Source organism: Eptesicus fuscus, chromosome 9, assembly GCF_027574615.1.
Source record: "Eptesicus fuscus isolate TK198812 chromosome 9, DD_ASM_mEF_20220401, whole genome shotgun sequence".
NCBI classification, from domain to species: Eukaryota; Metazoa; Chordata; class Mammalia; order Chiroptera; family Vespertilionidae; genus Eptesicus; species Eptesicus fuscus.
Window position 1 is genome coordinate 66,369,609 of NC_072481.1, and position 144,179 is coordinate 66,513,787.

Below are 144,179 nucleotides of genomic sequence, written 5' to 3' on the forward strand. Positions count from 1 at the left end.
TAGTAGGGGGTAAGCCAAACTTCCTGGTTCAAATCACAGTTCTGCATTTTTCTAGCTGTGTGACTTTGTACAAGTTACTTCATTTATCTGTGCTTCAATTTCCTCATCTGTAAAATGTGGATATTAGAACCTTACTTATGCACTATTAGATGATTTCATAGACCTGGAAAAACTGAGAGCTGTGCTTGGTTCTTAGTAAATACTATAAAATTGTCTTAAGAATTAAGGGAAAGAGAATCTGTGGGAGGGGACTGCTAGTTATTCCCCAATATTTAGTATTCTCTTGTTTTATAATAGCAGAATTTCCAAATTTCAGCTGAGCACATGGGTGCTTGGTAGAAAAACTACATTTCTGGCCTCTGTTGTAATTGCATTGGCCATAAGATGAAATTCTAGCCAATGGGACATCAGTGGACACTGGATATGCAGCTTCCAGGAAATGTCTTAAAGGGGTAGAGTGTGCCTTGATCATTCCCTTGGTTTTTTATTTCCCTGATAGTCTGAGTGCAGACATGATGGCTACAGCTCCCTTGGACCACCAGGTAGAATCCTGCAGGTTGAAGATGGAAGAGCAGTAGGATGGGGGAGAAGGAGCCTGAGCCCTAACATCAGGGAACCACCACTCCAGTCCTGGACTATACTAGTATTAAATGAGAGAGAAAATCAACTTTGTTTAATTTATTTATGTGGGTTCTCTGATGTGCAGTCATGGTATGGTTTGGATGGTTTAGTCTTCTAGTTTGCTTATCAAAGGCATCCCACTTTACTTTTAAATGGGCCTTCCAGGTAACAATAGTGACAGTAGGACAGAGGGTAGAAGATATTGGCAATGCCTCATTATCTGGAAACTAGAGGCCCGGTGCATGAAATTCATGCATGGGAGGGGGGGTTCCTCTCAACGCGGCCTGCACCCTCTCCAATCCAGGACCCCTCAGGGGATGTCTGACTGCTTCTCATAATCCGGGACTGCTGGCTCCTCACTGCTTGCCTGCCTGACTGCCTGATCGCCCCTAACCGCCTCTGCCTTGCCCAGCACCCTGGACCCAGGATTCCCTCCCTCTGGCCGGCTGCAGGCACCCAGGGCCTGGGCCGGCTGCAGCTGCACGGGGCTGTGGGCAAGCGGCTTTGCCTGGGGCCACAACTGCAGGTGCCTGGGACCGCGGGGTGGGTGGCTTGTCCCTCTCCTGGGCTGCAGGCGCAGGCGCTGACACCCGGGACCATGGGGCAGGCAGCTTGTCCCTCTCCGGGGCTGCAGGTGCAGGTGTAGCTGCTGGCTTCTGGGACCGCGGGGTGGGCGGCTTGTCCCTCTCCCGGGTTGCAGGCACAGCTGTTGGTGCCCGGGACCACGGGGACCGTGGGATGTGTGGATTGTCCCTCTCCTGGGCCGCAGCCTGGCTGGTCCCCATTTCTCTCTCCCCAGTGTTGAGTGTCTGAGCCATTATAGCATGATGGCGTGAGGGTGTGACAGCCATTTGCATATTAGCTCTTTATTATATAGGATGCTTCTCAAGAGGTACCTGTCACTTCTGGGTACTAAGAATTTTTTCCTTTATCTTATAACCCTAGAGCTGTACTAAGAAGTACTAGGAAAAAAAGACAAGTCCAAGTTGGAAGTTCCTAAAGAATTTTCCACCTTACATTCTTGCTATAAAGAGTTTGTTCTTGGAAGTTGCTGGGAGTAGATCTTAAGCATTCTCACCACACACATACACACACACACACACACACACACACACACACACACTCACAATACTGTTGTAATTAACCTAATTATTAATAACAGGAAAGGAGCAAAGGGAAGACTAAATATTATAGGCATGTCACTTGGGCAGCTTTGCCAGGAAGCTGCAGCTTTACATATACCAGGGAGCCACTGGTCCATTCCCCTGCAGATTGCTGGGGGAAGGGCCTAGATGGGGGGAGATAGACGCATGCCCTGTAAAGTTGGGAGGCCTAGTAAAGGTGCTTACTGTCAGTTACACTTGGGAACAGGTCATTGGCCAGAGTAGGCATGGTCACTGCAAGCACAGGAAGATTTGAAATATTTAATGCCCTTGAACAAAGGAGTTTGCTGTCTTGTGCACTTACACTTTTGGCTCTTTGGGGACTCTTGCTAAAGGGGGTGCACTCTTTTGGCTCCCCTACATTCACCTGGGCCCTGGGCCATGTGGACCCACACACAATGGACTAATGCCCTACTCGGCAAACTGCAGCTCGTGAGCCATATGCGGCTCTTTGGCCCCTTGAGTTTTTAGCAAAGGCCAGCTTAGGAGTACCCTAATTAAGTTATTAACAATGTACCTACCTATATAGTTTAAGTTTAAAAAATTTGTCTCTCAAAAGAAATTTCAATCGTACTGTTGATATTTGGCTCTGTTGACTAATGAGTTTGCCGACCACTGGACTAATGGACTGCAACTAGCCTTATGCTGAACTGGACCTGGCTGCAGTATGAAATGGAAACTCTGGACACTGGCTTTGCTTCTAGCTCTACTGAAGCCCCAGCTGCACTTCTTGCCAGCCTGGACTAAGGGAAATGGGACTTTGGAAACCCAGGGATGTAATTCCCAACATATAAAAATTATCCTTTGGTACGAGTCCCAGAAAATTCTTTTTCTCAAGATATCATAAGAACTGCACCCCCAGCACTCAGTGGGGAAAGGGATAACCCATTTCCACTGGTAACACACACACACACACACACACACACACACACACACACACACACACACATCGTTAACTGTGAAATATGTGAGGCAATGGATGTGGTAATTATATTGTCTTGGTAATTGTTCCACAATGTACCCTATATAATAAAAGCCTAAAATGCTGTGTCCGACCATTCATTTGACCAGTCACTATGATGCGCACTGATCACCAGGGGGCAGACTCTCCAACCGGTAGATTAGCTTGCTGCTGGGATCAGGCTGATCAGGACTGGGCGAGACAGGCCAAACACGCCCTGGAGCCCTCCCACGGTCTTTCCCTTGCCCCGATCGATCGTGCACTGATGGGGTCCTTCTGCCTGGCCTACAGGGATTGGGATGAAACCAGCTCTCTAACATTCCCCAACGGGTCCTGGATTACGAGAGGGCACAGGCCAAGCTGATGGAACCCAACAGTGCACCAATCCATGCACTGGACCAATGTATATAAAATCATTGCATTTGCCAGTGTGGCTCAGTGTTTGAGCAATGACCTATGAACCAGGAGATCATCATATCGATTCCAGATGATGGCTCATGTCTGGGTTGTGGGCTCGATTATGTAGCTGATTTTGTTTCTCTGTCATTGATGATTCTATCTCTCCCTTTATTCTCTCTCTAAAAATAAATAAAAAAACATTTTTAAAATAATAAAGAGATAAAATCACATTTTACATATTAAATATATACAATTATATTTATCAAGAAAGAGTTATGTCCATTTTTCAAGGTCATATAGTTATTTTAAATGCAAGATTTTTGTGTGTGTTATGTACTATGAAAATAAATTGATGCTTTCCAACCAGGTAATAATAGCTGTACAAACATTAGGTATTTCAAATATCGTAATAGACATTGTACATTTACCCACAGAAAGGCTACCCAAGGTAACTATGTATCTATGTATCTATCTGCCTGAGTTCCTGTCTGTCTATCCACATGCGTATTTGGTTGGATTTACAGCAATTTAGTATTAGCAGTGGTTACTTGAGTCAGTGAGAAATTTTTCACAGTCTCTGAACAATTTTTATTTTAAAAAAATCTATTTTATTGATTTTTTACAGAGAGGAAGGGAGAGGGATAGGGAGTTAGAAATATTGATGAGAGAGAAACATCAATCAACTGCCTCCTGCACACTCTCTACTGGGTATGTCCCGCAACCATGGTACATGCCCTTGACTAGAATTGAACATGGGACCCTTGAGTCCATAGGCCGATGCTCTATCCCCTGAGCCAAGCCGGGTAGGTCTCTGAATAATTTTTAAAAAGGCGTGGACTCGGTGTGTGGCTTCCGGCTAATAGTGTTTGAATACGTCTCTGCACAAGTGAGAATCCCTGTTAGCACCTGGTAGGAATTGCCCTTCTCAGGAAGGGTATGTTTCCTCTCTCTGTGTGGCTTTGCCTCCGGAATTCCTGGTTCACATGCAGGACGGAGCTCTAACGCTTTTAGAGGCCTCTCTCTCACAGGCTCTGTGCAGGCTCTCAGCTCCTGGAGGGTTTCAGTGGGGACTGCCCTTTGCTCCTTTAATTTGTCCTCTTGGCACTGCTGCTGGTCAGCACTAGGTGCTTTCTGTCAGCTAGATCCCCAGAGCAATGGCAGGAACGTAAATCAACACTAGGTTCTCTAGGTCTATGAAGGAGGAATAAGGAAGAAATCCTTTATGGAGACAGAGAGGGAGAGGGAGAAGACTGTACTCTAAATATTACAAGAATTTAGATAACTATCAAATTCCTGTAATATTCAATATGATATTAAACAATCAAATGTTAACTTACAGGGAAAAGCGTGAGGAATGGTGCTGGGATGATAAACTATTCATTACGTTGTTCACTCGTGTGTTTAAAAATTTTTATTGTAGGTACCAAGAGCCCTGCTAGATGTCTGAGTCCATGATAAACAAAATAGGTAATGTTCCTGCCCACTTGTATTCTAGTGAGGGAGACAAACTAAACATGAACAAGCTCTGGTGATAAAATACTGTGAAGAGTAATAATAATGTTGGCCACTAGATAGAACCCATTACTTTCTTCATTTCTTTACCAATCAACTCCATGAGAGACACTGTGAGCATGGCACACTGTTAATTAAATAGGTTTTTTGGGGGCCAGGTGATAGGCAGTGTCTCTTTGTCTAGCTCTCCCTCACAAATTGGATTTCTTTTTTCCACTAAGTGACTGATAAGGGAAATATAGTTAAGACAAACTAAGGAGCCATCTGAGATATGTTGGGGTAGAGGGATTAGATCAACTCCTTCTTAAATCAGAAATCCTCTCCCCTCAATTTCTTGGGTATTTAGTTTTCTGTATTATTTAATCTCTGTCTTTACCACTAGACTATGAGCTCCTTTAGAGTGGGACTACAACTATATTCCCACTTCTTGGCAGAATATGTGATAGATACTCAACCAATGTTTTTTGAATGAATGATCCCTGTAGCCTAAGCAATGTCTGCTTTTCATGAAATCTCATCTAACTCCCTAGGGACTCTGTTTGAACATAGTTTTTTGGGAAAAGAACTCTGAGTAAGTTTTCCTGTCTTGTGTTCTATGAAATCCTGTCTGTCAAAGAACTCACAGTGAGTGGGAAGGGTAGGATGTGTGTGTGTGTGTGTGTGTGTGTGTGTGTGTGTGTGTGTGTAGTAGGCATATTATGTGGCACTGAGTTCTGTGCCATATTTTTTCCTCTTTCTGTTTGGATAAAAGCCTAATACACAATATATATATATATATATATATATATATATATATATATATATTATCTTTACTGTTGAAAGTATTACAGATATTCCCCCCTTTTTCCCCATTGACCCCCCCCATAGTCCCCTGCCCCCAACAGTTGACATATTTTTAGTGCTCAGCAAAACTTAACAAATACTAGGCACATGCTTTTTCAAGGATAACTCTAAAAATAAGGGTCTTGAACCTTCTCCTCTACAATGAGTAAAAGGAGTGTCATAAAAACTACAAGGGAGTTGGAATATAAGGAAATTCATACATCATGATTGATGCCACAATCTCTTGGTCTTAGAATAAATATAGAAGCATAGATCTTGTGTGTGTTTAGTTATATTTCTACCTAAGTATTCCACTTTTAAAAAACAGCTATTGTAAGTGGTATTGCTTTGTAATTTTTGGTTTCCAATAGTCCATTGCTATTATATAAAAATACAGTTTAAAGTGGATTTTTGTGTGTTAACCTTGAATCTTACAACCTTGTTAAACTCACGTATTTGTGCCAAGAGTTTTTGCTGATTTTTGCTATTTTGTTGTAGATTCCCAGGGATTTTTCTGTGTGGATAACCAAAGTGTATGAGAATAAAGGCAGGTTTATTTTATCCTTTCTGATCCTTCTTTCCTCCCCTCCCCTCCCCTCCCCTCCCCTTCCCTTCCCTTCCCTTCCTCTCTCTCTCTCTTTCTCTCTCTCTCTCTCTCTCTCTCTCTCTCTCTCTCTCTCTCTCTCTCTCTCTCTCCCATATTGTAGGAAGCCTTTCATTATACTGTTTAACAGGGGTGGAGAGACTGCACATCCTTCCTTTATTCCTGAGTTAAGGGCAAAGCATTCCAGTTTTTTATCGTTAGGTGAAGGGTTTTTTGTAGATTTCTTTTATCAACTTTTTCTCAAGTTGTGACACTTTTTCCAAATTATAAAACTGCTTGAGTTATGCCTTGGGTAGAGTGACCAGGGAATCTCTTTTCCTTAGGTCATAAGCTTATGATACATTTCTTCTTTTTTTCTTGCCATGTTATTCTTGAGATTCTTTATTTCTCTCTGAAGTTGTCTGCTCTCATCTTTGAATCCTTCCTTTAGTAACAAGGCCTGTTCCTAAAAAGGAACAAATAAAGAGTAAAGTACAGCAGTAAGCAAATCTCAACTTATAGTTTCCACATTTATAGTTTGGGTTTTTTTGAGTATTTAATTTCTTCTTGAAATTTTCTGTACCATAAATATTCATTACTAGAGGCCTGGTGCATGAAGTCCAAGCACAGGTGTGGTCCCTAGGCCTGGCTGGCGATCGAAGCACGAGCATCTGGTGTGGAAGGGCAGGTTCCAGCTAACCTCTGGGACCTGGGCCCCCGGGCCCCCATATTCTCCCTCCTCTTGAGTCATGGGGCCCCTCTGGGCTTCCTCAGTGCCTGGGAGCCAGGTTTCAGCCCCGCCCCTCCGCCACTGCCACTGGTCGCCATCTGCAGGGTGATTGGCAGGGCAATCGATCCCCCCTCACATTTGCCCTGCCCTGGCACTGCCCATTTACCTGGTCCACCATCCTGCCGTCGTCCTGCTCTCATCAGGGCCCATTGGGGCCAGCAGTGCCTCCACTGCCGCCCGCTGCCAGTGCTGGGTCACTGACACCCACCATGTTCCACGCTGCCCCCTGGTGCTCAGCACACATCATAGCGAGCAAACTCCCGGTTGTACTCACAGTCGAGGGGACAATTTGCATATTAGGCTTTTGTTATATAGGATACTTTTACTTGGACATCTTGATTGCTTATCTTGAGCCTCCTTTAGCTAATTCTGGCTTATACCTTCTAATATATTGATAAACTTAAATTATAAGTCCCATTAATTCTATACAGCCTATGTGGGCAATCTTGATCTTGTTTCTTTTCAAGTCTTATAGACTATTACACACACACACACACACACACACACACACACACAAACACAGACTTTTATATACATGCACATGACAGAAATAAAAATTTCTCAAAATCAAAAGAAGTGCCTGAATCTTAGATCAGGGAATTTGATTTAAGCCTCCATAGCTTGGTGGCAAGAGTAGCAGGATATAAGTCAGGCCATCAAGGCCCCTAACTATCCACATTGGATGTCTGCAAAAAACTCACTACACAAACTAGGAGTAGGGCATAGCAAACGCCAGGAGTGGCAGACACAGGTGTGAGAGGCAAGGAGTCTTTCTGCTCATAAAGGTTCTCTTACCAGGTGTGACAGGAAAACAGTGATTGTAGATTCCTCAAGTTTGAAGGTGGTTCAGATATCTTACTGATCTGTGTGACTCTATAAAAGCTCATCTTTTCTGAACTTCTGTGTTTTCTCCTAAGATATAGGTACACAGCAATTCTTGCTTCATATAATATTAAGCAAGAGATACAGATAAGACATACTATTTACAATGCCTTGAAGATAATAGATATTGATTGCAGAATCCTATATAATAAAAGGCTAATATGCCAATTGTCCCCTCAGGAGTTCGACTGCTTGCTATGATGTGTGTTGACCACCAGGGGGGGGCACGGAACAAAGGAAGGGCCCAGCTGGCAGCTGGCAGCCAGGGAAAGGAAGGCCCTGGTCAGCAGCTGGCAACCAGGGGAAGTTCCCCGCCATCAGCCAGAAGGAAGGCCCTGATTGACCCTGATTTCCAGCCAGGCCTAGGGACCCTACCCATGCACAAAATTTTGTGCACTGGTCCTCTAGTCTATATATATAAAAGCCTAAGGGACTGTTTGACTGTATGACTGGTAGCTATGATGCACGCTGACCACCAGTGGGCAGACACTCGATGCCAGGCATGGAAACATGGAACAGACTGATGAATCTCTGAGGGAAGGGGGGAGGGCAGAAGATGGGAAGAGATTAACCAAAGATCTTATTTTCATACTAGAGGCCCAGTGCATGGATTTGTGCACTGGTGTGGTGCCTTGGCCTGGTCTGTTGGGATCAGGCCAAAATCTGCGCTCTGACATTCCCCAAGGGGTCGCAAATTGCGAGATGGCACAGGTCAGGCCGAGGGACCAAACCATTGCATGAATCCGTGCACTGGACCTGTAGTGTACTGATAAAGGACTGGATGTGAGATAAAGGATAATAAAAAAAATTTAATAACCAGACATAGGCAGGCTCAAAATCAGGCAGACAGATAGAGACTGAAAGGTATAAGTGGGCAAGCAAGCTCTTTCCGGGTTTCATGTTCTAACAGACCCACAAACAAGTCAGGGAGAATGGAAAGAAAACAGAAAAAGAGAAACCTCAAGGTGATGCCATTATATACCTCAAGTTTAAGAGCCAGAGCCCTCTCTTGTTCCACCATTAATTGGGCCTTCTCCTGCTCCACCTTCTTAGTCAATTGCTTGACATATTCCTGATGACTCTTTTCTTCCTCCTCCAACATCTGCTGATTCTTCTTTTGCATTTCTTCCAGCATTTTTCTTGCAGCCTCTGCAGATTCAGCTTTGACACATTGCACTGCCAGGAGGAAAGGAAGAAGACGAATTCATGTGGGTGACCACCCTGCTTTTTCTTCTTTGTGAACTCACCTGTCATTGTTGCTGCTGACTACATTTGCCCCATTGAGACTGACTTTGGCTAGTAATAGGCATCTTTGCTCATCTGGCTCTTGTTTAAGGACCCAAGTTTCTCCAAGCCAAATTATTTAAACTTTTAAAAGCTGTTGAGGCTATCTAGTCTCTTGACTTGCTCCTCACCTTCGTTCAGCTTTTCCCTTTTGGTGAGAGTCTGGTCTGTCTGTAAAACTGCATCAATCACAGACTCCTTGGACCTCAGGTATGTCTGAAGGACTTCTTCACTCTAGGACCCAGTGAAAACGGCATTAGTGATAGGAAATCACTGGAAGCGCTTATTCCTATTTGCCCACCATCTTTTCCTGTAGGAATCACTTCTCTTGGCCCTGGTCTGTGTGCTGGTCACGGTGCCCCTGTCACAGGGTGGGCACATGCTCCAGGTTTGCCAAGCCTCCCACCCGATGAAGCAGAATCCTTTGTAAGAGATTTATATAAATATAGACTGAGAGTCCCTGTTCTCTGAGTGAGGGCTCTCCTTTCGGAGCTGTTGGTGCTGTGGTCCCTTGTGGGGTGAGGAACAAAGCCATCATGGAGAGAGCAGATCCCAGGAAAGGAGGTGGAGGGAGACTGGGAGGAAGGGAAGTGTGGGGTTGAGAGGAGAAACAGCAAGACAGATAAATGCTTGTTACCTGTATTCCCTTCCTGGGTTCCTGAAGATACCTTTTCTTCAGCTTATGCATAGTCTTCATTAAGAGACTATATCCTCCTGGTTTAGAATAAACCCCCTGTTTTATATCTTCTTCTAAAGAATGGAAGATATCTTTAAGTAAAGCTGAGCAGCGATCCGATGATGCTTCCATATTCTCTTTATAAAAGTCATTTCGCCTTTTTACTAGCTGGGCCTTTAATGTGAAAATAGGAAGTAGAAAGAGTTCTAAGAAAAGGTTAGCTTGACCTCAGGTTTTTTGGAAAGGCTTCTCAAAAACCAGTCTGTGATCCCTGTACAACTTACAGGCACCTCAGCAGGACCACATCCTCCCTCCTGAACCTGTCTTTCTACTGAAGTCCCTTTCTCCTTGGAGGTGAAGTTCATGGCAGAGATTGCTAGCTTTATGTTAGCATTCATGCTACCCATCTGCCGGTCATAGTGGGCCACGGCCTTTTGCACTGCAGCCGAGTTCTCTATCTGGGCCGAGGCCAGGACTGCATTCTCCATGCAGGGTGGGTCCCCACTGCTGATGGCATTAACATAAGTCAGGACTAGGTTCTCTGGTCCTACCAATACACCTTTAGAAAGAAACTTCTTCTTTTCAAATTCGACCCTTGATTACATGTGGAAGAAATGTAAGCCTAGATAACTAAGACTACATCTTACTTTGCTTTTGGCTATAATATTAAATCTGTCTGGTTCCAACAAGCATGTAACTTGATGAGAAGCTCTGAATGTTACCTGCATTCATTTAACTAAATTATGAGAAAGACTGTTAGTTTCTGCATGAAAAGAAAAAAATGTTCAAAACTTTGTGTCAATCATAATAAAATTGGTTCTTCTTATTATAATAACAAATAGTGTTTTTTTTGTCATTTTGAAGTCTAGTAAGAATTCCTTCTCTCCTGATAAATACCCATTTTATTTTCTAGTAGTACTTTGCTTTCTGAGACCCTAATCCAGCTAAACATAAGAAAAAAATTACCGCTAATTCCTTTTGAAATAAATGGTCTACATCCTTGAAGGAATTCTTCATGAAGACTTCAAAGGCCTCTTTCTCACTGGCCATGTGCAGGTCCAGGAGCTCTTGGAGGGTTTCTGTGGGCAGCTGCACCTTCTGGGCCATCTGCTGGTCATAGTGGGCAATGGCCTTTTGCACTGCATCCGAGTTCTCTATCTGGGCCAAGGCCAGGATTGCGTTCTCCATGCAGGGCAGGTCCCCACTGTTGATGGCATTGACATAGGTCAGCACCAGAGTCTCCAGCCCTACAAATAGACAACAAAAGATAACATTTGTTGTAGGTGGGGTGAGGAAAAGTCCATCCTCTATAAATCTGATGATATCTCTCAACACTCATTGGGTCACAGCATCTAGGTCCTCAGCATCACCTAGAAGTTTGATAGAAATGCAGACTCTCAGCCTCTGCTCCAGATCAACTGAATTAAATCCTCCTCTGGCGAGATTTTGGGTGATATGGATACATTTCAAAGGGTGAGAACCTCTGTTCTAGGCACCATACACCTGTGTTTATTGATTGCATGTGCTTTACCCTAAGCACCATTAGGATAGGAAATGTACCTCTCATTTATGTCTCTATCATCAGTTCTGGTCCGTGGTAAACATTTATAAAGTCAATATTTGTGAAACAATTAAAAAGAAGTCCTCTGCCCTGGCCAGGTGGCTCAGTTGGTTGAGCATCGTCCCATGCACCAAAAAGTTGTGGGTTTTGTTCCTGGTCAGGGCACACACCTAGGTTGTGAGTTTGATCCCTAGTTGGGGTGCATGCGGGAGGCAACTGATTAATGTTTCTCACATTGATGTTTCTCTCTCTAAAATTAATGGAAAAATATATTATTGGGTGAGGATTAAAAAACTCAAAATAAATTTAAAAAGGAGTCTTTAATTTTATTTATTCTAGCAGAACACTGTCCAAAAGAACTTTCTGTGATGATAGTCTTCTGCTATATGTGCTATCCAATATTCCAGCCACTATACATGTAATGAGAATTTTTAAATTTATTTAATTTTAATTAATCTACCTTTGATTTTAGATAAATATAGCTCTTATACTTTTCTAGTAACTATTATGTGGGATAGTACAGGTCCAGTTTATTAGGTCAATTTGAAGCAACAGAGCTCTTTTATTTGTCCTTTCCTATCTTTTCTCACCAACGAAATCTGACTTATAAAATCTATTAGAAATGTGTCATCTAGAATGTACCACAGTAATGCTATATAATAAAAGGGTAATATGTATATCGAACCAACAGGGGAATGACCTGTTGCTATGACACGCACTGACCACCAGGGAGCAGATACTCAATGTAGGAGCTGCCCTCTGGTGTTCAGTGCACTACCACAGGGGTAGGGCTGCTCAGTCAGAAGCCAGGCTCATGGCTGGCAAGCACAGCGGAGGTGGTGCAGTGGCGGGAGCCTTTCCCTCTTCCATGGCAGTGCTAAGGATGTCCGGACAACCCTTGAGGGCTCCTGGACTGTGAGAGGGCACAGGCCGGCCTGGGAGAACTCCCTGAGTGCACAAATTTCATGCACTGGGCTTCTAGTAGTAGTAGATTTGCATTTTTCAAAGCTGAAACTAGGTGGATGCTATTCTACCTCTCTTCCTTCCTTCCTTCCTTCCTTCCTTCCTTCTTCCTTCTTCTTCCTTCTTTCTTCTTTCTTTCTTTCTTTCTTTCTTTCTTTCTTTCTTTCTTTCTTTTTAAAATTTCTTTATTGATTTCAGAGAGTAATGGAGAGGGAGAGAGAGACAGAGAAACATCAATGATGAGATTCATTGATGGGCTGCCTCCAGCACGTCCCCTACTGGGGACCGAGCCCACAACCCAGGCATGTGCCCTTGGCCAGAACTGAACCCTGGACCCTTCAGTCTGCAGGCCAATGCTCTGTCCATTGAGCCAAACCAGCTAGTGCTATTCCAACTTTCTTTCATCTTAACAGTGAGAGTAATGACCAGGAAGTGGACTCACAGGGTCCATTGACTTGGATCCCTCCTGAAAGAGATTTGACTTTGGAATTGGTAAAGATGTAGGAACAGAAGTCAGCAGCTTGTTGCACAAATTCGGGGTCCAGCTCATCATCATGCATTGTCTCAAGTTGGCCTAGCTTCTTCCGATGAGTGGGCCGATCAAAGATAAAGCATTTCTTGTTTGGGAAGAACTTTCGGATACAAAGTCGGGGTAGGTTAACTTTTTCATTTTTAAGACTGGCACCTGGAGAAAGATAAAAAAGGGCTTTGCTAAATATAGGGGATTGGAAACTTTTTCTGTAAATGTCCAAATCATAAATATATTAGGCTTTGCAGGTCAGGTGGTTTTTTTTCCAAGTATTCAATTCTGCTATTATAGCATGAAAGCAGCCATGGACCATCTACATAGTATTCATCCAGTAAAACTGATTTGTACAATAGCTGGCAGGCTGCATTGGCCATCATTTGCCTGTGGGCTATAGTTTGCCAACCCCTGGCCTAGCGCATTGTTATGCTTTAATCTATTTTCTTTAAATAAATGCCCATTCCACTCCATATTCTTTGGCTAATTACAGCATCACAACCCCTAAGCAGGGAGATAAAAATCAATCTGATCATAGTACAGGGAAAGGTGAAAGAAAAAGAAACTTGTTCTTAGAACAGGGGAGAAGATGACTCAAAATCAAATCTATGAATTTAGATATTAAACAAGCATTAATTCTTAGAACTAGATAGTTGAGAAGTAGTAGAAAACTATACATGTAAAAACACAAAGTAGAAACATAAAAGATGATGGTTTCTAATGGCCTGTGGTTCCCAATAATCAGTTCTAAGTCCCCTTTACCTTGCTTGAGTTTGAGTGAATTCTGCAGGTACTCGTCTGCTGAGATGGGTTGCCCACCTAGTACTTCGAATTCTAGGGAAAAATCCCTCAGTGTCCACACAAAATCTGGAAAGAAGCTCACAAAGTCAGCTGAATCCTCAACCTCATTTGCATCAGGTGAAGATTTTGCCCTTATTTTATCTGTCAGCTCTGTCACATAGCTGAGTAGCAAACTAAGGAAAAATGCTGTAAAAGAACAGTGCCCCTCATGCCATATTAGTCCCACATATTCCAAACCTTTGTTTTGACTTTGTTTCTAACCCAAGTGTTAATTCTTCCTGACCTTGAATTATTTTTTATACTTTCTCTTTTTGTGTTGATTCTCCAGGATTCACATTCATGGAGCTGGTTTTTAGGTACTAGTCTCCTGTCTGACTTTGATGCTGTTCTGGACCACAAAAAGGATACTGCAGTTGGTCCATGGCCTGCTGGTTTATGGTCCCCATGCTGTTGTACACAAAGGTGCTGCTCAGCAGTATTGCCAGGGCAAAGATCCAGGAGTCATTTTGGTTGTCACCCTGGAAATCAGAACACATTTGGGCCAGGATTATGATTTGTTCTCATGGCACTTTCCAGATCAGCAGTAGTAAATGGATGCTCATTTAGTCCAGTGGCTTTCTTTAGATTAATGACTTATAAGAGGAAAACAAATCCAAATGAAAATGGTTGTTAGTAGGCCTTGGACTTTGAAAAATCTTCTAATTAGTATTTTTGGTGACAGGTATTCTCACTAAGTCCTCTTACAACCATTGGCAGATAATTGCAAAACAATAGTCCAGATTGGTGGGCACTCTAAAGCCATAAATGTAATTTGATTTTCTCTATGTTTTTGCAGCAAAATTGACTTATGTAAGAGTAATGATACTTATAGCTATTTTATCTAGTAATTATTATTCACCTAACACTTTCCATTCTTATTTAATAGTCAAAACAATACTATGAGGCAAATATAGACCGTTTGCATTGGTTTTACAGGTCAGAAAGCTGAGGTTGAAAGAAGTGAAATAATTTGCTAAAGCCAATGTGTTAATGACAAAGTTTAAATTTAAACAACAGTTTAGGACTTCTGAACATTAATTCTTAACTAAAGTTCTCTGCAGGATAGGACTCATGGCTGATTTTGTTTGTAGTACCTTTAAGCATCTGTGTTAACTGGCTTAGTTTATAGCCTCCTGTTAATAATCAGAATACTATCTAATGACCACTACGCTCTTCTAGGATTCTGCCTTATATTTTCATGATCCCTGATTGCAAAACTTGGTCTCCTAGCATGTAAACAGAAATGAAAAAAACACATATGGTTTAGTGCCAGCTCTTATTTGAATAAAAATTAAAATAATAATAATAAAATTCTTAAAAAAAGAAAAATATTAAATAGTGTAGACTATACCCAGAAATGAGAGGATTGTCTCCAAATTGAATCTTTGATACTTACTTTCTCTTCATCTCCCAGCCCCTTAGTGTCAAGCAGAACTAGGGTGTAGTTTGGTTTCTTAGGGTGACGCACACACCACATCCAGATGCCTTTGGTGTGAGACTGAACCGTGGAGTCCAGAGAGAAGCCTTCAGGGAGAGAGGGAAGGGAGGGAGTTGGATTATCATAGCAAATGTGTCTTAAAGTGGAGATAAATGTGAACATAATCAAGGTAAGGAGAGACTACAACCAGTAGCCTGGGCGGCGTGGCTCAGAAGTTGATGGTCGACCTAAGAAATAGGAGGTCAGGGCCCATGCCCTGGTTATGGGCTCCATCCCCAGTTGGGGTGTGCAGAAAGCAGCTGATCAATGATTCTCTCTCATCACTGATGTTTCTAACTCTCTCTCCCTCTCCCTTACTCTCTGAAATCAATAAAAATACATTAAAAAAACACAACTACAATCAGTATTGATTTTACAGATAAACAGGGAAATTCTATTATCCAATACATGAAAACATTCAACACCTTTTAATTATAAAAACATTAACAAATTAGGACTAGAAGAAAACTAACTCAACATAATAAAAGCCATATATGAATATCCTCCAGCCAGCATCACACTCAATGGTGCAAGATAGAAAGCTTTCCTTCTGCAAAATTAACCTCAATAGTTCAAAGACCTACATGTAATAAAACTATAAACTTTATAGAAGAAAACATAGCAGGAAAACATCATAATATTGAATTTAGAATGATTTCTTGGATATGACACCAAAAGCATAAACAATGAAAGAAAAATAGATAAGTTGGATTCAAAATTAAAACTTTTTTGGGTCAAAGGATACTATCAACAGAGTTTCATAGCTATCCTATGGAATGGGAGAAAGTATTTCTTAGTTAAGGGATTGATATCCAGAATATATAAAGAAGTCCTGCAATGCAACCCCAGAAAACAAACAAGCCAATTAAAAAAGTGAGTCAAGGACTTGAATAAATATTTCCTTAAAGAAAATATACAAACAACAGATAAACACATAATAAGATAATTAACAGCACTAGCTAGCAGGGAATACAAATCAAAACCACAATGAGATACTATTTCACACCCATTAGGATGATCACTATAAAAAAACCAAAATAGCAGCCTGGCCAGCATGGCTCGTGGTTGAGTGTGGATGTATGAACCAGGAAGTCATGGTTGGATTCCCAGCCTGGGTTGCAAGCTTGATCCCCAGTGTGGGGTGTGCAGGAGGCAGACAGTCAATAATTCTCTGTCATTATGGTTTCTATCTTTCTCCCTGTCTGAAGTCCAGAAAAACAAACAAACAACAACAAAATCACCACACACACAGCAAAAACAGAGGTATTGGCAAGGATGGGGAGAAATTAGAATCCTGTGCATTTCTGGGAGAAATGTAAAATGGTAGATTTGCTGTGGGAAATGGTACGGTGATTCTTTAAAAAATTAAACATAGAATTCTAGGAAAATAATACAAATTATGCTTTTAAAAGGGAAATTAAGGAAAGTGGGAAGAGACAGTGAGTTGACTCTTTCAGTACGATAAGAATGTAACAGCAGATTAAAAGCTTTCTTTCAATATTCCTCCCCATCTCTACCTTGCTCTTCTAGTAACACCATACTCAAAGCTGGGAATGAGGGTAGATAGAAGGGATCTGGCAGAGCTTAGCTGGTGCCCCTCACCATTTTTCTGCCCAGCCAGCTTGTTCATCAGGTAGGATTTGCCTGTGCGGTAGAGACCCACAATGGCCACCACCACAACAGGCTGTGTGATGGCAGACAGGATCTTCAAAGCTTCTGGGTTAACCACTAGTTGTGTGCTAGTGTTCTCAATGAGGCACACCGGGCCTGGCATCTGGATGTCTGAGTCCATGTTCAGGGTGTCACCTTATCTGCAAATGAGGAGATGGGATGGATTAGTACTTCCATTCTTAATAGATCAAGAACTTTCACCAGAAAGTTACAGAAGTGCAATTGAAGTAGTCCATTAAAATAATATTGGTATGACAAGGACATCAAAATTTAACCACTTAATCTTTAATTTACCATAGAAAACTTTCTTTATATATTCTCATTAAAATTTTCATAGTAGAGACCAGCTGGTGTGGCTTAGTGGTTGAGTGTGGGCCCATGAACGAGGAGGTGTGGGTTCAATTCCTGGTCAGGGTACGTGCCTGGGTTGCAGGCTTGATCCCCAGTAGGGGATGGATGCATAGGAGGCAGCCAATCAAAGTTTCTCTCTCATAATTGATGTTTCCATCTCTCCTTCTTACTTCTTCTCTCTAAAATCAATAAAAATTTACTAAAAAATTTATTTGCTTGACATTAAATATAAAATAGAATAGGGTTTAGAGAGTATTTTACATCCTGGCCATATGTAAGAAATTTAATACCATATTTTCCGGTGTATAAGATGACCTTTAACCCAGGAAAATCTTCCCAAAAGTCGGGGGTCTTATATGCCGGAAAATACGGTAACCCACCCATCACCTATATATATAAAAGCCAAGCAACCAGAATGACCAGTTGCTATGACAGGCACTGCTTCAGCCAACCGGCCTGATTGGGGCCCCAACCGGCCCCACTGAACCTCCCTCGGCCCCTCCTCCCAGCCAGCCCAGTCCCCGATCACCCCCTTCCCTCACCCTGATCGGTAGTGGGGACGGCTGGTCAACCTCCCCCCTCCCCTCTCCCCATTCCCCCTGCCAGCCTGGCACCCATAGCCCCCATCGGGGTGGGCTGGCCTGACCCCACCCGTGCACAAATTTGTGCACCAGGTCTCTAGTTTGGCAATAACTCACTCACTTTAATTCTAAATTGTAAATACCGTATTTTCTGGCGTATAAGATCCCTGACTTTTGAGAAGATTTTCCTGGGTTAAAAGGTCGTCTTCTATGCCGGAAAATACGGTATTTATTTGTTAATTAATTCTGCTACGAATAAAGACTTTTGGGAATAAATGTGTCATCATTTGATGTATTAATAGCTTTGGACAATTTTCACAGAATTTTCTTGTTGGTAATCCTCACTGGAGGATATTTTTCCATTGATTTTTAGGGAGGGTGGAAGGGAGGGGGGAGAGACAGAGAGAGAGAAACATCGATGTGAAACAGACACTTGGATTGGTTGCTTCCTGCACATGCCCCCAGCACAAACATTCAATCCGCCTTTCATCCAAGGGTTGACACTCTTAACTACTGTTCAAAAACAGGCCGGGCATTTTTCACAGGTTTGAAATATGCGTTTTTTCTACTAGTTGTGCTTATTTTTGCAGAAGTGAGGGTTCACAGAACTGGTTATACTGCTATTCTGGAAGTGGAACCAATATAACTTACATTTACAAATTTTATAAAAATGTATGACTATATGAAAAACATGACTAGGACCTGCCCAAAGCCTTGATATGGCTTGTGCAAGCAAGGGTCCCTATACATTAACTTCATTAGATTCACAAAAAAAATTAGCCTCAACTAAATGGGTGTAACACTGCATAACTGCACATACTGAATGTTGCCAAAAACCATGTTTGTGTATTCATGGATGTGGTGTAAGGGAACAAAAGACTATAAAATATGGATTAAAAGGTCAGGAGGCAGATCAGGAGAGCCTAAACTGTTTAATGAAAATATATTTCCAGTCATACGCTTGTAGGTTTTCTGTTTTGTTCTGTTTTTCCATTTGGTAGAGGAGAAGGAGAAGCAGGAAGAAGACAGGAGGGGAGAAAACTGGAGAGGAAGAGCTGAAAGGAGAGGGAGAGAGGATTGTCAGAGAAGAAGATGATGAGTAAAGTTCATTCCAAGCCAAGGAATTCGGAGGCAGTTTCCAGAAAGCAAGAACAAACCTGCTCGAGAGCACAGAGTGGTCAGGTAAACAAAATGTTGGCCTTAGCAATGCAGGTTCTTTTAGGAGAAAACTTTTTAGTAAAGTAGTCGGGCCAAATTCTACTTGCAAGGGATAAGAAAGAAGTTGGTTCTAAGAAATTGGATCTAGTGAACCGGGGCTATTGTTTATTTTATTTTATTAAAAAATTGTTATTTTTCAATTACAGTTGACAATCAATATTATATGAGTTTCTGTGTACTACATAGTGGTTAGACATTTGTATACATTAAAAGGATCCCTTCTATGGGTCTAGTACCTACATGTCAGCATACATAATTATCCCTTCTATGGGTCTAGTACCTACATGTCAGCATACATAATTATCCCTTCTATGGGTCTAGTACCTACATGTCAGCATACATAATTATCCCTTCTATGGGTCTAGTACCTACATGTCAGCATACATAATTATTACTACAGGCCCAGTGCATGAATTTGTGCACAGGTGGGGTCCCTTTGCCTGGCCGGGGATCAGGGCTCATCGGGGGTCTTGCTATGTCCTGATCGCCGCTGATCATGGCTGGCAGGCCAGGGGAAGGGGCCGTGGGAGATTGGCTGGCTAGGGGGAGGAGCTCGGGAGGTTGGCTTGGTGAGGGGGATGGGCTGCAGAGGTTGGCCAGCTGGCTGGGGGAGGGGCCGCAGGAGATTGTTCAGCTGGGCGAGGTTGGCTGTGGGAGCACACTGACCACCAGGGGCAGCTCCTGTGTTGAGCCTCTGCCTCCTGGTGGGCAGTGTGCAGCATAGTGACCAGTCTTTCTGGTCATTCTGCCGTAATGGTTGCTTAGCTTTTGTTACGTAGATTATTGACTGTATTCCCTAGGCTCTGCTTTACATCCCTGTGACTGTTTTGTAACTGCCAATTTGTATTTCTTAATCCCTTCCCCATTTTCACCCAGCCCCCATCCTCCCTCACATCTGGCATCCAGAACCTGAGTTACTTTTCAATGAGTAATCCACTTTGAAAAAAAGCTCATCTATATGACTAAAATTTATGGTGTTTTTGTGAATCTTCATCTTTCAATCTGAGTTTCAGGTTTTTCTTTCTTCTTTTTTAACAGTGTCAGGTGGCTGTTTATGCTGCATCTCATTTTCTATGCTTCTTTCTCATGAAAATAACACATATGTAGCCCTTTCAGTGTATCAGCTGCAGTCAGAGCAGATTGAGCAAATTCCAACAAAGACAATGGTAATTTAACTGTGTCTGCAGCCAACACAATGTTGGCCAAAAGAAAGACAAGCCTAATGCATTTCAAACTCTGAGCTTAGCCCCATGTCTGCTGCTGCCTAATTCCTCCAGGCACAGTAGTGACACTTAGGGATTGCTGCCACCTGATATCCCGGGGATTGCACCTCACCGCCTGTCCCACATGGGCTCTGCTGCAACCTATCTTCATGCTCATCGTTCTCTGCAAAATGAACTGACCCTTATAAATCCCTTCCCACCCTGCCCCAACCTTATCCTGGACTCCATTTCTCAGAGTACAGGTCCTTTAGAGGTGGAGAGAAAGCGGCTTTGATGAGAAAATAAAATTCTTACCTGTTTTTTCTCCTCAGTGTAGGTTGGAGTGGTTTGTTACTTCTCTGCCTTTCACTGGAGGGTTGGGCTTTTATTTAAATTCTGATGTGACGTGGATATGCTGACTTTCTAAAGTACTTAATTAGAAATGAAAGCTTTAGAATAATGTGAAACTGAAAGCACTGAGTAAAAAGCAGTGACTCAAGAAGCATAAAAGAAATTTCTGAAAGCTATGCAATCCCAGTTCATGATAGATCCTCCCTTCCCCGAACTGGTGGACGGAGTATGACATAACCTGCAGCCCGGAAATACCTGAGTGCCTAACCGTGAACCTTATATGGACCATACATTAAGCCACCAATCAGCACCTGCCTAAGTACCTGAGTGCCTAACTACCATATGTACCTTATAGGGACCATACATTAAGCCACCAATCAGCATGCCCGAGTACCCTAAGCCCCTATCCTTCCCATTCCTCCCCTCAAAAGGAGTGCTCACCTCTGTATGGGTTGCTATTCTCCCCTTGCGAGACGTCCCGGCAGTTTTTTCTCCAAATAAAGCCTGTAATACCTGATTTAGCCTGTAATACCTGATTTCCGGCTCCCGACTGATCTTTCATTCTGGTTCCGAAACCCGGGAGGGGCAAATGGGAACGCAGACGATTCCCGGACCATATCCCGAGCATTTTAGGGAAGCAGTCGGCAGTGGAAGCTTGACCCGGGTTAGCTCCCTGGCTTTGCTCAGTGGTGCGGTTCTGGGTTGATTGGCCTGTTCTGGTCCCCTCTCAAACCCTGCCGAACTAGGACCCCGGGGATCACTTCACCTCCCACCCTGCAGTAGGCCTTCGGACCCAACACCCCCCCCCCCCCCCACCTTTCTCCTTGCTCCCTGAAACCTAGAGGGCCAGTAGGGTCTCAGAGTTTCCTGTCTACTCATACTATGAAAGCCCAGGTGCCTTGCCAGGAATACTCTTCTACTCCACGGGAAAAGTGTCTCGGGGTGACGATCTCAGAACCTTTTCTTGGCTCTCTCTTTCTCTAGAGGTTGGGTGAGGGAACAGGAGGATGCTCCTTGTTCCTTCCCCAACTTCCGATAGCCCTTCCATCCAGTCATGGGGACCTCTCAATCCAAACTCCCTTGGAACACACCCTTAGGGTGTCTCCTCGCCAATCTCTCGACCCTTGGTCTTTCTGGCTACATCAAACCAAAAGAAGCTCATTTTTTCTGTAACACTACCTGGCCACAATATAAACTCGATAATGGCTCTCAGTGGCCTGAGAACGGCACTTTTGATTTCAACATTCTCAGGGACCTAGATAATTTCTGCCACGCACAGGAAAGGCCTCAGAGATCCCTTATGTACAAGCTTTTTCCTCCACTCTCGCCCCTTGCTTTACTCCTCATGTTCCACTCATCAGATCCTCTTCTCCAAGTCCTCTCTGCCCTCTCAAACTGGTCCTCAGCCCCTTTCTCTGTCTTCTGACAGCTCTTTTGCTCCAGATGATCATTCATCTCCACTTCTCCCACTCCCCCAGCCCCCTTACAACCCTGCCTGATCATTCATCTCCACCTCTCCCACTCCCGCCACCCCCTTACAACCCTGCCTCAGAATCCGCTCCCTCTGGGAATTCTAACCACCCGCCTTCCCCTGTGTGCTCTCTGCTGATTCTCGCCCCCGTGACCGCCAGCAACCAAATCCACAGGTGGCTGGCCAGTTCCCTTTGTGCGAAGTTGCAGGGGCAGAGGGTATCATCTGGGTAGCCATTCCCTTCTCACTCTCTGACCTTTCTCAAATTGAAAAATGCCTCGGCTCTTTCTCCTCAGACCCTCTTAACCAACAACCTCCTTCTCCCCAGTCCCTGAGAGCCCAAATCCTGAGAACATGAGCTCCAAAACCGCCTTTCCCATCTAACACTCATTCTCAGGCCACCCAAAGACCACCTTCCTCAACAGCCTCTTCTATTCCCATGTCCATTCTACCCCTGAGGGAGGCAGCAGGAACTGAGGGCATAGTCTGAGTCCATGTCCCATTCTCTATGTCCAGTCTCACACAGACTGAGAGGCATCTCAGGTCTTTTTCCACTGACCCAACCACCTTTACTAAGGAGCCTGACCCAGCCCTATGTCCTGACTTGGCATGACATCTATGTCCCCCTGTCCTCCTCTGTAGAAATTCACCACCTTAGACCCCACCTCCCCAGAGGGAGCCCTTATTCTAAACACCATTTTATATCCCCAATCAGCCCCTGACACACACCATAAGCTTCAAAAAATAGACACAGCTCCACAAAACCCTCAAAAAGACCTCGTTAACCTGAACCTGAAGGTTCTTAATAATAGAGATGAGGAGACCCAAATCCAAAATCAAAAGTGAGATCAGGCCAAGGCTGGGGCCCAGAAGGAGGCCTTCCAGCTCCTAACCACCACTCTCATGAACCCCAAACGAAGTGCCAGTCCTCCAACAAAAGGTAAGTCAGGGGCTAAGCCTCCTCCAGGCCAATGGTTCAAATGCAGCCAAGTCCTGCTCAAACCTGAGACCCCCGCCTGGGCCCTGCCCAAGGTGTGGAAGGGAAGGCCACTGGAAATCAGACTGTAGTCTGGCCCCTCCAGTTCAGGCCTCAGCCAGTCCAGCATGGCCACCCTCTGGATCCGGTTTGGAGCTCCCAGACCTCCTGGGACTGGCCACCGAAGAAGCAGCCCAGACCCTTGACAGGGCCCCACAGACTTACATCACAGGACAGAGCCTCAGATAATGGGGCTCCTTTTTAATTGAACACAAGGGCCACTTATTCTGCCCTCTCCGAATTCGCTGGGACCCTTGTCCACTTCTCAGTCTCTATTATGGGGGTTGGTGGATTAGTCACACAGCCATTAGCCACCTCACCTCTATACTGCACCTTACTAAATTCCCCCATTCACTCTTTACTCATTCTACCTCGGTGCCCAGCCAGGGCTATCATGTATCCCCTCATAAAGCCTAGTTGTCCCAAACCACAGTCACCTTCCTCATTTTCACTCTCTCACCCCACAAGGCCGAGCCACTCCTTGGACTGTAAACGCCTTATCTCCTTATCTCCTCTATGACTGTTCCCCGCCTCTGAACAAGAAATTTTCTACTTTCTCAGGCTCACTGGGTACTCTTGCCTCCGGGTTCACAACTTCAGTCTTCTTGAAAAGCTCCTCTATGACATGACACTCATGGCGAAGGGACCCCCTCACTGTGCCTTTAGATTCCAAGGCCAACATTCTCGCCCTTTTAATGTTCTGACCTCAGTGTCTTCTCACCATGCCCTCCTCCCCCGACTCCACCCTTCCCAAAGAACAACTTTCTTGACTGCACAGGCTTACTTAACAGTCCGGCTATTATCAGAAACTGAGCTCATTATCTCCCAAACCTTAGCATGTTATCTCTAGGGGAAAATGCGGCAGTTTTGAATCCACGTGGCTACAGGCCTGGGAACAGGCTGCGGGCCGGCTCCCCCTCTCCAGCCTCATATACCTAAACATAACTTTCCAAAGTCTTTATTAACTTGAAGACTTTGGAGCATTGCTGGCTTAAATGATAAACATCTAAATATTTAAAAATAGCATACAACACTGAAACATTGATTGCTAGACATGTTTTAACTCGCCTGCTCTTAGATTTTATTACAGAAGGTCTCTTGTACTTTGTTGAATGTATATTTTCTGAGTGCAGTGTCTGACTTCTTATCCAACCATCCAAGTCCCTGGCTTCCACTGCTCCTTTCCTTCCACTGCTCTTTTCCCTTGGATAACAGCCCATTCTAACATTCCCTCCCACTTTCACTGCAATACAATCTCAACCACTCATCTGTCACCCCTTATTGGTAGCGCCATGGTGACCTCCCTCTCAGCTTGGAGCGTGGACCTGGGAAAGGGAATCTCATACCTTTTAGTCTACCTCTTCTCCTTACACCGTTCAGCTTGTCTCCATGATCAGGGATTTTTCTTCCTCTGTGGGGAAAACACATACATCTGTCGCCCCATCAGCTGGACAGGAACCTGTACTCTCGTCTTTCTCTCACCCATGACATCATCCCCCACTTTGGCTTTCCGATGTCTCCTCAATCTGATAATGGCCCCGCTTTCGTCTCTCAGATAATGCAGCTGGTCTCTCAAACATTAAACATCAAATGGGGCCTCCACATCCCCTACCACCCTCAGTCTTCGGGTAAAGTAGAAAAGGCCAATCATCTCTTAAAAACACATCTAACCAAGCTATCCTTAGAGCTCCTTATGCCTTGGACCGAACTTCTCCCCCTGGCACTGAGACTGAGGGCCATGCCACAACAACCACTACTTCGAAGCCCCTTCGAGATCCTGTATGAGCGGCCTTTTTTTCCCTTCCCTGAGAGACTACTTCCCTGCTTTTGCCCATATGAGGGCACTCTTACAACAACACGCTGATAATCTTCTCCCCCGTCCCTTCCCTACAACTTCTACTCATCTCTCAGTCCTCCTTGGGGACTTGGTCCATGTCAAGAAAAAAGGAAAGGCATCCTTAACACCCACATGGGAGGGGCCTTTCCCAGTCATACTATCTACCCCTATGGCAGTAAAGGTACGAGGAATGCACCACTGGTATCACCTCTCACACATTAAGCCATACAAACCTCTACACAAAAAACTACCTTCCTACACTTCTACCCCCACAGGATCTACCTCTCTCAGGCTCACCAGATGCCTTCCAACCATCCCCGAAGAAGACTCAGCGGCACCATCCAGGACCTGATGACCCATCATTCCTCACAGGCTAAATTCTACTATTTCCTGCAGTGCATCCTGGAGGACTGGTCCTGGTGGCCACCGCGATCTGCTTCCCCAGATTTACACTCATGCATAGTAGATCTTACCTGGCAAGGGACCCTCCAATATTTTACTCTGGAAGATGCTCAGGTTTTTCTAATTCCTTTTTATATGTCTTGTCTCCTCACCATAACCCTACTACAGGCAGCTAACAATGAATGCACCAATGAAGGCTTTTGGTCTTTTTAGGTGAAACAGACTTGGGATGATGAGGGAGTCATCAATTCTACTGTCTGGGATGGGAAATCCTCTAGTGTCACTCTCTATTTCAATGCCTGTGCAGCCATGGCCCCTGGGTGGTCTAGCTGCAGTGGGTGGTATCGGGCCTATGCAACCGACCACAAATATCTATGTATGAAATACCGCCAGAAGGAGGACTGTGATGATGTAGGGGAATTCTACTGTCCATATTGGCAGGTGCATTACGTAGTCTGCTAGTAAACCTCAGACCCCCCCCCCCCCCCCCGGAATGTGGCCCCCTTACGTGTAATCCTGTTAGCTTTACCATATCAAACCCAGAAGACTCACTCTGGAACCAGGCTCAGCCAGCAGGAATTAGAATAGACGGAGGAGGCAAGGATCCTAGGAGTATAATTGTCCTCATCAAAACCTATATTAATCCTTGACCTATCCCTCCCCCACTAAAGGACATTCTCTCTCGCCTCACGAACTCTGGGCCTACTCCTTTACCCACCCTCAGCAACACAACCTTCCTTCTACTCTCTAACACCAATCCCTCCTTCTCTACACCCTGCTGGATCTGTCTGTCACTGGCTCGAACTCTCATCATAGCTACTACAATCCCAACGTATTGGATTACTAACTTAACTCTTACATATACCAAACCTCAACGCACCCTATACAACATCTCTCTCTTTAATATGGAAAACACTACCTGTTTAACAAATACCTCTCAAACCACTACCTCAACTACCCCTACACCTTACTACTGTGCACAATCTATAAATTTATCCCCTCTCTTAGCCTGCCCTCCACCTGGTATTTTTCTCCTCTGTGGGACTATGGCCTACACCTGTGTCCCTCAGGACCTGTCACACTCGCTCTGTCTTGATGTCTTCCTAACCCCCAATCTTTCTATCAGAACAGAGGGAGAACTCGAATCCTCTCTTGGTCTTCTCAGGCCTCTCCACAAAAGGACGTCCTTTGTTCCCCTTTTAGTGGGTATGGGAGTCCTCACTGCAGTAGGGATAGGAATAGGAGGCATTTCCTCCTCTGTTCATTTCTACCACAAATTGTCTGGAGATTCAGAAGATATCTCCATCATTAGCAATTCCCTTGGATCCCTTCAAAGGCAGGTAGACTCCTTAGCAGCTGTAGCTCTACAGAACAGCTGCACTTTAGATCTCTTGACAGGAGAAAAAGGGGGTACCTGTGTCTTTCTTGGGGAAGAATGCTGCTACTTTGTAAATGAATCAGGAATTGTCAAAGATCACATTAAATCCTTCCAGGACAGGATTGACCAAAGACAACGTAACCAGCTAGAAGAGGGGTATGCCATTTTTGGCTTACTTACCCATGGCTCCTCCCATTATAAGGCCAACTGGTATTTATTCTTTTAATTTTGCTCTTTGGCCCCGGTCTCATGCGCTGTTTCACTAGTTTTTTTGCAGTACAGAATGCAGACGTTCACCAACCAGAAGGTGGGAAAGATCTATCTGGCCTTGACTTCAGAACCTAGAGACACCTATGTCACCAGAATCTTTCAGACCCCAGGTAGATTCCCCTGATGATGCTCCCTCTCAGCAAGAAGCAGCTACAGAAGATGGACCTTCACCCCCTGACCTTGCCAGGACTCTTAATTTTTTTTTTTTTTTTTTACTATTACCAAAAGCCTGGAATGATAGATCATCCCTTCTCCCAACTGGTGGGCGGAGTATGACGTAACTTGCAGCCCGGAAATACCTGAGTGCCTAACCATGAACCTTACATGGGCTATACATTAAGCCACCAATCAGCACCTGCCAAATACCCTAAGCCAGTGGTTGGCAAACTCATTAGTCAACAGAGCGACAAACTGCAGCTCATGAGCTGCATATGGCTTGCAAGCTGCAGTTTGCTGACCACTGCCCTAAGCCCTTGTTCCTAAGTACCTGAGTGCCTAACGATGTACCTTATATGGACCATACATTAAGCCACCAAACAGCGCGCACCAAGTACCATAAGCCCCCATTCCTTCCCATTCCTCCCCTCAAAAGGTGTGCTCACCTCTGTACGGGTTGCTGCTCTCCCCTTGTGAGACAGCCCAGCAGGTTTTTCTCCTAATAAAGCCTGTTATACCTGGTTTTTGGCTCCCGACTGATCTTTTAGTTCAGGACAGGCCAGCAGAGGACATTTGGCTCAGGTGGACTAGAAAGTCCCGAAAGAGAAAGTGGCCCCAGCCTCATTTCATAGAACAACATGCGGTCATCCTATGTGGCTCAACAGGCGGCAGTAGCACCGAGGGTGAGACAGCAGGCCAAGGATAACAACGGCAGTTACAGCCCTCAGCCTCAAGGGCCTGCACTAATCATGTTGAAGGACAACAGACTCCATCTAATCAAATTAGAACTCATACCCACCAGTCTCCGCCCCTTGTGGTTTTGCACATAAAATTCAACTCCATGGACAGTGGAGACTGAGTGCTAACCTTCCCCAGCTGTGGCTCCATTCCCCATTCCCTAGAATAAACTTCCTTCCTGCTTGCTTGTGTAAGTCTAATTCATTGAGTGACTCTAATCTTACAGTTCAGTTTGACAAAAGCTCTATTGCTGGTTCCTGGTGGGTGTGGTCCACAAGATGTGGCTCCCTGGTCCCTCTTTTTTAAAAAAAAATATATTTTATTGATTTTTCACAGAGAGGAAGGGAGAGGGATAGAGAGTTAGAAACATCGATCAGCTGCCTCCTGCACACCCCCCACTGGGGATGTGCCCACAACCAAGGTACATGCCCTTGACTGGAATCGAACCTGGGACCCTTGAGTCCGCAGGCCGATGCTCTATCCACTGAGCCAAACCGGTTAGGGCCCTGGTCCCTCTTTGAAGCAGGGTAAGATATGTCACTGGGAGAGGCAGGCCACCAGTATTTCTCATCCCCTCTAGCTCTGAGTTGCAGAGACTAAATTCCTGGAGGCTGGGGTTCCCAGCCTGCACCCAGGGAGGATCTCAATAGAATATTCACCAGTTTCATGCTGATGTACCAACATAAGGTTTATTCTCTTACCTTCATCTGTCCTTGGGTATGGTTGGCAAATGCCACTACTGGATCTGCTGTCTGCCTTCCTGAATAGGATGATTTAAGCTATTTACCATCTGGTTAGGGAGAAGAATTGCAAACCATTTACTCTTAAGTGTCCCGGATTTAGGGAAGGTGGGATTTACTAAATGGCTGCCCACTGCTTGGCATCTAGATTTTCTAGATGGCTGCCATTGCTGTTTAAATAGCTTTCTGTTTCTCTATTCCATTCATCCTGGCTACTGGCCTCTCTCAACATGCTTCCCCATGGGAGGGTCTGGGAATGAGAATTGTTTATCTCCTACTTTTAGAAATAAAGATGAAACAGGAGTTTTGGGGGTGAAATAGCAGAAGGGATATTTCCATAGAATAGGGGAGCTGAAAAGCTGCAATAGGTACATTTCCATAGAATGAGGGATCTGGGAACAGCAAAAGGTCTATATTTACAAAATAAAGGGAAGGAAGCCCCTCATCCAGAAGGAGAAAAAGAAAGCCCAAAGGGGCCCTAACTGGTTCGTCCTGCGAACTCAAGGGTCTCAGGTTCGATTCTGGTCAAGGGCATGTACCTTGGTTGTGGGCACATACCCAGTGGGGAGTGTGCAGGAGGCAGCTGATCAATGTTTCTCTCTAATCGATGTTTCTAACCCTCTATCCCTCTTCCTTCCTCTCTGTAAAAAATCAATATAATATATATATTTTTAAAAAGCCCAAATGGAATAGGAAAACAATAAAGAAGGAAGGGAGGAAAACCTCACAGGTCCCATGTGAGGTTTGGCCTTTGAGCTCAGAAGTTACTATAATAACCAGTCCAAGGGAAGAGTGACCAATCAGAGGGGGTATCAAGGCACAAGGATCTGCAGCCTTCATAAGCCACAGGGAAAAGGAACTCAGTGGGATACTTTCCCCCTCCCCATGTGGGAGTCTGTACTTGTTCTTCAATAAATTTCCACCTTAGCTATACCATCTTCCATCCCTGGATTCATTTTTCAACTCCTATGGACAAGAAGCCTGGGAACCATCCTGCCCAGGGGAACACCGTGTGTTCTAGTCCAAAAATTCTGTTTCAAATATTGATAATGGAGGAAATTTCCATGCACACTGAGATCATTTAATACAGCCAGATAAAGCATCCTATCTAATAAAAGAGTAACATGCAAATTAACCATCACTCTGCTACACCACAAGCCACACCCACAAGCCACGCCCACCAGCCAATCAGGAGCAAATATGCAAATAAACCCAACCAAGATGGCTATGACCACAGAGAGCAGAAGGGAGGCTTGGGTTTCCCCAGCAATTGGGGCAGCCAAGCTTTCTGCCTGCTTTTGCCAGCCTAGGCCTCCACTCAAGGGTACAAAGTTTCAATGATAGAAGATACATAAATGCAAACAGAAATGGCAGCAGCCATGGAGCTGGAAAGAGCAGGAGGCTAAGGTTGCCCCCGGCAATGGAGGAAGCCAAGCTTTCTGCACACCCTGGCCAGCCCAGGCCTCCACTCTAGGCTACAAAGTTTCAATTATAGAAGATACATAAATCCCAACAGAAATGGCTGCCACCACTGAGTGAGCAGAAGGTTTGGTTCCGCTCCAAGCTACAAAGTTTCAATTGTAGAAGATAAATAAATCCCAGATACCAGGGCCTCTGCTTGGGTCGCCAGGCATTGTGGCTGGCCTGCAAACCACCACAGGCCACTCTCCCAGGCTGCCCCATGTTCCAAGGTAACCCCCACCCTGATCCGGGATATCCTTCAGGGCAAACCAACTGGCCTCCACCCGTGCACCAGGCCTCTATCCTATCTAATAAAAGAGTAATATGCAGATTGACCATCACTCCAACACACAAGATGGCTGCTCCTATGTGGTCAAAGATCCTGCCCCCATGTGGACACAAGATGGCTGCCACAAGATGGCCAGCAGGGGAGGGCAGTTGGGAGGGACCAGGCCTGCAGGGGAGGGCAGTTAGGGGCAAACAGGCTGGCAGGGGAGCAGTTAGGCATTAATCAGGCTGGCAGGGGAGTGGTTAGGGGGTGGTCAGGCTGGCAGGCAGAAGCGGTTAGGGGCAATCAGGAAGGCAGGCAGGCGAGCAGTTGCAAGCCAGCAGTCTTGGATTGTGAGAAGGATGTCTGACTGCGTGTCAGTGGGATCGGGCGTAAACAGGTAGTCAGACATCCTTCGAGGGGCCCCAGATTGGAGAGGGTGCAGGCTAGGCTGAGGGACACCTTCCCCGTGTGCATGAATTTTGTGCACTGGACCTCTAGTCCTATATAATAAAGAGCTAATATGCAAAGAGAATCTCACTGCGTTATGCCATCACAAGATGACTGCGCCCACAGCTGAGGCAGGGTTCCCCTAACACAAGATGGCTGCGCCCACAGTGGAGGTGGAGTTCCCGTAACGAGCAGTAATGAGCAATCAGCAGGGACTTGAAGCTGCGTGGTGCCGGACTGGAGCCAGGGACCTGAGGCTGCACCCCCGCCTGGTGGGACTATATGGGGGACTGGAGACCACAACCCCTGCCCAGTGGGGTTGACAGGGGACCTGAGGATGCACCCCATACCTGGAAAGGCTTGACAAGGGACCTGCAGCTGCGACCCCCGCCCAGCGGGGCTTGATGGAGGTGGTGCTGGCCGGGTCTGGGTCTCGAGTAATTTCAAGGTGCACATGGGTAGGTGGTGACTTGACTCTGGGTCCTGTGGTATGCCCCAGACTTACAGGAGGAAGATTTTCATATACATTTTACTAATTTTTTTTTCATCTCTGACACTTCTATTATAGAGAAAGTGCAAATAGCAATATTTCTTCTAATTAATTCCCTTTTAATGTGCATGAATTTCGTGTACCGGGCCACTAGTTGGTATTATAAGGCTCTTGTTAGTATTTTCATGCATATCACATACAGCACTCTTTTTCACCTTTTCCCTTTGCACTGGCATCTCAATATTTTAATTTGTTCCTTTACTTGTTTGTAAGTTCCACACATTATTAACATTCTTTAGTTTTTTTCAACTTTTAACTTTCATACATATATACTCTCATCCCTGTCTAAGATATTATTTGCTCTGCATTTAACATTCATTTTGGTTTTATTCAAATTTGCCTTTTTCTTAATTTTTAATGCAGTAAATATTTTGTGTCTGTCTAAGCAGAAAGCAACAGTATTCATTCTTTCACTCATATTATGGGATTATTCTCTCATGCCACTAGTTTATTAGTCACTCAAGGAAAATGAATAGTGTCTTTTTTATTTTTTATTGTCTAAAGTTTTACATATGTCTCCTTTTTCCCTAATTGACCACCCTAGCCATTCCCACCCTGGGCAAACCCCCATCACCCCAGTGTCTGTGTCCATTGGTTATGCTAATGTGCATGCATACAAGTCCTTTGGTTGCTCTTTAATCCCCCCCTTCCTTTACCATTTGTGTCTGGATATGTTCTTGTTCATCAAATTATGTTGATCATTATATCCCACATATGAGTGAGATCATGTGATATTTATCTTTCTCTGACTGACTTATTTTGCTTAGCATAATGCTCTCCAGTTTCATCCATGCTGTTGCAAATGATAAAAGTTCCTTCTTTTATATAGTGGTGTAGTACTCCATTGTGTACTATGCCTCTATATATGTACAACTATTCTCTAATTCACTCATCTTCTGATGAGTACTTAGGTTGTTTCCAAATCTTAGCTATTGTAAATTGTGCTGCTATGAACATAGGGGTGCAAATATACTTTCTGATTCATGTTTCTGGTTTCTTGGGATATATTCCTATAAGTGAGATTACTGGATCAAATTGGAGTTCCATTTTTAATATTCAGGAAACTCCATATTGTTGTCCACAGTGGCTGCACCAGTATACATTCCCATCAGCAGTGCACGAGGGTTCCTTTTTCTTCACATCATCACCAGCACTTGTCCTTTGTTGCTTTGTTGATGATAGCCATTCTGTCAGGTGTGAGATGGCACCACATTGTTATTTTGATTTGCATCTCTTGGATGATTAGTGACTTTGAACATGTTTTTATATGTTGGCCTTCCTTATGTCCTCTTTTGAAAAGTATCTATTTAGGTCCATTGCCCATTTTTTGATTGGCTTGCTTATCTTCCCTTTTATAAGTTGTATGAGTTCCCTGTAAATGTTGAAGATTAAACCCTTATCAGTGATAACATTGGCAAATATGTTCTCCCATGCAGTGGGCTTTCTTGTCATTTTGTTGATAGTTTCTCTTGCTGTGCAGAAGCTTTTTATTTTGATGTAGTCTCATTTGTTTATTTTCTTTTTATTTTCCATTTCCCTAGGAACTGTATCGGTGAAGAAATTGCTTCGGCATATGTCTGAGATTTTGCTATCTGTGGATTTCTCTAGTATTTTTATTGTTTCCCTTCTTATGTTTAAGTCCTTGATTCATTATGAGCTTATTTTTGTGTATGGTGTAAGTTGGTGATCTAGTTTTATTTTTTTTGCATGTATTTGTCCAATTTTCCCAACCCTATTTATTGAAGAGACTGTCTTGATTCCAATGCATGTTCTTGCCTCCTTTGTCAACTATTAATTGAGCATAGTCATTTGGGTCAATTTCTGAGTTCTCTGTTCTCTTCCATTTATCTATATGTCTGTTCTTGTGCCAGTACCAGGCAGTTTTGAGAACAGTGGCTTTGTAATACAGCTTGATATCTGGTATTGAGATCCCACCTACTTTGTTCTTCTTTCTCAGGATTGCTGCAGCTATTTGGGGTCTTCTTTTATTCCAGATGAATGTTTGGAGATTTTGTTCTAGGTCTGTAAAATATGCCATTGGTATTTTAATGGGAAGTGCATTGAATCTGCTGAGGTCTTATTCACATCTGGAAGGGTTCAGGAATCTGGAGAAGGGACTGTGATGTTAATTAAATAAACTAGATATGAAATATAAATTGGGGAGACATTTTGGGGGAGCCAGGAGAGGCTTAGTTTTAGTTACTAAGCTCCGTGAACCTCTGTACCCAGGGCTTTTTATTCCCACATTTTGCCCTATAGCAAAACAGTAATACACTGAGTGGCCAGATTATTAGGATCTCTGAATGCATAATAATCTGGCCACTCAGTATATATATATATATTAGAGGCCTGGTGCATGAATTCGTGCATGGGTGGGGTCCAGCCAGACTGGCCAGGGGGAGGGGACATGGGCAGTGGCCGGCCTGCCTGCCATTCAAACTCCTGGTCAAGGGGACAATTTGCATATTAGCCTTTTATTATATAGGATATACACTGAGTGGCCAGATTATTATGCGTTCAGAGATCATAATAATCTGGCCACTCAGTGTATATATCAAAGGTAAGGTTTGGTAAACATTAAAGTATTATCAGGTTGGGGGAACTGCACTCAGCTGTCTGGCAGCAGGCAATAACATACAGATCTTCAGTCCTGCTGAAGCCCCAAGGTTCATTAACCTTTTGATGAACTTCTTGCATTTTGACCTACTGGAATTAGCCTCCAAAAGAATCTTTAGATTGCTTTGGGTAGTATGGACATTTTAATTATGTTGATTCTACCAATCCACAAACAAGTTATGTTCTTCCATCTGTTTATTTCTTGTTATTTTCTGAGTACAAGTCTTTCACCTCATTAGTTAAGTTTATTGCTAGGTATCTTAATTTTTTTGGTGTGATGATAAGTGGGATTGTTTTTTTATTCTCTCTTTCTGTAAGTTCAGTATTGGTATTTAGAAATGCCATAGATTTCTTGGTGTTAATTTTGTATCATGATACATTGCTGGATTCATTTATTAAGTCTAATAATTTTTTTATGGAGTCTTTAGGATTTTCTATGTACAGTATCATGTCTTTTGCGAATAATGACAGCTTTACATCTTCTTTTCCAATTTGGACACCTTTTATTTATACTTATTGTCTAATTGCTATGGCTAGCACTTCCAGAACTATGTCAAACAGGAGTGGTGAAAGTGGGCATCCCTATCTTGTTCCTGTTCTTAGGTGAAATGGTCTTAATTTTTGCTCATTGGTTATGATGTTGGCTGTAGGTTTGTGCTAGAAGGCTTTTATTATGTTGAGGTATGATCCCTCTATTCCCATTTTGCTGAGGGTTTTTATCAAGAAAGGGTGTTAGATTTTGTCAAATGCTTTTTCTATATCAATTGATATGATTATGTGATTTTTATCTTTCAATTTGTTTATGTGATATATCATGTTTATTGATTTGCTGATATTATACCATCCTTGCATCCACGGGATAAATCCTACTTGATTATGGTGTATGACCTTTCTGATGTAATGCTGGATTCTATTTGCTAGAATTTTGTTGAGGATTTTGGCATCTTTGTTCATGAGGGATATTGCCCTGTGATTGTCTTTCATTGTGTTGTCTTTATCTGGTTTTGGTATTCGGGTGATGCTGGCTTTATAAAATGAGCATTAAAGTGCTCCTTCCTCTTGAATTTTTTGGTATAGTCTGAGGAGGATAGGTTTTAGTTCTTCCTTGAATGTTTAGTAAAACTCCCCTGTGGAGCTGTCTGAACCTGGGCTTTTGTTTGCCGGAAGCTTTTTTTTTTTTTTTTTTTTTTTTTTTTTTTTTTTTTTTTAATGAATCTTTATTGTTCAGATTACAATTGTTTCTCCTTTTTCCCCACATATCTCCCCACCACCCACTTCCTACCCCCCCTCTTCCCTTACCTCCCCCCCCAACCGCTGTCCTTATCCATAGGTGTATGATTTTTGTCCAGTCTCTTCCCATACTCCCCACACAGACACCCCTTTCCCCCTGAGAATTATCAATCCACTCCCATTCTATGCCTGATTCTATTAAGTTCACCAGTTTATTCTGTTCCTCAGATTTTTAATTCACTTGACTTTTAGATTCACTTGTTGATAGATATGTATTTGTTGTTCATAATTTTTATCTTTCTTCTTCTTTTTCCTCTTTTTAAAGAATACCTTTCAGCATTTCATATAATGCTGGTTTGGTGGTGATGAACTCCTTAAGCTTTTTCTTATCTGTGAAGCTCTTTATCTGCCCTTCAATTCTGAATGATAACTTTGCTGGGTAGAGTAGTCTTGGTTGTAGGTTCCTGCTATTCATCACTTTGAATATTTCTTGCCACTCCCGTCTGGCCTGCATGGTTTCTGTTGAGAAATTAGCTGATAATCGTATGGGAGCTCCCTTGTAGGTAACTAACTGTTTTTCTCTTGCTGCTTGTAAGATTCTCTCTTTGTCTTTTGCTCTTGGCATTTTAATTATGATGTGTCTTGGTGTGGTCCTCTTTGGATTCCTTTTGTTTGGGGTTCTGTGCGCTTCCTGGACTTGTAAGTCCATTTCTTTCATCAGGTGGGGGAAGTTTTCGTTCATTATTTCTTCAAATAGGTTTTCAGCATCTTGCTCTCTCTCTTCTTCTGGTACCCCCATAATTCTGATGTTGGTACGCTTGAAGTTGTCCCAGAGGCTTCTTACACTATCTTCAACTTTCTGAATTCTCTTCTCTTCATGCTTCTCTGGAGGAGTGTCCTTGGCCTCTTTGTATTCCAAATCTTTGAGTTGATTCTTGCAATCCTCTAGTCTGCTTTTGGGTCTCTGTATAATATTTTTTATCTCAGTCAGTGTATGTTTAATTTCTAGTTGGTCCTCATGGAATTTATCGGCCTTTTCCATGAAATTCTTGAAAAACCTTATAACCGTGGTTTTGAACTCTATGTCCAGTCGCTTGTTCTCCTCCATTTCTTTGGTTTGTGATCTGTTTCCTTGCCTTCTCATATTTTCTGCTTCCCTAAGTTGGTAGGGTAGTTTTGTGTACTAGGTGTCCTATTGGTTCAACAGGTCAGCCTCCCAGTTACTTGAGGTGGACACTCTTGGTGTACCCTTGTGTACTGTGTGTCCCCCAGCAGGAGCTACAGCAAGGGCTAGTTTTCTCCTCCTTTGCTTGGGCGGTTTTGGAGCAGTCTGACTGGAGCTGCAGTTGGTTAAGCTGCTCCAGAACAGGCCATTTATATGCAAAAGCCGCTGTGTGGAGCCGGGGCGGGTTTGTAGAATGTGCGGGGCGGGGCCTCAGGGCGGGGCCTCAGGGCGGGGCGGGGTCTCAGGGCGTCACTAGGCTGGGGCGTGGCCAACGGCGATGGCTGCCGTCAGCCGTCTCTGCCTTTCCACGTTTCCAAGTCCCTGCGCCCCGCGCTCCAGCACAGTAAACAATGATTGCTGGGCGCACCTCTGCAAAAAAGTCACTCTCACTCTCCGACCCGATGGCCGAGAGTCCAGCTTCTCCCCGTAGGTGCCTGGGTCCCCCGAGTGTCCCCAGAAACTGGCTTTCAGAGTGATCGGGAGCTTGTCTCCCTGCGGGTTGAAGAAAAGCCGCGCACCCAGCCGCCCGCCACCGGCCCGATTCGTGTGCCTCCGTACCTCAGCTTTTCAGCGATTGTGCTTCTTTCTCTTCTTAGTTGTAAATCTTCCACTCAGCCAGCTTTCCCGTGGTTCTGGGTGGTAGACGTTATTGTCTTTTAGTTGTATTTTTGAAATTGTTGTGTGAGGCAGCAGATTAGTTGTTTAACTATGCCGCCATCTTGGTTCCTCCCATTGCCGGAAGCTTTTTGATGACTGCTTCAATTTCTTCCATAGTTATCTGCCTATTGAGATTTTTAGATTCTTACTAAATGAGCTTTGGAAGGTTGTATTTTTCTAGGAATATGTCCATTTCCTCCAGGTTGTCTATTTTGTTGGAATAGTTGTTCATTGTATTTAAAAAAAATTATTTGTATTTGTGGGGTCTGTTGCTACTTTGCATCTTTCATTTCTGACTTTGTTTATTTGGGTCCTCTCTCTGTGCTTCTTGTTGAGGCTGGCTAGAGGTTCATCAATCTTGTTTATCCTTTCAAAGAACCTGCTCTTGGTTTCATTGATCTTTTGTATTTTTTTTTGTTCTCTATTTATTTCTGCACTGATCTTTATTATCTCTTTCCTTCTGCTCACTCTGGGCTTTTCTTGTTGTTCTCTTTCTAATTATTTAAGTTGTAGAGTTAGAGGATTTATTACCATTTTTTCTTGTTTTTTGTTTTTTGTTTGGTAGGCCTGTAGAGCTATAAACTTCCCTCTCAGTTCTCCTTTCACTGTGTCCCATAGATTTTGGATTGTTGTGTTTTCATTGTCATTCATTTACAGGATATTTTTGTTGTTGTTTTGTTTTTAAATATATTTTATTGATTTTTTACGGAGAGGAAGGGAAAAGGATAGAGAGCCAGAAACATCGATGAGAGAGAAACATTGATCAGCTGTCTCCTGCACAACCCCCACTGGGGACATGCTTGCAACCAAGGCACATTCCCCAACAGGAATCGAACCTGGGACCCCTCAGTCCGCAGGCCGATGCTCTATCCACTGAGCCAAACTGGCCAGGGCTGCAGGATATTTTAAATTTCTTCTTTGATCTCTTTGGTAATTCAGTCATTGTTTAATAGCATGCTCTTCATCTTCCAAGTGTTTGAATTTTTAAATTGTTTTTATTGTAGTTTACTTCTAATATTATGCCATTATAGTCTGAGAAGATGCTTGTTATGCTTTCAATCTTCTTGAGTGTGGAGCGGCTTTGCCTGTGTCCCAATATGTGGTCTATCTTTGAAAATATCCCATGTGCACTTGAGAAGAATGTATTTTCCGTGGCTTTGGGGTGAAATGTTCTGAAGATGTCAATTAATGTTATCTGATCTAGTGAGTCATTTAGGATTGCTGAGTGTGTGTGTGTGTGTGTGTGTGTGTGTGTGTGTGTGTGTTTGCTGATTTTTTGTCTAGAGGATTTATCCAGTGATGTCAGTGGGGTATTAAAGTCCCCTACTATGATTATATTGTTGTTGATCTCTCCCTTGATATCTTCCAGGAATTTTTTCTATGTATTTGGATGCTCCTGCATTGAGTGCATATATGTTTACCAGGGTTATATCCTCTTATTGTATCGATCCCTTTAATATTATGAAGTGGCCTTCCTTATCTCTTGTTATGGCCTTCACTTTGAGGTCTATTTTGTCAGGTATAAGTATTGCTACCCCAGCTTTTTTTTTTTTTTCATTTCCTTTTGCCTGGAAGATATTTTTCCATCTCTTCACTTTTAGTCTGTGTGAGTCCCTTGTTCTGAGGAGGGTCTCTTGTAGACAGCATATATATGGGTCATGTTTTTTTATCCATTCAGCCATTTGATGTCTTTTGATTGGAGCATTTAATCCATTTACCTTTAAAGTTGTGAATGATAGGTACTTGTTTGTAGCCATTTTTTTTTTTTTGTGACTGTGTTTCTTCCTCCCTTTTTATTTCTTCTTTTTACACCAGTCCCTTTAGCATTTCTTGCATTGCTGGCTTCGTAGTGATAAACTCTCTTAGGCTTTTTTTTGGTCTGTGAAGCTCCTTATTTCCCATTAAATATTTAGTGAAAGCCTTGCTGAATAGCATATTCTTAGATTCAGTCCCTTGCTTTGCATCACTTTGTAAATTTCCTTCCATTCTTTTCTGGCCTGATGTGTTTCTGTTGAGAAATCATTTGATAGTCTAATGGGAGGTCTTTTGTATGTAACTTTCTGTCTCTCTCTTGCAGCCTTTAAGATACTTTTTTATAAGAAAGATATTTTTTAATTTCTTTATTGACTAAGGTGTTACATATGTGTTCTTATTCTCCTATTACCCCCCATCCCTCCCCACTCATGCCCTTAGCCCCCTGTTGTCTGTGTCCATTGACTAGGCTAATATGCATGCATACAAGTCCTTTGGTTGATCTCTCCCCCTTACACCACCCTTCCCTACCTTCCCTCTGAGGTTTGATGGTCTGATCGATGTATCTCTGTCTCTGGATCTGTTTATGTTCACCACTTTATGTTGTTCATTATATTCCATAAGGGAGTGAGATCATGTGATATTTATCTTTCTCTGACTGGCTTATTTCACTTAGAATAATGCTCTCCAGTTCCATCCATGCTGTTGCAAATGGTAAGAACTCATTTTTTTAACTGCAGCATAATATTCTATTGTGTAGATGTACCACAGTTTTTTAATTCACTCATTTGCTGATGGGCACTTAGGTTGAGCTTTTAAGATTCTTTGTCCTAAACATTTGCCATCATAATTATGACAGGTCTTGGTGTGGGTCTTATCAGGTTCATTTTGTTTGGGACTATTTGTGCTTGTGTGACTTTTTTCTTCTCCACATCAGGGAAGATTTCTGACATTCTTTCTTTCTTTCTTTTTTTTTTAAAAAATATTTTATTGATTTTTTTACAGAGAGGAAGGGAGAGAGATAGAGAGTTAGAAACATTGATGAGAGAGATACATCGATCAGCTGCCTCCTGCACACCCCCCACTGGGGATGTGCCCGCAACCAAGGTACATGCCCTTGACCGGAATCGATCCTGGGACCCTTGAGTCTGCAGGCCGATGCTCTATTCACTGAGCCAAACCGGTTTCGGCTCTGACATTATTTCTTTAAATAGGTTTTCTAACCCTTGTTTCTCTTCCTGTCGTTCTGGTGCCCCTATTATTCACATGTTGCTTCATTTCATGTTGTCCCAAAGCTACCTTATGCTCTCCTCCTGTCTTTTAATTTTTTTTATCCAATTTTAGTTCAGTTTGGGTGTGTTTTGCTTCCCTGTCTTCTAATTCGTGAATTCGGTCCTCTGCTTCTCCTAGTCTACTATTGAAACTTTCCATGGTGTTTTTTATTGCAGCTATTTCACTCTTTATTTTCTCTTGATTCTTACATAAGTTGTTGATTTTTTCATCCATCTGGTTTATGAACTGTATGACTCTTCTTCTGAATTATTTTTTCTCACATATTGCATGCCTCCATTTCACTTAGCTGCTTTTCTGGTGCTTCCTCTTTTTCTTTCCTTTGGGGGTTTCTTTGTCTATGCAATTTTGCTCTCACTGAAGGATCTAGGTGTCAAGTCGTGCAGGGGCTGCTCCTTGGGTGGCAGTGGCTCCTTGCGTGGCAGGTGATCCTTGGGTGGTCTAGGCAGTGGATGCTCCTCATTTGGCAGTGGCTCCTCTGGTGGGTGCTGTTTGCAGCAGTGATGGCTCCTCTGGCTGGTGGCGGCAGGCTGCTCGTGTAGCTGATGCTCCTCAGATGGGGATTGGCTGCTCATGGGGCTGCTGCTCCTGGACATGGGCAGGCTGCATGCAGATTCTGCTCCTCTGATGGGAGTGGACTGCTCATGTGGCTGCTGCTCCACAGATAGGGGCGGCTGCTCACAGGGCTGCTGCTCCTTGGATGGCGGGGGCGAGTACTGCTCGTGAGGCTGCTGCTCCTCGGATAGGGGCAGGTTGCTCGCAGGGCTGCTGCTTCTTGAATGGGCATGGGCTGCTCATGTGGCTGCCACTCGCATGGTAACAGTGCTCTGGGCTAAAGCTTTGGCCTGGTCAGAGTGGAGCGTGCTTCCGAATTCACAGGAGCCTGTGCCCAGGGTGATTGGACTCTCGGTTACCATGTGACTGCAGGCAAGTCAGTAGGTCCCTGGCAGAGGTGGCTATAGTGTCCCGGATATTATCTGATGGCACCCTGGGAGGAGGTGAGGTTGGGCTTCCAGTCACCACAGCTTCACCTTCAAAAAGGCAAGGCCTCTGAGGAAGAGCTGGCTGCTCTGGGACTGTTTGCAGTGGTAGCAGAGGCTGCCTAGTTATGTGAGCCAAGTTAGCCTACCCCCGAAGGTCCTGCAGTAACTAACTGTGCCTCAGTCACACACACACACACACACACACACACACACACACACACACACACACCATACAACCACACACTCCTCTTTTGTTCCTTTAGTTACTCACACTCTCTCCCTCACTACTGCCTTCTTACTGCCTCTATAGTTTGTTCTGGAGTGTTATTGACCCCTTTGTGGATGGAGTCTCCTCTCTGGGTGTCTGGTTATGTGGCTCGCTCTTTAGTACATTACCAGACAGGACAAAATTCACCTCAACAAGGAAAAATTCACCTGATACAAAGGAAAAAAACACATGCATGTACTCATGACACCAATAACCATAATAGAAGTGAACACCAGAGAAAAAGAATTAGAGGAGAGAAAAGAGAGCACAAATGATATTGAAGAGAGAAACAATGGTACAGAGAGAATAAAAAGAAGAAAAAGAAAGAAAAAGGAAAAAATATATATATTGAAAGAAAATACCAGACAACAAACAGGTAAACTGAAACAGGTAAATCAAAGCAAACACCAAATACCCAGTAAAGAGGGCGAGGGCAGAATCTTATATACAGAAAGTAAGGTTAACAATTGGATGAATATGGGGGGACCTCAGGTCAGTATAGAGGAAGTAGAAAGGGGATGAGTGGTTAAGAAGAAAATAATAATAATAATAATAATAATAATAATAATAATAAATATACAAAAATTGATTTAAAATGGGATAAAATACAAATATAAAATAAAAATAAATGAGAATGATAAAAAATAATGATAAATAAATATAAAATAAAGAAACAAATGAAAAACAGAAAATAAAAAAATAAGAAAAAAGCAATAACAAAATAATAATAAAATTTTTAAAAAAAGGAAAAAGTGAAGTGTAGTTCCTTTGGCTGGTTTAAGATCCCACTCTTCCACACTATCTGCAATTTCTCAGTTTCCTGTTGCTGGGACTGAAGGCCTGTCTTTAGGCCAGTTCTATGGACTTTCAGGGATTATTCAGATTTTTTTAAATCCTTTTTACTATTCAGGGTGTATTCAGGGTGTGGCTGTCTTGGTTGCTTGGAGACTGCAAGGATGGGCTATCTCTTCAGGAGAATATGGCTGCCCAGGTCCCACGTGCCAGGTATGACTCAGTGCCAGACTCATAGCCACCTCTCTCTCGGACCCTCTCCTCTCCACGGACTCCACAAGTCTGCACCTCCTCCTGCACCTCAGCCACGGGTAAGTGTCCATTTCCGAAAGGTCCTATGAACTAGGTTCAGGGAAGAAAAGCAAAGACCACAGAGAGGGAAAGAACTGTGCCTCTGCGAGTCCCTCTCCTCTAGGCACAGCACGGTCTGGGCAGCCGTCCAGAATGCCCCGTCTGGGCTCAGTCTTTTGTGCCAGTGAACTCTGATCTAGAATCCCCTGTCACCAGCAGACCTGCGGACCTCCTTTCCACAGTCATTGCTGTGCTTGTCCCAAGGGACGCGGCCTCAATACCACACGGTTTCCCTCTGACACTCTGGGCTCCAAGGTCTCACAGTTCTCTCAAGCCCAGGTTCCTGGTTTTACCGTTCTCCAGGCATCCTCGCCCTTCCCAGCTTCGGATTGTCTCACCAGCTGTGTCCACTTCGCCAATTCAGGGTGGATATTGTTTGATGTAGCTGTTTGTTCTATCTGCTCCAGGACAAGGCTTGGGACATGTCTGTCTATTTTGCCGCCATTTTACCTCCTTCAACACATACTTTGTTTACTTAGGTGGGTACTTGACAGTTAATGGTCAACAATTAACATGATAACTATAACAATGAAGGTTACTGTTGTCTTGTAAAGGTCAATTATATTATCCATTCAAGAAAAACCTTTTTTGCTTAAAAAGTTTTTATTTTCAAAATCTGCTTTATAGTATTTTATGACATCTTGTCTCTTGAAATATTCTTTCTTATCTTATTAAACAGTGTAACCATTTTATTTTATAGCCTGAGCTCAAAATTACAGTGTCTGGAATCCTAGTGGGTGTTTCTGCCATTTGTTTGTTACTTTGTATCTCTTGCTTGTGTGGGATTGCACCCTGTTTGAGTTTGCTTTTGGCCCCATGTTTCTCTGGACTGTTGTGTGGGAATCCTCTGAGTCCAAGTTGAACACAGCCTTACAAAAAGGACTTGCTGCTGCCAGGTGCCCTGGGGCCCCGTCAATGCCAGCCCATTTTAAGTAGTTTCTGAAACCACACCTGTAATGTAGGTAAGTTCAATCCAACGCTCAGATAAGGGAAAGTTTTTATTTTTAAATTCTAATGCAGGTCCATCAGGTAATTTTTCCTCTGCTGTAAACAGATGCTTGTTAGCCCATCCTTTCCTGGGAGGATTTCCAGTTCATTCTAAGTTTCCCATTAGGAAAACCTACCACTCTCAGCACCAAGACTTCCTCCTCTGCTCTTCTTATGGTCATTAAGAGTCCAAGATGGGCACATGCTTCAGAATGGTCACAGCTTCAGCTTCCAGGTACTACCATGATTTTCTTCTCATTTTCTATATTTGATTCCTTCAACTTTATGTTCTTGCAAATGCACTGATATATTTCAAAATGTTAGTAATATTTCTTTTGGCATTTATAGGTGTGTTGTAGGAAGAAGGATTCCCCCATATCTAGCCTGCCATAATTTAAAGTATTATTATCAAATGCATGTTGACAGAATAATTTGAAAGAAAATAAAAGGAATGAAGGTAAGAAAGATAATTTATTATAGTAAATAAGTCATCTCTTAATCCCTTGGCTTTGGAGGAAAAGTAATGTACCTGATTAACTAGGTACACTGTTTCTATTAGAACAGACACAGTACTATAAGGGGTTTTCACAGGTGAATAAAATTTACATACAGAACCAATCCCATTCCTTTTGCTCAGTTCACCATAGATTCTGATAGAATCCACCACGGATTTAATGGATGAGACTTACACTGTGCATGCAGGGGTATGCTAATTTGGGAAAGTTTTCTATAGTGATGATACCTAGAAGATGACCTTTGCTCAGCAGAATATATTAAAGGGTTGTTGAGTATACAATGGTAGGACAGAAACCTGGTTTGGAATAATGGACTAGTCACCTGGTCACCTATACTGCTGTACATAGTAATGAATAGTAGTTAGGAACTGGAGATAGATTAAAAAGAAAAAGTCTTAGACAGAAAAAAGGAGGCATCAGAAGATGACAAGATTGACTAAATCACACACCACCATATGAGTGCAGGCTATATATCCTTCTTAAAAAAACTCAACCAGACAGGTTTATAGGGATATAGATCATATGCCATACAATTCACAAATTCAAAGGTACAATTTAATGGTTTATATATATTTGTGTAACAATCGCTATAATCAACAAGAAATTTTCATCACTCCACCAACTCCCTCCAGAAAACAATCCATGATCCAAGAGGTCATCAGATTGATCCTGGTGAAGCCACATGTCTGGGTTGCGGGCTTGATCCCCAGTAGACAGCGGATCTATGTATCTCTATCATTAATGTTGCTATCCCTTTCTCTTCTCTCTCTAAAAATCAATAAGAACATTTGAAAATAATAAAGAAATAAAATCATATTTCACATATTAAATATATACAATTATATTTATCAAAAAAGAGTTATGTCCATTTTTCAACCTCATATCATTATTTTAAATGCAAGATTTTTTTTAGCATGTATTATGAAAATAAATTGACACTTTCCAGCCAGGAAATAATAGCTGTACAAACATTAAATATTTCAAATTTCATAATAGACATTGTACATTACCCACAGAAAGGCTGGCCAGGGAAACTATGTATCTATGTATCTATCTGCCTGCCTTCCTGTCTGTCTATCCACATACACATTTGGCTGGATTTATAGCAATTTAATATTAGCAGTGGTTACTTGAGTCAGGGAGAAATTTTTCACAGTCTCTGAACAATTTTTAAACAGGCGTGGACTCGGTGTGTGGCTTCTGACTAATAGTGTTTGAATACGTCTCTGCACAAGTGAGAATCCCTGTTAGCACCTGGTAGGAATTGCCCTTCTCAGGAAGGTATGTTTCCTCTCTGTGTGGCTTTGCCTCCAGAATTCCTGGTTCACATGCAGGATGGAGCTCTAATGCTTTTAGAGGCCTCTCTCTTACAGGCTCTCAGCTCCTGGAGGGTTTCAATGGGGACTGCCCTTTGCTCCTTCAAATTGTCCTCTTGGCACTGCTGCTGGTCAGCACAATGGGCTTTCTGTCAGCTAGATCCCCAGAGCAATGGCAGGAACGTAAATCAACACTAGGTTCTCTAGGTCTATGAAGAAGGAATAATGAAGAAATCCTTTATGGAGATGGAGAGAGGGAGAAGGAGAAGGAGATGGAGAAGAATGTACTCTAAATAGTACAAGAATTTAGATAACTATCAAATTCCTGTAATATTCGATATGATATGAAAAAATCAAATGTTAAACTTTCAGGGAGAAGCATCAGGAATGGTGCTGGGATGATAAACTATTCATTACGTTGTTCATGTGTGTGTTTAAAAATTTTTATTGTGTGATTTACTATATGCCAGGAGCCCTTCCAAATGGCTGAGTTCGTGATAAACAAAATAGGTAATGTTCCTGCCCACTTGTATTCTAGTGGGAGAGACAAACTATAAACTCTGGTGATAAAAGGTAGTGATAAAATACTATGAAGAGTAATAATAACACAAAGGGGGGTATCAAGAGCAACCACCTAGGGAGATTGGGGAAGCTGAGCTATAGGGAGGCAGCCAAAAGGTGAAGACACCGAAGCAGGTCACGAATAGAAGGGATGATGGAAAGTAAACTAATGGACGACACAGTGTTCAGAACCACATTTATAAGGTTACTTAAGAATCTTCTGGAGGACCAAGATGGCGGCATAGGGCAGACGCCTGATTGTTGCCTACCACGACAATTTTGAAACTACAACTGGAAAACAGAGCAGACACCATCCAGAACAACGGCCGGAGGAATGGCTGAAAAGTAATTGACCGATGGGAGTTGGGATCAACTGGAAAACAGAGCAGACACCATCCAGAACAACGGCCGGAGGAATGGCTGAAAAGTAATTGACCGATGGGAGTTGGGATCGGGAAGACAAGGCCCCACTGGGTCCCGGATCCAGGTGCGTTTTCCCGGCGACTGGTCGCCGCCGCAGACCCGAGTGCTGCCGCAGCGACCTCAGACCAGCCCACCGCCGTGCACCGGACGCACTGGAGCTTCGCCGAGCCCGCCGCCGAGCGAGTTCTGCAGCAGCCACCCCGGAGCTTTGAGAAAATGGCCGAAGGAATTGCCAAGAGGAAATTGACCGACAGGAATTGGGATCAAGAAGACGAAACCCCGCTGGGTCCCGTGTCTGGGTGAGGCCGCGCTCCTGGGTCCGGGCGAGGCCACGCACCCCTGGATCTGGGTGAGGCCACACGCCCCTGGGTCCAGGTGTAGCTGGATCCTGGGTCCGGGTGAGGCTGTGCGCCTCTGGATTCGGGTGAGGCTGGGTCCTGGGTTCGGGTGAGGCCGTGCACCCCCAGGTCCGGGCGAGGCCGTACGCCCCCGGGTCTGGGTAAAGCTGGATCCCGGGTCCGGGTGAGGCCATGTGCCCCTGGATCTGGGTGAGGCTGGGTCTCGGGTCCGGGTGAAACCGTGTGCCCCTGGATCGAGGTGAGACTGGGTCCCAGGTCTGGGTGAGGCCGCGCCCCTGGGTCCAGGAGAGGCCTCGTGCCCCTGAGTCCGGGTGAGGCCACGCACCCCTGGGTCCCGGTGTAGCTGAATCCCGGGTCCAAGTGAGGCCACACGCCCCTGGATCCGGGTGAGTCTGGGTTCTGGGTCTGGTTGAGGCTGCACGCCCCTGGGTCCAGGCGAGGCCGTGCACCCTGGGTCCGGGTAAAGCTGGATCCTGGGTCAGGGTGAAGCCATGTGCCCCTGGATCCGGGTGAGGCTGGTTCCTGGGTCCGGGTAAAGCTGGATTCCGGGTCCGCGTGAGGCCGTGCGCCCTTGGGTCCGGGTGAAGCTGGATTCTGGGTCCGTGTGAGGCCGTGCGCCCCTGGATCCGGGTGAGGCTGGGTCCTGAGTCCGGGTGAGGCTGTGCCCCTGGGTCTGGGTGAGGCCATGCACCCCTTGGTCCAGGTGAGGCGGGATCCCAGGACCGGGTGAGGCCGCGTACACCTTGGTCCGGGTGAGGCCGTGCGCCCCTGGATCCGGGTGAGGCTGGGTCCCGGGTCTGGGTGAAGCCACATGCCCCTGGATCCGGGTGAGGCCACGTGCCCCTGGGTCCGGGTGAAGCCGTGCCACTGGGTCCGGGTGAGACCAAACCAGAAGGAGTAGGACCTGTATTACCACCATTTGTCCACCATCCAGGCTGAAAAGTCAGTGCTGACATGTGCACATAAGGAACTGGTGGACATTGAAATTGGGTCTCAAAAGAACTGTTGGTCCAGAAAGAAACTTACTACAGACTGATTCATTTGCTTGTCAGTGTAACTATTATTGCTCGTCTCACATTCGGTTCTTATAAGTATATTTCTAGTAACACATGATCTCACTCATCTAGGGGAAATGATGAACAACATAGAATGATGAACAAGAACGGACCCAGAAACAAGGAGGCATCGATCGGACTGTCGGGCCTCAGAGGGAGGGTAGGGGAGGGTGGGGGTAGTGGGGAGAGATCAACCATAGGACTTGTGTGCATGCATACAAGCCTAACCAATGGTTAAGGACAACAGGGGGGTGGGGGCATCCGTGGGGAGGGGTGGGGGATGGGAATGGGGGGATGAGGACAAATATGTGACACCTTAATCAATAAAGAAATTTAAAAAAAAGAGTAATAATAAGATTGGCCACTAGATGGAACCCATTGCTTTCTTCATTTCTTTACCAATCAACTCCATGAGAGACACTGTGAGCATGGCACACTGTTAATTAAATAGGTTTTTTTGGGGGGGCCAGGTGATAGGTGCTGTCTCTCCTTCTATCTCTCCCTCCCAAATTGGATTTCTTTTTCCCTCTAAATGACTGATAATGGAATTATGGTTAAGACATACTAAGGAGCCATCTGAGATATCTTGGGGTAGAGGGATTAGATCAACTCTTTCCTAAATCAGAAATCCTCTCCCCTCAAATTTCTTGGGTATTTAGTTTTCTGTATTATTTAATCTCTGTCTTTACCACTAGACTATGAGCTGTTTAAGAGAGGGAATACAACTATATTTCCACTCCTTGACAGAATGTGATAGTCAACCAATGTTTTTTGAATGAATGATCCCTGTAGCCTAAGCAATGTCTGTTTTTCATGAAGCCTCATCTAACTCCCTAGGGACTCTGTTTTGAACATAGTTTTTGGGGAAAAAACTCTGAGTAAGTTTTCCTGTCTTGTGTTCTATGAAATCCTGTCTGTCAAAGAACTCACAGTGAGTGAGAAGAGTAGGATGTGTGCATGCGCGCGTGTGTGTGTGTGTGTGTGTGTGTGTGTGTGTGTGTGTGTAGTAGGCATATTATGTGGCAATGAGTTCTGAGCCATATTTTTTCCTCTTTCTGTTTGAATAAAAGCCTAATACACAATATATATTTAATTTATCTTTACTGTTGAAAGTATTACAGCTATCCCCCTTTTTTCCCATTGACCCCCCCCAGAGTCCCCTGCCCCCACAGTTGACATATTTTTAGTGCTCAGCAAAACTTAACAAATACTAGGCACATGCTTTTTCAAGGATAACTCTAAAAATAAGGGTCTTGAACCTTCTTCTCTACAATGAATAAAAGGAACATCATAAAAACTACAAGGGAGTTGGAATCTAAGGAAATTCATACATCATGATCAATCCCATAATCTCTTGGTCTTAGAATAAATATTCAAGCATAGATGATCGTGTGCATGTTTAGTTATATTTCAACCTAAATATTCCATTTAAAAAACAGCTATTGTAAGTGGTATTGTTTTTTTAATTTTTGGTTTCCAATAGTCCATTGCTTTAATATAAAAATACAGTTGAAAATGGATTTTTGTGTATTGACTTTGAATCTTACAACCTTGTGAAACTCAAGTATTTGTGCCAAGAGTTTTTGCTGTTGCTGTTTTTTGCTATTTTGTTGTAGATTCCCGGGGATTTTTCTGTGTGGATAATCAGTGGGTGAGAATAAAGGCAGGTTTATTTTATCCTTTCTGATCTTCCCTTCCCTTCCCTTCCTTTCCCTTCCCTTCCCTTCCCTTCCTTTCCCTTCCCTTCCCTTCCCTTCCCTTCCCTTCCCTTCCCTTCCTTTCCCTTCCCTTCCCTTCCCTTCCCTTCCCTTCCCTTCCCTTCCCTTCCCTTCCCTTCCCTTCCCTTCCTCCCTCCCTCCCCCCCTCTCTCTCTTTCTTCTTTCTTTCTTTCTTTCTTTCTTTCTTTCTTTCTTTCTTTCTTTCTTTCTTTCTTTCTTCTTTCTTTTTTTCTTGCTTTCTTTCTTCTTTCTTTTTTTCTTTCTTTCTTTCTTTCTTTCTCTCTCTCTCTTCTTTCTTTCTTTCTTTCTTTCTTTCTTTCTTTCTTTCTTTCTTCCTTTCTTTTTCTTCTTTTTTTTTTTGCCATATTGTAGGAAGCCTTTCATTATACTCTTTAGCAGGAGTGGAGAGACTGCACATCCTTGCTTTATTCCTGAGTTAAGGGCAAAGCATTCCGGTTTTTTATCATTAGATATGTATGTTAGGTGAAAGGTTTTTTGTAGATTTATTTTATCAGCTTAAAGAAGGTCACTTTTTTTCAAGTTGTGACACTTTTTCCAAATTATAAAACTGCTTGAGTTATGCCTTGGGTAGAGTGACCAGGGAATCTCTTTCCTTTATGTCTTTAGATTAAGATACATTTCTTTCTGCTTCCTGCCATGTTCTTCTTGAGATTCTCTATTTCTCTCTGAAGTTGTCTGCTCTCATCTTTGAATCCTTCCTTTAGTAACAAGGCCTGTTCCTAAAAAGAGACAAATAAAGAGTAAATAAAGTACAGCAGTAAGCAAATCTCAACTTATAGTTTCCACATTTATAGTTTATTTTTTTGAGTATTTAATTTCTTCTTGAAATTTTCTGTACCATAAATATTCATTACTAGAGGCCTGGTGCATGAAATCCAAGCACAGGTGTGTTCCCTAGGCCTGGCTGGCGATCGAAGCATGAGCATCTGGTGTAGAAGGGAAGGTTCCAGCTAACCTCTGGGACCTGGGCCCCTGGGCTCCTGTATACCCGCCTCCTCCTAAGTCATGGGGCCCTGCCTGGCTTCCTCAGTGCATGGGAGCCAGGCGTCAGCCCCGTTCCCCCCACCCCACTGCCACTACCACTGGTCGTCATCTGCAGGGTGATTGGCCGGGCAATCGAGCCCTCTTCTTCTCACACTTCCCTTGCCCTGGTGCCACCCACTTACCTGGTCCACCATCCTGCCGTGGTCCTGCTCTCATCAGGGCACATTGGTGCCAGCAGTGCCTCCACTGCCGCCCGCTGCCAGTGCTGGGTCACTGACACCCGCCATGTTCCATGCCGCCCCCTGGTGCTCAGCACACATTATAGTGAGCAGTCACACTACTGGTGAAACTCGCAGTCGAGGGGACAATTTGCATATTAGGCTTTTGTTATATAGGATACTTTTACTTGGACATCTTAGCTCCGTGATTGCTTATCTTGAGCCTCCTTTAGCTAAGAGAGATTCTGGCTTATACCATCTAATTATTGATAAACTTAAATTATAAGTCCCATTAATTTTACAGCCTATGTGGGCAATCTTAATTATGTTTCTTTTCAAATCTTTTAGACTCTTGCACACACACACACAGACTTTCATATACATACACATGACAGAAATAAAAATTTCTCAAAATCAAAGGAAGTGTCTGAATCTTAGACCAGGGAATTTGATTTAAGCCTCCATAGCTTGGTGGCAAGAGTAGCAGGATATAAGTAAGGACATCAAGGCCCCTAACTGTCCATACTGGATTTCTGCAGAAAACTCACTGCACAAACTAGGAGTAGGGCATAGCAAACAGGCCTGAGTGGCAGACACAGGTGTGAGAGGCAAGGAGTCTTTCTGCTCATAAAGGTTTTCTTCGAACCAAAGTCACACCAGGTGTGACAGAAAAACAGTGATTGTAGATTCCTCAAGTCTGAAGGTGGTTCAGATATCTTACCTATCTGTGTGACCCTATAAAAGCTCATCTTTTCTGAACCTCTGTGTTTTCTCCTAAGATATAGGTACACAGCAATTCTTGCTTCATATAATATTAAGCAAGCGATACAGATAAGTCATAGTATTTACAATGCCTTGAAGATAATAGATATTGATTGAAGAATCCTATATAATAAAAGGCTAATATGCCAATTGTCCCCTCAGGAGTTTGACTGCTTGCTATGATGTGCGTTGACCACCAGGGGTTGGCGCGGAACAAAGGAAGGGCCAAGGCAGCAGCTGGCAACCAGGGGAAGTTCCCCGCTGTCAGCCTGAAGGAAGGCCCAAATTGGCCCTGATTGCCAGCCAGGCCTAGGGACCCTACCCATTCACAAAATTTTATGCACCAGGCCTCTAGTCCTATCTAATAAAAGAATGATATGCAAATTAACCACCACTCCGATACACCCACCAGCCACGCCCATCAGCCATGCCCACCAGCCAATCAGAATGAGTTTGCAAATTAACCCCAAAATATATTTTATTGATTTTTTACAGAGAGGAAAGGAGAGGGACAGAGAGCTAGAAACATCGATGAGAGAGAAACATCGACCAGCTGCCTCTTGCACACCCCCTAGCGGAGATGTGCCTGCAACCAATGTACATGCCCTTGACCGGAATCGATCCTGGGACCTTTCAGTCCGCAGACCGATGCTCTATCCTCTGAGCCAAACCGGTTTCGGCAAACCAACGATCTTATATGCATACTATAGGCCCAGTGCATGGATTCGTGCACTGGTGAGGTGCCTCGGACTGGCCTGCAGGGATCAGGTTGAAACCAGCCTGGTGCACGAATTTGTGCACTGGTAGGGTCCCTCAGCCTATCCTGTGGGGATTGGGCCAAAACTGGCAGTCTGACATCCCTTGAGGGGTCCTGAATTTTGAGACAGCAGAGGTCAGGCTGAGGGACCCTACCAGTGCACAAATCCATGCACTGGGCCCCTTGTGTAGGGATGGATGTGAGATAAAGGATAATAAAAGAACATTTGATAACCAGATATAGGCAAGCTCCAAGCCAGGCAGCAGACAGGGAATGAAAAGTATAAGTGGGCAAGCAATCTCTTTCCGGGTTTCGTGCTTTAACAAACAGGTCAGGGAAAGTGGACAGCAAACAGAAAAGGTGAAATCTCAAAGTGATGCCATTATATACCTCAAGTTTAAGAGCCAGAGCCCTCTCTTGTTCCGCCATTAATTGGGCCCTCTCCTGCTCCATCTTCTCAGTCAATTGATTGACATGTTCCTGATAACTCTGTTCTTCCTCCTCCATCATCTGCTCATTCTTCTTTTGCATTTCCTCTAGCATTTTTGCTGCAGCCTCTGCAGATTCAGCTTTCAGACGTTGCACTGCCAGGAGGAAAGGAAGAAGACAAATTCATGTGGGTGACCACCCTGCTTTTTCTTCTTTGTGAACTCACCTGTCATTGTTGCTGCTGACGCATTTGCCCCAGAGACTGACTTTGGCTAGTAGTAGGCATCTTTGCTTATCTGGCTCTTGTTTAAGGACCGAAGTTTCTCCAAGCCAAATTATTTAAACTTTTAAAAGCTGTTGAGGCTATCTAGTCTCTTGAACTTGCTCCTCACCTTCAATCAGCTTTTCCCTTTTTGTGAGAGTCTGGTCTGTCTGTAAAACTGCATCAACCACAGACTCCTTGGACCTCAGGTATGTCTGAAGAACTTCTTCACTCTAGGACCCAGAGAAAACGGCATTAGTGATAGGAAATTGCTGGAAGCGCTTATTCCTATTTGCCCACCATCTTTTCCTGTTGGAATTGCTTCACTGAGCCCTGGTCGTTGTGCTGGTCAAGGTGCCCCTGTCATAGGCTGGGCACATGCTCCAGGTTGGCCAAGCCTGGCACCCGATGGAGCAGAATCTTTTGTAAGAGATTGACATAAATATAGATTGAGAGTTCCTGTTCTCTGAGTGAGGGCTCTCCTTTTGGATCTGTTGGTGCTGTGGTCCCATGTGGGGTGAGGAATCAAGCCATCATGGAGAGAGCAGATCCCAGGAAAGGAGGTGGAGGGAGACTGGGAAGAAGGGAAGTGTGGGGTTGAGGGGAGCAACAGCAAGACAGATAAATTCTTGTTACCTGTATTCCCTTCCTGGGTTCCTGAAGATACCTTTTCTTCAGCTCATGCATAGTCTTCATTAAGAGACTATATCCTCCTGGTTTAAAAAAAACCCTCTGTTTTATATCTTCTTCTAAAGAATGGAAGATATCTTGAAGTAAAGCTGAGCAGCGATCCGATGATGCTTCCATATTCACTTTATAAAAGTCATTTCGCCTTTTTGCTAGCTGGGCCTTTAATGGGAAAATAGGAAGTAGAAAGAGTTCTAAGAAAAGGTTAGCTTGACTTCAGGATTTTTGGAAAGGCTTCTCAAAAACCAGTCTGTGATCCCTGTACAACGTACAGGCACCTCAGCAGGACCACATCCTTCCTCCTGATCCTGTCTTTCTACTGAAGTCCCTTTCTCCTTGGAGGTGAAGTTCATGGCAGAGATTGCTAGCTTTATGTTAGCACTTATGCTACCCATCTGCCGGTCATAGTGGGCCAAGGCCTTTTGCACTGCAGCCGAGTTCTCTCTCTGGGCCGAAGCCAGGACTGCGTTCTCCATGCAGGGCAGGTCCCCACTGCAGATGGCATTGACATAGGTCAGAACTACGTTCTCTAGTCCTACAAATACATCTTTAGAAAGAAACTTCTGCTTTTCAAATTGGACCAGAGATTGCATATGGAAGAAAGACTACATCTTTCTTTGCTTTTGGCTATAATATTAAATCTGTCTGGTACCAACAAGCAAGTAACTTGGTTTATGAGGATTAATTTATGAGGGTTAATAATGGGATGATGCTCATAATTAGTAATGAGAAACTCTAACTATTACTAGCATGCATTTAACTAAATTATGAGAAAGAGTATTAGTATCTGCATGAAAAGAAAAAATGTTCAAAACTTTGTGTCAATCATAATAAAATGGTTCTTCTTATTATAATAATAACAAATAGTGGTTTTTATCATTTTAAAGTCTAGTAAGAATTCCTTCTGTTGTGATACATACCCATTTTATTTTCTAGTAGTACTTGGCTTTCTGAGATCCTAATGCATATAAACATAAGGAAAAAATTACCACTAATTCCTTTTGAAATATATGGTCTATATCCTTGAAGGAATTCTTCATGAAGACTTCAAAGGCCTCTTTCTCACTGGCCATGTGCAGGTCCAGGAACTCTTGGAGGGTTTCTGTGGGCAGCTGCACCTTCTGGCCCATCTGCTGGTCATAGTGGGCAAAGGCCTTTTGCACTGCAGCTGAGTTCTCTATCTGGGCCAAGGCCAGGATTGCGTTCTCCATGCAGGGCAGGTCTCCACTGCTGATGGCATTGACATAGGTCAGCACCAGAGTCTCCAGCCCTACAAATAGACAACAAAAGATAACATTTGTTGTAGGTGGGGTGAGGAAACAGTTCATCCTCTATAAATCTGGTGATATCTCTCAATCATTTGGTCACAGCATCGATGTCCTTAGCAGCAACTAGAAGTTTGCTAGAAATGCAGACTCTCAGCCTCTGCTCCAGATCAACTGAAATAAATCCTTCTCTGGCGAGATCTTGGGTGATATGGATACATATCAAAGGGTGAGAACCTCTGTTCTAGGCACCATACACCTGTGTTTATTGATTGCATGTGCTTTACCCTTAAGCACCATTAGGATAGGAAATGTACCTCTCATTTATGTCTCTATCATCAGTTCTGGTCCGTGGTAAACATTTATAAAGTCAATATTTGTGAAACAATTAAAAAGAAGTCCTCTGCCCTGGTCAGTTGGCTCAGTTGGTTGAGCATCGTCCCAGGCACCAAAAAGTTGTGGGTTTTGTTCCTGGGCAGGGCACACACCTAGGTTGTGGCTTTGATCCCTAGTTGGGGTGCATGCGGGAGGCAACTGATTAATGTTTGTCTCTCACATTGATGCTTCTCTCTTTCTCTAAAATTAATGGAAAAATATATTATTGGGTGAGGATTAAAAAACCAAAGTAAATTTAAAAAGGAGTCTCCATTTTATTTATTCTAGCGGAACACTGTCCAAGAGAACTTTCTGTGATGATAGTCATCTGCTATATGTGCTATCCAATATTATAGCCACTATACATGTAATGAGAATTTTTAAATTTATTTCATTTTAATTAATCTACTTTTAATTTTATATAAATGTAGCTACTACACTTTTCTAGTAGCTATTATATGGGATAGTACAGGTCCAGTTTATTAGGTCAATTTGAAGCAACAGAGCTTTTTTATTTGTCCTTTTCTATCTTTTCTCACCAAGGAAATATGAATAATAAAATCTACTAGAAATGTTGTGTCATCTAGGATATGCCACAGTAATCATGCATACATATAAAAGCTTAATGGCTGGCCTACTGGTAGCTATCATGTGCACTGACCACCAGTGTGCAAACAGTCAATGAAACAGAAACCACAGGCATGACAACATGGAACAAACTGATGAATCTCAGAGGGAAAGGGGTGTCCCTTGGCCTGGCCTGCAGGGATCAGGCTGAAACAGGCTCTCCAACATCCCCTTAGGGGTTCTAGATTGCAAGAGGGCGCAGGCTGGACCTCCTGAGTGCATGAATTTTTTGCACCAGGCATCTAGTATATAATAAAAGGGTAATGTGTATATCGACCGAACAGGGGAATGACCTATTGCTATGACATGCACTGACCACCAGGGAGCAGACACTCAATGTAGGAGCTGCCCTCTGGTGGTAAGTGCACTACCACAGGGGGAGTGCTGCTCAGTCAGAAGCCAGGCTCACGGCTGGCAAGCACAGCGGCGCTGGGGCCATGGCGGAAGCCTCTCCCTCCTCCATTGCAGTGCTAAGGATGTCTAGACATCCCCCAAGGGCTCCTGGACTGTGAGAGGGCCCAGGCTGGCCTGAGGGAACTCCCCGAGTGCACAAATTTCATGCACCGGGCCTCTAGTAGTAGTAGATTTGCATTTTTCAAAGTTCAAACTTGGTGGATGCTATTCCACAGTTCTTTATTCTTAACAGTGAGAGTAATGACCAGGAAGTGGACTCACGGGGTCCATTGACCTGGATGCCTCCTGAAAGGGTTTTGACTTTGGAATTGGTAAAGATGTAGGAACAGAAGTCAGCAGCTTGTTGCATGAATTCAGGGTCCAGCTCATCATCATGCATTGTCTCAAGTTGGCCTAGCTTCTTCCGATGAGTGGGCCGATGAAAGATAAAGCATTTCTTGTTTGGGAAGAACTTTCGGATACAAAGTCGGGGTAGGTTAACTTTTTCATTTTTAAGACTGGCACCTGGAGAAAGATAAAAAAGGGCTTTGCTAAATATAGGGGATTGGAAACTTTTTCTGTAAATGTCCAAATCATAAATATATTAGGCTTTGCAGGTCAGGTGGTTTCTTTTCCAAGTATTCAATTCTGCTTTTATAGCATGAAAGCAACCATGGAACCTCTACATGGTTTTCACCCAGTAAAACCTATTTGTATGATAGCTGGCAGGCTGCATTGCCCATCATTTGCCTGTGAGCCATAGTTTGCCAACCCCTGGCCTAGCGCATTGTTATGCTTTAATCTATTTTCTTTAAATAAATGCCCATTCTACTCCATATTCTTTGGCTAATTACAGCATCACAAGCCCTAAGCAGGGAGATAAAAATCAATCTGATCACAGTGCAGGGAAAGGTGAAAGAAAAAGAAACGTGGTCATAGAACAGGGGAGAAGATAATTCAAAATAAAATCTATGAATTTAGATATTAAACAAGCATTAATTCTTAGAACTCGGCAGCTGAGAAGAAGTAGAAAAATATACATGTAAAAACACTAAGCAGAAAAATAAAAGATGATGGTTTCTAATGGCTTGTGGTTCCCAATAATCAGTTCTCTGTCCCCTTTACCTTGCTTGAGTTTGAGTGAATTCTGTAGGTACTCGTCTGCTGAGATGGGTTGCCCATTTACTTCCAATTCTAGGGAAAAATCCCTCAGCGTCCACACAAAATCTGGAAAGAAGCTCACAAAGTCAGCTGAGTCCTCAACCTCATTTGCATCAAGTGAAGATTTTGCCCTTATTTTATCTGTCAGCTCTGTCACATAGCTGAGTTGCAAACTAAGGAAAAATGGTCTAAAAGAACGGCGCCCCTCATGCCATATTAGTCCCACATATTCCAAACCTTTGTTTTGGCTTTGTTTCTAACCCAAGTGTTAATTCTTCCTGACCTTGAATTACTTTTTATACTTTCTCCTTTGTGCTTGATTCGCCAGGATTCACATTCATGGAGCTGGTTTTTAAGTACTAGTCTCCCTTCTGATGTTGATGCTGTTCTGGACCACAAAAAGGATACTGCAGTTCGTCCATGGCCTGCTGGTTTATGGTCCCCATGCTGTTGTACACAAAGGTGCTGCTCAGCAGTATTGCCAGGGCAAAGATCCAGGAGTCATTTTGGTTGTCACCCTGGAAATCAGAACACATTTGGGCCAGGATTATGATATGTTCTCATGGCACTTTCCAGGTCAGCAGTAGTAAATGGATGCTCATTTAGTCCAGTGGCTTTTTTTAGATTAATGACTTATAATAGGAAAACAAATCCAAATGAAAATGGATGTTAGTAGGAGTTGGACTTTGAAAAGTCTTCTGATTAGTATTTTTGGTGACAGGTATTCTCACTAAGTCCTCTTATGACCACTCACAGATAATCACAAAACAAATAGTCTAGATTGGTGGGCACTCTAAAGCCATAAATGTAATTTAATTTTCTCTATGTTTTTACAGCAAAATTGACTTATGCCATAGTAATACTTATAGCTATCTTATCTAGTAATTATTATTCACCTAACACTTTCCATTCTTATTAAATAGTCAAAACAATATTATGAGGCAAATATAGACAGTTTGCATTGGTTTTACAGATCAGAAAGCTGAGGTTAAAAGAAGTGAAATAATTTGCTAAGGCCACTGTGTTAATGACAGAGTTTAAATTTAAATAACAGTTTAGGACTTCTGAACATTAATCCTTAACTAAAGTTCTCTACAGGATAGCACTCATGGCTGATTTTGTTTGTAGTACCTTTATGCATCTGTGTTAACTGTCTTAGCTTATAGCCTCTTGTTAATAATTAGAATACTATCTAATGACCACTATAGTCTTCTAGGATTCTGCCTTTTATTTTCATGATCCCTGATTGCAAAACTTGGTCTCTTAGCACGTAAACAGAAATGAAGAAAACATGTATGGTTTAGTGCCAGCTCTTATTAGCCTAAAAATTAAATAATAATAAAATTTTAAAAAGAAAAATATTAAATAGTGTAGACTATACCCAGAAATGAGGGGATTGTCTCCAAATTGAATCTTTAATACTTACCTTCTCTACATCTCCCAGCCCCTTAGTGTCAAGCAGAACTAGGGTGTAGTTTGGTTTCTTAGGGTGACGCACACACCACATCCAGATGCCTTTGGTGTGAGACTGAACCTTGGAGCCCAGAGAGAAGCCTTCAGGGGGAGAGGGAGGAGAGAGAGTGGAGTTTTCATAGGAGATATGTCTTAAAATGGAGGTAAATGTGAACGTAATCAAGGTAAGGAGAGACTACAACCAGTAGCCTGCCTCGCGTGGCTCAGAGGTTGACGGTTGACCTAAGAACCAGGAGGTCATGGTTCGATTACGGGGCAAGGCACATGCCCTGGTTATGGGCTCCATCCCCAGTGTGGGGTGTGCAGGAGGCAGCCAAGCAATGATTCTCTCTCATCACTGATGTTTCTAACTCTCTCTCCCTCTCCCTTACTCTCTGAAATCAATAAAAATACATTTAAAAAATCCCTACAATCAGTATTGATTTTACAGAGAAACAGGGAAGTTCAAATATCCAATACGTAAAAACATTCAACCTGTTTTTATTATAAAAACATTAACAAATTAGCACTAGAAGAAAACTAACTCAACATAATAAAATCCTTATATGAAAATCCTTCAGCCAGTATCACACTCAATGGTGCAAGATAGAAATCTTTCCTTCTGCAATATTAACCAAAATCTTTCAAAGACCTACATGTAAGAGCTTAAACTATAAACTTCATAGAAGAATATGTAGGGGGAAAGCTTCATGATATTGAATTTGGGATTACTTCTTGGATATGACACCAAAAGCATAAACAACAAAAGAAAAATAGATAAGTTGGATTCAAAATTAAAACTTTTGTGGGTCAAAGGATACGAACAACAGAGTTTCATAGGTATCCTATGGAATGGGGGGAAATATTTCTTAATTAAGGGATTGATATCCAGAATATATAAACAAGTCCTGCAACACAACCCCATAAAACAAACAACCCAATTAAAAAGTGAGCCAAGGATTTGAAAGACATTTCCTTAAAGAAAATATACACGGGAAGGAAGATGGCTGCCAACAGGTCTGCAGGCTGTTAGATAGTGCGAGAGTGAGAGAAGGAAAGGCGAGTGTGTGGACGTGAAGGGAGTGTCAGTATTTGTGAGTGAGGGACAGCTATAGCCATGGGACTGTTGGGGACTGGCGGACCGTCCCCGCCCCCCCTCCCCCCCTATGACCAGGCAGCCTCTACTGCAGCTTAAATCTCTCCTGAAGAGGCGGATTCTGCCACAGAGGCTTCACTATCTTGAAGGGGAGAAGGCTGTAATCTGAGACTGACTGTGATCGGAACCCCAGCCTTACCTTCAACTGGGGAGATCTCAGATGCCTCCCAGGACCTTATAACCACAAAATCCCTGGGACCAGTTACCTCAGTTGCGAATCCACAAACCCGGAACTCCAACCTCCCCAACTACAGAAGCCTGGGAGGTCTGCACAGGAGGAGACAAACAGGCGAATTTGCGGACAGGACCTTCGCTTTCTCACAGAGCAGAAGGAACAGCTGAAGCAAAGAGCACCCACCAGAACTGGCGAATTAAACACAGCTGGTGAGATTTGGGATCCAGGCTAGAGGGAGAAATGTATGCAGTGGGAACTAGAGCCTCAGAGAAAGACTGCTCCGCCACAAAATTCTCTGCTGGTGGGGTCAGTGTAGACCTCGAATGTGGAAGGGGGTCCCACAGGCCTGCTTGGCAGAAGGGGATTCTAGATATTAACCCACAGAGTCCTGCACAGAATTCCACACAGAGCCAGAGTAGAGAGGCCTTTTAGCCCAAGACATTAAGGCAGAAACACTGACACCCAGGGGCTGTAGCAGAAATTGACTCGTGTGTAAATACAACTAAAAACAAACTGAGAACCAAGGAGAGCAGAGAGATCCCGCCTGCTTGAAAATAGGGTTGTGGCTTCGGACACAAAGGAGCTGTGAATCGCAGGGAACTTCAATATTGTGCTGACTACCTGCAAGGAAAAAGATGTGCCAAGCAGAACAGTGGAGGAAGTGAATGACCTTCCTACTTCACATTTTTATTTTTTATCTTCTACTTAAGAAACTAATTTTTTTCTCTCACTCGATTTTACCTTGTTTTTTTAATTATATTTTTAACCATTAGTATTAATACTATTATTTACCTTTTGAAATAGTTTTATTTTATGTTATTTTTATTTTATTTTGGGATTAGTTTTATATATTCTATTTTGATTTTCCCTTTAGCATTATTTTACTCTATCTCAATTTTTCCTTTATGCCAACACTCTCTTCATCACTTTTCCCTTTATTTGTCCTGTTACTCTTATCCTGTTCCTGCTTTAGTTTCTCTCTACTCTTTCTTTTTACTCCCTGTTGAAAATTGATCTATTTTTCATATTTTTATTGTTCAGATTATTACAATTGTTCCTCTTATTTCCCCCAAAGCTCCCCTCCACCCGGTTCCCACCCAACCCTCTGCCCTTACCCCCTGCCCCCCACTGTCCTCATCCATAGGTGTACGATTTTTGTCCAGTCTCTTCCTGCACTCCCCACACCTCTTTCCCCCCCGACAATTGTCAATCCACTCCCTTTCTATGGCCCTGATTCTATTATATTTACCAGTTTATTCTGTTCAGATTTTTTATTCACTTGATTTTTAGATTCACTTGTTGATAGATATGTATTTGTTGTTCATCATTTTTATCTTTACCTTTTTCTTCTTCCTCTTCTTAAAGAATACCTTTCAGCATTTCATAATACTGGTTTGGTGGTGATGAACTCCTTGAGCTTTTTCTTATCTGTGAAGCTCTTTATCTGACCTTCAATTCTGAATGATAGCTTTGCTGGGTAGAGTAATCTGGGTTGTAGGTTCTTGCTATTCATCACTTTGAATATTTCCTGCCACTCCCGTCTGGCCTGCATAGTTTCTGTTGAGAAGTCAGCTGACAATCGTATGGGTGCTCCCTTGTAGGTAACTAACTGTTTTTCTCTTGCTGCTTTTAATATTCTCTCTTTGTCTTTTGCTCTTGGCATTTTAATTATGATGTGTCCTGGTGTGGTCCTCTTTGGATTCCTTTTGTTTGGGGTTCTGTGCATTTCCTGGACTTGTAAGTCTATTTCTTTCACCAGGTGGGGGACATTTTCAGTCATTATTTCTTCAAATAGGTTTTCAATATCTTGCTCTCTTCTTCTGGCACCCCCATAATTCGGATGTTGGTACGCTTGAAGTTGTCTCAGAGGATCCTTATACTATCTTCATATTTTTGGATTCTTTTTTCTTTTCCGGTTGGGTGTTTTTTGCTTCTTCGTATTTCAAATCTTTCACTTGATTCTTGGGATTCTCTAGTCTACTGTTGGATCTCTGTATATTATTCTTTATTTCAGTCAGTGTATGCTTAATTTCTAGTTGGTCCTTTTTATATCCTCAAGGGTCTCAATAAATTTATCAGCGGTTTCTAGAAGATTCTTGAAAAACCTTATAACTGTGGTTTTGAACTCTATATCCAGTAGTTTGCTTTCCTCCACTTCTGTCATTTGTGATCTGTTTCTTTGTCTCCACATTTTGGCTCCGTCCCTGTGTTGATAAAGTGGCTTTGTGTGCTAGGTGTCCTATAGGGCCCAGTGGCTCAGCCTCCCCAGTCACCTGAGGTGGACACTATTGGTGCACCCCTTTGTGGGCTGTGTGCACAGTCTTGTAGTTAAGCCTTGATTGTTGTTGGTATCACTGTGAGGTATTGACCTCCATGCCAGTTGGCTATGAGAATTAGCTGTGTCTACACTGGGAGAACTTCTGTGCTGGAGACACCCTTATGGGGCAAGACTTGCTTCAGTGGGGGTTTGGTGCTCACTGAGTCTGCCCCTTGAGTGTGTCCCTTATGTATCTGAGGAGCTGTAGTCTGGATGGTCCCATTCTGACCACTGGGAGATCCAAGGAAGTGCAAATTTAGCCTCTGCCTGAGGCTACCCAGCAGGAGTTATGGAGAGATCTGCAGATTCCTCTTCTTTGTTTGGAGGTGCCCAGATGAGGCCCAGCTGTGAAGTAATGCAAGCTGCTGTGGGGCCTTGGGCCTTCTTTTGGTAGCTCTGGGGCTCTCTGACTCAGTTGCAGTTTGTTAGGTAATTTTAGGTTGCAAAGGGCCAGTCCATTCATATGCAAAAGCCTCTGCACACCGCTTAGGTGGGGTGGGGTCTTGGGGCAGAGCAAACAGCTATGGCTGATCCTCAGCCCTGCCCTAAGAGGCCCCCAGTTCTCAGTGTCCCTTGGTAATCACTGAAAGCACCTCTGAGAGAAAGCCGCCCTCGAGTTCTGCCTGAAGCCAGACAGTCCAATTTCTCCCCAAATGAGTCTGGGTCCCCAGAGTCTTGACTGGAACTGGAGTTCAGAGCAGTTGGGAGCTTGTGTCTCCCTCCTTATTGAAAAAGACAGCCATGTACTCAGCTGCCAGCATTTTCGCGCGTGCGCCTTCGTACCTCTGCACTTTATTTCCGCAGCTTCTCTGAGTCTCAGTGTGCTTTTCTCTTTCCTTCTAGTTGTAGAATTTCCACTCATCCAGCCTTCCTGTGGTTCTGGATTATGTCCATTTTGTATTTTAGTTGTAGTTTTGAAGTGGTTGTGTGAGGCAGCAATTTCAGGTGTTTACCTATGCCACCATCTTGGTTTCTCTCAAAAATTGATCTTACTCACACATCTAATTTCCTCTCCCCTGCTCCAAACCCATACACACTTCTCTTTTTGCTTTCTTCACTATCCAAATTACTTTTTTCTTTTTTGCCCTTTTCTTTCTTTCTGTCTTGTTTTTTGTTTGATTATTGGTTAGTTTTTTTGTTTGGGCTTTTTTTGCATCTCTTTTTTCTCTCCTCACTTGTTCTCTTCTTCTACTAATAGCTTAACTAATTCCAATCACCAACTCAGGCCCATTTACTCTCTATCCTCCTATTCCAATAGTAAACAAATATGTAGATAGATAGAGTAAAGAATGAGGAAAATTTTATATATATATTTATAAATTTTCTTTATATATATATTTCTTTTTTTGTATTTAGTTTTCTACTTTTCTTCTTATACATCCATTTTCTTTCTGCCTCCTCTATACTGAATTGTGGCTATTTCCCCATTCATTCAATTCCTTGCCCTTACCTCCTGGAAATAAGCTCTGCCTCCTTAGATTCATCTGAATGTTTCTTGTTTGGAAGTGTGTTGTTTGCATTTTTTTGATTAGTTGTTCTTTGTAGTTTGCATTCATCTCTAGGTGTTTGTTGTTTGCATTTTTTGGTTTAGTTTTTGTTTTATTGGAGTTTTCTTCCCATATATGTATTTTTCCCCTCCTTTTTTTTCTATTCTCTCTTAATTTTTTTTTCTTTTCTCAATATCATTTTTGCACTCTTCTCTATTCCCCAAATTCTCTTTCCTCTGGTGGTCACCTTTATTTGGGGTTATTAGTATCATGAATACATTTGTTTTTGGTGCCTTGTGCATTGTGTTTTGGTATGTTGTATTTTGTGCCTTTAAGTCAATGCAGGAGAGAGAGAGAGCTACATAACCAGAAACCCTGTGAGAAGTGATCATGGGGAGACAAAAAAAACAGCCTGCATACAAAAGAAAAGGAGGAATCACCAGAAAAGGAAGTAAAAGACATGGAGGCAAGCAATATCAAAGAGAAGGAATTCAGAGCAATGGTCATAAGGTTGCTGAAAAGGATGGAAGACAAGTTCAACAATATGTGTAAGAACCAAGAGGAAATGAAGAAGAAATGAAAAATGATATCACTGCAATAAAGAACTCAATAGAAAGAATCAACAGTAGACTAGAAGAAGCGGAGGACTGCATCAGTGAGCGAGAAGACAGGGTAGGAAGAAATACACAAGCAGAGCAGCATCTAGGAAAAAAACTTAAAAAACAGGAGGAGAGCCTAAGGGAACTTTGGGACAACACGAAATGAAACAACATCTGCATAACAGGGGTGGCAGAAGGAGAAAAAAACTGAGCAAGGAATAGAAAACCTGTCTGAAGAAATAATGACAGAAAACTTCCATGATATTGGGAAAAAATACTCACAAAGTACAAGAAGCTCACAGAGTCCCAAACAAGATGAATCCCAAAGGACCGACACCAATACACATTATAATTAAACTAGAAGCCCGTTGCACGAAGTTTCGTGCAATAGACTTTTCCTTCACCTGGCTGCCAGCACCAGTTTTCTGCCAGCAGCAGTTTTCCTCTGGCCACTCGCCGATCGGAGCGCCTCCAGCCAGCACGATCGGCCACCCCGAGAGGAACTCTGATCAGGAGGCGCTCCGATCAGCGGGTGGCCAGAGGAAAACTGCTGCCGGCTGGAGGCGCTCCGATCAGCGGGTAGCCAGAGGAAAACTGCTGCTGGTGGAAAACTGGTGCTGGCAGCCACGCAATTGGCCACCCCGAGTTCCGCCACCAGCGTCTTCCGCCGGCCCCATGGGTCTTTCCGCAGCACCTGCCGTTTAGGCCAGCGGGAGGAGTGGGGGTCGAGCCAATCGGCCACCCTGAGTCCTGCCCCCTGTGCCTCCAGCCGGCCCAATCGTGGGCGTAGCGGAGTGATGCAATTTGCATATTACCTTTTTATTATGTAGGATTGGCAAATCCAACGACAAAGTAAGAATCTTAAAGGCTGCCAGAGAGAGACAGTTACCTACAAAGGATCTCCCATCAGACTATCAACTGATTTCTCAACAGAAACACATCAGGCCAGAAGGGAATGGAATGAAATATACAAAGTGATGCAAGCAAGGGTCTGAATCCAAGAATACTGTACCCAGAAAGGCTATCAATAAAAATTGAAGATGAAATCAGGAACTTCACAGACAAAAAAGGACTAAGGGAGTTTATTACCACCAAACCAGCAATGCAAGAAATGCTAAAGGGTTTGCTATAAAAAGAAGAAATAGGAAGGGAAGAAGGCTCACAGGCATAAAGAATAACAATGTTGACAAACAAGTACCTATCAATAATAACTTTAAATGTAAATAGATTAAATGCCCCATTAAAAGACATAGGTTAGCTGAGTGGATAAGAAAACATGACCCATATATCTACTGTCTACAGGAAACCCACATTGGAACAAAGGACTTACACAGACTGATGGTGAAGGGATGGAAATAGGTTTTTCAGGCAAATGGAAATGAAAAAATAGCTGAGTTAGCAATACTTGTATCAGACAAATTAGACCTCAAAGGGAAGGCCACAACAAGACATAAGAAAGGCCACTTCATAATACTAAAGGGAGCAATTCAACAAGAAGATATAACTTTTGTAAACATATATGCACCCAATACAGGAGCACCCAAATATATAAAAAAACTTCTAGAGGATATCAAGGAAGAGACTGACAGCAATACAGGTATAGTAGGGGACTTTAATACCCCACTAACACCATTGGACAAATCCTCTAAACAAAAAATCAGCAAATATCAATTCTAAATGATTCACTATGTCAGATGGAATTAATTGACATCTTCAGAACAGTCTACCACAAAGCCACAGAATATACATTCTTCTCAAGTGCACACGGGCCATTTTCAAAGATAGACCACATATTGGGGCACAGGCAAAGTCTCTTCAAATTCAAGAAGATAGAAATTATATCAAGCATGTTGTCAGATCACAATGGAATAAATCTAGAAATCAAGTACCATAAAAACAATAAAAATAAACACTTGGAGTCTAAATAGCATGCTTTTAAACAATGATTGGGTTACAAAAGAGAACAAAGAAGAAATAAAAAACTTCATGGCACAAATGACAATGAAAACACAACAATCCAAAATCTATGGGACACAGTGAAAGCAGTCTTGAGAGGGAAGTTTATAGCTCTCCAGGCCTATCTAAAAAAACAATAAAAGATGGTAATAAATTATCTAATCCTACAATTCAAAGAGTTAGAAAGAGAGCAGCAAGAAAAGCCCAGCATAAATAGAAGGAAGGAAATAATAAAAATTAGAGCAAAGATAAATGACATAGGGACAAAAAAATCAGCAAAATACAAAAGATCAGCAAAACCAAGAGCTGATTCTTTGAAAGGATAAACAAGATTGATGAACCTCTAGCCAGGCTCACCAAGAAGCAAAGAGAGAGGACCCAAATAAACAAAATCAGAAGTGAAAGAGGCGAAGTAACAACTGATCCCACAGAAATACAAACGATTATGAAAAAATACTATGAACAACTCTATTCCAACAAAATGGACAACCAAGATGAAATGGACATATTCTTAGAAAAATACAATCTCCCAAAACTCAATCAAGCTGAATCAAAAAACCTGAATACGCTGATAACTACCAAAGAAACTGAAGCAGCAATCAAAAATCTTGCAGCAAACAAAAGCCCTGGTCTGGCCAGCTGTATAGGGGAGTTCTATCAAGCATTCAAAGAAGAACTAAAACTGATCCTCCACACAGACTATTTCAAAAATTCCAGAAGAAGGCACACTTCCAAGCTCTTTCTATGAAGCCAGTATTACCCTAATTCCAAAATCAAATAAAGACACCACAAATAGAGAACTACTGGCCAATATCCTTGATGAACATAGATGCTAAAATCCTCAACAAAATTCTAGCAAATCTAGTTCATCATTACATTAGAAAGATCATACACCACGACCAAGTGGGATTTATTCCAGGAATGCAAGGATGGTACAATATCCACAAAACAATAAATGTGATACATCACATAAACAAACTGAGAGACAAATATCACATAATCATATCAATTGGTGCAGAAAAAGCATTTACAAAATCCAACACCCTTTCTTGATGAAAACTCTCAAAGTGGGAATAGAGGGACCATACCTCAACAAAATAAAAGCCTTATATGATAAACCTACAGCCAACATCATACTCAATAGGAAAAAACTAATCTAATTTCCCCTAAGAATAGAAACAAGATAGGGATGCCTACTTTCACCACTCCTGTTCCATATATGGTGTAGTACTGGAAGTACTAGCCATAGAAATCAGACAAGAAGAAATAAAAGGCATCCAAATTGGAAAAGAAGAATTAAAACTGTCCTTATTTGCAGATGACATGATACTATACACAGAAAACCCCAAAGACTTCATCAAAAAACTACTGGACCTAATAAGTCAATTTGGCAAAGTAGCAGGATATAAAATTAACACCCAGAAATCTATGGCCTTTTTATACACCAATAATGAATTCACAGAAAGAGAAGCGAAAAAAACAATCCCATTTACCATTGCAGGAAAAGAAATTAAGATACCTAGGAATAAACAAATTGAGGACATAAAAGACCTGTACTCAGAAAACTACAGGACATTGAAAAAAGAGATTGAGGAAGACATGAACAAATGGATGAATAGACCATGTTCATGGATTGGTAGAATCAACATCATTAAAATGTCCATACTATCCAAAGCAATCTATAAATTCAATGCAATCCCCGTTAAAAATGCCAATGGCATACTTCAAAGACCTAGAACAAACTCTCCAAAAATTCATCTGGAATAAAAAAAGACACCGAATAGCTGCAGCAATATTTAGAAAGAAGAACAATGTAGATCACAATACCAGATATCAAACTATATTACAAAGCCACTGTTCTCAAAACTGCCTGGTACTGGCACCAGAACAGACATATAGACCAATGGAACAGAACAGAGAACCCAGAAATCGACACAAGCTTGCATGCTCAATTAATATTTGACAAAGGAGGGAAGAGCATACAATGGAGACAAGATAGTCTCTTCAATAAATGGTGTTGGGAAAACTGGACAGATACTTGCAAAAAAATGAAACTAGACCACCAACTTACATCATACACAAAAAATACACCCAAAATGGATAAAGGACTTAAATATAAGATGGGAAACCATAAAAATCTTAAAAGAAGCCATAGGCAGCAAAATAGCAGACATTTGTTGTAGCAATATCTTTACCAATACAGCTCCTAGGGCAATGGAAACTAAAGAGAAAATAAACAAATGGATAAAGGACTTAAATATAAGATGGGAAACCATAAAAGATTCAATCAAAATAAAAGATTCTGCACAGCAAAAAAACAAAACAAAAAACATCAACAAAAGAACAAGAAAGCCCACTGCATGGGAGAACATATTTACAAATGTTATCTCTGATATGGGTTTAATCTCCAACTTCTACAGGGAACTCATACAACTTAAGAAAAGGAAGATAAACAATCCAATAAAAAAATGGGCAAAGGACCTAAATAGACACTTTTGGAAAGAGGACATTCAGAAAGCCAAGAGACATATGAAAACATGCTCAAAGTCATTAATCATCCAAGATATGAAAATCAAAACAAGGAGGTACCACCTCACACCTGTCAGATAAACAAACAACAAGTGCTGGCAATGATGCGGAGAAAAAGGAACCCTCGTGCACTTCTGGTGGGAATGCAGACTGGTGCAGCCACTGTGGAATAGAGTATTGAGTTTCCTCAAAAAGTTAAAAATGAAACTCCCATTTGACCCAGTAATCCCACTAATAGGACTATATCCCAAGAAACCAGAAACACCAGTCAGAAAGGATATATGTGCCCCTATGTTCATAGAAGCACAATTTAGTATAGCTAAGATTTGGAAACAGCCTAAATGCCCATCAGCAGATGAATGAATGAATTAGAAAACTGTAGTACATCTACACAATGGAATACTATACTGTTGTAAAAAAGAAGGAATTCCTACCATTTGCAACTGCACGGATGGAACTGGAGAGCATTATGCTAAGTGAAATAAGCCAGGCAATGAAAAAAAAAAATACCACATGATCTAACTCATATTGTATAATAAAGAACTTTATAAACTGATGAACAAAAATAGATACAGAGGCAGAGCAGCATTGAACAGACTGTCAAACTACAGTGGGAAGACTGGGGAGTGTTGGGATGGGGGGAGGTAAGAGATTAATTGAAGGACTTGTATGCATGCATATAAGCATAACCAATGAACGCAAAATACCGGGTGGTAGGGGAGGCCAGGGGAAGGTCAATGGGGAAAAAAAGGAGACATATATACTACTCTTTGTAATACTTTAAGCAATAAAATTAAATTTAAAAAAAGAAAATATACAAATAACTAATAAACATATAACAATATAATTAACAGCACTAGCTATCAGGGAAATACAAATCAAAACCACAATGAGATACTATTTCACACCCATTAGGATGATGACTACCAAAAAAAAATATAGCAGCCTGGCTGGTGTGGCTCATGGTTGAGTGTGGACCTATGAACCAGGAGGTCATGGTTCTATTCTCAGCCTGGGTTGTGAGCTTGATCCCCAGTGTGGGGCATGCAGGAGGCAGACAATCAATGATTCTCTCTCATTATTAATGTTTCTATCTCTCTCTCTTTCTGTCTGAAGTTAATAAAAACAAACAACAAAATCACCACACACACAGCCAAATAACAGGTATTGGAAAGAATGTGGAGAAATTAGAATCCCGTGCATTTCTGGGAGAAATGTAAAATGGTAGAGTTGCTGTGAGAAATGACATGGTGATTCTTTAAAAAATTAAACATTGAATTCTAGGAAAATAATACAAATTATGCTTTTAAAAGGGAAATTAAGGAAAGTGGGAAGAGACAGTGCGTTGACGTTTTCAGACCACAGTAAGGTAAGAAGGTAACAGTAGATAGATTAAAAGCTTTCTTTCAATATTCCTCCCAATCTCTACCTTGCTCTTCCTTTAACACCGTACTCAAAGCTGGGAGTGTGGGTGGAGAGAAGGGATCTGGCAGAGCTTAACTGGTGCCCCTCACCGTTTTTCTGCCCAGCCAGCTTGTTCATCAGGTAGGATTTGCCTGTGCGGTAGAGACCCACAATGGCCACCACCACAACAGGTTGCATAATGGCAGACAGAATCTTCAAAGCTTGTGGATTAACCACTAGTTGTGTGCTAGTGTTCTCAATGAGGCACACCGGGCCTGGCATCTTGATGTATGAGGCCATGTCCAGGGTGTCACCTTCTCTGCAAGCAAGGAGATGGGATGGATTAGAACTTCCATTCTAAGTAAATCAAGAACTTTCACCAGGTTATTTTGATCCAAAAGGTAGAGTCATAAAATTCCCCAACATGGCCAGTAGTTCTGTGTCTACACTGAGATGGATAAGGGGAAGATTTGTATTATTTTAGAAAGTTACAGAAGTGCAATTGAAGGAGTACATTAAAAAATATTGTTATCAACATTTAACCGCTTTTATGAACAAAATCTTTAATTTACCATAGAAAATTTTCTTTTTAGATTCTCATTAAAATTTTCAGACTAAAACCTGCCTAGTGGCTCAATGGTTGAACATGGGACAATGAACTAGGAGGTCAGGGCTCAATTCCTGGTCAGGGTACATGCCTGGGCTGCTGGCTTGATCCCCAGTAGGGGCTGCATAAGAGGCAGCCTATCAATGTTTCTCTCTCATTATTGATGTTTCCATCTCTCCGTCTCCTTTCCTCTCTCTAAAATAAATAAAAATATATTTAAAAATTTATTTGCTAGACATGAAATATAAAATAGAATAGGGTTTAGAGAGTAGTTTACATCCTGGCCATATGTAAGAAATTTAATATTTATTTGTTAATTAATTCTGCTATGAATAAAGACTTTTGGGAATAAATGTTTTGTCATTTGATGTATGCTCTTTGGACAGTTTTCACAGATTTTGTTGTTGTTAGTAATCCTCATTGGAGGATATTTTTCCATTGATTTTTAGGGAGAGTGGAAGGGAGGGGGAGAGACAGAGAGCGATAAACATCGATGTGAAACAGACACTTGGATTGGTTGCCTCCTGCACATGCCCCCACCGCAATCATTCAATCCACTCTTCATCTGAGGGTCAACACTCTTAACTACTGTTCTAAAACAGGCAGGACATTTTTCACAGGTTTGAAATGTGTGTGTTTTGTTCTAGTTGTGCTTATTTTGCAGAAGTGAGGGTTCACAGAACTGTTTATACTGCTATTCTGGAAGTGGAACCAATATAACTTACATTTGCTAATTTTATAAAAATGTATGACTGTATGAAAAACATGACTAGGGACCTGCCCAAAGCCTTACTATGGGCTTGTGCAAGCAAGGGTCCCTATACATTAATTTCATTAGCTTCACAAAAAATTAGCCTCCAAGCAAGAGGGGGTAAGACTGCAAGGCTGCAAATACTGAATGTTGCCAAAAACCATGTTTGTGTATATATGTGTGTGGTGTAAGGGAACAAAAGACTATGAAATATGGGATAAAAGATCAGGAGAGCCTAGGTTGTTCGATGAAAATATATTTCCAGTCATACACTTGTAGGTTTTCTGTTTTTCCATTTGGTAGAGGAGAAGGAAAAGCAGGAAGAATACAGGAGGGAAATAAACTGGGGAGGAGAGGGAAAGGAAGAGCTGAAAGGAGAGAGAGAGAGAGGGTTGTCGGACAAGTAGGTGATGAGTAAAGTTCATGCCAAGCCAAGGAATTCAGAGGCAGTTTCCAGAAAGCAAGAACAAAACTGCTTGAGAGCACAGAGAGGTCAGGTAAACAAAATGTTATCTTCAGCAATGCAGGTTCTTTTCAGAGCAAACTTTTTAGTAAAGTAGTGGGGCCAAATTCTACCTGTAGGCGGTAAGAAAGAAGTTGGTCCTAAGAAATTGGATCAAGTGAACCGGGGCTATTGTTTGTTTTATTTTATTAAAAAACTAGAAGCCCAATGCACGAAGATTCGTGCTAGAATGGGCTTTCCTTTCCCTGGCTGCTGGCACCGCCTTTCCACTCTGGCCCAGCCCCTTTCTGCTGAGGCCCGGGAGCTGCCTCTTTTCATTTCGGGAGCCACCTCTTTCTGCTCTGTGAGTCGCCTCTTTCCACTCCAGCCCCGCCTTCCCAGGCTGCCCAGAGGCCCTGAGAGACTGGGGATGGGGCAGTCTTTTTGGGTTAATTTGCATATCCTGATTGGCATAGTGGAGGTATGGTCAATTTACATGTTTGTCTATTATTAGGTATGATTGTTATTTTTCAATTACAGTTGACAATATTATATGAGTTTCAGTGTTCTACATAGTGGTTAGACATTTGTATACCTTAAAAGGATCCCTTCAAGGTAGGGGAGGATGGGAGTAAGAGGGAGAGGTCAACCAAAGGACTTGTATGCATGCATATAAGCCTAGCCAATGAACACAGACAACAGGGGGGTGAGGGCGTGATTGGGGGGTAATGAAGGGATAAGGACACATATGTAATACCTTAATCAATAAATAATTTAAAAGTAAAACAAAGATCCCTTCTATGGGCTTCTGTGGGTCTAGCTAGTACCTACATGTCAGCATCCATAATTATTAGAGTACTAGAGGCCTGGTACTCCAATTTGTGCACGGGTGGGGTCCCTGGGTCTGGCCGGCAATTGGGGATCCTTGGGGCATCTCACCGAGTCCTGATCAGGGATGATCAGGGCCGGCCAGATGGGGGAAGGGGCTGAGGGAGATTGGCTGGCCGGGGGGGGGGTAGCCCAGGAGGTTGGCCAGATGAGGGGGATGAGCTGCAGAGGTTGGCCAGCTGGCCGGGGGAGGGGTTGCAGGAGGTTGGTCAGCTGTGTGAGGTTAGCTGTGGGAGCACACTAATGACCAGTGGGCAGCTCCTGGGTTGAGCCTCTGCCCCCTGGTGGTCAGTGCACATCATAGCGACCAGTCTTTCTGGTCATTCCGCCATAATGGTTGCTTAGGCTTTTATTATATAGACTAGAGGCCCTGTGCATGAAATTAGTGCATGGGTGTGTGTGTGTGGGGAGCGTGTCCCTCAGCCCTGTCTTGGCCTGCAAAGACGCCAGCATCCCTCACCCCGGCCTCTAGCCAGAGGTTCCTCCCCTCCTGCACAGCCTCTGGGAAGATGCTTGTCCTGGGGCCTCCTCAGGGCCCTGGCCCACAACGCCCTGCAGTTGGGGTATTCGGGGGCTTGGGCTTTCAGGTCTGGCTTCCTCACCTGGCATGGTGAGCATCAGCTGCCATGGGAGCCTTGCCTTAGGAGTCACCCCCTTGGACCATACTACTTACGAGTGTGTAGGGGGGAGGGTGGCCTCGGTGGCAGTAATTTGATGTCTGTAGCATGCCCACTGACACCCACCACCGCGGTGCCACACTGGTCCCGTCTGGACTGCTGGCAGGGGGCTTCCAGTCTGCAACTGGGGCTGATGGGCTGTGACTGGGGGCTGCAGGTGGAGGACCCCGGCACCCATAGGGCTGTCAGCATCAGGAAGTGGAAAGATCCAATTTTCTGGTTCCTCCCCTGCCGTGTGGATGCTGAGCTTCGGGCCCCACAGGTCCGTTCACTCCCGTAGCATGGCCGGCCGGGGCGGGGACGTGGGCGCGCGGCGCCAGAGGCCAGATCACTCCCGCTGCACGGCCGGCTGGGGCGGGGATGTGGGCTTGCTGCCCCAGAGGCCCCTTCTGTGCTGCAGCACAGCCATGGCTCAGCGTCCCACTGGCCCCATTCTGTCCCTGCTCAGCGGCGCGCGGTGGCCGATCATGTTGGCGGGAGGCGCAAGTCCCCGCCGGCCCAATCGGAATCCCTGCCCCCTGCTCCTCCCACCGGCCCAATCGGCCACCCCGGCAACCCCGAGTCCCACCTCCCGCACCTCCCGCCGGCCCAATTGTGGGCATAGCGAAGGTATGATCAATTTGCATATTACCCTTTTATTAGGTAGGATTATTGACTATATACCCTAGGCCAGTGATGGGCAACCTTTTGAGCTTGGTGTGTCAAACTTCGCCAAAAAACTGAGCATAACTCAGGTAGTGTGTCACTTTGAGGAAAAAACGAACTCCAAGACTCTAGTTGCAAATGTTTCATCCTCAGGAGCAGCAAATGTTTCATCCTTGGCATGCGGCTGCGTGTCATCAGAAATGGCTACGTGTGTCAGTGCTGACAAGCGTGTCATAGGTTCGCCATCACTGCCCTAGGCTTTACTTTACATCTCTGTGACTGCTTGGTAACTGCCAATTTGTATTTCTTAATCTCTTCCCCATTTTCACCCAGCCTCCATCCTCCCTCACAGATGGCAACCAGAACCTGAGTTACTTTTCAATGAGTAATCCACTTTGAAACAAAGCTCATCGGTATGACTGAAATGCATGGTGTTTTTGTGAATCTTCATCTTTCACTCTGACTTTCAGGTTTTTCTTTCTTCTTTTTTAACAGTGTCAGGTGGCTGTTTATGCTGCATCTCATTTTCTATGCCTCTTTCTCATCAAAATAACACATCTGTAGCCCTTTTAGTGTGTCAGCTGCAGTCAGATTAGAATTGAGCAAATTCCATGAAAGACAAGCTTAGGGGAGACCTGCATGGCAGTCTTGCAAACTCAGAGACCTAAAGTAACCACAAAGGATGGTCTGAAATTAACTGTGTCTGCAGCCAACACAACGTTGGCAAGAAGAAAGACAATTGTAATGCATTTCAAACTCTGAACTTAGTCCCATGTCTGCTGCTTCCTAATTCCTCCAGGCACAGTTTTGACACTTAGGGACACGCTGGGATTGCACCTCACCATCTGTCACACACGGGCTCCACTGCAACCTATCTTTATGCTCATCGTTCTTTGGAAAATGAACTGACCCTTGTAAATCCCTCCCACCCTGCCCCAACCTTGTTCTGGACTCCATTTCTCAGAGTACAAGTCCTTTAGAGGTGAAGAGAAAGGCGCTTTAATGAGAAATAGTTCTTACCTGTTTTTCCCCCTCAGTGTAGGTTGGAGTGGTTTGTTACTTCTCTGCCTCTCACTGGAGAGTTGGGCTTTTACTTAAATTCTGATGTGATGTGGCTGTCCTGATGTCCTAAAGTACTTAATTAGAAATGAAAGCTTTAGAATAATGTGAAATTGAAAGCACTGAGTAAAAAGCAGTGACTCAACAACCATAAAAGGAATTCTGAAAGCTATGCAAATGAGAGAGTACATGGACTTTACAGGATTTCCTAACTAGTTCATGACAGGCCAGCAGAGGACATTTGGCTAGTGGACTAGAAAGTCCCGAAAGAGAAAGTGGCCCCAGCCTCATTTGATGGAACAACATGCGGTCACCCTATGTGGCTCAGCAGGAGGCAGTCACACCGAGGGAGAGACAGCAGGCCAAAGATAACAACAGCAGCTTACTGCCCACAGTCTTGTGGCCTGTCTTTCGCAGCACAGCTACTACTGCCTTTGCCATTCTCTTGTCCTGCTTCTCCTCCGGGTGTCTCTATTGTTAAAGACCTTCTGGGCTACTTCTACTAACTGTGACTGATTCATTCCTTCAAATCCTTCCAATTTTTGGAGTTTATTTCTGATATCTGGGGCTGACTGTGTTGCAAAGGCCACATTGATCGCCCTCAGGTTCTCCAGAGCATCTGGGTCTATGGGAGTACAGACTCAGTAAGCTTCGCATAAAAGCTCCAGAAAAGCCGCAGGTGACTCCTGTGGTCCCTGGACAACTTCAGTGACTTTAGATAGATTCATGGGTTTTCTGGCTGCTGCTTTTAAGCCCCCTTGGAGAATGTGGTGAAAATTGTCCAAAGAAGCCCTTGCCCCTATTGGTATTGGGGTCCCATTGGGGGCAAAGGGAGGGGAATGCTTCCTCAATCCGGTCCAGGTTTTCCTCAATCGACCCCCACCTGGCCCGAGAACAGCCTTCCAGGCTTCTAAATGCACCTGGTCTCGTTCCTCTGAGGTAAAGAGGGTAGCCAGGAGTTGCTGGCAATCATCCCAGGTCGGCTGGTGGGTATGGAAAACAGTTTCAAGCAGACCAATGAAAGCCTGAGGCTTCTCAGAGAACTGGAGGTTTTGTGCCTTCCAATTATAGAGGTGCTCGAAGAGAATGGGACATAACCATAAAGGGGTGCCCTCCCATTTCCCCATCCTACCCCCTCCCCCTCCCCTGCATGGCACTTCTCTTAAGGGCAAGATGGTAGAGGAGACTGTTCCCTCTTGTGGGAGTCCTTCAGAGTTTCCATACTCTGAGCTGCTCTGGGTGTGGGATGGTGAAAGGGAAGTGTCCTCTTGTGGCCCTCCGGCAGGGCACTTGGTGGAGGAAGGACTGGAGGCTCTGGAGTGGGAGGCTGAGCAGGGGGTTCAGGTTTCTGGATTTTCTTAGAAACGGCCTTAGGTCCTACTACTAAGACTCGGGCACCTACTTGCAAGGCACAATTCTTAAACCAGGATGGGGGATTCTGGAATAGGGCCAGCCACTGATCTATGTATGGGAACTGGTCAGGGTGCCCTTCATCCCCAGTAACGACATTCCAGATTACCCTAGAATCAACTGGGGATCAAAAGAGCCTGTTCCTGGCCAGCACACACCAAAATCGGGCCATTCTGACTCACACAATGTTCTGAGTCTTCCCACTGAATAAAGCTTAACACCATAGTCAGCCCCTTCCACAAACTCCTCCTTAAAATTCTTCAGCATGCAACCCAAGGGGCTCTTCTGAGAGCTGAGTCCGCCTCCCATAATGACTGGTTCGGGTGGGAGAGGTGGCGCTGGGAGATGTTACAGCCAGAAGGAGGGGAGGGGTTTTCGGTATGCTGGTGTGTGGTGAGTGCTCTGCGAGGAGAGTAGAAAAAAGCTAAGAGTAGAAAAAAGTTAAAACCACGGCCTCGCCTGCCTGGGGCTGTGAGGAGACGTCCACATTAACCTGCAAAATGGAATCTTTAGTCAGGGAGAGACAATATACAGATTAGGAGGAAGAATATAGAGTCACCTCATCTGAGGTGAAGTCCCTTAAAGATCCTTGATAAGCTAGGTCAGTAATCCATTCATCTAATCCTCCAATAGTTAAAGAGGCTGGATAGAACCATGAAATGTCTTACAAGAGAATTTGAGCGAAATATTGAAAATGACACACAAGACACTTAGGGCCCACAGACAAAAAAACAAAAACAAAAAACAAAAGCCAAAATTGACCTCTGACATCTCAGGGCACTTCAAGGATGGGGAAGTTTCGGCTGCGCCCAGCCCTTCTCCTAATCCCAAAATGACCGATCCCAAGAACCAAAACTCACCTTCTGGAGAGTTTCCAGATGACTCCAAGAAAATTTTTTCCCTGTCCACTTGCTGGATCTGAATGGAAGTTTTCCGGGGCCCTGGAACATCTCAGGTTGTGCACCCCCTGGAGACCCCCAGATCTCCACAACCTGCCCAGGGGAGATAGGCCTCCCTTGGTGTCTGAACCAGCGCCCCCTAGTGGCTGGATCTCACTGGGGCCTCCAAATGTTGTAATGTACCCCATGAGTAAATACTCAGTATGCAAGACCAAATTAATGAGTCATTTAATCAATAAGCTGGCGACTGAGAGGGAGTTATGGCTCCAAATCTCACAGTCCCGAAATAGTGGAAACATCAGGCTTATATAGGCAAATATCACAAAAGTATCGATTACATCTTTAGGTTTGGAATGAGGAACCTGGTTTGCAAAAAGCAGTTACAGAAGCTAAATTGAGCAAGGTAGATATCTACAAAGATTAATTATAGTTTTGGGTCTTGGGACCACTGAGTCAATGGAAACACATTATCTGGAGCCACTGAGGCAATTCAGAGTAATTGTGCTGTCCTGGTCTCCAGGTGCAGAGGAATGTGTTTCGAAAGACCAGTAAGGTCACAATCAATGGGATATTCAAACCACAATCAATGGAGTATTCAATCGAATGGGATAACTAATATAAGTTCAGAAAATCAAAATAATTTTTCTATTATTTTAGCAAGCAAATAAGTACAGTAGCCAAAACAACAGGGTTAAAGTTAAACAGCAGTTTTTACCCAAGATGATTGCTTCCATGCTTCACAAAATGTCTCAATAATCCACTGTATATTTCTTTAAAAAATTACCTGGAAGAGTAATTTTTTAAAGGAAATACATCTTCTGCTTCCAATCACAAAGTCCATTTCCTTCTATATTAGCCGTCTGCTGATGTCCTTGTAGACGCTTGTCTTTTTGATTGTGTGAAGCACGTGTTTGTGATGGAAAAACTGGTTGGTCTCACAGAACTTCATGAGCTATTTTCCTATTTTGTTTCTGACCCCCAGTCCAAATTTATCAATGACGTTTGATTCTGACATTTGATTTCCTACTTGTGCATTCTAGTCACCGATGGTTATCAGCATGTCTTGTTTTGATGTGTGGTCAGTTTCTTCTTGAATACTTGCATAAAAGCATTCAATTTCATTTTATTCAGCTCAGTAAAATGAAAAAGGAAGGGAGGGGAAAAAAGAATAGAAAAACACAGCAATGGTTTGCCACTTCCTTCTGCTGTGCAGTGTGTGGGTCCAAACCCCACGCGTGCTGGGTTCCTGTTGTCACAATCACTAAACACTTCTGTGGTTCTAAACACTTTACAGGTGTTATTAACTAAATTCAATTTATTCTTTAGCACCTGCATATAATGTAGATATTATTTGATTTTACACACCAGTAAATACAGTTTAAATATATTTAATGTTTTTGTTTGTTTTTTTTGATTTTTAGAAAGAAAGGAAGGGAGAGGGAGAGAGAAAGAAACATTGACGTAAAGCAAAACAACCTTTCACATGCCCCAGACCAGGGATCAAGTGCACATCCTGGGCAAGTGTACTGACCTGGAATTGAACCTGCAACCTTTTGCTGCACAGGACAACACCTGACCAACTGAGCCTCAGTGGTCAGGGCTAGTGGTTTGTTTATAGTGTTAGGGTCGCTGAAGGAGGAACACACGGGGCCAAAAGGGGTAAAGAATTATGAATTTACTACAGGCCTGATGCACGAATTCGTGCATGGGTGGGGTCCCTCAGCCTGGCTGGCAATCGGGGCCGATTGGGGCTGTCTCGCCCAGTCCTGATCTGGGCCGATCAGGGTCTACCGGCCTGAGGGAGGAACTGTGGGAGGTTGGCCAGACATGGGAGGTTGGCTATGGGAGTGCACTGATCACCAGGGGACAGCTCCTGCATTGAGCCTCTGCCCCCTGGTGCTCAGTGTGCATTTTAGTGACTTGTTGTAATGGTTGCTTAGGCAGATAGATAGATAGATAGATAGATAGATAGATAGATAGATAGATAGATAGATAGATAGATTAGGTCATCTGGATACCAGAAGGGCTGAGCCTCCAAATGGTGCCAGTACCCAAAGACGGAAGTCAGAGGTTTTTAAAGGACTCTAGGCAGGCTTTTTCTCTGGGCAGGTCCAGATTCTGGGAAAGCACAGAGAGGAGAGATAATGGTCTTAGCAAGTGGAATGTCCATTGTGAAGTGGCCTGAAGGTCAGTTCCCAGGGGAGGAGGTATCGATTCAATTATTTGATCAGACTTAACATATAGCAGTTCTTTGAGTCACAAGGCCCTGGTGATTGATTTGGGATTTCCTCAAATGTTTAGTCAGTGTGTTAAAAGGAAGGTGAGAGGACATAAAGAAGGCCAAGAGATATATGAAAACATGCTCAAAGTCATTAATCATCTGAGAGATGCAAAGCAAAACAACAATGAGATACCATCTCACACCTGTCAGAATGGCTATCATCAACAAATCAACAAACGACAAGTGTTGGCGAGGATGCGGAGAAAAAGGAACCCTTGTGAACTGCTGGTGGGACTGCAGACTGGTGCAGCCACTTTGGGAAACAGTATGGAGTTTCCTCAAAAAAAAAAAAAAAATGGAACTCCCATTTGACCCAATAATCCCATTTCTAGAAATATATCCCAAGGAATCAGAAACAATAATCAGAAAGTATATATGCACTGCTATGCTCATAGCAGCACAATTTACAATAGCTAAAGTTTGGAAATAGCTTAAGTGCCCATCAGCAGATGAGTGGATTAAAAAACCGTGGTACATCTTCACAATGGAATACTACACCGCTATAAAAAAGAAGGAACTCTTACCATTTGTAACAGCATGGATGGAACTGGAGAGCATTATGCTAAGCAAAATAAGCCAGTCGGAGAAAGATAAATATCACATGATTTGCCTGTCTTGCTTCTTTAATAAATGTGCATGCTTTAATAAATTGGCTTTCCCTAGCTGGTTTGCTCAGTGGATAGGGCTTCTGCCTGCAGAGTGAAGGGTCCCAGGTTCAATTCTGGTCAAGGGCACATGCCCAAATTGTGGTCTCAATCCCCAGCAGGGGGCATGCAGGAGGCAGCCAATCAAGGATTCTCTCTCACCATTGATGTTTCTATCTCTCCCTTCCTCTCTGAAATCAATAAAAATATATAAATTATATAAAAAAAATTTTGCTTTATCACAATGCAACTACTTGGAGTTTTCTCATATAAATTCACTTTTAAGAGATGACAAACATGGAGGTTGGGGACAGCTCTCTCCCTCTGACTCAGGGCTCGTTGGTGTTTGTGAGAGATATCTGTCATGACACTTTTTAAGTTTTTTGATGAGCTATCATGCAGTTTTCCATAGCAGCTGTACCGTTTTTCATTCCTACTTACATTTCACAACAGTTCTAATTACTCCATATCCTTACCAATATTTGTTATTTTTTACTTTAAGGACAGTGGCCATCCTAATAGGTGTGAGGTGATATTTGATTTGCATTTCTGTAATAATGATATTGAGCATCTTTTCATATGTATATTTTCTTTGGAGAAATATCTATTCAATGCCTTTGACTATTTTTAAACTGATTTGTTTTGAATTTTAGGAGTTCTTTGTATATTCTGTGAATCAGATGTATAATTTTAAAATATTTTCTCTCATTCTGTGAGTTGCCTTTTGACTCTGTTGATAGTTTCCTTTGATGCACAGAAGTTTTAAAATTTGATCTGGTCTTATTTGTCTATTTTTGATTTTGTTTCCTGTGCTGTTGGTGTCGTATCTAATATCATTGCCAAATCCAAGGTCATGAAGCTTTTCCCTATGTTTTCTTCTAGGAGTTTTATAGTTTTCAGTCTTACATTTAGATCTGTAATATATTTTGAGTTAATTTTTATATGTGGCTTAAGGGTCCAACTTAATGCTTTTGTGTATGGATAATCCATTTTCCCAATATGATTTGTTGTTCTTTCACCATTTTCAGGGACTTGATGAGATCATTTGATCTTATAGGTGAGAGTTTAATTCTGAAGATGGGGAGGGAGCCTGATTACATAGCTATTCAGTAAGAAACAATACAACACATTCAATAAAGGCTCCTTCAGAGAAAATACCACAGGCCCTGCCACGTGGTCTCCATATCAAATGCCAGAAATGCCATAAATGTCAGCTCTGAAGAACTGACTCTCCTATGTGGATGAAAGGGGCCACATGCTAACCTGACAAGTTCAGGGAAGGCCTGCATGGCAGTCTTGCAAACTCAGAGACCTCCAGTAACCACAGAGGATGGTCTGAAATTAAAGTTTAACTAAAATCAGTTATGGTGGGTAGTTATGGCCTAGGCCGGTATCTTCACTGACAAGGTCAACCTTTACCTTAACTGAATCTATCTGTCTTTTTGCATCTATAATAACATATCCTGAAATGTCTGTGTAACTTGTAACTTCCCTTTTTCCAGACCCCTTGGGGCACAACCTAAAGTGTCTGGGCGCCAGGACAGATACCCCAAATTCCTTCATTGTTATCACGTTAATTGTTCCTGCAGCCACTTAAGTATGTGTCTATCATTTTACTCCTTATCCAATCCCAGAGGTTCCCACCTCCCACCCCCGCTTTGCTTTCTCCCACCTCTCTAATCTATCACCAATGGATTTCATGTAACACACCTATGTCCCTCCTTTTATTTCAATGTATAAAAATAGATGTAAGACCGCCATTCTCCAAAGCACTATCCCAATCCGTTGAGATATTGCTTCCCGGAAGTTGTCGACAGTTTGGCTCAAATAAACTCACAAAAAATCTTTACGGGTTGGAATGTTTTTTTACATTAACACCCACCTTCATGTTTTCAAGAAAACACTGCCCCATGAAAAAGAGCATCTCTGTGTGGCTCACATCTGCATCTGCGTCTCACAGTGGTGAGTCTGCTTGGCAGAATGCAAGTCACATTGTTACCAGAAAGGGGACCTGGCCCTGAGCGGGTCTGCCTAGCGCCGGGCGGTAGTGGGTGGTGTGTGGGTTCTTGACTTCATGCAGGAAAAGTTTCACAACATGAGTTCTTGTGAATTTAGAGGATGTTTATTACGCTGGGAAGTGAACAGGAAAGGGCTGGGGGGAAATGAGCCCAGGCTGGGCTGCTTTCGCTCACTAAGAAGTCAGAGAAATGGGGGCCTAGGGAACACGTTCAGGGAATTTCCCTGGAAGAACTGCTACTACCCATTGCTGCTTTAGTTGCAAGCCTTGTGGGGTCCCTGAGAGGTGAGGAGATGCCTGCCTGTGGGGAAAGATGGGGAGAGGGAGGTGCAGGCATGCTCCTGGGAGGGAAGCTGGACCTTTGTTTTGGGTGGTTTTAAAGGCTGGGCATTTAGGGAAGGTGTTAGGGAGGATCTCAATATAACATTCACCAGCTTCATGCTGATGTACCAAAATAAGGTTTATTCTCTTACCTTCATCTGTCCTTGAGTGTGGTTGGCAAATGGCACTACTGGATATTTGCTGTTTGTCTTCTTGAATAGGGTGATTTAAGATTTTACCCTCTGGTTGGGGAGGAGAATTGCAAACCATTTACTCTTAAGTGTCCCAGATTTAGGGAAGGTGGGATTTACTAAATGGCTGCCCACTGCTTGGCATCTAGATTTTCTAGATGGCTGCCATTGCTGTTTAAATAGCTTTCTGTTTCTCTATTCCATTCATCCTGGCTACTGGCCTCTCTCAACATGCTTCCCCATGGGAGGGTCTGAGAAGTAGAGTTGTTTATCTTCTACTTTTAGAAATAAAGACGAAACAGGATTTTTTTTGGGGTGAAATAGACAGATTTAGGAAATTTTAGAAATTTTAGAATTTAAGGGGACCATGAAAAAAGTACAGGGCTGCAAAGTAGCAGAAGGGATATTTCCATAGAATAGGGGAACTGAAAAGCTGAAACAGGTACATTTCCATAGAATGAGGGAGCTGGGAACAGCAGAAGGTCTATAATTACAAAATAAAGGGAAGGAAGCCCCTCATCCAGAAGGAGAAGAAGAAGGCCCAAAGGAAATAGGAAAACAATAAGGATAAAGGGCAGGAATACCTCACAGGTCCCATGTGAGGTTTGGCCTTTGAGCTCAGAAGTTACTATAATAACCAGTCCAAAGGAAGAGTGACCTATCAGAGGATATCCAGGCACCAGGATCTGCAGCCTTTATAAGCCACAGGGAAAAGGAACTCAGTGGGACTCTTTTCCCCTTCCTACATGGGAGTCCGTGCTATGAGACTCTCTCTCCCTCCCCACACAGGAGTCTGTACTTGTTCTTCAATAAATTTCCACCTTGGCTATACCACATTCCATCCATGGATTCATTGTTTTACTCCTATGGACAAGGAGCCTGGGAACCATCCTGCCCAGGGGAACACCGTGTGTTCCAGTCCAAAAATTCCGTTTCAAAGATTGATAATGGGGGGAATTTCCATGCACACTAAGATCATTCAATCCAGCCAGGCAGAGCATCCTATATAATAAAGAGATAATATGCAAATTGACCCTGACTCTGTCATGCCATCATAGGATGACTGGGCCCACAGCTGAGGCAGGGTTCCTGTAACATAAGATGGCTGCGTCCACAGTGGAATCAGGGGTCTTGTAATGAGCAGTAATGAGCAATCAGCAGGAACCTGAGGCTGCGTGGTGCCGGGCTGGGGCCGGGAACCTGAAGCTGCACACCCTCCCTTCTCTCCCCCTCCCCCCCCCCCCGCCTGGCGGGACTTTACGGGGGACCTCAGACTACACCCCAGCCCCTATGCCGGGCCGGGGGACCTGAGACCATGCCCCCTTACCAGAGGGGCTTGACAGGGATCCTGAGGCTGCGCCCCCTGCCTGGTGGGGCTGGCCTGGTCTGGATCTTGCCCAATGGGGGTGGGGATGGCCGGGTCTGGGTCTCATGCGATTTTGAGGTACACATGGGTGAGTGGGGACTTGACTCTGGGTCCCATGGCATGCCCCAGACTCTTACAGGAGGAAGATTTTCATGTACATTTTACTAATTTTCTTTCATCTCTGACACTTCTATTATAGAGAAAGGGCAAATAGCAATATTAAAATATTTCCTCTAATTAATTCCCTTTTAATGTGCATGAATTTCGTGCACCGGGCCACTAGTTGGTACTAAGGCTCTTGTTAGTATTTTCATGCATATCACATACAGCACTCTTTTTCACTTTTTCTCTTTGCAGTGGCATCTCAATATTTTAATTTGTTCCTCTACTTGTTTTTAAGTTCCACACATTATTAACATTCTTCAGTTTCTTCAACTTTTAACTTTCATACATATATACTCTCATCCCTGTCTAACATATTATTTGCTCTGCATGTAACATTCATTTTGGTTTTATTCAAATTTGGCATTTTTCTTAATTTTTAGTGCAGTTAATATTTTGTGTCTAAGAAGAAAGCAACTTTATTCATTTTTTAACTCATATTATGGGATTATTCTCTCATGCCACTAGTTTATTAGTCACTCAAGGAAGATGAATAGTGTCCTTTTTATTTTTTTATTGTCTAAAGTTTTACATATGTCTCCTTTTTCCCTAATTGACACCTCTCCCCCCCCCCCCAGCTATTCCCACCCTGGGCAAGCCCCCACCACCCCAGTGTCTGTGTCCATTGGTTATGCTAATGTGCATGCATACAAGTCCTTTGGTTGCTCTCTGACACCCTTTCCTCTACCATTTGTCTCTGGATTGATTCTTGTTCTTCAAATTATGTTGATCATTATATTCCACATATGAGTGAGATCATGTGATATTTATCTTTCTACGACTGGTTTATTTCGCTTAGCATAATGCTCTCCAGTTTCACCCATGCTGTTGCAAATGGTAAAAGTTCCTTCTTTTTCATAGTGGCATAGTATTCCATTGTGTAGATGTACCACAGTTTTTTAATCCACTCATCTGCTGATGGGCACTTAGGCTGTTTCCAAATCTTAGCTATTGTAAATTGTGCTGCTATGAACATAGGGGTGCATATATCCTTTCTGATTGGTGTTTCTGGTTTCTTGGGATATATTCCTATAAGTGAGATTACTGAGTCAAATGGGAGTTCCATTTTCAGTTTTTTTTGAGGAAACTCCATACTGTTCTCCATAGTGGCTGCACCAGTCTGCATTCCCACCAACAGTGAATGAGGGTCCCTTTTTCTCTGCATCCTTGCGTGCACTTGTCATTTGTTGATTTGTTGATGATAGCCATTCTGACAGGTGTGAGATGGTATCTCATTGTTGTTTTGATTTGCATCTCTTGGGTGATTAGTGACTTTGAGCATGTTTTCATATGTCTCTGGGCCTTCTGTAGGTCCTTTTTTGAAAAGTGTTGGTGCCCCACGTTGGGTGCCATAATGCCAGGGTTCTTTTTCCCAGCCTTACAAAGGCTTCAGCATTCTGGAGAAAGGACTGCGCATAGATGATTAAAGAGTCCAAGGATGAAAGATATTTTTGAGAGGCATTGGGGGTCAGAGGAGCTTCAGCTGAAGGAGCTAGAAGACACTCCTTCTTGACTCGGACCCTGCTTTTATTCAAAACAGTTTGTCCCAAGGCAAGGTGGAAATATACACTTCAAAGGGTAAGGTATCAAAGGGTATACAGAAATATTGTCAGTTTGGGGAACAGCCTACAGCTGTTCAGGTGTTTGGCAACAGGAGGCAATAAAATGCCCTGAGCTGTCTGGCAGTTAACAATCCCATTCAGGTTTGGGGGAAGTGCCCTTTAGCCGTTTCCAATAGGCAAACTACATGTGTGCCTCACCCTTTTTGAGCACCTCAAATTTCACCAACCTTTTGGTAAAACTCTTGTGATTATTACATGCTGGAATTGGTTCTCGGCAGAAAAGTGTCTATTTAGATCCTTTGCCCATTTTTTGATTGGATCGTTTATTTTCCTTTTATTAAGTTGTATGAATTCTCTGTTAATTTTTAAGATTAAACCTTTATCGGAAATATCATTGGCAAATATGTTCTCCCATGCAGTGGGCTTTCTTCTTGTTTTGTTGATGGTTTCTTTTGCTGTGCAGAAACTTTTTATTTTGATGTAGTCTCATTTGTTTATTTTCTCCTTAGTCTCCATTGCTTTAGGACAGTGGTTCTCAACCTTCCTAATGCCATGACCCTTTAATACAGTTCCTCATGTTGTGGTGACCCCCAACCATAAAACTGTTTTTGTTGCTACTTCATAACTGTAATTTTGCTACTGTTATGAATTGTAATGTAAATATCTGTGTTTTCTGATGGTCTTAGGCGACCCCTGTGAAAGGGGTCGTGATGCACTGGTTGAGAACGGCTGCTGTAGAGCCTAAGACCATCAGAAAACACAGATATTTACATTACAATTCATAACAGTAGCAAAATTACAGCTATGAAGTAGCAACGAAAATAGTTTTATGGTTGGGGTCACCACAACATGAGGAACTGTATTAAAAGTCGCAGCATTAGGAAGGTTGAGAACCACTGCTCTAGGAGCTGTGTCTGTAAAGATATTGCTATGACATATGTCTGCTATTTTGCTGCCTATGGCGTCTTGTAGGATTTTTATGGTTTCCCGTCTTACATTCAAGTCCTTTAGCCATTTTGAGTTTGTTTTTGTGTAAGGTGTAAGTTGGTGATATAGTTTAATTTTTTTGCATGTATCTGTGCAAATTTCCCAGCACCATTTTTTAAAGAAACAGTTTTGACTCCATTGTAAGCTCTTGCCTCCTTTGTCAAATATTAACGGAGCAGAATGGCTTGGGTCGATTTCTGGGTTTTCTGTTCTGTTTCATTGGTCTATACTGTATGTCTGTTCTTGTGCTAGTACCAGGCCGTTTTGAGTACCGTGGCTTGGTAATATAGCTTGATATCTGGTAATGTGATCCCTCCAACTTTGTTCTTCTTTATCAGGATTGCTGTGGCTATTTTTTTTTTTTTATTCCAGATGAATTTTTGGAGAGTTTGTTCTAGATCTTTGAAATATGCCATTGGTATTTTAATGGAGATTGCATTGAATCTGTAGATTGCTTTGGGTAGTATGGACATTTTAAAGATGTTGATTATATCAATCCATGAACATGGTATGTTCTTCCATTTGTTAAAGTCTTACTCTATCTCTTTTTTCAATGTCCTATAGTTTTCTCAGTACAGGTCTTTTATGTCCTTAGTTAAGTTTATTTCTAGGCATCTTAATTTTTTTGGTGCAATGGCAAATGGGATTGTTTTTTTTTTCCATTTATCTTTCTGTGAGTTCATTATTGGTGTATAAAAAAGCCATAGATTTCTGGGTGTTAATTTTGTATCCTGCTACATTGCCAAATTCATTTATTAATTCTAGTAGTTTTTTGATGGAATCTTTAGGGTTTTCTATGTATAGTATCATGTCATCTGCAAATAAGGACAGTTTTACTTCTTTTTTAAATTTGGATGCTTTTTATTTCTTTTTGTTGTCTGATCACAATGGCTAGTACTTATAGTACTATATCAAACAGGAGTGGAGAAAGTGGGCATCCTTGTTTTGTTCCTATTCTTAGGGAAAATGAGTTTAATTTTTGCCCATTGAGTATGATGCTGGCTGTAGATTTGTCATATAAGGCTTTTATTATGTTGAGGTATGATCCCTCTATTCCCACTTTGCTGAGAGTTTTTATCAAGAAAGGATGTTGATTTTGTCAAATGCTTTTTCTGCATTGATTGATACGATTATGTGATTTTTTTCTTTCAATTTGTTTATGTGATGTATCACATTTACTGTTTTGCAGATATTGTACCATCCTTGTATCCCTGAAATAAATCCCACTTGGTCATGGTGTATGATCTTTCTAATGTAATGCTGGATCCAATTTGCTAGAATTTTAGCATCTATGTTCATCAAGGATATTGTCCTGTAGTTCTCTTTTTTGTGGTGTCCTTATCTGGTTTTGGTATTAGGGTAATGCTTGCTTCATAGAATGAGCTTGGAAGTATACCTTCCACTTGGATTTTTTGGAATAGTCTGAGGAGGATAGGTTTTAGTTCTTCTTGGTAGAACTCCCATGTAAAGCCGTCCGGACCAGGGCTTTTGTTTGCTGGAAGATTTTTGATTGCTGCTTCAATTTCTTTGGTAGTTATCAGCCTATTCAGGTTTTTTGATTCATCTTGATTGAGTTTTGGGAGATTGTATTTTTCTAAGAATATGTCCATTTCATCTAGGTTGTCCATTTTGTTGGAATAGAGTTGTTCATAGTATTTTTTTCAAAAATCGTTTGTATTTCTGTGGGATTGGTTGTTTTTTCGCCTCTTTCATTTCTGATTTTGTTTATTTGGGTCCTCTCTCTTTGCTTCTTGGTGAGCTTGGCTAGAGGTTCATCAATCTTGTTTATCCTTTCAAAGGACCAGCTCTTGGTTTTATTGATCTTTTGTATTGATTTTTTGGTCCTTATGTCTTTTATGCTTTTTTTTTATTCTTTGATCTCTTTGATAACCCAATCATTGTTTAATAGCATGCTATTTAGCCTCCAGGTGTTTGATTTTTTAATAGTTTTTATTGTCATTGATTTCTAGTTTTATGCCATTTTGGTCTGAGAAGATGCTTAATAAAATTTCCTTGAATTTGAAGAGATTTTGTCTGTGTCCCAATATGTGGTGAATCTTTGAGAATAACCCATGTGCACTTGAGAAGAATGTATATTTTGTGGTTTTGGGGTGAAATGTTCTCAAGATGTCAATTAATTTCATCTGATCTAGTGAGTCATTTAGAATTGATGTTTCCTTGCTGTTTTTTGTTTATAGGATTTGTCCAGTGGTGTTAGTGGCGTATTACATTCCCCTACTATGACTGCATTGCTGTCAATCTCACCCTTGATAACCTCCAGAAGTTTTTGTATGTATTTGGGTGCTCCTGTATTGGGTGCATATATGTTTACCAGAGTTATATTTTCTTGTTGAATTGCTCCCTTTAGTATTATGAAGTGGCCTTCCTTATCTCTTGTTGTGGCATTCACTTTGAGGTCTAATTTGTCAGATATAAATATTGCTACCCCAGGTTTTTTTTTTTTCATTTCTATTCACCTTAAAAATATTTTTCCAACCCTTCACCATCAGTCTGTGTGAGTTCTTTGTTCTGAGGTGAGTTTCCTGTAGACAAAAGATATATGGGTCATATTTTCTTATCCACTCAGCTACCCTATGTATTTTCATTAGGGCATTTAATCCACTTACATTTAAAGTTATTATTGATAAGTACTTTTTTGTCGCCATTTTTATTCTTTATGCCTGTGTTCTTTCTTTGCTTCTTATTTATTCTTTTTACAGCAAACCCTTTAGCATTTCTGGCATTGCTGGTAATAAACTCCCTTAGTCCCTTTTTGTCTGTGAAGCTCCTGATTTCATCCTCAATTTTTATTGATAGCCTTGTTAGGTACAGTGTTCTTGGATTCAGACCCTTGATTTGCATGACTTTGTATATTTCATTCCATTCCCTTCTGGCCTGATTTATTTCTGTTGAGAAATCAGTCGCTAGTCTGACGGGACATCCTTTGTAGGTAACTTGCTGTCTGTCTGTGGCAGCCTTTAAGATTTTTACTTTGTCTTTGGTGTTTGCCAATTTAATTATAATGTGTCTTGGTGTCGGTCTTTTGGGGTTCATCTTGTTTGGGACTCTGTGAGTTTTTTCGACTTGTGTAAGTTTTTTCTTCCCTGTATCAAGGAACTTTTCTGTTATTATTTCTTCTAACAGGTTTTCTTTTCTTTTTTTCTTTTTATTTTGGTATATTTTTATTGAATTCAGAGAGGAAGGGAGAGGGAGAAACAGAAACATCAATGATGAGAGAGAATCATTGATTGTATTTCTCCCGAATGCCCCTCACTGGTGATTGAGCCCACAACCCAGGCATGTGCCCTTGACTGGAATCAGACCCAGGACCCTTTATCCACAGGTCAATGCTCTATCCACTGAGCCAAACCAGCTACAGGTTTTCTATTCCTTGCTCAGTTTCCTCGCCTTCTGGCACCCCAATTATGCAGATGTTGTTTTGTTTTGTGTTGTCTCAAGGTTCCCTTAGGCTCTCCTCCTTTTTTTTTTAAGTTTTTTTCTTTTTTTTTCTAGATGTTGCTCTGCTTGGGTATTTTTTCCTACCTTGTCTTCTCGCTCACTGATGTGGTCCTCTGCTTCTTCTAGTCTACTGTTGATGCTTTCTATTGAGTTCTTTATTGCAGTGATAACATTTTTCATTTCTTCTGGGTTCTTCTTCATTTCCTCTTGATTCTTACACATATTGTTGAATTTGTCTTCCAGCCATTTCAGTGACCTTATGACATTGCTCTGAATTTTTTCTCTCATATATTGCTTACTTCCATTTCATTTACTTCCTTTTCTGATTATTTCTTCTTTTCTTTAATATGTGGGCTGTTTATTTGTCTCCCCATGATTGTGCTTCTCTGGGTGTTTGGTTATATAGCTCTCTCTCTCCTCTGTTGACTTAAAGGCACAAAATACAACACAATAGGAACACAACACACAGGGCACCAAACACAAATGGATTCATGATACTAATAACCCTAAATAAAGATGACCACTAGAGAATAGAGAATTAGGGGATAGAAAAGAGTGCAAAAATAATATTGGTACAAGGAAAAAATGTAAGAGAGAAAACAAAGAGAATAAAAAAGGTGGAGGAAAATATATGTATATGGGGATAAAACTCCAACAAAAAAACAACTAATCCAATATATGTAAACTACAACCATCCAAACAACAAACACCCAGATGCATCTGAGGAAGCAGAGCTTATTTCCATAAGGTAAGGTCAAGGAATTGAATGAATTGGGAAATAGCCACAATTCAGTATAGAGGAGGTAGAATGAGAATGAGTGTATAAGAAGAAAAGTAAAAAACAAAATACAAAAAAGAAAAAAATATACATTAAAATATATTTTAAAAAGAAATATATATTAAAATTATATTAAAATATATATTAAAAATTTCCCCTTCTTTAATCTATCTACCTATATATTCATTTACTATTGGAAAAGGGGAATAGATAGTAGATAGACCTGAGTTGGTGATTGGAATTAGTTAATCTATTAGTAGAAGAATAGAACAAGCAAGGAGAGCAAAAACAGAAGCAAAAATAAAACAAAACAAAAAACCCCAAAACAAACAAGCAAAAAACCCCCAAACTAATAAACAATCAAACAAACAACAGCAAGAAGACAGAATGAAAGGAAAAGGGGACAAAAAGGAAGAAAAAGAAAATTTGGATAGTGAAGAAAGAGAAGGGAGAAGTGTGTATTTACTTGGAGCAGGGAAGCGGAAATTAGATAATATGAATAAGATCAATTTTTAACAAGGAGTGAAAAGAAAGAATAGAGAAAATCTAAAGCAGGAACAGGGTAAGAGAAACAGGGCAAAAAAGGGGAAAGTGAGGAAGAGAGTGTTGGCATAAAGGCAAAATTGAGAAGAGTAAAATAATGCTACAGGAAAAATCAAAATAGAATGTAGAACACTAATCTAAAATAAAATAAAATAAAGAAAAATTTAAAAAGTTTTAAAAAGTAAAATAATAGTGGTAGTAATAATAATTAAAAATAAAATATAATAAAAAAGTTAAAATCAGTGCTTGCTTCAGCAGCACATATATTTAAAAAGTTAAAATCAAGTGAGAAAAATGTAGTTTCTTAAGTAAAAGATAAAAAATAAAAATGTGACGTAGTGAATGTTGTTCACTTCCTTTACTGTTCTGCTTGGCAGGTCTGTTTCCTGTCACTTAGTCAGCACAGTATTGAATTTCTCTGTGATCCACCGCTCCTCTGTGTCATAAGCCACAACCTTAGGTTCAAGTAGGTGGGATCTCTTTGTTTCTCAGCCTGCCTTTAGTTGTATTTACACAAGAGTCAATTTCTGATACAACCCCTGGGTGGCAGTGTTTCTGTATTAATATCTGTGGCTAAAAAGCCCCTCTACCCAGAGTTTGATTGTTTTCTCTGCAGCACTTAATACTGGGTTGGAGGGACAGACTGCCCCAGAGCTAGTTTTCTGTTCATCTCTCCTTACTCTGATCCCCAGGTTCCACAAAAACAATTTTCCCCTGCAGTCTCAGTGAGTGTTTTTAATAGGAAGATCCTATGTACTGGACTTAGCAATCAAAACAAGGATTTAAAAAGAAAAAAAAAAAAAAGCCAGAGGGTGCGAGCAGACTCGCGTCTTTTTCCCCTGGCACTGCACAGCCAGTATACTTGTAGAACTTTAGGCTGCCTTTCTGGCTGTGGGTTAATTTCTAGAGTCCTTTCTGCCATCATACCTGTGGACGCCCTTCCACATTTGTGGGCTACACTGACCCCAGCAGCCGCGGATTTGTGGGGCTCAGTCTTCCTCTGAGACTCAAGTTCCCACTGCATGCATTTCACGCGAATTTCTCCCTCCAGCCTGGATTCCAGATCTCACCTTTCTCTAGGCGATACCTGACCTTTCCAGCCACGGATTTCCTCACCAGCTGTGTTTAATTCACCAATTCTGGGTGGATGTTATCTTTTCCAGCTGTTCCTTCTATCTGCTCTGTGAGAAGGCACAGGGGTCTTCCACATATTCGCACCACTTTGTCTCCCCCTGGACAGACATTTTAGGCACCCAGGGTTGGTGAGGCTGTAGTCCTGGTATTCATGGGTTCTCAGCTGAGGCAGCTGATCACTGGGCATTGTGGTTGTAGGGTCCTGCGAGGTATCCGAGTTCTCCCTGGTTGAAGGTAAGGCTGGGCTTTTGATCACAGCCACTCTCCCCTTTTAGATGGCATGGTTTCTGCAGTAGAGCCGGCCACTCTGGGAGAGATTTCAGTAGCAATAGAGGCTTCCCAGCCAGAAGATCCTGGTCTGCCAGTCCTCATCAGTCCCTTGGAATATAGCTGTCCCTCATTCACAAATACAGACACTCCCCCCATGTCCATGCACGCTCCTTTCATTCTCTCACTCACACACTATCTTGCAGCCTGCCGTCACATTGGCAGCCATCTTCTAGACTTTGAATAGTGTCTTTCAAAATAAAAAAGAAAATGTCCACCTAAGTAAAATTAAAAATCTCTCTAAAATTTGATCCACACTTCATACAAATGCCTTCCTGCTTTTCCTACTCTTTCATACAGTCAAAGCCAGATTTAACTTACAGGAAAACAAGAAGGAAAAGGCATGTGTTCCCACCCTCTAGCTACCTCCCACAGATAGTAGCTCATATTTATGATACCTATGAGAGCACCCTCTCCCAGTCCAGGACCCCTTGTTCCTCACCGCCTGCCTCCTTTCTGCTCCTTATTGCTTGATTTGTTACTCTTTAGCACTGCTGTGCTCACCAGTTGTGAGTCTGGCTTCTGGCTGAGCACGCTGACCACCAGGGGCAGCTTCTGTGTTGAGCACCTGCCCCCTGGTGGTCACTACGTGTCATAGTGACCAGTCGTTTCGCCATTTGGTTGATTTGCATATTAGGCTTTTATTATATAGAATTAAATGTCCATAATGTGCAGGAAACCAAAGGATAAGGAACCCTCTTACATGATACATTAATAATATGCATTGATGCCCTCTGCTGATGACTTAAGTAATTTTTTAAAAATGGAATGATGAATGAATTATTTGCAGATCCCCCTATGGGGGTTTCCCCCCAGAAATTTCCTACTGTGGCCCACTTTGACTCCTTTCCTATAATCTTGATTTCCAGAAATTCATTCATCCCATGCCTCTTTGTGTTGAGGTCAGTATGTAACCCAGTGATGGGCAACCTTTTGAGCTTGGTGTGTCAAAATTTGCCAAAAAACTGAGCATAACTCGGTTAGTGTTTCACTTTGAGGAAAAAACCAACTCCAAGGCTCTAGTCGCAAATGTTTCATCCTCAGGAGCAGCAAATGTTTCATCCTCGACATGCGGCTGTGTGTCATCAGAAATGGCTACGCGTGTCAGTGCTGACACACATGTCATAGGTTCGCCATCACTGGTGTAACCAGACAACCAAGGGGTGCAGGCTGCCTGCCACTACTTCAGCCAATTAAGCAGAGACAGTGTTGAATCATATATGAGCATTTATTTCAATAATGTTGGCATTATGGGAGAGCAGTAAGTCATCCACAGAAATCTGCTCTCTGCAGCCTACTATAAACCAATTGCTTACATAGAAGGATAAGATTACATGGGGATGGGTCTGGGAGAGGCCACGCGCCCCCGGGTCCAGGTGAGGCCATGTGTCCCTGGATCCGGGTGAGGCCTCGCGCACCTAGGTCCGGGTGAGGCCACGCACCCCTGGTTCTGGGAGAGGCCACGCGCCCCTGGGCCCGGGTGAGGCCATGCGCCCCTGGGTCCAGGTGAGGCCTTGCGCCCCTGGACCTGGGTGAGGCTGGGTCCCTAGGCCCAGGTGAGGCCACGCGCCCCTGGGTCCGGGTGAGACCATGCGCCACTGGACCCGGATGAGGCTGGGTCCCTGGGCCTGGGTGAGGCCATGTGCCCCTGGGTCCGGGTGAGGCCTTGAGCCCCTGGGTACAGGTGAAACTGGATCCTGGGTCCGGGTGAGGCCGTGTGCCCCTGGATCCATCCGGGTGAGGCTGGGTCCCGGGCCCGGGTGAGGCCACGTGCCCCTTGGGTCTGGGTGAGGCCACGTGCCCCTTAGTCCGGGTGAAGCCGTGCCCCTGGGTCCGGCCGAGACCAAACCAGAGGGAGTTGGACCTCCGTTACCATCATTTGTCCACCATCCAGAGCTGAGGGGTCAGTGCTGACATGTACACATAAGGAACTGGTGGACATTGAAATTGGGTCTCAAAAGAACTGTTGGTCCAGAAAGAAACTCACTACAGACTGATTCATTTGCCTGTCAGCATAACTATTATTGCTCGTCTCACATTCAGTTCTTATAAGTATATATCTAGTGACATATGATCTCGCTCATCTAGGGGAAATGATGAACAACATAGACTGAGGAACAGGAACAGAACCAGAAACAAGGAGGCATCGATCGGACTATCGGGCCTCAGAGGGAGGATAGGGGAGGTTGGGGGGAGCGGGGAGAGATCAACCAAAGGACTTGTGTGCATGCATATGAGCCTATCCAGCGGTTAAGTTCAACAGGGGGTTGGGGCATCCGTGGGGAGGGGTGTGGGATGGGAATGGGGGGATGAGGACAAATATGTGACACCTTAATCAATAAAGAAATTAAAAAAAAAAGATTACATGGGGAAATAGGAATTACAGGTATGGGAAAGTGGGCCTGGAATAATCATTACAAGTCATATGGGCTTGGGTGTGAAGTTACAGAGAGTGGGTGCCTCCAGGTGCCCTGGGCGCCCCACGACCAGAATACAGGTAATAGGGGCAGGTGTCTCCAATAATAGATTCCATGAGGTTGTAAATCCTTGCATAATGATAGGCAGTTCTCAGAAGGAGGACAGACTGTATTCCCATGCTCCCATGTCCCAGGGAATACAATTCTCAGTGAGTTTAGAATGTGCTTTCTCTAATCAGAACAGAACCATCATGGATAACAGAGCATGATTAATATTTCTTACAATTTTAGCTGGTCCCCAATATATTCTATTTCTGCCCCTAACAAATGCACCTTGCCATGTAATGTCTTGGGCAGTGTTCCTTTCAAGATGACTCAAATCTAGGGGATGGGCAAAAATGTGTGAAAGTGGTCAAAAAGTACAAACTTCCAGTATCATAGAAGTAGAACTTTTTTTTTTTATATTTTATTGATTTTTTACAGAGAGGAAGAGAGAGGGATAGAGAGCCAGAAACATCGATGAGAGAGAAACATCGATCAGCTGCCTCTTGCACACCCCCCACTGGGGATGTGCCCGCAACCAAGGTACATGCCTTGACCGGAATCGAACCCGGGACCCTTGAGTCCACAGGCTGACGCTCTATCCACTGAGCCAAACCGGTTTCGGCGAAGTAGAACTTTTATGAGCTACTTTTTTAGTACTGTATTGTATATTTGAAAGTTGCCTTAAAATTTGGTAATAAAAGTTCTCATCACAAGAAAAAAATTATGTGGAACTATGTGTGAGGTAACGGATGTTTATCAAACTTATTGTGGTAATTAACAAGAGAAACATGCAAATTAACCATCATTCCACTACACCCACAAGCCATGCCCACTAGCCAATCTGGAGCAAGTATGCAAATTAACCCAACCAAGATGGCGGCCCCCCTTGGAGCAAGAAAGAGGCTTGGGTTTCTTCGGGGATGGAGGAAGCCAAGCTTTCTGCCCGCTTGGGCCGGCCCTGGCCTCCGCTCAAGGCTACAAAGTTTCAATATAGGAGATAAATAAATCCCAACAAAAATGGTTGTGGCCATGGAGTGAGCAGGAGGCTTGGGTTTCCCTGGCGATGGAGGAAGCCAAGCTTCCTGCTCTGCCCTGGCCTCCGCTCAAGGCTACAAAGTTTCAATTATAGAAGATAAATAAATCCCTGATCTCAGGGCCTCTGCTTGGGTTGCTGGGGGGGGGGGGGTGTGGCCATCCTGCAAACCACCACAGGCCCCTTGCCCAGGCCACCTCATGCACCAAGGGAACCCCCATCCTGATCCAGGACCCCTTTCAGGGCAAACTATCTGGCCCCCACCTGTGCACCTGGCCTCTATCCTATCTAATAAAAGAGTAATATGCAAATTGACCATCACTCCAACACACAAGATGGCTGCCCCTATGTGGTCAAAGATCCTGCCCTCATGTGGACACAAGATGGCTACCACAAGATGGCCAGCAGGGGAGAGCCGTTGGGAGAGACCAGATCTGCAAGGGAGGGCAGTTGGGGGCGATCAAGCCTACAGGGGAGGGCAGTTAGGGGTGACAAGGACTGCAGGGGAGGGAAGTTGGGGGCTACTGTGTCTGCAAGGAAGGGAAGGTGGGGGGGACCCAGGCCTCCAGGGGAGAGCAGTTGGAGGGGACCAGGCCTGCAGGGGAGGGCAGATGGTGGGGAACCAGGCCTGCAGGGGAGGGCAGTTAGGGCCAATCAGGCTGGCAGGGGAGCAGCTAGGCATCAATCAGGCTGTCAGGGGAGTGGTTAGGGGGTGATCAGGCTGGCAGGCAGAAGTGGTTAGGGGAAATCAGGAAGGCAGGCATGTGAGCAGTTGGGAGCCAGCAGTCCCGGATTGTGAGAGGGATCCCAGATTGGAGAGGGTGCAGGCTGGGCTGAGGGACACAACCCCCCGCACACGAGTATATATATATATATATATATATATATATATATATATATATGTATATATATGTATATATACACACACACACACACACACACACACACACACACACATACATATAATCTTTACCTTGTACATTTTAAACACATACAATGTCATATGTCAATTATATTTCAATAAAACTTGAAAAAAAGAACAGCCAGGGATTGGAAGAAAAGAACAGGCAGGGATTTTGAAATGCTGTTATCCTAGAATATGATCCTAAATAAGTGCTTAATCAAAATTATTGCCAGTACAAGAACAATTGCACTTCAATAAAAAGTAGATGCCCGATGCATGAAAATTCATGCAGAATGGGCCTTCCTTACCCTGGCTGCCAGCATAGCCTTTGATCTGCCTGGAGCTGCCTTTCTGCCTTCCTACGCTGCCCAGAGGCCCAGAGCTGCTGGGGTGTTGCATATGTCCCGCCCCAAGCCACTGGGCACCTGTGTATGCAAATTAACCACCCACCAACTTTGTTGGGTTAATTTGTGTACTCACTTCTGATAGCTGGTGGGTGTTGCGAAGGTACGTTCAATTTGCATCTTTCTCTTTTATTAGTGTAGACTAGAGGCCCGGTGCACGAAATTCGTGCATGGAGTGGGGGGTGTCCCTCAGCCCAGCCTGCACCCTCTCCAATCTGGGACCCCTCGAGGGATGTCTGACTGCCCGTTTAGGCCCGATCCCACCCTAAACGGGCAGTCGGACATCCCTCTCACAATCCAGGACTGCTGGCTCCCAACTGCTCGCCTGCCTGCCTTACTGATTGCCCCTAAATCACTTCTGCCTGCCAGCCTGATCACCCCCTAACCACTCCCATGTCAGCCTGATTGATGTCTAACTGCTCCCCTGCCAGCCTGCTGGCCCCAAACTTCCCTCCTTTGCCGGCCTGGTCACCCCTAACTGCCATCCCCTGCAGGGTTGATCGCCTCCAACTGCCCTCCCTTGCAGGCCTGGTGCCTCCCAACTGCCCTCCCCTGCTGGCCATCTTGTGGTGACCATCTTGTGTCCACATGGGGGCAGGATCTTTGACCACATGGGGGCAGCCATATTGTGTGTTGGAGTGATGGTCAATCTGCATATTACTCTTTTATTAGATAGGATAGAGGCCTGGTGCATGGGTGGGGGCCAGCTGGTTTGCCCTGAAGTGTGTCCTGGATCAGGGTGGGGTTCCCTTGGGGCATGGAGTGGCCTGGGCAAGGGGCCTGTGGTGGTTTGCAGGCCAGCCACGCCCCTGGTGACCCAAGCGGAGGCCCTGGTATCTGGAATTTATTTACCTTCTACAGTTGAAACTTTGTAGCCTGGAGCGGAGCCAAGCCTCCTACTCCATCCTGGCTGCCATTTGGATTTGTTTACCTTCTATAATTGAAACTTTGTATCCTTGAGTGGAGGCCTGGGCCCGCCAGAGTGTGTGGAAAGCTTGGCTTCTTTTGTTGCCGGGGAAACCCAAGCCTCCCTTCTGGTAGCCATCTTGGCTGGGGTTAATTTGCATACTCGCCCTGATTGGCTGGTGGGCATGGCTTGGCTGGTGGGCATGGCTTGTGTAGTGGAGTGATGGTTAATTTGCATATTACTCTTTTATTAGAGAGGATAATATAGATGATGACTCAAGTCTAGACACTTCCCAGTGTTTGTCCAGGAGAAAGATGTATGCATACCTACCTACCTTGGAATTGCAGGCTGCTCCCAGCTCTAATCCTCTTCTTTCCCCTTTGTTGCCACAAAGTGCTTTAGCAAGCCTCTCTCTGACTTTTAGATGTTTTTAGACATGACTCAGGCACAAATCTTTTTTTTTTTTTTTTTTTTTATGAACCCCTCCAGGCTGGACAGAAAGTAACTGAATCTGATGTTTAAAAAACACACACACTATTTTTAGGGCACTGGCATAAGAATACATTCATCCTGTAAGCTCAACCCAAACATCTGAGAGAAATCTTTCATAATTATGTTTTCACTCTTCCTACTTTTGTCAGAAACACCAAAAGAGTTCTGTCTTTTCTTTTTTTAAAATTTAATAAATCTTTATTGTTCAGATTATTACAATTGTTTCTCCTTTTCCCCCCATAGCTCCTCTCCACCCGGTTCCAACCCCACCCTCTGCCCTTCTCCCCCCACCCCCATTGTCCTCATCCATAGGTGTACAATTTTTGTCCAGTCTCTTCCCACACCCACCACACCCCTTTCCCCTGAGAATTATAAGTCCACTCCCTTTCTATGCCCCTGATTCTATTATATTCATCAGTTTATTCTGTTCATCAGATTTTTAATTCTCTTGATTTTTAGATTCACTTGTTGATAGATATGTATTTGTTGTTCATAATTTTTATCTTTACTATTTTCTTCTTCTTCCTCTTCTTAAAGAATACCTTTCAGCATTTCATATAATACTGGTTTGGTGGTGATGATCTCCTTTAGCTTTTTCTTATCTGTGAAGCTCTTTATCTGACCTTTAGTTCTGAATGATAGCTTTGCTGGGTAGAGTTAATCTTGGTTTTACGTTCTTGCTATTCATCACTTTGAATATTTCTTGCCACTCCCATCTGGCCTGCATAGTATCTGTTGAGAAATCAGCTGACAGTCGTACGGGTGCTCCCTTGTAGGTAATTAACTGCTTTTCTCTTGCTGCTTTTAATATTCTCTCTTTGTCTTTTGCCCTTGGCATTTTAATTATGATGTGTCTTGATGTGGTCCACTTTGGATTCCTTTTGTTTGGGGTTCTGTGCATTTCCTGGACTTGTAAGTCTATTTCTTTCACCAGGTGGGGGAAGTTTTTTGTCATTATCTCTTCAAATAGGTTTTCAGTATCTTGCTCTCTCTCTCTTCTGGCACCCCATAATTCAGATATTGGTACGCTTGAAGTTGTCCCAGAGGCTTCTTACACTATCTTCAACTTTTTGGATTCTTTTTTCTTTTTGCTTTTCCGGTTGAGTTTTTTTTGTTTCTTTGCATTTCACATCTTTGACTTGATTCTTGCATTCCTCTAGTCTGCTGTTGGGTCTCTGCATAATATTTTTTATTTCAGTCAGTGTATGTTTAAGTTCTAGTTGGTCCTTTTTCATATCCTTGAGGGTCTCGCTAAATTTATTGGCCTTTTCTAGGAAATTCTTGAAAAACCTTATAACCGTGGTTTTGAATTCTATATCTAGTCATTTGTTTTCCTCCATTTCTTTCATTTGTGATTGTTTCTTTGTCTCCACATTTTCTTTTTTTTAAAAAATATATTTTATTGATTTTTTACAGAGATGAAGGGAGAGAGAAAGAGAGCTAGAAACATCAATGAGAGAGAAACATTGACCAGCTGCCTCCCGCACACCCCCCCACTGGGGATGTGCCCGCAACCAAGGCATGTGCCCCTGACCGGAATCGAACCCGGGACCCCCCAGTCTGCAGGCCAACGCTCTATCCACTGAGCCAAACATGTTCCGGCTGTCTTCACATTTTCGCTCCTTCCCTAAGTTGGTAGGGTAGCTTTGTGTACTAGGTGTCCTATATGGCCCAGTGGGTCAGCCTCCCCAGTTACCTGAGGTGGATACTTTTGGAGCACCTCTTTGTGGACTGTGTGTACAGCCTTGTTGTAGTTAAGTCTTGGATTGTTGTTGGTATCACTGGGAGGAATTGATCTCCAGGCCAGTTGGCTGTGAGGATCAGCTGTGTCTACGCCAGGAGAACTTCTGTGCTGGAGACAGCCTTATGAGACAAGAATTGCAAAATTGCAAAAGCCTCTGTGCTCAGCTTGGATGGGGTGGAGTCTCAGGGCTGAGCATACAGTCTTGGCTTCCCATCAGCCCTGCCCTATGAGGCCCCTGGGTCTCAGTGTCCCTCGGTAATCGCTGCAAGCACCTCTGAGAGAAAGCTGCCCTCGAGTTTTGCCCGTTGCCAGATATTCCAGTTTCCCCCCCAATGAATCTGGATTCCCAGATTCTCGCCCGGAACTGGAGTTCTGTGCAGTCGGGAGCTTCTGGTTCACTCCAACTCAGCACTTTGCACCTCCTCTGATTCTCTGTGAGCTTTTCTCTTTCCTTCTAGTTGTAGAATTTCCACTCATCCAGCTTTCCTGTGATTCTGGATGATGTCTGTTCTGTGTTTTAGTTGTAGTTTTGAAATTTTTGTGCAAGGCAGCAGTTTAGGTGCTTATCTATGCCGCCATCTTGGTTTCTCCCCCAAGAGTTCTGTCTTTTGTAATGCTTGTTAAACTACTGATTTAAAGTGGGCAAGGGGAAAAAATCCAACACCATAGACACTTTTTTGTTTACTTTTATAATAAAAATTGTTTGAATAATTAAGTCTGCCTTGTTACGGGGGAGAGGGGATGAGGAGACCTCGGGTCTTGTCTTCTTGAGGGAAAGATTTCAATCAAGTGACAAAGTGTAGAAAAGCAAGCAAGAATTTATTGACCATGGCAAAACTGTACTTAGGAGAGTGAAACAAGGGCATAGAAGAAGCAACAGGAGAGTCTAGACTGGGCTGCTTTGGCTCATGAGGAAGTCAGAGAAAGGGGGCCTTGGAAACAGGTTCAGGAGGTTAGTCTGGGACGAGCTGCTTCTGCCCATTGCTTCCCTGGTTACAAGTCTCCTGGGGTGCTTTATAAGTTAGGGGATATGTGTGACGAGTAGAAGGAGGAGAGTTGGAAGGGAATGGCACAGGTGTGCTCACTGGAGGGGGAGTGTCAGGCACAAATTTTAGTGTCCTTGAATTCTAGGAAGCACATGTCAGCTTTCAAGAGGATCTTTGAAGTTCTAATTCTACTCAGGTTATGGAGGGAGAGAGCAAGCAATAGCATTCATTGTGCTATGGGGGAGGTATAAGGAGAAAAGCAAAATGGAGCGGGGGTGGGGAGATAGCAACACACCAATAACTCTCTCCAGTGGAAATTTCTACTACTAATCTCGTCTGATTAGTCTCTTCATCTCCTACATACCCCAGAGTTTGATTTTGGTCTAAAGTGTACAAAAAGTTTCACACTCTCAGTAATGTAAGCATAGTAATATTGCATCTATGGTTTACACTCCTTGGAAACTCCCTCTGATAAAAACCCTAAGAAATGAAAAAAAAAAAAAAGGCACTATGTAATGGATAAGGACAGCATGGGTGATTATAGGAACAGTGTAAAGACAGCTAAACCCAACCCCCAGCAGTGACAGGATGCTTGCTTATCTATAGTCAGTCTAGCCCTGTGCAGAGCAAACCCACATCCTGGAACAAGTTTGCAGAGGCTTGAACTAAAACCAAGATACTAGTGTAGATGTTTGCAGCTGGTGGCAAGCAGGTGTCAGGTAGAATATTTTTTTATGACCTACTTTTCAGCAGAATAGCTTTTAGTTAGCCCCTGCCTGAAACAGAATCTGGGAAATATATATATCGTGGTTCATCAGAATAGGGTTGCTCACTTTTTGGGGAACTGATTCCCTCTGAGCCAGCAGCACTGCATTTGGAATAAAGGTGAACTTCTGCGTCTCCCCAGTGCTTGTCTGGTTCTTCTGGGTACTTTGCCATAACACTTACAGTTCTATTATATATGTTTACATGAACCCATATGTTTGCTGTTATCTTTCTTCTTTGTTACTTACTGCACCCAGGCCTTCCTTCTGGAATCATCTATGTGATCTTGAAATTTGCTTTTTGAAAGCACCTTTCCTGAGAATTTCTTGTTTAAATAACTGTCTTCGTGTTTGTCGTCCCTCATTAACCCCCCTGCCAGCCTGGTCGCTCCACGTGGCCTGCTGTTACTGTTACTCTGTGGCGTCCTGACAATTTGCATATTCCTCTATTTTTAGTATAGATACCTATGCATTCAAGTTTTAAAAAAATAAACAGATCTTTTTGATAATTTAATGATGGATCTCCACAGGTGAGTTGTTTTTTAAAATGTATTTTTTATTGGTTTCAGAGAGGAAAGCAGAGGGAGAGAGAGATAGAAACATCAGTGATGAGAGAGAATCATTGATCAGCTGCCTACTGCACACCCCCTATTAGGGATTGAGCTGGCGACCTGGACATGTGCCCTGACTTGAACTGTGACCTCCTGGTTCATAGGTTGATATTCAACCATTGGGCCACACCAGCAGGGCCACCAGTGAGTTTTGAACTGCATTAAAGGCATATGATTTTATTAACTTAAAAACATTCAAACCTGTAAATAATTTTTGTAACTTTATTTGAGCCAAACTGTTGACAATTGCCAGGAAGTAGAATTTCAACGTATTGGGAAAATGCTCCAGAGAATGGCAGTTTTTCACCTTGTTTTATACATTACAATCAAAGGAGGAGACATAAGTGGGTTACAGGAAATCCACTGGTGATAGATTAGGGAGGCTGGGGAAAGCAAAGTGGGAAAACCTCTGGGATTGGATAAAAAGTAAAATGATGGACACATACTTCTTTTTTAAAATTTATTTTTCTGTATTGATTAAGGCATTACATATGTGTCCTTATCCCCCCATTGCCGCCCCCCCGCAACTCATGCCCTCATCCCCCTGGAGTCTGTGTTCATTTGATAGGCTTATATGCATGCATACAAGTCCTTTGGTTCAGCCCTGCTGAAGCCCCAAGGTTCTCTAACTTACCCCCACCCTCCCCTGCTTCCCTCAGAGGTTTGATGGTCTGATCAATGCTTCTCTGTCTCTGGATCTGTTTTTGTTCATCAGTTTAAGTTGTTCATTGTATTCAATAAATGAGTGAGATCATGTGATATTTATCTTTCTCTGACTGGCTTATTTCATTTAGCATATTGCTCTCCAGTTCCATCCATACTGTTGCAAATGGTAAGAATTCCTTCTTTTTTATTGCAACGTAGTATTCCATTGCATAGATGTACCACAGTTTTTTAATCTACTCATCTGCTGATGGGCACTTAGGCTGTTTCCAAATCCTAGCTATGGTAAATTGTGCTGCTATGAACATAGGGGTGCATATATCCTTTATGATTGGTGTTTCTGGTTTCTTGGGATATATTCCTAGAAGTGGGAACACTGGGTTAAATGGGAATTCCATTTTTAGTTTTTTGAGGAAACTCCATACTGTTCTCCATAGTGGCTGGACCAGTCTGCATTCCCACCAGCAGTGCACAAGGGTTTCTTTTTCTCCATATCCTCACCAGCACTTGTCCTTTGTTGCTTTGTTGATGGTAGCCATTCTGACAGGTGTGAGATGGTACCGCATTGTCGTTTTGATTTGCATCTCTCGGATAATTAGTGACTTTGAGCATGTTTTCATATGTCTCTTGGCCTTCCTTATGTCCTCTTTGGAAATGTATCTATTTAGGTCTGTTGCCCATTTTTTGATTGGGTTGTTTATCTTTCTTTTGTAAAGTTGTATGAGTTCCCTGTAAAGTTGGAGATTAAACCCTTATCCATGATAACATTGGCAAATATGTTCTCCCATGCAGTGGGCTTTCTTGTTGTTTTGTTGATGGTTTCTTTTGCTGTGCAAAACCTTTTTATTTTGATGTAGTCCCATTTGTTTATTTTCTCTTTAGTTTCCATTGCCCTAGGAGCTGTATCGGTAAAGAAATTGCTTTGGCATTGTCTGAGATTTTGTTACCTGTGGATTCATCTAGTATTTTTATGGTTTCCCATCTTATGTTTAAGTTCTTTATCCATTTTGAGTTTATTTTTGTGTATAGTGTAAATTGGTGGTCTAGTTTCATTTTTTTTTTTTTGCATGTATCTGTTCAATTTTCCCAACCCCATTTATTGAAGAGACTGTCTTGACTGCATTGTATGTTCTTGCCTCCTTTGTCAACTATGAATTGAGCATAGTCGTTTGGGTCGATTTCTGGGTTCTCTGTTCTATTTCATTGATCTATATGTCTGTTTTTGTGTTAGTACCAGGCAGTTGTGAGAACACTGGCTTTGTAATACAGCTTGATATCTGGTATTGAGATCCCTCCTACTTCGTTCTTCTTTCTCAGATTGCTGCAGCTATTCGGGGTCTGCTTTTATTCCAGATGAATTTTTGGAGAGTTCATTCTAGGTCTGAAAAATATGCCATTGGTATTTTAATGGGGAGTGCATTGAATCTGCTGTGGTCTTATCCACATCCAGAAGGGTTCAGGAATCTGGAGAAGGGGCTATGATGTAAATTAAATAAACTAGATATGAAATATAAATTGGGGAGGCATTTTGGGGGAGCCAGGAGAGGCTTAACTTTAGTAAATAAGCTCCTTGAATCTCTGTACCCAGGGCTTTTTATTCCCACATTTTGCCCTATAGCAAAGCAGATATATATATATATATATATATATATATATATATATATATATACACACACACACACACACATACACACATACATACATCTCAAAGGTAAGGTTTGGTAAACAATAAAGTATTATCAGGTTGGGGGAACCACCCTCAGCTGTCTGGCAGCAGGCAATAACATGCAGATCTTTAGCCCTGCTGAAGCGCTAAGGTTCATTAACCTTTTGATGAACTTCTTGCATTTATGACCTACTAAAATTAGCCTCCAGAAGAATCTATAGATTGCTTTGGGTAGTATGGACATTTTAATTATGTTGATTCTACCAATCCATGAACAGGTTATGTTCTTCCATCTGTTTATGTCTTGTAGTTTTTTGAGTACAGGTCTTTTACCTCCTTAGTTAAGTTTATTCCTAGGTATCTTAATTTTTTTGGTGTGATGATAAATGTTTTTTTTTTTTTAATTCTCTCTTTCTGTAAGTTCAGTATTGTTGTTTAGAAATGCCATAGATTTCTTGGTGTCAATTTTGTATCCTGCTACATTGCTGAATTCATTTATTAAGTCTAATAATTTTTTGATGGAGTCTTTAGGTTTTTCTATGTACAGTATCATGTCATCTGCAAATAATGACAGTTTTACATCTTCTTTTCCAATTTGGATACCATTTATTTCTTCTTCTCATCTAATTGCTATGGCTAGCACTTCCAGAACTATGTCAAACAGGAGTGGTGAAAGTGGGCATCTATGTCTCTTTCCTGTTCTTAGGTGAAATGGTTTTAGTTTTTGCCCATTCAGTATGATGTTGGCTGTAGGTTTGTCATATAAGTATTTTATTATGTTGAGGTATGATCCCTCTATTCCTATTTTTCTGAGGGTATTTTTTTTTTAATCAAGAAAGGGTGTTGGATTTTGTCAAATGCTTTTTCTGTATCAATTGATATGATTATGTGATTTGTATCTTTCAATTTGTTTATGTGATATATCACGTTTATTGATTTGCAGATATTGTACCAACCTTGCATCCCAGGATAAATCCTACTTGGTCATGGTGTATGATTTTTCTGATGTAATGCTGGATCAGATTTGCTAGAATTTTGTTAAAAATTTTGGCATCTATGTTCGTGAGTGATATTGGCCTGTAATTCTCTTTCATTGTGTTGTCTTTATCTGGTTTTGGTATTAGGGTGAGGCTGGCTTCATAGAAGGAGCTTGGAAGTGTTCCTTCCTCTTGAATTTTTTGGGAATAGTTTGAGGAGGATAGGTTTTAGTTCTTCCTTGAATGTTTAGTAAAACTCCCCTGTGAAGCCTTCTGAAACCGGGCTTTTGTATGCTGGAAGCTTTTGATTACTGCTTCAATTTCTTCCATAGTTATAGGTCTATTCACATTTTTAGATTCTTCCTGATTGAGTTTTGGAAAGTTGTATTTTTCTAGGAATATGTCCATTTCCTCCCAGTTGTCTATTTTGTTGGAATAGAGTTTATAGTATTAAAAAAATTCTTTGTATTTTTGTGGGGTCTGTTGTTATTTTGCATTTTTTATTTCTGATTTTGATTATTTGGATTCTCTCTCTTTGCTTCTTGGTGAGGCTGGCTAGAGGTCCGTCAATCTTGTTTATCCTTTCAAAGAACCAGCTCTTCGTTTCATTGATCTTTTGTATTGTTTTGTGATTTTGTTTGTTCTCTATGTCATTTATTTCTGCTCTGATCTTTATTATCCCCTTCCTTCTGCTCACTCTGGGCTTTTCTTGTTGCTCTCTTTCTAATTCTTTAAGTTGTAGAGTTAGATGATTTACTACCATTATTTCTTTTTTTTTTTTTTTTCGATAGGCCTATAGAGCTATAAACTTCTCTTTCAGTTCTGCTTTCACTGTGTCCCATAGATTTTGGAATGTTGTGTTTTCATTGTCATTTGTTTCCAGGATGTTTTTAATTTCTTCTTTGATCTCTTTGGTAATCCAATCATTGTTTAATAGCATGCTATTCAGCTCCCAAGTGTTTGAATTTTTTAATTGTTTTTATTGTAGTTTACTTCTAATATTATGCAATTATCGTCTGAGAATATGCTTGTTATGATTTCAATCTTCTTGAATTGGAGAGGCTTTGCCTGTGACCCAACATGTGGTCTATCTTTGAAAATGTCCCACGTGCACTTGAGAAGAATGTATATTTCGTGGCTTTGGGGTGAAATGTTCTGAAGATGTCAATTAAGTCATTTAGAATTGCTGGTTATTTATTTTTTATTTTTGCTGATTTTTTGTCTAGAGGATTTATTCAGTGATGTCAGTGCGGTATTCAAGTTCCCTACTATGATTATATTGTTGTCAATCTCTCCATTGATATCTTCCAGGAGTTTTTTTCTATGTATTTGGATGCTCCTGCATTGGGTGCATATATGTTTACCAGGGTTATATCCTCTTGTTGTATCGATCCCTTTAGTATTATGAAGTGGCCTTTCTTATCTCTTGTTATAGCCTTCACTTTGAGGTCTATTTTGTCAGACATAAGTATTGCTACCCCAGGTTTTTTTAATTTTCATTTCCATTTGCCTGAAAGATATGTTTCCATCCCTTTACTTTTAGTTTGTGAGAGTCCCTTGTTCTGAGAAGGGTCTCTTGTAGAGGGCATATATATGGGTCATGTTTTTTTTTTTATCCATTCAGCCATTTGATGTCCTTTTATTGAAGCATTGAGTCCATTTTCCTTTAAAGTTATTAATGATAGGTACTTGTTTGTAGCCATTTTTATTTTTTGTGCCTGTGTTTCTTCTTCCCTTTTTCTTTTTTCTTTTTACACCAATCCCTTTAGTATTTCTTGTATTGCTGACTTGGTAGTTATAAACTCCCTTAGCCTTTTGTTTGTTTGTTTGTTTGTGAAGCTCCTTATTTCCCCTTCAATGTTTAATGAAAGCCTTGCTGGATAGTATATTCTTGGATTCAGTCCCTTGGTTTGCATCACTTTATAAATTTCCTTCCATTCTTTTCTGGCCTGATGTGTTTCTGTTGAGAAATCATTTGATAGTCTAATGAGAGGTCCTTTGTATGTAACTTTCTGTCTCTCTCTTGCAGCCTTTAAGATTCTTTTTTTTTTAAATATCTTTTATTGATTTTTTACAGAGAGGAAGGGAGAGGGATAGAAAGTTAGAAACATCGATGAGAGAGAAACATCGATCAGCTGCCTCCTGCACACCCCCTACTGGGGATGTGCCTGCAACCAAGGTACATGCCCTTGACCTGAATCCAACCTGGGACCCTTGAGTCCGCAGGCCGATGCTCTATCCACTGAGCCAAACCGGTCAGGGCAGATTCTTTTTTTTTAATAAAAAAATTTAAATTTCTTTATTGATTAAGGTGTTACATATGTGTCCTTATTCTCCCCCCCTCCCCCCCATTCCCTTCCCTCATGCCCTCATCCCCCTGTTGTCTGTGTCCATTGGTTAGGCTTATATGCATGCATACAAGTCCTTTGGTTGATCTCTTCCCCTTACACCACCCTCCCCTACCTTCCCTCTGAGGTTTGACAGTCTGATCGATGTTTCTTTGTCTCTGGATCTGTTTTTGTTCACAAGTTTATGTTGTTTATTATATTCCATAAATGAGTGAGATCATGTGGTATTTATCTTTCTCTGACTGGCTTATTTCACTTACCATAATGCTCTCCAGTTCCATCCATGCTGTTTAAATGGTAAGAACTCCTTTTTTTACTGCAGCATAATATTCCATTGTGTAGATGTACCACAGTTTTTTAATTCACTCATTTGCTGATGGGCACTTAGGCTGAGCTTTTAAGATTCTTTGTCCTGAACATTTGCCATCATAATTATGATGGGTCTTGGTGTAGGTCTTTTCAGGTTCATTTTGTTTGGGACTATTTGTGCTTGTGTGACTTTTTTCTTTTCCACATCAGGGAAGATTTCTGTCATTATTTCTTTAAATAGGTTTTCTAACCTTTGTTTCTCTTCCTGTCGTTCTGGTGTCCCTATTATTCACATGTTGCTTCATTTCATGTTGTCCCAAAGCTCCCTTAGGCTCTCCTCCTGTCTTTTAATTTTTTTCTCCAATTTTAGTTCATTTTGGGTGTGTTTTGCTTCCCTGTCTTCTAATTCGTGAATTTGGTCCTCTGCTTCTCCTAGTCTACTATTGGAACTTTCCATGGTGATTTTATTGCAGCTATTTCACTCTTTATTTTCTCTTGATTCTTACATAAGTTGTTGATTTTTTCATCCATCTGGTTTATGAACTGTATGACTCTTCTTCTGAATTATTTTTTCTCACATATTGCATGCCTCCATTTCACTTAGCTGCTTTTCTGGTGCTTCCTCTTTTTTCTTTCCTTTGGGGGTTTCTTTGTCTATCCAATTTTGCTCTCACTGAAGGATCTAGGTGTCCAGTCGTGCAGGGGCTGCTCCTTGGGTGGCAGTGGCTCCTTGGGTGGCGGGTGCTCCTCAGGTGGTCATGGCAGTGGCTGCTCCTCATTTGGCAGAGGCTCCTCTGGTGGGTGCTGTGTGCAGCAGTGATGGCTCCTCTGGCTGGTGGCGGCAGGCTGCTCGTGTAGCTGATGCTCCTCAGATGGGGGTGGGCTGACATGGGCAGGCTGCATGCAGATGCTGCTCCTCGGATGGGGCTGGGCTGCTCATGTAGCTGCTGCTCCACAGACGGGGGCGGCTGCTCACAGGGCTGCTGTTCCTTGGATGGTGGTGGGCTTCTCGTGAGGCTGCTGCTCCTCGGACAGAGGCAGGTTCCTTACAGGGCTGCTGCTCCTCAGGTGGGCATGGGCTGCTCACATGGCTGCTGCTTGCATGGTATCAGTGCCCTGGAATAAAGCATTGGGCCGGTCAGAGTGGAGCATGCTTCTGAATTCACAGGAGCCTGTGCCTGGGGTGACTGGACTCTCGGTTACCATGGGACTGCAACCGAGTCAGTAGGTCCCTGGCAGAGGTGGCTGTAGAGTCCCAGATGTTATCTGATGGCACCCTGAGAGAAGGTGAGGCTGGGCTTCCAGTCACCACAACTTTCCCTTCAAAAAGGCAAAGCCTCTGAGGAAGAGCTGGCTGCTCTGGAACTGAGGCTGCCTAGTTACGTGAGCCCAGTTAGCCTACCCCTGAAGGTCCTGCAGTATCTAACTGTGCCTCAGTCACACACACACACACACCCACACACAACCACACACTCCTCTTTTGTTCCTTTACTCACTCACACTGACTGCCACCCTCACTGCCGCCTTCTTACTGCTTCTGTATTTTGGGCTGGAGTGTTATCGACCCTTTTGTGGATGGAGTCTCCTCTCTGGGTGTCTGGTTATATGGCTTGCTCTCTAGCACATTGGCCAGACAGGATAAAATTCACCTCGATAAGACATGGCACAAAGGAAAAAACACACACGAATGAACTCACAACACCGATAACCACAATATAAGGGAACACTAGAGAAAATAGAATTAGAGGAGAGAAAAGAGAGCACAAATGATATTGAAGAGAGAAAAAATGGTATGAGAGAAAATATAAAGAAGAAAAAGGATGATAAAGGAAAAAAATATGTATGGGAAGAAAATACCAGAGAACAAACAGGTAAACTAAACAGGTAAACCAAAACAAACACCAAATACCCAGTAAAGAGAGCGGGGGCAGAATCTTATATACAGAAAGTAAGGTTAAGAATTGGATGAATATGGGGGGACCTCAGGTCAGTATAGAGGAAGTAGAAAGGGGATGAGTGGTTATGAAGAAAGTGAAGAAAATAATAATAAATAATAATAATAATAAATTTACAAAAAAATTGATTTAAAAATACAAAAATTAAATAAAAAATAAATTAGAATGATAGAAAAATAATGAGAAAAGAAATAGAAAATAAACAAATGAAAAAGGGAAAATATAGAAATTAGAAAAATGAGATAACAAAATAATGATAAAATGAAAAAAATGAAAAAGTGAAGTGTCATTCCTTTGGCTGGTTTAAGATCCCCCTCTTCCATACTGTCTGCAATTTCTCAGTTTCCTGTTGCTGGGACTGAAGGCCTCTCGTTAGGCCAGTCCCTGTGGACTCTCAGGGACTATTCAGATTTTTAAAAATTATTTGTAACATTCAGGGTGTGTTCAGGGTGTGGCTGTCTTGGTTGCTTGGAGACTGCAGGGATGGGCTATCTCTTCAGGAGAAAATGGTTGCCCAGGTCCCACGTGTCAGATATGACTCAGTGCCAGACTCGTGGCCCCCTCTCTCTCTCGGACCCTCTCCTCTCCACAGACTCCACAAATCTGCACCTCATCCTGCACCTCAGCCACGGTTGAGTGTCCGTTTCCGAAAGGTCCTATGAACTAGGTTCAGGGAAGAAAAGCAAAGACCACAGAGAGGGAAAGAACTGTGCCTCTGCGAGTCCCTCTCATCTAGGAACAGCGCGGTCTGGGCAGCCGTCCAGAATGCCCCCTCTGGACTCAGTCTTTTGTGCCAGTGAACTCTGATCTAGAATCCCCTGCCACCAGCAGACCTGCGGACTTCCTTTCCACAGTCATCGCTGTGCTTGTCCCATGGGACTCGGCCTCAGTACCTCACGGTTTCCCCTTGACCATCTGGGCTCCAATGTCTCATAGTTCTCTAAAGACCAGAACCCTGGTTTTACTGTTCTCCAGGCATCCTCCGCCCTTCCTGGCAGTGGATTGTCTCACCAGCTGTGTCTACTTCGCCAATTCAGGGTGGATATTGTTCGATGTAGCTGTTCATTCTATTTCCTCCAGGACAAGGCTTGGGACATGTCTGTCTATTTCACTGCCATTTTGTCTCCTCTGACACATACTTCGTTTACTTAGGTGGGTACTTGATAGTTAATGGCCAAGAATTAAGATGATAACTATAACAATGAAGGTTATTAGTATCTTGGAAAAGATTAATTATATTATCCATTCAAGAAAAACCTTTTTAGCTTAAAAATTTTTTTATTTTCAAAATATGCTTTGTTGTATTTTATGACATTTTGTCCCTTGAAATATTCTTTCTTCTATTATTAAACAGTGTAAACATTTTATTTTATTTTATCACTCAAAATTTTATTGAGCTCAAAATTACAGTGTCTGATCCTAGTGGGTCTTTCTACCATTTGTCTGTTACTTTGTATTTCTTACTTGTGTGGGATTGCAACCTTGTTAGAGTTTGCGTTTTGGCCCCATGTTTCTCTGGACTCTTGTGTGGGAATCCTCTGAGTCCAAGTTGAACACAGCCTTACAAAAAGGACTTGCTGCTGCCAGGTGCCCTGGGGCCCCATTAATGCCAGCCCATTTTAAGTAGTTTCTGAAACCACACCTGTAATGTAGGTAAGTTCAATCCAATGCTCAGGGAAGAGAAAGGTTTTATTTTTAAACTAGTAGTTCTGTGCACGAATCCATGCGCGAGTAGCTTGCTGCTGTTTGCCTCAGCTGGCCACCCGCCCCCTGCCTCTGGTAGCTCTCTGCTGCTCATAGCTCACTACCCCGCCCTCATGGAGCTCTCCTCACCTCCCTCCTCCCTCCCCCCACCCCCCCCCCATAGCTTGCTGTCCTGCCCAGTCCTGTAACTTTTCGCTGCCCACTTGTAGTTTGCTGCTCCATCCTCTTGCAGATCTGTGATCTGCTCGTTACATGGTTGGTCATTATGTCTCAAGGCGTAATGGATAATTAGCATATTCCTTTGTTATTTTATAGGATTCTTATGCAGGTCAATCAGGTAATTTTTCATCTGCTGTAAACAGATACTTGTTAGCCCATCCTTTCCTGGGAGGATTTCCAATTCATTCCAGGTTTCCAATTAGGAAACCTACCAATCTCAGCACCAAGACTTCCTCCTCTGCTCTTCTTATGGTCATTAAGAGTCCAAGATGGGCACATGCTTCAGAATGGTCACAGCTTCAGCTTCCAGGTACTACAATGATTTACTTCTCATTTTCTATATTTGATTCCTTCAACTTTATGTTCTTGCAAACACACTGATATATTTCAAAATGTTAGTAATATTTCTTTTGGCATTTATAGGTGTTTTGTAGGGGGAAGGTTTCTCCCATATGTAGCCTGCCATAATTTAAAGTCTCATTATCAAATGTGTGTAGACAGAATAATTTAGGGGGAAAAAAGAGGACTGAAGGTAAGATAGTTTCTTATAGTAAATAAGTCATCTCTTAATCCCTTGGCTTTGGAGGAAAAGTAATGTAGCTGATTAACTAGGTACACTGTTTCTATTAGAACAGACACAGTACTGTAAGGGGTTTTCACAGGTGAATAAAATTTACATACAGAACCAATCCCATTCCTTTTGCTCAGTTCACCATAGATTCTGATAGAATCCACCATGGACTTCATGGATGAGACTTACAGTGTACATGCAGGGGTATGCTAATTTGGGAAGGTTTTCTATAGTGATGATACCTAGAAGATGACCTTGGTTCAGCAGAATATATTAAAGGGTTGTTGAATATACAAATGTAGGACAGAAACCTGGTTTGGAATAATGGACTAGTCACCTGGTCACCTATACTGCTGTACATAATAATGAATAGTAGTTAGGAACTGGAGATAGATTAAAAAGAAAAAGTCTTAGACAGAAAAAAGGAGGCATCAGAAGATGACAAGATTGACTAAATCACCCACCACCATATGAGTGCAGGCTATATATTCTTCTTAAAAAACTCAACCAGACAGGTTTATAGGGATATAGATCATATGCCATACAATTCACAAGTTCAAAGGTACAATGTAATGGTTTTATATATATTTGTGTAACCATCTCTATAATCAAGGAGGAATTTTTACACTCCACCAACTCCCCCCAGAAACAACCCATGAACCAAGAGGTCATCAGATTGATCTTGGTGAAGCCATATGTCTGGGTTGTGGGCTCGAACCCCAGTAGGCAGCGGATCCATGTATCTCTATCATTGATGTTTCTATGTCTCTATCCCTTTCTCTTCTTCTCTCGCTAAAAATCAATAAGAACATTTAAAAATAATAAAGAAATGAAATCATATTTCACATATTAAATATATAATTATATTTATCAAAAAGTGTTATGTCCATTTTTCAACCTCATATCGTTATTTTAAATGCAAGATTTTTTTTTTATTATGTACTATGAAAGTAAATTGATGCTTTCCAGCCAGGTAATAATAGCTGTACAAACATTACTTATTTCAAATATTACAATAGACATTGTACATTACCCATAGAAAGGCTGCCCAGGGTAACTATGTATCTATGTATATATCTGCCTGCCTTCCTGTCTGTCTATCCACATGTGCATTTGACTGGATTTACAGCATTTTTAATATTAGCAGTGGTTACTTGAGTCAGTGAGAAATTTTTCACAGTCTCTGAACAATTTTTAAACAGGTGTGGACTCGGTGTGTGGCTTCTGACTAATAGTGTTTGAATATGTCACTGCACAAGTGAGAATCCCTGTTAGCACCTGGTAGGAATTGCCCTTCTCAGGAAGGGTATGTTTCCTCTCTCAGTGTGGCTTTGCCTCCGGAATTCCTGGTTCACATGCAGGACGGAGCTCTAACGCTTTTAGAGGCCTCTCTCTCACAGGCTCTGTGCAGGCTCTCAGCTCCTGGAGGGTTTCAGTGGGGACTGCCCTTTGCTCCTTCATTTGTCCTCTTGGCACTGCTGCTGGTCAGCACTATGTGCTTTCTGTCAGCTAGATCCCCAGAGCAATGGCAGGAACGTAAATCAACACTAGGTTCTCTAGGTCTATGAAGGAGGAATAAGGAAGAAATCCTTTATGGAGACAGAGAGGGAGATGACTGTACTCTAAATATTACAAGAATTGAGATAACTATCAAATTCCTGTAATATTCAATATGATATTAAACAATCAAATGTTAACTTACAGGGAGAAGCATCAGGAATGGTGCTGGGATGATAAACTATTCATTACGTTTTTCACTCGTGTGTTTAAAAATTGGTTTTGTAGGTGCCAGGAGCCCTTCTAGATGGCTGAGTCTGTGATAAACAAAATAGGTAATGTTCCTGCCCACTTGTATTCTAGTGAGGGAGACAAACTATAAACTCTGTTTAAACTACTATAAAAGGTAGTGATAAAATGCTGTGAAGAGTAATAATAAGGTTGGCCACTAGAGGGAACCCATTGCTTTCTTCATTTCTTTACCAATCAACTCCATGAGAGACATTGTGAGCATGACACACTGTTAATTAAATAGGTTTTTTTGGGGGCCAGGTAATAGGTGCTGTCTCTCTTTCTCTCTCTCCCTCCCAAATTGGATTTATTTTTTCCACTATGTGACTTATAAGAGAAATATGGTTAAGACATACTAAGGAGCCATCTGAGATATCTTGGGGTAGAGGGATTAGATCAACTCTTTCCTAAATCAGAAATCCTCTCCCCTCAATTTCTTGGGCATTTAGTTTTCTGTAATATGTAACCTCTGTCTTCACCGATAGACTATGAGCTCCTTAAGAGAGGGACTACAACTATATTCCCACTGCTTGGCAGAATATGTGATAGATACTCAACCAATGTTTTTTGAATGAATGAGCCCTGTAGCCTAAGCGATGTCTGTTTTTTATGAAGTCTCATCTAACTCCCTGGGGATTCTGTTTTGAACATAGTTTTTGGGGAAAAGAACTCTGAGTAAGTTTTCCTATCTTGTGTTCTATGAAATCCTGTCTGTCAAAGAACTCACAGTGAGTGGGAAGGGTAGAATGTGCACGTGTGTGTGTGTTTGTGTGTGTGTGTGTGTGTGTGTGTGTGTGTGTGTGTGTGTAGTAGGCATATTATGTGGCACTAAATTCTGAGCCATATATTTTCCTCTTTCTGTTTGGATAAAAGCCTAACACACAATGGAGATATATATACTTACTTTATCTTTATTGTTGATAATATTAGAGCTATCCCCCTTTTTTCCCATTGACCCCCCATACCCTCCTGCCCTCCACATTTGACACATTTTTAGTGCTAAACGAATCTTAACAAATACTAGGCACATGCTTTTGTCAGGGATAACTCTGAAAATAAGGGTCTTGAGCCTTCTTCTCTACAATGAATAAAAGGAACATTGTAAAAACTACAAGGGAGTTCGAATCTAAGGAAGTTCATACGTCATGATCAATCCCATAATCTCTTGGTCTTAGAATGAAGATAGAAGCATAGAAGATCGTGTGCATGTTTAGTTCTATTTTTACCTAAGTATTCCATTTTCAAATAACAGCTATTGTAAATGGTATTGTTTTTTAATTTTTGGTTTCCAATAGTTCATTACTTTTATATAAAAATACAGTTGAAAGTGGATTTTTGTGTATTGACCTTGAATCTTACAGCCTTGTTAAACTCGCGTATTTGTGCCAAGAGTTTTTGTTGTTGCTGTTTTTTGCTTTTTTCTTGTAAACTCCCTGGGATTTATCTATGTGGATAATCATAGTGTGTGAGAATAAAGGCAGTTTTATTTTTCCCTTCCCTTCCCTTCCCTTCCCTTCCCTTCCCTTCCCTTCCCTTCCCTTCCCTTCCCTTCCCTTCCCTTCTCCTTCCCTTCCCTTCTTCCTCCTTTCCCTTCCTTTCTCCCTCCCTCTCTCCCTCCCTCCCTCCCTCCCTCCCTCCCCCCTTTCCCTTCCCTTCTTTCTTTCCTTCTTGCTTTTGCCATATTGTAGGAAGCCTTCATTATGCTGTTTAACTGGAGAGGAGAGACTGCACATTCTTGCTTTATTCCTGTGTTAGGGGCAAAGCATTCCATTTATTATCATTAAGTATGTTAGGTGAAGGATTTTTTGTACATTTCTTTTATCACCTTAAAGAGGGTCACATTTCAAGTTTCTAAAACTGCTTGAGTTATGCCTTGGGTAGAGTGACCAGGGAATCTCTTTTCCTTAGGTCATTAGCTTATGACACATTTCTTCTTTTTTCTTGACATGTTATTCCTGAGATTATCTATTTCTCTCTGAAGTTGTCTGCTCTCATTTTGGAATCCTTCCTTTAGTAACAAGGCCTGTTCCTAAAAAGGGACAAATAAAGAGTAAATAAAGTATAGCAGTAAGCAAATCTCAACTTCTAGCTAGTTTCCACATTCATAGTTCTTTTTTTTTGAGTATTTAATTTCTTCTTGAAATTTTCTCTACCATAAATATTCATTAAAAGAGGCCTGGTGCATGAAGTCCAAGCACAGGTGTGGTTGGTTCCTAGGCCTGGCCGGTGATCGAAGTACAAGGATCTGGTGTGGAAGGGCAGGTCCCAGCTGACCTCTGGGTCCTGGGCAGCACCTGGGCCCCCGCATAAGCCCCTCATTCTGAGTCATCAGGCCCCGTCAGGCTACCTCAGTGCCATTGGTCACCATCTGCAGGGTGATTGGCGGGGTGATCGGGCCCCGCTTGCACTTGACTTGGCCTGGTGCTGCCCAGTTACCTGGTCCACCATCTTGCCCCAGTCCTGCTCTCATCAGGGCCCATCGGGGCTGGCAGCGCCTCCAATGCCAACCGCTGCCGGCACCGGGTCACTGACACCTGCCATGTTCCATGATGCCCCATGGTGGTCAGTGCACATCGTAGCCAGCAGTCAAACTCCTGGTCGAACTCCCAGTCGAGGGGACAATTTGCATATCAGGCTTTTATTATATAAGATACTTTCACTTGGACATCCTAGCTCCATGATTGCTTATCTTGAGCCTCCTTTAGCTAAGAGAGATTTTGGCTTATAACTTTTAATATATTGATAAACTTAAATTATAAGTCCCATTAATGCTATACAACCTATGTGGGCAATCTTAATCATGTTTCTTTTAAAATCTTTTAGATTCTTACACACACACACACACACACACACACACACACACACACACAGACACTCATACTTTTATATACATACACAACAGAAATAAAAATTTCTCAAAATCGAAGGAAGTGTCTGAATCTTAGATCAGGGAATTTGATTTAAGGTTCCACAGATTGGTGGCTAGAATAGTAGGATATAAGTAAGGACATCAAGGCCCCTAACTTTCCACACTGGATTTCTGCAGAAAACTCACTACACAAACTAGGAGTAGGGCATAGCAAATAGGCAGGAGTGGCAGACACAAGTGTGAGAGGCAAGGAGTCTTTCGGCTCATAAAGGTTCTCTTAGAACTGAAGTCATACCAGGTGTGACAGCAAAACAGTGACTGTAGATTCCTCAAGTTTGAAGGTGGTTCAGATATCTTACCGATCTGTGTGACCCTATAAAAGCTCATCTTTTCTGAACCTCTGTTTCTTCTCCTAAGATATAGGTACACAACAATCCTTGCTTCATATAATATTAAGCAAGAGATACAGATAAGACATATTTACAATGCCTGAAATATAATAGCTACCATTGATTGAAGAATCCTATATAATAAAAGACTAATATGCAAATTGTCCCCTCTGGAGTTTCATCACTCACCATGATGTGTGCTCACCACCAGTGGGCGGCACAGAACAAAGGAAGCCCCAGCCACAAGCTGGCAGCCAGGGGAGGGAAGGCTCCAGCTAGCAGCTGGCAACTGGGGAAAGTTTGTTGCTGACAGCCAGAAAGAAGGCCCTGATTGGCCCTGAATGCCGGACAGGCCTAGGGACTCCACCTGTGCACAAAATTTTGTGCACCAGGCCTCTGGTCTATATATGTAAAAGCCTAAATGACTGTTCGACCGTTTGACTGTTCGACTGGTAGCTATGATGCGAACTGACCATCAGAGGACAGCCGCTCAATACACAGGCATAGAAACATGGAACAGACTGATGATGCAGAAGGAAGGAGGGAGGGGAGGGGTGAGAAGAGATTAACCAAAGATCTTATATGCATACTAGGGGTCCAGTGCATGGATTCGTGCACTGGTGGGGTGCCTTGCCTGCTCTGTTGGGATCAGACCAAAACTGGCGGTCCAATATTCCCCGAGGGGTCCCAAATTGCGAAATGGTGCAGGTCAGGCCGAGGGACCCTACCATTGCACAAATCTGTGCACTGGCCCTCTAGTGTACTGATAAAGGACTGGATGTGAGATAAAGGATAATAAAATTTTTTTAATAACCAGACATAGGCAGGCTCCAAGTCAGGCAGAAAGACAGGGAGTGAAAGGTATAAGTGGGCAAGCAAGATCCTTCTGGGTTTTGTGTTCTAACAGACACACAAACAAGTCAGGGAAAATGGACAGAAAACAGAAAAAGAGAAACCTCAAGGTGATGCCATTACATACCTTAAGTTTAAGAGCCATAGCCCTCTCTTGTTCCGCCATTAATTGGGCCCTCTCCTGCTCCATCTTCTCAGTCAATTGTTTCACATGTTCCTGATAACTCTTTTCTTTCTCCTCCATCATCTGCTGATTCTTCTTTTGCATTTCCTCCAGCATTTTTGCTGCAGCCTCTGCAGATTCAGCTTTCACACGTTGCACTGCCAGGAGGAAAGGAAGAAGACAAATTCATGTGGGTGACCACCTTGCTGTTTCTTCTTTGTGAACTCACCTGTCATTGTTGCTGCTGACGCATTTGCCCGATTGAGACTGACTTTGTCTAGTAATAGGCATCTTTGCTCATCTGGCTCTTGTTTAAGGACCCAGGTCCTCCAAGCCAAATTATTTAAACTTATAAAAGCTGTTGAGGCTATCTAGTCTCTTGACTTGCTCCTCACCTTCGATCTCCTTTTCCTTTTCTGTGAGAGTCTGGTCTGTCTGTAAAATTGCATCTGTCACAGACTCCTTGGACTTCAGGTATGTCTGAAGGACTTCTTCACTCTAGGACCCAGAGAAAACAGCATTAGTGATAGGAAATCACTGGAAGCGCTTATTCCTATTTGCCCACCATCTTTTCCTGTAGGAATCGCTTCTCTTGGCCCTGGTCTGTGTGCTGGTCACGGTGCCCCTGTCACATGGTGGGCACATGCTCCAGGTTGGCCAAGCCTCCCACCCGATGAAGCAGAATCCTTTGTAAGAGATTGATATAAATATAGATTGAGAGTCTCTGTTCTCTGAATGAGGGCTCTCCTTTTGGATCTGTTGGTGCTGTGGTCCCATATGGGGTGAGGAACGAAGCCATCATGGAGAGAGCAGATCCCAGGAAAGGAGGTGGAGGGAGACTGGGAGGAAGGGAAGTGTGGGGTTGAGGGGAGAAACAGAGACAGATAAAGGCTGGTTACCTGTATTCCCTTCCTGGGTTCCTGAAGATACTTTTTCTTCAGCTCGTTCATAGTCTGCATTAAGAGACGATATCCTCCTGGTTTAGAATAAACCCCCTGCTTTATCTCTTCTTCTAAAGGATGGAAGATATCCTTAAGTAAAGCTGAGCAGCGATCCGATGATGCTTCCATATTCTCTTTATAAAAGTCATCTCGCCTTTTTTCTAGCTGGGCCTTTAATGTGAAAATAGGAAGTAGAAAGAGTACAGAGAAATGTTAGCTTGACCTCAGGATTTTTGGAAAGGCTTCTCAAAAACCAGTCTGTGATCCCTGTGCAACTTACAGTCACCTCAGCAGGACCACATCCTCCCTCCTGATCCTGTCTTTCTACTGAAACCCCTTTCTCCTTGGAGGTGAAGTTCATGGCAGAGATTGCTAGCTTTATGTTAGCATTTGTGCTACCCATCTGCCGGTCATAGTGGGCCACGGCTTTTTGCACTGCAGCCGAGTTCTCTATCTGGGCCGAGGCCAGGACTGCGTTCTCCATGCAGGGCAGGTCCCCACTGCTGATGGCATTAACATAGGTCAGGACTAGGTTCTCTAGTCCTACCAATACACCTTTAGAAAGAACCTCCTGCTTTTCAAATTGAATCAGCGATTGCAAATGGAAGAAATGTGACTCAATGTAAGCCTGCTCAAGATAACTGAGACTACATCTTTCTTTGCTTTTGGCTATAATATTAAATAGTCTGATAACAGCAAGCATGTAACTTGATGAAAAGCTCTGATGATTACCTGTGCATGCATTTAACTAAATTATGAGAAAGTGTATTAGTTTATGCATGAAAGGAAAAAAAAAAGTTCAAACTTTTAGTCAATAAAAATAAAATTGGTTTTTCTTACTATAATAATAACAAATAGTGGTTTTTGTCATTTTGAAGTCTAGTGGGAATTCCTTCTCTCCTGATAAATACCCATTTTATTTTCTAGTAGTACTTTGCTTTCTGAGACCCTAATCCAGGTAAACATAAGAAAAAAATTACCGCTAATTCCTTTTGAAATAAATGGTCTACATCCTTGAAGGAATTCTTGATGAAGACTTCAATGGCCTCTTTCTCACTGGCCATGTGCAGGTCCAGGAGCTCTTGGAGGGTTTCTGTGGGCAGCTGCACCTTCTGGGCCATCTGCTGGTCATAGTGGGCAATGGCCTTTTGCACTGCAGCCGAGTTCTCTATCTGGGCCAAGGCCAGGACTGCGTTCTCCATGCAGGGCAGGTCCCCACTGCTGATGGCATCGACATAGGTCAGCACCAGAGTCTCCAACCCTACAAATAGAGAAAAAATGTAGGTGGGGTGAGGAAACAGTCCATCCTCTATAAATCTGGTGATATCTCTCAACAATCATTTGTTCATAGCATCTATGTCCTCAGCATCACCTAGAAGTTTGCTAGAAATGCAGACTCTCAGCCTCTGCTCCAGATCAACTGAAATAAATCCTCCTCTGGCGAGGTCTTGGGTGATATGGATACATATCAAAGGGTGAGAACCTCTGTTCTAGGCACCATAGACCTGTGTTTATTGAGTGCATGTGCTTTACCCTTAAGCACCATTAGGATAGGAAATGTACCTCTCATTTATGTCTCTATCATCAGTTCTGGTCCGTGGTAAGTATTTGTAAAATCAATATTTGTGAAACAATTAGAATAAAGTCCTCTGCCCTGTCCAGGTGGCTCAGTCAGTTGGAGCATCATCCCAGGCACCAAAAAATTGTGGGTTTTGTTCCTGGTCAGGGCACACACCTAGGTTGCTGGTTCAATCCCCTGTTGTGGCGCACGCAGGAGGCAACTGATTAATGTTTCTCTCTCACATTGATGTTTCTTTCTCTCTCTCTTAAATTCATGTGAAAGCATCCTTGGTGAGGATTAAAAAACTAAAAATAAATTTAAAAAGGAGTTTCCATTTTATTTATTTTGGCAGAACACTGTCCAAGAGAACTTTCTGTGATGATGGTCGAGTGCTGTAAGTGCTGCCCATTATTGCAGCCCCTAGCCATGTAATCAGAATTGTTAATTTTCTTTAATTCTAATTCATCTACATGTAAGTTTCGTTAAACGTAGCTACTACACTTGTGTAGTTGCTATTATATGGCATAGTACAGGTCCAGGTTATTAGGGCAATTTTAAGCAATAGAGATTTTTTAATTTGTTCTTTTCTATCCTCACCCACAAAATCTGTCTAATAAAATCTATTAGAAATGTTGTGCCATCCAGAATGTACCACAGTAATAGTAGTACATTTGCATTTTTCAAGGCTGAAACTAGGCGGATGCTATTCCACCTTCCTTTAGTCTTAACAGTGAGAGTAATGACTGGGAAGAGGACTCACGGGGTCCATTGACCTGGATGTTTCCTGAAAGGGTTTTGACTTTGGAATTGGTAAAGATGTAGGAACAGAAGTCAGCAACTTGTTGCACAAATTCAGGGTCCAGTTCATCATCATGCATTGTCTCAAGTTGGCCTAGCTTCTTCCGATGAGTGGGCCGATCAAAGATAAAGCATTTCTTCTTTGGGAAGAACTTTCGGATACAGAGCCGGGGCAGGTTAAACTTTTCCTCTTTAGGACTGGTACCTGTAGAAAGATAAGAAGGGGCTTTGTTTCATATAGGGATTTGGAAACATTTTCTGTTAATGGTCAAATGTTAAATATATTAGGCTTTGCAGGTCAGGTGGTTTCTTTGCCAAGTATTCAATTCTGCTATTATAGCATGAAAGCAGCCATGGACCCTCTACATAGGATTCATCCAGTAAAACCTATTTGTACGATAGCTGGCAGGCTGCATTGCCCATCATCTGCCTGTGAGCTATAGTTTGCCGACCCCTGGCCTAGCGCATCATTATGCTTAATCTATTTTCTTTAAATAAATGCTCATTGTACTTTATATTCTTTGGCTAATTACAGCATCACAAGTCCTAAGCAGGGAGGTAAAAATCAATCTGATCACAATACAGGGAAAGGTGAAAGAAAACGAAACTTGTTCTTAGAATGGGGGAGAAGATAATTCAATATCAAATCTATGAACTTAGGTATTAAACAAGTATTAATTCTTAGAACTAGGCAGCTGAGAAATAGAAAACTATACATGTAAAAACACTAAATAGAAACACAAAAGATAATGGTTTCTAATGGCTTGTGATTCCCAATAATCAGTTCTTAGTCCCCTTTACCTTGCTTGAGTTTGAGTGAATTCTGCAGGTAATCATCTGCTGAGATGGATTGTCCATCTACTTCCAATTCTAGGGAAAAATCCCTCAGCGTCCACACGAAATCTGGAAAGAAGCTCACAAAGTCAGCTGAGTCTTCAACCTCATTTGCATCAGGTGAAGATTTTGCCCTTATTTTATCTGTCAGCTCGGTCACATAGCTGAGTAGCAAACTAAGGAAAAATGCTGTAAAAGAACAGTGCTCCTCATGCCATATTAGTCCCACATATTCCAAACCTTTGTTTTGGCTTTGTTTCTAACCCAAGTGTTAATTCTTCCTGCCCTTGAATTATTTTTTATACTTTCTCTTTTTGTGTTGATTCACCAGGATTCACATTCATGGAGCTGGTTTTTAAGTACTAGTCTCCCTTCTGACTTTGATGCTGTTCTGGACCACAAAAAGGATACTGCAGTTGGTCCATGGCCTGCTGGTTTATGGTCCCCATGCTGTTGTACACAAAGGTGCTGCTCAGCAGTATTGCCAGGGCAAAGATCCAGGAGTCATTTTGGTTGTCACCCTGGAAATCAGAACACATTTGGGCCAGGATTATGATTTGTTCTCATGGCACTTTCCAGGTCAGCAGTAGTAAACGGATGCTCGTTTAGTCCAGTGGCTTTTTTTAGATTAATGACTTATAAGAGGAAAACAAATCCAAATGAAAATGATTGTTTGTAGGAGCTGGGACTTTGAAAAGTCTTCTGATTAGTATTTTTGGTGACAGGTATTCTCACTAGGTTCTCTAATGACCACTGGCAGATAATCACAAAACAATAGTCCAGATTGGTGGGCACTCTAAAGCCTTAAATATAATTTAATTTTCTCTATGTTTTTATAGCAAAATTGACTTATGTAAGAGTAATAATACTGATAGCTATTTTATCTAGTCATTATTATTCACCTAACACTTTCCATTCTTATTCAATAGTCAAAAGAATACTATGAGGCAAATATAGACGGTTTGCATTGGTTTTACAGATCAGAAAGCTGAGGTTAAAAGAAGTGAAATGATTTGCTAAGGCCACTGTGTTAATGACAGAGTTTAAATTTAAACAACAGTTTAGGACTTCTGAACATTACTCCTTAACTAAAGTTCTCTGCAGGATAGGACTCATGACTAATTTTGTTTGTAGTACCTTTATGCATCTGTGTTAACTGGCTTAGCTTATAGCTTATTGTTAATAATTAAAATACTATCTAATGACCATTATGCTCTTCTAGGATTCTGCTTTATATTTTTTTGATCCTTCATAGCAAAACTTGGTCACTAGCATGTAAACAGAAATGAGAAAAACATGTATGGTTTATTTCAAGCTCTTATTTGAATAAAAATTAAATAGTGTAGAACAGTGGTCGGCAGTCAACAGAACGAAATATCAACAGTACAATGACTGAAGTTTCTTTTGAGAGCCAAAATTTTTAAACTTAAACTATACAGGTAGGTACATTGTTATTAACTTAATTACGGTACTCCTAAGCTGGCCTTTGCTAAAAACTCAAGGGGCCAAAGAGCCGCATGTGGTCGCAGTTTTCTGACCACTGGTGTAGAAAATACCCAGAAGTGATGGGATGTCCTCAAATTGAATCTTCAATACTTACCTTCTCTACATCTCCCAGCCCTTCAGTGTCAAGCAGAACTAGAGTGTGGTTTGGCTTCTCAGGGTGAGGCACACACCACATCCAGATGCCTTTCGTGTGAGACTGAACCGTGGAGCCCAGAGAGAAGCCTCAGGGAGAGGAAAGTGAGGTAGTGGAGTTTTAATAGCAGATCAGTCTTCAAATAGTGATAAAAGTTAATATAATCAAGGTGAGGAGAGAGAAAACTATACTACATCTAGAAGCCTGGCTGGCATTGGCTCAGTGGTTGAGCATTGGCCTATGAACCAGGCAGTCATGGTTTGATTGCTGGTTAGGGCTCCATCCCCAGTATGGGGTGTGCAGGAGGCAGCCAATCAATGATTCTTTCTCATCATTGATGTTTCTATCTCTTTCTCTCCCTCTCCCTTTCTCTCTGAAATCAATAAAAACATTTAAAAAACAACTACAACCAGTATTAATTTACAGAGAAAGAGAAATTCAAATATCTAATACACAAAAACATTCAATTATAAAAACAATTAACCAATTAGGACCAGAAGAAAACTAATTCAACATAATAAAGGCCATATATATTAAAAGCCTTCAGCAAACATCTCACTCAATGAAAAGCTTTCCTTCTACAACAATTAACCATAATTGTTCAAAGACCTATATGTAAGAGCTAAAACTATAAAACTACCAGAAGAAAATGAAAGGGGAATGATTCATGATATTGAATTTGGGATGGTTTCTTGGATATGACAGCAAAAGCATAAACAACAAAAGAAAAGTAGATAAGTTGGACTTCAAAATTAAAGCTTTTGTGGATCAAAGTATACTATCAACAGAGTTTAACAGGTATCCTACGTAATGGAGGAAAATATTTCTTAGTTAAGGGATGGATATCCAGAATATATAAAGAAGTCCTACAATGCAATTCCAGGAAACAACCCAATTAAAAATGAGCAAAGGAGTTACTTGAACAGATATTTTCTTAAAGAAAATATACAAATAACCAATGAACACATAAAAAGATGATTAATATCACTAGTCATTAGAGAAATACAAATCAAAACCACAATGAGATACTGTTTTACTCCCATTAAGATGATCACTACAAAAAAATAATTAAAAAAAGTAACAGGCAGTGAGAATGTGGAAAAATTAGAATCCTGTGCATTTCTGGGAGAATTGTAAAATGCTACATTTGCTGTGGAAAATGACATGGTGATTCTTTAAAAAATTAAATATAGAATTCTAGGAAAATAATACAAATTTATGCTTTTAAAAGGGAAATTAAGGCAAAGTGGGAAGAGACAGTGAGTTGACTCTTTCAGATCATAGTAAAGATAAGAGTATAACTATAGATTAAAAGCTCGCTTTCAATATTCCTCCCCATCTCTACCTTGCTCTTTCTGTAACACCGTACTCAAAGCTGGGAGTGTGGGTAGATAGAAGGGATCTGGAAGAGCTTAACTGGTGCCCCTCACCTTTTTTCTGCCCAGCCAGCTTGTTCATCAGGTAGGATTTGCCTGTGCGGTAGAGACCCACAATGGCCACCACCACAACAGGCTGTGTGATGGCAGACAGGATCTTCAAAGCTTCTGGGTTAACCACTAGTTGTGTGCTAGTGTTCTCAATGAGGCACACCGGGCCTGGCATCTGGATATCTGAGGCCATGTCCAGGGTGTCACCTTATCTGCAAGCAAGGAGATGGGATGGATTAGAACTTCCATTCTAAGTAAATCAAGAATTTTCACCAGGTTATTTTTGATCCCAAAGGTAGAGTCATAAAATTCCCCAACGTGGCCAAAAGTTCTGTGTCAACAGTTAGATGGATGAGGGGAAGATCTGTATTATTTTAGAAAGTTACAGAAGTGCAATTCAAGGGGTCCATGAAAAAAAATATTGTTATGACAAGGACATGAACATTTTTTTTTTTTTTTTACCATTCATTTTTTTATTCCTTGGACCTAGTGCTCAGACATGGAATTAGGTTAACAAAATAAGCAAGCTTACTATAAGCTAACAGTTTCTTTAATTGTGTGGTAGACAGAATAATGTCCCCAAAGATGTCCATGTGCTAATCTCCAGAATCTATGAATATCTTTTTTTTTTAATGAATCTTTATTGTTCAGATTACAATTGTTTCTCCTTTTTCCCCACATATCTCCCTACCACCCAGTTCCTATCCCCCCCTCTTCCCTTACCTCCCCGCCCCCGCTGTCCTTATCCATAGGTGTATGATTTTTGTCCAGTCTCTTCCCATACTCCCCACACAGACACCCCTTTCCCCCTGAGAATTATCAAGCCACTCCCATTCTATGCCTGATTCTATTAAGTTCACCAGTTTATTCTGTTCCTCAGATTTTTAATTCACTTGACTTTTAGATTCACTTGTTGATAGATATGTATTTGTTGTTCATAATTTTTATCTTTCTTCTTCTTTTTCCTCTTTTTAAAGAATACCTTTCAGCATTTCATATAATGCTGGTTTGGTGGTGATGAACTCCTTTAGCTTTTTCTTATCTGTGAAGGTCTTTATCTGCCCTTCAATTCTGAATGATAACTTTGCTGGGTAGAGTAGTCTTGGTTGTAGGTTCCTGCTATTCATCACTTTGAATATTTCTTGCCACTCCCGTCTGGCCTGCATGGTTTCTGTTGAGAAATTAGCTGATAATCGTATGGGAGCTCCCTTGTAGGTAACGAACTGTTTTTCTCTTGCTGCTTGTAAGATTCTTTCTTTGTCTTTTGCTCTTGGCATTTTAATTATGATGTGTCTTGGTGTGGTCCTCTTTGGATTCCTTTTGTTTGGGGTTCTGTGCGCTTCCTGGACTTGTAAGTCTATTTCTTTCATCAGGTGGGGGAAGTTTTCGTTCATTATTTCTTCAAATAGGTTTTCAGCATCTTGCTCTCTCTCTTCTTCTGGTACCCCCATAATTCTGATGTTGGTACGCTTGACGTTGTCCCAGAGGCTTCTTACACTATCTTCAACTTTCTGAATTCTCTTCTCTTCATGCTTCTCTGGAGGAGTGTCCTTGGCCTCTTTGTATTCCAAATCTTTGAGTTGATTCTTGCAATCCTCTAGTCTGCTTTTGGGTCTCTGTATAATATTTTTTATCTCAGTCAGTGTATGTTTAATTTCTAGTTGGTCCTCATGGAATTTATCGGCCTTTTCCATGAAATTCTTGAAAAACCTTATAACCGTGGTTTTGAACTCTATGTCCAGTCGCTTGTTCTCCTCCATTTCTTTGGTTTGTGATCTGTTTCCTTGCCTTCTCATATTCTCTGCTTCCCTAAGTTGGTAGGGTAGTTTTGTGTACTAGGTGTCCTATTGGTTCAACGGGTCAGCCTCCCAGTTACTTGAGGTGGACACTCTTGGTGTACCCTTGTGTACTGTGTGTCCCCCAGCAGGAGCTACAGCAAGGGCTAGTTTTCTCCTCCTTTGCTTGGGCGGTTTTGGAGCAGTCTGACTGGAGTTGCAGTTGGTTAAGCTGCTCCAGAACAGGCCATTTATATGCAAAAGCCGCTGTGTGGAGCCGGGGCGGGTTTGTAGAATGTGCGAGGCGGGGCCTCAGGGCGGGGCCTCAGGGCTGGGTGGGGTCTCAGGGCGTCACTAGGCTGGGGCGTGGCCAACGGCGATGGCTGCCGTCAGCCGTCTCTGCCTTTCCGCGTTTCCAAGTCCCTGTGCCCCGCGCTCCAGCGCAGTAAACAATGATTGCTGGGCGCACCACTGCAAAAAAGTCACTCTCACTTTCCCACCCGATGGCCGAGAGTCCAGCTTCTCCCCGTAGGTGCCTGGGTCCCCCGAGTGTCCCCAGAAACTGGATTTCAGAGTGATCGGGAGCTTGTCTCCCTGCGGGTTGAAGAAAAGCCGCGCACCCAGCCGCCCGCCGCCGGCCCGATTCGCGTGCCTCCGTACCTCAGCTTTTCAGCGATTGTGCTTCTTTCTCTTCTTAGTTGTAAATCTTCCACTCAGTCAGCTTTCCCGTGGTTCTGGGTGGTAGACGTTTTTGTCTTTTAGTTGTATTTTTGAAATTGTTGTATGAGGCAGCAGATTAGTTGTTTAACTATGCCGCCATCTTGGTTCCTCTCCGAATCTATGAATATCTTAATCTTAATCGGACATGAACATTTTTAAAAAAAATAAATCTTTATTGTTCAGATTATTACAATTGTTCCTCTTTTTCCCCCCCATAGCTCCTGTCCACCAGGTTCCTACCCCACCCTCTGCCCTTACCCCCCCACCCCAGTGTCCTCCTCCATAGGTGTACGCTTTTTGTTCAGTCTCTTCCCGCACCCCCCACTCCCCTTTTCCCCTGAGAATTGTCAGTCCACTCCCTTTCTGTGTCCCTGATTCTATTATATTCACCAGTTAGTACTGTTCATCAGATTTTTTATTCCCTTGGTTTTTAGATTCACTTGTTGATAGTTAGCTATTTGTTGTTCATAATTTTTATCTTTATCTTCTTCCTCTTCTTAAAGAATACCTTTCAGCATTTCATATAATTCTGGTTTCGCGGTGATGAACTCCTTTAGCTTTTTCTTATTTGTGAAGCTCTTTATCTGGTCTTCAATTTTGAATGATAGCTTTGCTGGGTAGAGTAATCTTGGTTGTAGGTTCTTGCTATTCATCACTTTGACTATTTCTTGCCATTCCCGTCTGGCCTGCATAGTTTCTGTTGAGAAATCAGCTGACAATCGTATGGGTGCTCCCTTATAAGTAACTAACTGTTTTTCTCTTGCTGCTTTTAAGATTCTCTCTTTGTCTTTTGCTTTTGAAATTTTAATTATGATGTGTCTTGGTGTGGTCCTCTTTGGATTCCTTTTGTTTGGGATTCTGTGTGCTTCCTGGACTTGTAAGTGTCTTTCTTTCATCAGGTGGGAGAAGTTTTCTGTCACTATTTCTTCAAATAGGTTTTCAGCATCTTGCTCTCTCTCTCTTCTTCTGGGACCCCCATAATTCTTATGTTGGTATGCTTGAAGTTGTCCCAGAGGCTTCTTACACTATCTTCAACTTTTTGTATTCTTTTTGCTTTTTGCTTTTACAGAGGAGTGTTTTTTGCTTCTTGGTATTCCAAGTCTTTGACTTGATTCTTGTGATCCTCTAGTCTGCTTTTAGGTCTCTGTATAATATTTTTATTTCAGTCAGTGTATGCTTTATTTCTAGTTGATCCCTTTTCATGTCCTCGAGGTTCTCATTTAATTCATCATCCTTTTCTAGGAAATTCTTGAAAACCCTTATAACCGTGGTTTTGAGCTCTATATCCAGTCTTTTGCTTTCCTCCATTTCCTTTAATTGTGGCCTGCCTCTTTGTCTCCACATTTTAGCTGCTTCCCTGAGTTGATGGAATTGCTTTGTGTGTTAGGTGTCTTAGCAGAGCCCAGTAGCTCAGCCTTCCCAGTTATCTGTGGTGGATCCTCTCGGTGCACCCTTTTGTGGGCAGTATGTGCAGTCTTGTTGTAGTTAAGCCTTGCTTGTTGTTGGTATCACTGGGGGGAGTTGATCTCCAAGCTAATTGGCTGTGAGTATCAGCAGTGTCTCCGCTGGGAAGTCTTCTGTGCTCAGCTTGGATGGGGCGGAGTCTCAGGGTGGTGCAGACAAGCTTTGGTTTCCCATCAGCCTTGCCCTAATGTCCCGTGGCAATGGCTGCGCGCACCTCTGAGGAGGCTGCTCTCGAGTTTCGCCTGTTGCCAGACAGGCTGGCTTCTCCCCGACTGGATCTGGATATCAGTGCGGTTGAGAGGTTTTGTTTTTCTCCCGAACTGCTCGGCTTGGATGGGGCAGGGTCTCAGATTGGTGCAGACAAGCTTTGATTTCCCATCAGCCCCGCCCTAAGAGGGCCTTGTTTTCTGTATCCTGCTACAATGGCTGCACCCCTCTGAGAGAAGGCTCTTCTCGAGTTTCGCCTGCTGCCAGACAGGCTGGCCTCTCCCCGACCTGCCCTGGATATCAGTGTAATAGGGACGCTTTGTTTTCCTCCCAAACAAGAAAGCCAGCCATGCACTTGGTGCCATCCCTCGGTGCCCGCCCTCTCTGCGCGCAGCAAGCAAGCCAGTTGTGTATTCAGCCGCCTGCCCTCTCCACGCTCACAGATCTCTGCACCTCCACAGCTCCCAAAGCTCAGTGTCCCTTTCTCTTTTATTCTAGTTGTAGAGCATCCGCTCAGCCAGCTTTCCAGTGGTTCTGGATGGTCTGCTCTGTTTTCCAGTTGTAGTTTTAAAACTGTTGTGGTAGGCAACAATTAGGTGTTTACCCTATGCTGCCATCTTGGTTTCTCTCAAGGACATGAACATTTAACCACTTTCATGAACAAAATCTTTAATTTACCATAGAAAACTTTCTTTTTAGATTCTCATTAAAATTTCTAGATGAGAGCCCAGCTCTTATGGCTCAGTAGTTGAGCATCAGCCCATGGACCAGGAAGTCACAGCTCAATTCCTGTTGAGGGCACATGCTCCGGTTATGGACTTGATTCCCAGTAGGGGGTACACAGGAGGCAGCTGATTGATGTTTCTCTCTCATCCTGATGGTTTCATCTCTCTTTCCCTCTCCTGTTATCTCCCTAAAATAAATAAAAATATATTAAAACATTTTTTTTTAGACTAGACAGTAGATGTCAAATAGAATAGGATTTGGAGGGTAGTTTACATCCTGGCTATATGTAAGAATTTCAATATTTATTCATTAACTCTACTATGAATAAAGACTTTTGTGAATATGTGTTTCATAATTTGATGTATGCTTTTTGGACAATTTTCACAGATTTGTTGTTGTTGTCAATCCTCACCTGAGGATATTTTTTCCATTAACTTTTAAAGAGGGTGAAAGGGAGGGGGAGAAACAGAGAGAGAGAGGAACATAGATGTGAGAGAGACACATTGATTGGTTGCCTCTAGAATATGCCCTCACCAAAACCTTTCAGTCTGTGCACCGATGCTCTAACTACTGAGCAAGACTGGGTAGAGCATTTTTCACAGGTTTGAAATGTGTGTGTTTTTTCTACTAGTTGTGCTTATTTTGCTGAAATGAGGATTCACAGAACTGGTTATACTGCTATTCTGGAAGTGGAACCAATATAACTTACATCTGCAAATTTTATAAAAATGTATAACTGTATGAAAAGCATGACTAGGGACCTGCCCAAAGCCTTGATATGGGCTTGTGCAAGCAAGGGTCCCTATACTTCAACTTCATTTGCTTCACAATAAATTAGCCTTCAGGTAAGAGGGGGTCGAACTGCAGGGCTGAAAATACTGAATGTTGCCCAAAACCATGCTTGAGTATACATGTGTGTGGTGTAAGGGAACAAAAGACTATGAAATATGTATTAAAAGATCAGAAGAACTAAGGAGAAGGTTGTTCGATGAAAATACATTTCTAATCATACACCTCTAGGTTTTCTGTTTTGTTCTGTTTTTCCATTTGGTTGAGGAGAAGGAGAAGCAGGAAGAAGACAGTAGGGGAGAACAATGGGAAGAGAGAGTGAGAGGAAGAGCTGAAAGGAGAGAAAGAGAGGGTTGTCAGACAAGTAGGTGATGAGTAAAGTTCATGCCAAGCCAAGGAATTGAGAAGCAGTTTCCAGAAAGCAAGAACAAAACTGCTTGAGAGCACGGAGAGGTCAGGTAAACAAAATGTTGGCTTTAAAGAGAAAACTTTGTAGTAAAGTAGTGGGGCCAAATTCTACTTGTAAGGGGTAAGAAAGAAGTTGGCCCTAAGAAATTGGATCTAGTGAACTGGGGCTATTTTTATTTTTATTTTATTAAAAAATTGTTATTTTTCAATTACAGTTGACAATATTATGAGTTTCAGCGTACTACATAGTGGTTAGATCCTTTCTATGGGTCTAATACCTATCTAGGAGCATACAAAATTATTACAAGATTATTGACTAGATTCTGTTTGCAGGAGTTTACCTCCCTGTGACTGTTTTGTAACTGCCAATTTGCACTTTTTAATCCCTTCTCCTTTTTCACCCAGCTCCCATCCAGCAACCAGAACATGGATTACTTCTAAAGGAAGTAATCTAATCCACTTTGAAACAAAGCTCATCTGTATGTCTAAATTATATGGTGTGTTCATTCATCTTCATCTTTCACTCTGGGTTTCAGGTTTTTCTTTCTTCTTTATTAAGTGTCCAGTGGCTGTTTATGCTGCATCTCATTTTCTATGCTTCTTTTTCATGAAAATAACATATTTATAGCCCTTTCAGTGTGTCAGCTGCAGTCAGAGCAGATTGAGCAAGTTCCATCAAAAACAACAGTAATTTAACTGTGTCCGCAGCCACCACAATGTTGGCAAAAAGAAAGACAAGCCTAATGCATTTCAAACTCTGAGTTTAGCCCCATGTCTGCTTCTGCCTAATTCCTCCAGGCACAGTAGTGACACTTAGGAATGTTCTGCCACCTGATATTATGGGGATTGCACCTCAATGCCTGTCCCACATGGTCTCCACTGCCACCTATCTTCATGCTCATCATTCTTTGGAAAATGAACTGACCCTTATAAATCCCTTCCCACCCTGCCCCCACCTTATCCTGGACTCCATTTCTTAGAGTACAGGTCTTTTAGAGGTGGAGAGAAAGCTGCTTTGATGAGAAAATAAAGTTCTTACCTGTTTTTTCTCCTCAGTGTAGGTTGGAGTGCCTTTCACTGGAAGGTTCGACTTTTATTTCACCTCTCTGATGTGATGTGACTTTCTGGAATTCTCAAAATTAGAAGTGAAGGGTTTAAGTAGTGTGAAACCGAAAGCACTGGGTACAAAGCAGTGACTCAACAACCATAAAAGGAACTTCTGAAAGCTCTGCAAATGGGAGGGAGGGTTCCTGGATTTTACAGAATTTCTTAACTTTGTAGTTCAGTTTGACAAAAGCTCCACTCTGGTTCCTGGTGGGTGTGGTCAACAAGATGTGGCTCCCTCTTCCCTCTTTCAAGCAGGGTAAGGTATGTCCCTGGGAGAGGCAGGCCACCAGTATTTCTCATCCTCTGCAGCAACTGAGTTTCAGAGACTAAATTCCTGGAGGCTGAGGCTCCCAACCTGCACCCAGCCCCACTCATAGAGTGAAGGCTCTAGCTGATGCATAGCAGGCTGAGATTACCTGGCCTGATCACCCTCCCTCTGGCTCACTTGTAGGAAGGAGTTTCCAAGCTGGGAGAGGCAAGTGGGGAAGACCAGAGGCTGCCACCCCTGCCCAGGGGAGGAGCAGTGGCTCAGAGATATTTGTCCAGGGAGAGAGGCAGTCCATAGTCACAGATGTTAGAATTTCTCCCCCAAAGAACTGATTTTATTGAAACAGTGTGGGGACTTGAACAAACTTTATTACTAGCACATTGACTTTACAAAAAACACAAAAGGAGGTTTTCAGGCAGGAAGCAAGTGACTTCAGATGGTAACACAAATCCATATGGAAAAACAAGGAATACCAGTAAGGGAATTGTGTAATGATAAAAGATAGTATAAATATAGATTTATTTTCCTTTCTTCTCTTAACTGGTGTAATTATAAAATACAGTATAAATGCAGATTTATTATTATTTTTTCTTCTCTTAACTGGCCTAAAAAACAATTGTATACAACAATTGTATTGCAGGGCCCATAACACACTTAAATATAGTGTATTTAGTAATAACAGAATACAGATATGATAACTGATAGTAAGGTGAACTCATAGGAATAAAGAGAACCAGAAATTGTAAGTCAGAAAGTTAATATAACATGCCCTCAACATTTATTCTTTCTCCTTCAGCTTTTTTTCAAGACATAAATTATATAAGTTAATAACTTTCAAAAGATATTGTTGGGGTTGTTACATATACAGATGTAATTTGTAATCCTCTCTATAATAAAAGAATAATATGCAAATTAACCATCACTCTGCTACATAAGCCACACCTACCAGCCACACCACACCCAACAGCCAATCAGGGAGAGTATGCAAATTAACCCCAACCAAGTTGGTTACCAGAAGGGAGGCTTGGGTTTCCCCAGCAACAGAGGAAGCCAAGCTTTCCACACACTCTGGCTGGCCCAGGCCTCCACTCAAGGATACAAAGTTTCAATTATAGAAGATAAACAAATCCAAACAGAAATGGCAGCAGCCACGGATTGAGCAGGAGGCTTGGCTCTGCTCCAGGCTACAAAGTTTCAATTGTAAAAGGTAAATAAATTCCAGATACCAGGGCCTCCACTTGGGTCACCAGGGGCATGACTGGCCTGCAAACCACCACAGGCCCCTTGCCCAGGCCTCTCCACGCCCCAAGGGAACCCCACCCTGATCCAGGACACCCTTCAGGGCAAACCAGCTGGTCCCCACCCGTGCACCAGGCCCCTATCCTATCTAGTAAAAGAGTAATATGCAGATTGACCATCACTCCAACATACAAGATCAAGATAGCTGCCCCTACTTGGTCAAAGATCTTGCCCCCATGTGGACAACAAGATGGCCACCTTAAGATGGCCAGCAGGGGAGGGAAGTTGGGAAGGACCAGGCCTGCAAGGGAAGGCAGTTGAGAGGGACCAGGCCTGCAAGGGAGGGCAGTTGGAGGCGATCAACCCTGCAGAGGAGGGCAGTTAGGGGTGACCAGGCTGGCAGAGGAGAGAAGTTAGGGGCAAACAGTCTGGCAGGGGAGCAGTTAGACATCAAACAGGCTGGCATGGGAGTGGTTAGGGGATGATAAGGCAGGCAGGCGAGCAGTTGGGAGCCAGCAGTCCTGGATTGTCAGTGGGATGTTGGTGGGATCGGGCCTAAACAGGCAGTTGGACATCCCTCAAGGGGTCTCAGATTGGAGAGGGTGCAAGCTGGGCTGAGGGACACCCCCCTGCCGTGCACTGGGCCTCTAGTATATATATAAAAAGCACTAAAAGGGGTTAAGAGGGAATAGAATGGTAGGAGTAATAGTTCTGTATCTCACTGGAATTAATTTGACAAAAATTCGAGGTATATATATACTTTTAATTTTATTGAATTTATTGGGGTGACATTGGTAAATAAAATTATATAGGTTTCAAGTGTACAATTCTGTAATACATCACCTGTATATTGTATTGTATGTTTACCACCCAAAGCCAAGTCTCCTGCTGTCACCATTTAGCCCCCTTTATTCTCTTCTACCTTTCCACCCCCTTTGCCTCTAGTTATCATAATGCTGTTGTCTGTATATATATGAGGTTTTTTTTCTCAATCTCTTCACCTTTTTCACTCAATCTCTCAATCCCCCTCACCTCTGAGGTCCTGGAGAGTATTATGCTAAATGAAATAAGCCACTTGGAGGAAGACAAATACTATATGATTTTACTTATATGTGGAATCTAATGAACAAAATAACTAACCATCAAAATGGAAACAGAGTCATAGCTACAGAGAACAGACTAAAGTGTATTCTGAGAAATATTTATATGCATGCCCTGAAGCACCACTAAGAAAACAACACATCTCAATTAATATCCTTTTACCTTAGGACAGTGTAAAATAAGAACAAACTAAATCCAAAGAAAGCAAAAGAAAAAAGAAGAGATTTATGTAAATGATATTAATGAAATAGGTAATGGGAAAATATACAAAAAAAGCAGTGAAAGAAAAAGCTGGTTCTTTGAAAAGGTAAGCAATTTTGACAAACTTTTAGCTAAACTGGCAATGAAGAAAATACAGGAGACTCAAATTACTAAAATCAGGAATGAAAGAGGGGACATTACTATTGACATCACAGAAATAAAAGAGATTATAGGGCAATACTATGAACAACTGTATGCCAATAAATTAGATTAAAAATGGACAAATCCCTAGAATGACACCAAATACTGTTTGTTTCAAGAAGAAATAGCTAAAAGAAGGAGGAGGAGGAGGAGGAGGAGGAGGAGGAGGAGGAGGAGGAGGAGAAGAAGAAGGGATAGCTCAACTGAATAGACTTGTAACAAGAGGTTGAAAACTACCACCAAGAAAAGCTCAGGCCCAAATGGCTTCACTGGTGATTTCTACCAAATACTCATTCCTCACAAACTTAGCCAAAAATATAAAATTCCCTTAATATTATTTTACCACATATTTTCTTTCTCTGTCTAAACTATTTGAGAGTTACAGACATAATGCCTCATTAATTCACTATATATTTTCTTAAAAAATTAAGGAAGAGTAATTTTTTAAGGAAATACAACTTCTGCTTCCAATTACTATAGTCCATTTTCTTCTATATTATCTATCTGCTGATGTCTAAGGAGATAGATGTCTGTTTGGTTGTGTGAAGCACATGTTTGTGATGGACAAGTTGTTTGTCTCACAGAACTTCATGAGCTGTTTCCCTGCTTTGTTTCTGACCCCCAGTCCAAATTTTCTAGTGACATTTGATTCTGCTTTATTTCTTACTTGTGCATTCTAGTCACTGATTGTTATCAGCATGTCTTGTTTTGATTTGTGGTCAATCTCTTCTTGTATACTTGCATAAAAGCATTCAATTTCATTTTATTCGTCTCAGTAAAATGAAAAAGGAAGAGAGGGGGGAAAAAGAATAGGAAAATTCAGCAATGGTTTAGCACTTCCTTCTGCTGTGCAGTGTGTGGGTCCAAACCCCACGTGTGCTGGGTCCCTGGTGTTGAAGCAGAGGCACTCCATCTTGCTACCTTAATCTCTATTCTGTAAAACCTGCTGTTTGAAACTTTAACCCTGCTCTTCTTGGCTTCTGTAAACATGCTTGCTTACTTGAACAATAAGGAACACAAGTTCAACTATCTCACCTTGCAAGCTGCTCTGCCTCCTTCCCTGGCTACTTCCCTAAATAGGTGCCCTCCAGTTATCTGAAAATATACTATGCTCAAGGCTACTGAGTTGTGCTGTGCTCAAAGTTACAAGCTGCCTGCAAAATACTTACATAAAGCTCTTTGTAAAGTCTGCAAAAGGTCTGGAAAACCCATATTTGGGAGACAAAGGGACTGGGAGAGGGAATAAAGGGAAAACTTCCTCCATACTGTTTTGCTCAGACTCAGGAGGTTACTTCTCTGAGACTGCTAGCGTAATAAAGGTTCCAAATTAATTAATTTGGCTTACTAATGCATCTTATGTTCAGCTTGCTGATTTACAACATAACAGTGTCACTCACAATCACCAATGCCTAGTAAAAGCAAACACTGCTGTGGTTCTAAACTCTTTATAAGTGTCATTAACTAAATTCAATTTATTCTTTAGCACATGCATATAATGTAGGTTTTATCATTTGCATTTCACACACCAGTAAATACAGTTTAAAGATATTTAATGCTTTTGTTTGTTTGTTTGTTTTTAATTTTTTGAGAGAGAGGAAGGGAAGGGGAGAGGGAAAGAAACATCAATGTGAGAGCGACACATGGGCAAATGTCCTGACCTGGAATATAACCTGCAACTTTTTTGTTTTGTTTTTTTGGTTAGTCCTCACCGAGGACATTTTCCCATTGATTTTTTTTTAGAGAGAGTGGGAGAGGGAAAGACAGAGAGAAACATTGAGGTGAGAGAAACACAGCGATTGTTTGCCTCTTGCATGCATCCCGACCAGGGCTTGGCTGGGGAGCAGCCTGCAACCAAGGTATGTGCTCTTGATTGTAATCAGACCCGGGACCCTTTGGTCTGCAGGCTGACCCTCTATCCACTGAGCCAAATTGACTAGGCTAAACCTGCAACTTTAAAAAAATATATATTTTTATTGATTTCAGAGAAGAGAAGAAGGGTGAAGGAGAGATAGAAACATCAATGAGGAGAGAGAATCATTGATTGGCTGCCTCCTGCACACTCTCTCCTGTGGATTGAGCCAGCAACCAGGGCATGTGTCCTTGACTGGAATCGAACCTGAGATCCTTCAGTCTGCAGGCCAATGCTCTAACCACTAAGTCAAACTGGCTAGGGCAGAACCTGCAACTTTTTGCTGTACAGTATGACCAACTGAGCCACAGTGACCAGGGCTAATGGTTTGTTAATAGCAGTTCATCGAGTCACAAGGCCCTGGTGATTGATTTGAGATTTCCTCAAATGATGAGTCAGTGTGTTAAGAGGAAGGTCAAATTAGGTTCATCCATGGCTCTGTGTTTGCAAATGTGGACTGAAATACTGGTGCTTGGAGTCTCCCTTTATCCTCACTGCCTAGGACAGTTTGATGAGCCCTTTTATCAATTCAAAGTCTCTGGCTCTTGTTTTTCTCATGAGTGAGGATTATCTTGTGTCCATTAAGGACAAATGGAAAGTATTTGTATTGAACACACATTCTTTGTAAGTGGAAGCAGGGACTAGGAAGTAGCTCTTAGTTTCTCAGAAATAGACTAGATGTCAAGACAACAGCTCTTTCCTGTTTAGTACAATGAAGTCTGTGTAGTTTTTGTGCCTTTTGTTTTCATGCGAGGCTGTTAGAAAAACATTCTAGGCACTTTTCCTTTTAAATGCTGGGTAGAGAAAGGTATATTTCCTCTCTTTCCAATACTTGGAGTTGTAGTCTCTAGAATACTTGCATTATTCTAAAAGATAGTCACAGATCCAATGAATTTGTATGTTAGTATTATTACATTAAAATTCATGTGTATTTATGTGCTTAGGGATTTCAAAGGCTGTTCAGACAGACTCTGAATTTCAGGTGTGGGATGTTTTTATATGAAGGTGCTTTTCACATGAAGAACTCTATGCAGGATGTTCTAGGGTACTCAGCAGCAGGAAGTCATTGATTCAACTGGGGTCACTGAGTCTCATATACAATGGAGGCAGGACCACCAAGTTAGAAAAACAATCTCAACATGTGCGTATAGAGAGTATATGTGCTGTGTGCACAGCACTGTGCTAGGTGCTCAGGGGTGGATGAAGATTAATTACACATAGTCATTGCCTTAAAAATGACTTCATCTCGTGTGTGACACTGACTTGCACCCAAATAATAAAAGCAAGTCAATGAATGAGAGAGGTCAGGAGGAGCCCTTGTTACTGAAGTAGCAAGTCTCCCTATCTCAAATGGTAACATTTAAAATTTTATCCTTGAGAAATTTATTTTGAGGTCAATGAGAGGAAATAGATTGAATTTTATTTTAAGGGGAAAAAATGGCTTGACAGTTGTTCTTATTCATATTTAAATTTATTTCTTAACCTATTCTGTTCTGTTGTCTATTCTAGTAAACTCAGTACAGCACTTTAAATGACTATTATTTTTAATTTGCTTTAATAATAGAGTCCATTATTTCCCAGTGCATTGTTTTGGCTCCCCTTGCCAACCAGTTCTTCTTAGTAAAAATCAGGGGCACTTCGTGAAGTTCCTCCAGAATTGGGATTATCTAAACTAATAATAGAGAAATATGCAAATTAACTATCACTCTGCTACACCACAAGCCACGCCTACCAACCAATCAGGAGTGAGTATGCAAATTAACCCAACCAAGATGGCGGTTGGCCACAGAGCTGGAGCAAGCAGGAGGCTTGGGTTGCCCTGGCAATGGAGGAAGCCAACCTTCCTGCCTGCCCTGGCCAGCTGTGGCCTCCACTCAAGACTACAAAGTTTCAATTATAGAAGATAAATAAATCCTAGATACTTGCTTCCAACCAGCCCTGGCCTCCACTCAAGGAGGAGCTGGAAAAGAAAAAGAAAAAGAAAAATGGAGGGGCGGGGACCTTGGGTCGCCAGGGGGTGATCAGGACAGGATGGGACGGCAGAGGCTGTTGGGGGTAAGCAGACCAGCAGGTGGGCCAGTTGGGGGTGAGCAGGCTGTCAGTGGGGGTCAGTTGGAGGTGATCAGGACAGCAGGGGGGTACAGTTTGGAGTGAGCAGGCCAGCAGGGGGGTAGTTGGGAGTGAGCAGGCCAGTGGGGAGGGAAGGTGGGGGTGAGCAGGCTGGCAGGGGGTCAGTTGGGGGTGAGCAGGCTAGCATGGGGGGCAGTTGTGGTGATCAGGCTGGCAGGGGGGCATTTGGGGGCGAGCAGGCCGGTGGCTGGGAGCAGTTGGGGCAAGCAGGCTGGCAGGCAGAGTGGTTAGGGGCAATCAGGCAGGCAGACAGGCAGGTGAGTGGATGGAGCCAGCAGTCCTGGATTGTGAGAGGGATGTCTGACTGCCGGTTTAGGCCTTATCCCTGTAAACCGGCAGTAGGACATCCTTCGAGGGGTCCCAGATTAGAGAGGGTGCAGGCGGGGCTGAGGGAACACCCTCCCCCCCCATGCACAAATTTCATTCACTGGGCCTCTAGTATAGGATATAACAAGCAAATCTAAACTGATTTGTAGATACCATTTTTAGGTAATTGCTTTCGTTTTGGAGTATGAATTGTTGCTCTACTTATTTAAAACCCTATATAGAGTTTTATTTATTTATTTTTTTAATGAACTATATGTTCACGATGACATTATTTATCAATAAGTAAACTTCAAAATGCCTGGCATTTCATAGTATATAGATACATTACAGTTCAAATACATGATGCAGTTTATTAAAATTAATTTTAATTCCGGGTCCGGGTGAGGCCATGTGCCCCTGGACCCGGATGACGCTGGGTCCCGTGCCCGGGTGAGGCCAAGCGCCCCTGGGTCTGGGGGAGGCCGCGCGCCCCTGGGTCCGAGTGAGGCCAGGTGTCCCTAGATCCAGTTGAGGCCTCGCGCACCTAGGCCCGGGTGAGGCCACGTGCCCCTGGGTCTGGGAGAGGTCACGTGCCCCTGGGTCTGGGAGAGGCCACGCACCCCTGGGTCCAGGCGAGACCATGTGTCCCTGGATCCGGGCGAGGCCTCGTGCACCTAGGTCTGGGTGAGGTCACATGCTCCTGGGTCTGGGAGAGGCCAAGCGTCCCTGGGTCCGGGCGAGACCATGTGTCCCTGGAGCCGGGTGAGGCCTCGTGCACCTAGGCCCGGGTGAGTCCACGTGCCCCTGGGTCTGGGAGAGGCCAAGCGTCCCTGGGTCCGGGTGAGACCATGTGTCCCTGGATCCGGGTGAGGCCTCGTGCACCTAGGCCCGGGTGAGGCCACGTGCCCTTGGGTCTGGGAGAAGCCAAGCGCCCCTGGGTCCGGGTGAGACCATGGGTCCCTGGATCCGGGTGAGGCCTCGTGCACCTAGGTCCAGGTGAGGCCACGTGCCCCTGGGTCTGGGAGAGGCCACGCACCCCTGGGTCCGGGCGAGACCATGTGTCCCTGGATCCGGGTGAGGCCTCGTGCACCTAGGCCCGGGTGAGGCCACGTGCCCCTGGGTCTGGGAGAGGCCAAGCGTCCCTGGGTCCGGGTGAGACCATGTGTCCCTGGATCCGGGTGAGGCCTCGTGCACCTAGGCCCGGGTGAGGCCATGTGCCCCTGGGTCTGGGAGAGGCCAAGCATCCCTGGGTCCGGGTGAGACCATGTGTCCCTGGATCCGGGTGAGGCCTCGTGCACCTAGGCCCGGGTGAGGCCACGTGCCCCTGGGTCTGGGTGAGGCCAAGCGTCCCTGGGTCCGGGTGAGACCATGTGTCCCTGGATCTGGGTGAGGCCTCGTGCACCTAGGCCCGGGTGAGGCCACGTGCCTCTGGGTCTGGGAGAGGCCAAGCGTCCCTGGGTCCGGGTGAGACCATGTGTCCCTGGATCCGGGTGAGGCCTTGTGCACCTAGGCCCGGGTGAGGCCACATACCCCTGGGTCTGGGAGAGGCCAAGCGTCCCTGGGTACGGGTGAAGCCGGATCCTGGGTCCGGGTGAGGCCGTGTGCCCCTGGATCCATCCGGGTGAGGCTGGGTCCCAGGTCCGGGTGAGGCCACGCGCCCCTTGGGTATGGGTGAGGCCACGTGCCCCTTGGTCCAGGTGAGGCCACGTGCCCCTGGGTCCGGCCAAGACCAAACCAGAGGGAGTCGGACCTCCGTTACCACCATTTGTCCACCATCCAGAGCTGAGGGGTCAGTGCTGACATGTACACATAAGGAACTGGTGGACATTGAAATTGGGTCTCTAAAGAACTGTTGGTCCAGAAAGAAACTCACTACAGACTGATTCATTTGCCTGTCAGCATAACTATTATTGCTCATCTCACATTCAGTTCTTATAAGTATATATCTAGTGACATATGATCTCGCTCATCTAGGGGAAATGATGAACAACATAGACTGAGGAACAAGAACAGAACCAGAAAAAAGGAGGCATCGATCGGACTATCGGGCCTCAGAGGGAGGATAGGGGAGGGTGGGGGGAGGGGGAGAGTTCAACCAAAGGACTTGTGTGCATGCATATGAGCCTATCCAGCGGTTAAGTTCAACAGGGGGTTGGGGCATGCGTGGGGAAGGGGGTGGGATGGGAATGGGGGGAT

General features: G+C 42.8%; 3 protein-coding genes across 3 annotated transcripts; all 3 read right to left on the reverse strand.

The window, feature by feature from the left end:
• Positions 1-6,320: 6,320 nt before the first annotated feature.
• On the reverse strand, positions 6,321-20,889 carry LOC129150297 (guanylate-binding protein 1-like). The gene is made up of 12 exons (XM_054721275.1): positions 20,873-20,889; positions 20,396-20,511; positions 16,660-16,868; positions 14,977-15,104; positions 13,950-14,059; positions 13,503-13,702; positions 12,660-12,902; positions 10,660-10,940; positions 9,655-9,867; positions 9,149-9,251; positions 8,716-8,909; positions 6,321-6,527 (listed from the first exon to the last, which is right to left on the reverse strand). The coding sequence occupies exons 3-12, from the start codon at positions 16,847-16,849 to the stop codon at positions 6,402-6,404; spliced, it is 1,788 nt and encodes a 595-aa protein (XP_054577250.1). The 5' UTR covers positions 16,850-16,868; positions 20,396-20,511; positions 20,873-20,889; the 3' UTR covers positions 6,321-6,401.
• Positions 20,890-49,654: 28,765 nt separating this feature from the next.
• On the reverse strand, positions 49,655-70,629 carry LOC103300874 (guanylate-binding protein 1). Its single transcript, XM_054720759.1, has 10 exons — positions 70,413-70,629; positions 58,654-58,781; positions 57,636-57,745; positions 57,192-57,388; positions 56,349-56,591; positions 54,396-54,676; positions 53,356-53,568; positions 52,850-52,952; positions 52,419-52,612; positions 49,655-50,026 (listed from the first exon to the last, which is right to left on the reverse strand). Exons 1-10 carry the CDS (start codon positions 70,600-70,602, stop codon positions 49,910-49,912), a joined length of 1,776 nt encoding a protein of 591 aa, XP_054576734.1. The 5' UTR covers positions 70,603-70,629; the 3' UTR covers positions 49,655-49,909.
• Positions 70,630-117,668: 47,039 nt separating this feature from the next.
• On the reverse strand, positions 117,669-134,675 carry LOC129150181 (guanylate-binding protein 1-like). Its single transcript, XM_054720655.1, has 11 exons — positions 134,561-134,675; positions 127,436-127,644; positions 125,967-126,094; positions 124,778-124,887; positions 124,334-124,530; positions 123,495-123,737; positions 122,154-122,434; positions 121,132-121,344; positions 120,628-120,730; positions 120,197-120,390; positions 117,669-117,988 (listed from the first exon to the last, which is right to left on the reverse strand). Exons 2-11 carry the CDS (start codon positions 127,623-127,625, stop codon positions 117,872-117,874), a joined length of 1,776 nt encoding a protein of 591 aa, XP_054576630.1. The 5' UTR covers positions 127,626-127,644; positions 134,561-134,675; the 3' UTR covers positions 117,669-117,871.
• Positions 134,676-144,179: the final 9,504 nt, after the last annotated feature.

Bases quoted from the DNA above. Each gene is read 5' to 3' on its own strand.
- LOC129150297 (XM_054721275.1), bottom strand. From the start codon at position 16,849: ATGGACTCAGACATCCAGATGCCAGGCCCGGTGTGCCTCATTGAGAAC. The intron at 9,252-9,654 runs GTAACAAGCATT...ACTGGGTCCTAG, and splicing joins AACCCAGGAAGGGAATACAG to AGTGAAGAAGTCCTTCAGAC. The intron at 8,910-9,148 runs GTGAGGAGCAAG...TCCTCCTGGCAG, and splicing joins AAGGGAAAAGCTGAACGAAG to TGCAATGTGTCAAAGCTGAA.
- LOC129150181 (XM_054720655.1), bottom strand. From the start codon at position 127,625: ATGGCCTCAGATATCCAGATGCCAGGCCCGGTGTGCCTCATTGAGAAC. The intron at 126,095-127,435 runs GTGAGGGGCACC...CCTCTCCCTGAG, and splicing joins GCTGGCTGGGCAGAAAAAAG to GCTTCTCTCTGGGCTCCACG. The intron at 117,989-120,196 runs GTATGTAATGGC...GTCCCTTTTTAG, and splicing joins CTATGGCTCTTAAACTTAAG to GAACAGGCCTTGTTACTAAA.
- LOC103300874 (XM_054720759.1), bottom strand. From the start codon at position 70,602: ATGGCCTCATACATCAAGATGCCAGGCCCGGTGTGCCTCATTGAGAAC. The intron at 57,389-57,635 runs GTATCCTTTTTG...TTTGCAACTCAG, and splicing joins CAGGCCATGGACGAACTGCA to CTATGTGACAGAGCTGACAG. The intron at 52,953-53,355 runs GTAACAAGAATT...TCTGGGTCCTAG, and splicing joins AACCCAGGAAGGGAATACAG to AGTGAAGAAGTTCTTCAGAC.